Source organism: Phyllobates terribilis, unplaced genomic scaffold (genome assembly GCF_046119375.1).
Source record: "Phyllobates terribilis strain yellow unplaced genomic scaffold, ASM4611937v1 Scaffold_5__5_contigs__length_657084704, whole genome shotgun sequence".
In the NCBI taxonomy this organism is placed as follows: domain Eukaryota; kingdom Metazoa; phylum Chordata; class Amphibia; order Anura; family Dendrobatidae; genus Phyllobates; species Phyllobates terribilis.
The window spans coordinates 395,836,958-395,966,248 of NW_027362765.1; the positions used below are offsets into that span (position 1 = coordinate 395,836,958).

General features: G+C 49.9%; 4 protein-coding genes across 9 annotated transcripts; 2 read left to right on the plus strand and 2 right to left on the minus strand.

Annotated features, from left to right (window-relative positions):
- The first annotated feature begins 46,362 nt into the window (after positions 1–46,362).
- Positions 46,363–70,741, plus strand: ENTPD7 (ectonucleoside triphosphate diphosphohydrolase 7). 2 transcript variants are annotated; one of them, XM_073685011.1, is made up of 13 exons: positions 46,363–46,536; positions 47,221–47,391; positions 48,276–48,458; positions 61,418–61,623; positions 62,252–62,402; positions 62,797–62,900; positions 62,995–63,054; positions 63,356–63,504; positions 64,194–64,360; positions 64,543–64,867; positions 64,954–65,039; positions 66,153–66,314; positions 67,368–70,741. In XM_073685011.1, exons 2-13 carry the CDS (start codon positions 47,384–47,386, stop codon positions 67,597–67,599), a joined length of 1,833 nt encoding a protein of 610 aa, XP_073541112.1. In that variant the 5' UTR covers positions 46,363–46,536; positions 47,221–47,383; the 3' UTR covers positions 67,600–70,741. The 2 variants fall into 2 exon arrangements, with proteins under 2 accessions (XP_073541112.1, XP_073541113.1); XM_073685012.1 differs by having other exon boundaries at positions 47,226–47,391.
- Positions 70,742–70,789: 48 nt separating this feature from the next.
- On the minus strand, positions 70,790–81,728 carry LOC141273339 (V-type proton ATPase subunit e 2). The gene is made up of 4 exons (XM_073685013.1): positions 81,512–81,728; positions 80,636–80,683; positions 71,656–71,773; positions 70,790–71,216 (listed from the first exon to the last, which is right to left on the minus strand). Exons 1-3 carry the CDS (start codon positions 81,613–81,615, stop codon positions 71,680–71,682), a joined length of 246 nt encoding a protein of 81 aa, XP_073541114.1. The 5' UTR covers positions 81,616–81,728; the 3' UTR covers positions 70,790–71,216; positions 71,656–71,679.
- Positions 81,729–85,756: 4,028 nt separating this feature from the next.
- On the minus strand, positions 85,757–94,400 carry COX15 (cytochrome c oxidase assembly homolog COX15). Its single transcript, XM_073685014.1, has 10 exons — positions 94,146–94,400; positions 92,973–93,118; positions 92,191–92,381; positions 91,589–91,711; positions 90,239–90,425; positions 89,975–90,142; positions 89,272–89,353; positions 87,589–87,743; positions 86,697–86,810; positions 85,757–86,192 (listed from the first exon to the last, which is right to left on the minus strand). Exons 2-10 carry the CDS (start codon positions 93,051–93,053, stop codon positions 86,061–86,063), a joined length of 1,233 nt encoding a protein of 410 aa, XP_073541115.1. The 5' UTR covers positions 93,054–93,118; positions 94,146–94,400; the 3' UTR covers positions 85,757–86,060.
- Positions 94,401–94,535: 135 nt separating this feature from the next.
- On the plus strand, positions 94,536–121,537 carry CUTC (cutC copper transporter). Of its 5 annotated transcripts, none has more exons than XM_073685015.1 (9): positions 94,536–94,558; positions 96,373–96,449; positions 96,534–96,593; positions 99,865–100,074; positions 100,898–100,933; positions 110,732–110,865; positions 112,597–112,624; positions 113,324–113,429; positions 120,806–121,537. In XM_073685015.1, the coding sequence occupies exons 1-9, from the start codon at positions 94,551–94,553 to the stop codon at positions 120,915–120,917; spliced, it is 771 nt and encodes a 256-aa protein (XP_073541116.1). In that variant the 5' UTR covers positions 94,536–94,550; the 3' UTR covers positions 120,918–121,537. The 5 variants fall into 5 exon arrangements, with proteins under 5 accessions (XP_073541116.1, XP_073541118.1, XP_073541120.1 ...); XM_073685017.1 differs by having other exon boundaries at positions 94,553–94,623; XM_073685019.1 differs by lacking the exon at positions 94,536–94,558 and adding an exon at positions 94,619–94,636.
- The last annotated feature ends 7,754 nt before the right edge of the window (positions 121,538–129,291 follow it).

Here is a 129,291-nt window from a genome sequence, read left to right on the forward strand (position 1 = left end):
TCTACACAGCGGCTGCTCCTTCCCTATACACAGCGCCTGCTCCTTCCCTAAACACAGCGCCTGCTCCTTCCCTAAACACAGCGCCTGCTCCTTCCCTAAACACAGCACCTGCTCCTTCCCTATACACAGCGCCTGCTTCTTCCCTGTACTCAGCTCCTGCTCCTTCCCTATACACAGCGCCTGCTCCTTCCCTGTACACAGCGCCTGCTCCTTCCCTATACACAGCTCCTGCTCCTTCGCTGTACACAGCGCCTGCTCCTTCCCTCTACACAGCGCCTGCTCCTTACCTCTACACAGCGCCTGCTCCTTCCCTCTACACAGCTCCTGCTCCTTCCCTAAACACAGCGCCTTCTCCTTCCCTAAACACAGTGCCTGCTCTTTCCCTGTACACAGCGCCTGCTCCTTCCCTGTACACAGCTACTGCTCCTTCCCTGTACACAGCTCCTGCTTCTACCCTGTACACAGCTCCAGCTCCTTCCCTGTACACAGCTCCTGCTCCTTCCCTAAACACAGAGCCTGCTCCTTCCCTGTACACAGCGCCTGCTCCTTCCCTCTACACAGCTCCTGCTCTTTCCCTGTATACAGCTCCTGCTCCTTCCCTGTATACAGTGTTATGCACACGCCCGGGCTAAGCGGCGTGTGCGTGTGATTGGTAGTGATTCCACTGGACCGTGCCGGAGAGTGAATGCCTGGAGGGGCGTGACTAAGTATTCACCCGATCCGACCAGGGTCGCACGACGGCATACGACGCCAGTGCACCAAGGAGGAACCGAGCAGAGGGACCAGGTGCTACTCCAGGACAGACCCCGGACACGGCTGTTGACCCACACAGGGGAATACAGGAACAGGCTGGTAGGCTGGCACACAGACTGGAGGGTATAGGCAGGCACGACTGGTATGCAGGCAGGCGGGTATGCAGGCAGGGGGGTAAAGGCAAGCACAGCTAGAGTGCAGACAGGGAGGAACTAGCAGGTAGGAACACAGGCGGGATAGGACCCAGTACACACCGGGACTCAGGAACAATACAGGCAGAGGGTTACAGGCAAGCACAGCTAGAGTGCAGACAAGGCTGAGCAGGGAGGACAGGGCTCTGTTCACACGGAACAGACAGGAAGGGAAAGACAGAGCCAGATACTCACACAGTACTTGCAGAGACAACAAGCAGGAGTTAGGTACGAGTTCAGACTCTGCAGAAAAAGGAAGGGAACGGACATAGAGGCAAAACAGGTAAAGGACAGGAGAGAGTTCAGACTGGAACTGAGTGTACGGAGGAGACCGACACTGCAGAGGGATAGAGGAGCGGGTCTGGGAATACGGCCCCCAGAGAGGCGGAACGAACAGGCAAGGAGCGTGTTCAGACAGGACAGACAAGACGCAGGAGCGGGTCTAGGAAATCGGCCACTAGAAGGCGGAACGAACAGGCAAGGAGCGTGTTCAGACAGGACAGACCAGAGAACACAAAAAGGACACAGTTCAGACACGGGAGCTGATACCGCAAAGCAGGAGACATACAGGACTCAGTTCAGACACGGGAGCTGAAACCGCAAAGCAGGAGACATACAGGACTCAGTTCAGACACGGGAGCTGATACCGCAAAGCAGGAGACATACAGGACACAGTTCAGACACGGGAGCTGATACCGCAAAGCAGGAGACATACAGGACTCAGTTCAAACACGGGAACTGATACAAAAAGCAGGAGACAAGAGACGGGACCTGGCACCTTCAGAGTGCAAGCACACACTGAAGGAAACACTATGCTCAGGCAGGGATAGAAGGGAGCTGCTGAGCTATATACCAAGTGACAGACAGCAATAGGCTGAGGACGCACAAGGGGTGTGACCCACAGCAGGTACAAAAGGCAGGAAGTGATCGGGCGCCGCCCTTAAGCAGCAGAAACAGACACAAACAGACAGCATGGAGGGAAGCCAGAGAGACATTCTGGACAGGAGATCAAGTGCGCCCTCTTGCACAGTGGGAGATGGACCACCATGCAAGGACGCCGCCAGGTATGTTACAGTACCTCCCCCCTTACGCCCCCTCTTCTTCAGGCCTGCCAGAATCTTCCGCAGGGAATTCGAGGGCCAGTCGTTCACTGGGTTGGAGGGGGACAGAGACTTAAGGGTAATCTCTGCTTCGAGGTACATCTTGTCAAGCTCACAGGAAGAAATAGACGGGTTATCACGTACATAATGAGGAAAAGTCACTGTCTCTTTGTTATCTGGTGGTATCCCGGAGGATTCAGGAAACAACTGGAGGTCCTCCGCCGGGTCAGAAGAGTGCAGAGGCTCAGAGAAAACAACTGCTTCAGAGTACACTAGGTCGGACTCACTGGAGGAAGCAGGCGAGGTATCGGGTACCGAGTATAGGAAAGTCTCTGTCCATTCACAACCAGGTGGCACCCCGAAGGGTTCTGGAGACAGCTGGCGGTCCTCCGCCTGGTCAGAGGGGTGTAGAGACTCACGGGTAACCTCTGCTTCAGAGTACACTAGGTCGGACTCACTGGAGGAAGCAGGCGAGGTATCGGGTACCGAGTATAGGAAAGTCTCTGTCCATTCACCACCAGGTGGCACCCCGAAGGGTTCTGGAGACAGCTGGCGGTCCTCCGCCTGGTCAGAGGGGTGTAGAGACTCACGGGTAACCTCTGCTTCAGAGTACACTAGGTCGGACTCACTGGACGAAGCAAGCGAGGTATCAGATCCAGGATATAGGAAAGTCTCTGTCCATTCACCACCAGGTGGCACCCCGAAGGATTCTGAACACAACTGGAGGTCCTCCGCCTGGTCGGAGGGGTGTAGAGACTCAGGAGTAACCTCTGCTTCGGAGTACACTAAGTTGGACTCACTGGACGAAGCGAGCGAGGTATCAGGTACAGAGTATAGGAGAGTCTCTGTCCTTTCGCTACCAGGTAGCACCCCGAAGGGTTCAGGAGACAACTGGAGATCCTCCGCCTGGTCGGAGGGGTGTAGAGACTCGGAGGTAACTACCACTTTGGGGTACCCATTGTCAGGCTCACAGGACGAAGCGGACAAAGTATTGAGTACCGGGTGTAGAGAAGTCTCTCTCCATTTGTCATCGAGTGGTATCCCGGAGGGTTCAGGAGGCAACAGGGGATCCTCCGCCAGGTAGTAGAGGTGCACAGACTCTGAGGTAACCACAGCTTTGGAGCATCCTTGGACATGCACACCGGTTAAAGAGAAAGAAGCATCTGATGCCGGGTGCAGGAAGTTCTCCTGTGTGGAGTCTGGATGGGCAGAAGTCTCTTCGGCCAGGAGAACTGGTGCACTACCCACGCACATTACCCATTGGGGTTTCTCCGGGATACAGGGAGATGAAGCTTCAGTAGGGACCTCAAGGTTGGGGTCAGGAGGTCTCAGGGAGGACAGACCCTGGCGTGACGGCTTGCCTCCAAGTCTAGCACGTCTGGACTGCCTCTTGAGGTTGAGAGAAGTATTCCGGAAAGCGTAGTCACCCTGTGAGGATTCTGGGTGGGCAGTAGTCTCATTGGGCTGGAGGACTATTGCGCTACCCACACACATTACCCGTCGGGGCTGCTCCGGGATACAGGGAAGTGAAGCTTCAGCAGGGGCCTCAGAGTTAGGGTCCTCGAAGACCATACGAAAGGCCACCAGGAAGGCCTGCAGGTCAAGGATGACAGGATCCCATGCTTCCCATAGGGGGGTGACCCATTTCAAGGCATCACCCGCTAGGTAGTCAATCATAAAGGCCACTTTAGCCCAATCGGAAGGAAAATAGAGAGGGTAGGCCTTAAAGTGTAGCATGCATTGCTCCACAAATGCACGACACTGTCTTGGATCCCCATAGTAACGTGGCGGATCCGCAGGAACGAGGGCTGATAGATCCATCTGGACGGGTGCGTAACTCGCCTGGAACTCAGCTAAAGGGGGAAAAAAATTTATTTATTTTATTTTAATGCATGTATTCGCTGGAAAAACTTCTCAAAGAGCGAAGGCCGTGGGGCTCAACGGGAACCATGGCCTGAGCATGCTGTTATGCACACGCCCGGGCTAAGCGGCGTGTGCGTGTGATTGGTAGTGATTCCACTGGACCGTGCCGGAGAGTGAATGCCTGGAGGGGCGTGACTAAGTATTCACCCGATCCGACCAGGGTCGCACGACGGCATACGACGCCAGTGCACCAAGGAGGAACCGAGCAGAGGGACCAGGTGCTACTCCAGGACAGACCCCGGACACGGCTGTTGACCCACACAGGGGAATACAGGAACAGGCTGGTAGGCTGGCACACAGACTGGAGGGTATAGGCAGGCACGACTGGTATGCAGGCAGGCGGGTATGCAGGCAGGGGGGTAAAGGCAAGCACAGCTAGAGTGCAGACAGGGAGGAACTAGCAGGTAGGAACACAGGCGGGATAGGACCCAGTACACACCGGGACTCAGGAACAATACAGGCAGAGGGTTACAGGCAAGCACAGCTAGAGTGCAGACAAGGCTGAGCAGGGAGGACAGGGCTCTGTTCACACGGAACAGACAGGAAGGGAAAGACAGAGCCAGATACTCACACAGTACTTGCAGAGACAACAAGCAGGAGTTAGGTACGAGTTCAGACTCTGCAGAAAAAGGAAGGGAACGGACATAGAGGCAAAACAGGTAAAGGACAGGAGAGAGTTCAGACTGGAACTGAGTGTACGGAGGAGACCGACACTGCAGAGGGATACAGGAGCGGGTCTGGGAATACGGCCCCCAGAGAGGCGGAACGAACAGGCAAGGAGCGTGTTCAGACAGGACAGACCAGACGCAGGAGCGGGTCTAGGAAATCGGCCACTAGAAGGCGGAACGAACAGGCAAGGAGCGTGTTCAGACAGGACAGACCAGAGAACACAAAAAGGACACAGTTCAGACACGGGAGCTGATACCGCAAAGCAGGAGACATACAGGACTCAGTTCAGACACGGGAGCTGAAACCGCAAAGCAGGAGACATACAGGACTCAGTTCAGACACGGGAGCTGATACCGCAAAGCAGGAGACATACAGGACACAGTTCAGACACGGGAGCTGATACCGCAAAGCAGGAGACATACAGGACTCAGTTCAAACACGGGAACTGATACAAAAAGCAGGAGACAAGAGACGGGACCTGGCACCTTCAGAGTGCAAGCACACACTGAAGGAAACACTATGCTCAGGCAGGGATAGAAGGGAGCTGCTGAGCTATATACCAAGTGACAGACAGCAATAGGCTGAGGACGCACAAGGGGTGTGACCCACAGCAGGTACAAAAGGCAGGAAGTGATCGGGCGCCGCCCTTAAGCAGCAGAAACAGACACAAACAGACAGCATGGAGGGAAGCCAGAGAGACATTCTGGACAGGAGATCAAGTGCGCCCTCTTGCACAGTGGGAGATGGACCACCATGCAAGGACGCCGCCAGGTATGTTACATACAGCTCCTGGTCCTTCCCTGGACACAGTGCCTGCTCCTTCCCTCTACACAGCTCCTGCTCCTTCCCTATACACAGCATCTGCTCCTTCCCTGTACTTAGCTCCTGCTCCGTCCCTAAACACAGCTCCTGCTCCTTCCCTGTACACAGCGCCTGCTCCTTCCCTGTACACAGCTCCTGCTCCTTCCCTCTACACAGCGCCTGCTCCTTCCCTATACACAGCGCCTGCTCCTTCCCTATACACAGCGCCTGCTCCTTCCCTGTACACAGCGCCTGCTCCTTCCCTTTACACAGCTCCTGCTCTTTCCCTGTATACAGCTCCTGCTCCTTCCCTATACCCAGCGCCTGCTCCTTCCCTAAACAAAGAGCCTGGTCCTTCCCTATACACAGCTCCTGCTCCTTCCCTGTACACAGCGCCTGCTCCTACCCTATTCACAGCTCCTGGTCCTTCCCTATACACAACGCTTGCTCCTTCCCTGTACACAGCGCCTGCTCCTTCCCTGTACACAGCGCCTGCTCCTTCCCTATACACAGCTCCTGCTCCTTCCCTCTACACAGCTCCTGCTCCTTCCCTATACACAGCGCCTACTCCTTCCCTATACACAGCGCCTGCTCCTTCCCTATACACAGCGCCTGCTCCTTCCCTAAACATAGCACCTTCTCCTTCCCTATGCACAGCACCTGCTCCTTCCCAGTACACAGCGCCTGCTCCTTCCCTTTACACAGCTCCTGATCTTTCTCTGTATACAGCTCCTGCTCCTTCCCTATAAACAGCTCCTGCTCCTTCCCTAAACAAAGAGCCTGCTCCTTCCCTATACACAGCTCCCACTCCTTCCCTGTACACAGCGCCTGCTCCTTCCCTATACACAGCTCCTGCTCCTTCCCTATACACAGCGCCTGCTCCTTCCCTGTACACAGCACCTGCTCCTTCCCTGTACACTGCGCCTGCTCCTTCCCTATACACAGCGCCTGCTCCTTCCCTCTACACAGCTCCTGCTCCTTCCCTATACACAGCACCTGCTCCTTCCCTCTACACAGCGCCTGCTCCTTCCCTCTACACAGCTCCTGTTCTTTCCCTGTATACAGCTCCTGCTCCTTCCCTCTACACAGCGCCTGCTCCATCCCTCTACACAGCTCCTGCTCCTTCCCTCTACCCAGCTTCTGCTCCTTCCCTATACACAGCGCCTGCTCCTTCCCTTTACACAGCTCCTGATCTTTCCCTGTATACAGCTCCTGCTCCTTCCCTATACACTGCTGGTGCTCCTTCCCTAAACAAAGCGCCTGCTCCTTCCCTATGCACAGCTCCTGCTCCTTCCCTGTACACAGCTCCTACTCCTTCCCTATACACAGCTCCTGCTCCTTCCCTGTACACAGCGCCTGCTCGTTCCCTGTACACAGCGCCTGCTCCTTCACTATACACAGCGCCTGCTCCTTCCCTCTACACAGCTCCTGCTCCTTCCCTATACACAGCGCCTGATCCTTCCCTATACACAGCGCCTGCTCCTTCCCTGTACACAGCGCCTGTTCCTTCCCTCTACACAGCTCCTGCTCCTTCCCTAAACACAGCTCCTGCTCCTTCCCTGTACACAGCGCCTGCTCCTTCCCTGTATACAGCGCCTGCTCCTTCCCTTTACACAGCGCCTGCTCCTTCCCTGTACACAGCGCCTGCTCCTTCCCTGTTCACAGCTCCTGCTCTTTCCCTAAACACAGCGCCTGCTCCTTCCCTGAACACAGCGCCTGCTCCTTCCCTCTACACAGCTCCTGCTCTTTCCCTGTATACAGCTCCTGCTCCTTCCCTGTACACAGCGCCTGCTCCTTCCCTCTACACAGCTCCTGCTCCTTCCCTATACACAGCGCCTGCTCCTCACCTGTACACAGCGCCTGCTCCTTCCCTGTATACAGCTCCTGCTCCTTCCCTATACACAGCTCCTGCACCTTCCCTAAACAAAGCGCCTGCTCCTTCCCTATACACAGCTCCTGCTCCTTCCCTGTATACAGCTCCTGCTCCTTCCCTGTACACAGCGCCTGCTCCTACCCTCTACACAGCTCCTGCTCCTTCCCTATACACAGCGCCTGCTCCTTCCCTGTACACAGCGCCTGCTCCTTCCCTGTACACAGCGCCTGCTCCTTCCCTATACACAGCTCCTTCTCCTTCCCTAAACAAAGCGCCTGCTCCTTCCCTATACACAGCTCCTGCTCCTTACCTGTACACAGCGCCTGCTCCTTCCCTATACACAGCTCCTGCTTCTTCCCTGTACACAGCGCCTGCTCCTACCCTGTACACAATGCCTGCTCCTTCCCTGTACACAGCGCCTGCTCCTTCCCTGTACACAGCGCCTGCTCCTTCCCTCTACACAGCTCCTGCTCCTTCCCTAAACACAGCTCCTGCTCCTTCCCTGTACACAGCGCCTGCTCCTTCCCTATACACAGCGCGTGCTCCTTCCCTATACACAGCGCCTGCTCCTTCCCTGTACACAGCGCCTGCTCCTTCCCTTTACACAGCTCCTGCTCTTTCCCTGTATACAGCTCCTGCTCCTTCCCTATACCCAGCGCCTGCTCCTTCCCTAAACAAAGAGCCTGGTCCTTCCCTATACACAGCTCCTGCTCCTTCCCTGTACACAGCGCCTGCTCCTACCCTATTCACAGCTCCTGCTCCTTCCCTATACACAACGCTTGCTCCTTCCCTGTACACAGCGCCTGCTCCTTCCCTGTACACAGCGCCTGCTCCTTCCCTATACACAGCGCCTGCTCCTTCCCTCTACACAGCTCCTGCTCCTTCCCTATACACAGCGCCTGCTCCTTCCCTATACACAGCGCCTGCTCCTTCCCTATACACAGCGCCTGCTCCTTCCCTAAACATAGCACCTGCTCCTTCCCTATGCACAGCACCTGCTCCTTCCCAGTACACAGCGCCTGCTCCTTCCCTTTACACAGCTCCTTATCTTTCTCTGTATATGTAGCACCCCGAGGGCTCGGCTGCTACAGGGGTATTGCACCTCGAACCAGAGGTGTGGTATTCCACTCCCGGGTAAGGATGGAGTGTGGACTAGAACTCAGTTAGCTGCATGCACCACATACATCCCATTTCCGGGGGACAGATCAACGGTACTCCCACCAGATAGATGTGCAGGTACGACAGCGTCTGTCCCTGGCTGGAGTGGGAGCGGGGGAGGAATATCCCAGTGGTGCCGGAGCAGAGAGGGGAGGGACTCTGGGCATATGTAGGAGCCCATTGGGTGCTAGTCACCTGGGCTCGGGTGTCAGAGGGAGTATAAAAGGTGGGCACCATCTTAGGAGTTGAGTTGAGTCAGACAGAAGAAGAGTGAGAAGAGGAGTGACAGGGAGCAGCAGCCCTGTCTGGGTGCTGCTCCTGAAGGGAGCAAGAGAGAGAAAGACAAGAGGAAAGGAACAAGGAACAAGGAAGGAATGGAACCTGGAGAAAGGCCCAGAGACATGAAGGAAGAGGGAACCCGAACACGCTAGGAGTCAGCGGGTGAAGGGTTGGCAGATCAGGGTACCGGATCCCGAACTGGTGGAGGCCACTTATCCTCAGCCAGGAACCGGAGGTCGTGGCCACGTCTTGGCGCGACCACTCACTACACTCACCACGAAGGCACGCCACATAGGGTCAGGGAAACCGGAGATAGGTTTCGCCACCAGAAGGCCCGAGGAAGCTGGACATGGGTGGGTCCCTAGTGGGGACGGCCAGAGAAAGGAACGGAGAAAGGAGTTCAAGGTCACACTCTGGAACTGCCTGGGGGTTGGTCGAGCCCCGTACCTGGTGGACGCAGCACGGCTCGGGTCGTCATCACCTGCAGGACTGACACTGATAACATCTGTGAGTAAAGCATTGAAAACTGCAATCAGTCTCTGTGTTCCATCGCACTACCAGCACTAAAGGTACCGGGACGCCCTTTCTATCACTCCCTTCACCCGCACCAGCTGCCCTGAGGCCATACCTCTCCCGTTGGGGGTTATACCACCATTGCTGCACACATACCACCGGCCTCAGCGGACTGTTCTGCAGCGGCGGCCTTGCGACCGCAAATCAACGGGTGGCGTAGTCGACACTTAAACAACATCTACAAAGACTGCCACACACTTAGTTTGACCACCCTGGGCACGGACCGGGTCCCCGCCACTCGGAGACTACTACCCCCATCGGATCCGGCTCCGGGTATTCCCCCGCGCACACGTGCGCCGCACTACAGCACTGGCCCAGGGGGCGCGTCAACTTTGGCGTAGTCGGCAGGATCTCGTGCCCATAACCACCGGGTACTGCGTGCCTGAAAAAGAGACTTTTTACTTACCTGTGGTGAAGTTTCCCGCCGTCCGGAGTCGTTTCCCGCCATCCGGAGCCGATTCCCGCCATCCGACGCCATCTTCTGCCTTCTTCCCGCCATCCGTGGAGTTTTCCCGCCATTGGGCGCCATCTTGAAGACGCCGCGCGGGAAGAAGAGGGGTGTGGACTCAGAAAGCCCGCGAGAACTGAAGCCCCGCCTCACGTCCGGACGTTGCGTAAGGTCCTGGAAGGAGCCCAGTGACGCCGACGTCACAGGAGCGCGACGGAAGGTCCTAAACCCTGACGATCCACTGCGGAGCCGCGGCCTACGGAAGAGGATCATCGCAAGGTAGGCCACGGTCCACTAGTGGGGAGGGGGATGTCGGATACGGAGGAGAGCTTCACCGCCACAGCCGCCATACCAGATTGCAGAGCTGCTAGCGGTGCTCCAGAAGGAAGAACCGGAGTACGCGCAGGCCGCGCTGGAAGAGCTGAACAGGAGGATGATCTGGGCGCAACGAGACGTGCTCGCCGGGTGGAAGGAGGAGTTGACCCGGCGCACGCTGACCTGCCAACTGGAGGTGCAGCCACCATCCAGCACCGCGTCGATCCCGAGAGGCAGCAGAAGCGGACCGGAGGCCGGGGACGACGCCGCGGGGGAGGCCGCAACGACAAGTAAGGGGAACGCCGTTACTCCGGGCCCTGAGGCCGCGGACCTGCCCCTACCTCCCGCCGCAAGACCCGAAGCTCTGGGTGCCGCACCGCCCACCGTACCTCCACCACCAGTAGTCAGCCCTCCAGCAGCAAGCTCTGCAGCGGAGCCTCGCCCTGAACCGTGCTCCCCAACACCGGGCACGATCAGAAAGTCACCGGCCTGGTTAAAAGGCCGAGTGCCCGCGGGCGCTGCACCCCAGCCGGGGTCCCCAGTCGTGCCATCATTGGGGAAAGACCTGTATGAGCAGCACACCTGCCCGGATGGGACACCATTCGTCTGGCCGCCTGAGTACACCAACCCCCGCTCCAGGAAGAGTCATCCCGTAGGAGCAAGGGCCCCAGATGAACCGCTAATCCCAGCTCCGGAGCCCGTGGACCTCTCTTCACCCCGCTGGAGGACGCCCAATTCGAGGGGGACCCCACTGGAGAAGACCTGATGGGGTTCACTCAGGAGACCCGGGCGGGCGCCGCCCGGCGCTATGGGACCTGGCGCCAACAACGGGCAACGGTTGAGCGGGAGCGGAGAGAGAGGAAAGTGAAGGAGGAGTGGCTCCACAGTAAAAACGTGGAGCAGAAGACAAGGACCCGCCAGGACCCCCCCCGTACAGCTCACGGTCCCCGAGTCACCGGGACTGTTAAGTTTTACATGGCATGTGGCTGGGGCATCATCCAAGACCCGAAGACCATAAGCCATGTGTTTGTAAACAGGAGCGACGTAGAGTCCCACCTACCGGAGGGGCACAGTGGACGGGACCTGGTGCCTGGAGATACCGTCACCAAACCAGGCATAAGGGAGTGAAGGGGTGGTACGCCCTTCATGTCCACCGGGTCAAGGAAGAAGAGGAGCAATCGTACCAGGAGGAGGAGGAGAAAGAGGGCCCGGACGGGTCTGAACCTGAGGAAGAGAAAGGAGCGTGTGGAGCACACCGTTAATCGTAAACGGTAAAAGAGGAGATGTAAATAGTTACCCGACCGGGTATAAGGACTGTTGTGGGACTGTTTCCACTAAGAGTGTGGTCCCCGTTGGGACAGAAAGAGAACTGTTGCCTATTTTTGCCCTAATCCCTAACCTGACCGAGGACTGAGAGCGGTCATCCCTTCCCTCTACCTGGCCGAAGACTGAGAGCGGCCAGATCCCAAGATCCCAAGAACCCGAGAATTCAAAAATGTTTTATTTGAAAATGCCTTAATGTGAAATTTGATATGATGCCAAAGTTTTACATAGTGTTTTTGTAAAAGAGTTCCGGTGGCATTAGCCAGCTGTTGAGAAAACCTCCCATAAAGGGATGGATGAAAGTTGATGTGTTTTATGTGTACGTACACTTTAAAAATTGTTTTTACTCTATTTCAGCCCGAGGACGTGCTGTGGTATACCAGGGGGGAATGTAGCACCCCGAGGGCTCGGCTGCTACAGGGGTATTGCACCTCGAACCAGAGGTGTGGTATTCCACTCCCGGGTAAGGATGGAGTGTGGACTAGAACTCAGTTAGCTGCATGCACCACATACATCCCATTTCCGGGGGACAGATCAACGGTACTCCCACCAGATAGATGTGCAGGTACGACAGCGTCTGTCCCTGGCTGGAGTGGGAGGGGGGAGGAATATCCCAGTGGTGCAGGAGCAGAGAGGGGAGGGACTCTGGGCATAGGTAGGAGCCCATTGGGTGCTAGTCACCTGGGCTCGGGTGTCAGAGGGAGTATAAAAGGTGGGCACCATCTTAGGAGTTGAGTTGAGTCAGACAGAAGAAGAGTGAGAAGAGGAGTGACAGGGAGCAGCAGCCCTGTCTGGGTGCTGCTCCTGAAGGGAGCAAGAGAGAGAAAGACAAGAGGAAAGGAACAAGGAACAAGGAAGGAATGGAACCTGGAGAAAGGCCCAGAGACATGAAGGAAGAGGGAACCCGAACACGCTAGGAGTCAGCGGGTGAAGGGTTGGCAGATCAGGGTACCGGATCCCGAACTGGTGGAGGCCACTTATCCTCAGCCAGGAACCGGAGGTCGTGGCCACGTCTTGGCGCGACCACTCACTACACTCACCACGAAGGCACGCCACATAGGGTCAGGGAAACCGGAGATAGGTTTCCCCACCAGAAGGCCCGAGGAAGCTGGACATGGGTGGGACCCTAGTGGGGACGGCCAGAGAAAGGAACGGAGAAAGGAGTTCAAGGTCACACTCTGGAACTGCCTGGGGGTTGGTCGAGCCCCGTACCTGGTGGACGCAGCACGGCTCGGGTGGTCATCACCTGCAGGACTGACACTGATAACATCTGTGAGTAAAGCATTGAAAACTGCAATCAGTCTCTGTGTTCCATCGCACTACCAGCACTAAAGGTACCGGGACGCCCTTTCTATCACTCCCTTCACCCGCACCAGCTGCCCTGAGGCCATACCTCTCCCGTTGGGGGTTATACCACCATTGCTGCACACATACCACCGGCCTCAGCGGACTGTTCTGCAGCGGCGGCCTTGCGACCGCAAATCAACGGGTGGCGTAGTCGACACTTAAACAACATCTACAAAGACTGCAACACACTTAGTTTGACCACCCTGGGCACGGACCGGGTCCCCGCCACTCGGAGACTACTACCCCCATCGGATCCGGCTCCGGGTATTCCCCCGCGCACACGTGCGCCGCACTACAGCACTGGCCCAGGGGGCGCGTCATATACAGCTCCTGCTCCTTCCCTATAAACAGCTCCTGCTCCTTCCCTAAACAAAGAGCCTGCTCCTTCCCTATACACAGCTCCCGCTCCTTCCCTGTACACAGCGCCTGCTCCTTCCCTATACACAGCTCCTGCTCCTTCCCTATACACAGCGCCTGCTCCTTCCCTGTACACAGCACATGCTCCTTCCCTGTACACTGCACCTGCTCCTTCCCTATACACAGCGCCTGCTCCTTCCCTCTACACAGCTCCTGCTCCTTCCCTATACACAGCGCCTGCTCTTTCCCTATACACAGCGCATGCTCCTTCCCTATACACAGCGCCTGCTCCTTCCCTCTACACAGCGCCTGCTCCTTCCCTCTACACAGCTCCTGCTCCTTCCCTCTACACAGCTCCTCTTTCCCTGTATACAGCTACTGCTCCTTCCCTCTACACAGCGCCTGCTCCATCCCTCTACACAGCTCCTGCTCCTTCCCTCTACACAGCGCCTGCTCCTTCCCTCTACACAGCTCCTGCTCCTTCCCTCTACACAGCTCCTCTTTCCCTGTATACAGCTCCTGCTCCTTCCCTCTACACAGCGCCTGCTCCATCCCTCTACACAGCTCCTGCTCCTTCCCTATACACAGCGCCTGCTCCTTCCCTGTACACAGCACATGCTCCTTCCCTGTACACTGCACCTGCTCCTTCCCTATACACAGCGCCTGCTCCTTCCCTCTACACAGCTCCTGCTCCTTCCCTATACACAGCGCCTGCTCTTTCCCTATACACAGCGCATGCTCCTTCCCTATACACAGCGCCTGCTCCTTCCCTCTACACAGCGCCTGCTCCTTCCCTCTACACAGCTCCTGCTCCTTCCCTCTACACAGCTCCTCTTTCCCTGTATACAGCTCCTGCTCCTTCCCTCTACACAGCGCCTGCTCCATCCCTCTACACAGCTCCTGCTCCTTCCCTCTACCCAGCTCCTGCTCCTTCCCTATACACAGCGCCTGCTCCTTCCCTGTACACAGAGCCTGCTCCTTCCCTTTACACAGCTCCTGATCTTTCCCTGTATACAGCTCCTGCTCCTTCCCTATACACAGCTGGTGCTCCTTCCCTAAACAAAGCGCCTGCTCCTTCCCTATGCACAGCTCCTGCTCCTTCCCTGTACACAGCTCCTACTCCTTCCCTATACACAGCTCCTGCTCCTTCCCTGTACACAGCGCCTGCTCCTTCCCTGTACACAGAGCCTGCTCCTTCCCTCTACACAGCTCCTGATCCTTCCCAAAACACAGCTCCTGCTCCTTCCCTGTACACAGCGCCTGCTCCTTCCCTGTACACAGCGCCTGCTCCTTCCCTATACACAGCGCTGCTCCTTCCCTCTACACAGCGCCTGCTCCTTCCCTGTATACAGCTCCTGCTCCTTCCCTATACATAGCTCCTGCTCCTTCCCTGTACACAGCGCCTGCTCCTTCCCTATACACAGCTCCTGCTCCTTCCCTGTACACAGCGCCTGCTCCTTCCCTGTACACAGCGCCTGCTCCTTCCCTCTACACAGCTCCTGCTCTTTCCCTGTAAACAGCTCCTGCTCCTTCCCTTTATACAGCTCCTGTTCCTTACCTGTGCACAGGACCTGCTCCTTCTCTCTACACAGCTCCTGCTCCTTCCCTATACACAGCGCCTGCTCCTTCCCTGTACTCAGCGCCTGCTCATTCCCTTTACACAGCCCTTGCTCTTTCCCTGTATACAGCTCCTTCTCCTTCCCTATATACAGCTCCTGCTCCTTCCCTAAACAAAGCGCCTGCTCCTTCCCTATACACAGCGCCTGCTCCTTCCCTATACACAGCTCCTGCTCATTCCCTGTACACAGCGCCTGCTCCTTCCCTGTACACAGCGCCTGCTCCTTCCCTGTACACAGCGCCTGCTCCTTCCCTATACACAGCGCCTGCTCCTTCCCTCTACACAGCTCCTGCTCCTTCCCTATACACAGCGCCTGCTCCTTCCCTATACACAGCGCCTGCTCCATCCCTAAACATAGCGCCTGCTCCTTCCCTATACACAGCTCCTGCTCCTTCCCTAAGCACAGCGCCTGCTCCTTCCCTAAGCACAGCGCCTGCTCCTTCCCTATACACAGCGCCTGCCCTTTCCCTGTACACAGCGCCTGCTCCTTCCCTGTACACAGCGCCTGCTCCTTCCCTGTACACAGCGCCTGCTCCTTCCCTGTACACAGCGCCTGCTCCTTCCCTATACACAGCGCCTGCTCCTTCCCTGTACACAGCGCCTGCTCCTTCCCTGTACACAGAGCCTGCTCCTTCCCTCTACACAGCTCCTGATCCTTCCCAAAACACAGCTCCTGCTCCTTCCCTGTACACAGCGCCTGCTCCTTCCCTGTACACAGCGCCTGCTCCTTCCCTGTACACAGCGCCTGCTCCTTCCCGGTACACAGCGCCTGCTCCTTCCCGGTACACAGCGTCTGCTCCTTTCCTGTACACAGCTCCTGCTCCTTCCCTAAACACAGTGCCTGCTCCTTCACTGTACACAGCGCCTGCTCCATCCCTGTACACAGCTCCTGCTCTTTCCCTTTATACAGCTCCTGCTCCTTCCCTGTATACAGCTCCTGCTCCTTCCCTGTATACAGCGCCTGCTCCTTCCCTGTACACAGCACCTGCTCATTCCCTCTACACAGCTCCTGCTCCTTCCCTATACACAGCGCCTGCTCCTTCCCTTTACACAGCTCCTGCTCTTTCCCTGTATACAGCTCCTGCTCTTTCCCTGTATGCAGCTCCTGCTCCTTAGCTATGCACAGCGCCTGCTCCTTCCCTAAACAAGGCGCCAGCACCTTCGCTGTACACAGCGCCTGCTCCTTCCCTAAACACAGCGCCTGCTCCTTCCCTAAACACAGCGAATGCTCCTTCCCTAAACACAGCGCCTGCTCGTACCCTAAACACAGCGCCTGCTCCTTCCCTGTACACAGCGCCTGCTCCTTCCCTGTACACAGCGCCTGCTACTTCCCTGTACACAGCGCCTGCTACTTCCCTGTACACAGCGCCTGCTCCTTCCCTGTACACAGCGCCTGCTTCTTCCCTCTACACAGCTCCTGCTCCTTCCCTATACACAGCGCCTGCTCCTTCCCTTTACACAGCTCCTGCTCTTTCCCTTTGCACAGCTCCTGCTCCTTCCCTATACACAGCGCCTGCTCCTTCCCTTTACACAACTCCTGCTCCTTCCCTATACACAGCGCTTGCTCCTTCCCTAACCAAAGCGTCTGCTCCTTCCCTGTACACAGCGCCTGCTCCTTCCCTAAACACAGCGCCTGCTCCTTCCCTAAACACAGCGCCTGCTCCTTCCCTAAACACAGCGCCTGCTCCTTCCCAAAACACAGCACCTGCTCCTTCCCTATACACAGCGCCTGCTTCTTCCCTGTACTAAGCTCCTGCTCCTTCCCTATACACAGCGCCTGCTCCTTCCCTGTACACAGCGCCTGCTCCTTCCCTATACACAGCTCCTGCTCCTTCCCTGTACACAGCGCCTGCTCCTTCCCTCTACACAGCGCATGCTCCTTCCCTCTACACAGCGCCTGCTCCTTCCCTCTACACAGCTCCTGCTCCTTCCCTAAACACAGCGCCTGCTCCTTCCCTAAACACAGCGCCTGCTCCTTCCCTGTACAAAGCGCCTGCTCCTTCCCTGTACACAGCTCCTGCTCCTTCCCTGTACACAGCTCCTGCTTCTTCCCTGTACACAGCTCCTGCTTCTTCCCTGTACACAGCTCCTGCTCCTTCCCTGTACACAGCTCCTGCTCCTTCCCTAAACACAGCGCCTGCTCCTTCCCTATACACAGCGCCTGCTTCTTCCCTGTACACAGCTCCTGCTCCTTCCCTATACACAGCGCCTGCTCCTTCCCTAAACACAGCGCCTGCTCCTTCCCTATACACAGCTCCTGCTCCTTCTTCCCTAAACACAGCGCCTGCTTCTTCCCTATACACAGCGCCTGCTCCTTCCCTGTACACAGCGCCTGCTCCTTCCCTATACACAGCGCCTGCTCCTTCCTTGTACACAGCGCCTGCTCCTTCCCTTTACACATCTCCTGCTCCTTCCCTCTACACAGCGCCAGCTCCTTCCCTCTACACAGCGCCTGCTCCTTCCCTATACACAGCTCCTGCTCATTCCCTGTACACAGCGCCTGCTCCTTCCCTGTACACAGCGCCTGCTCCTTCCCTGTACACAGCGCCTGCTCCTTCCCTATACACAGCGCCTGCTCCTTCCCTCTACACAGCTCCTGCTCCTTCCCTATACACAGCGCCTGCTCCTTCCCTATACACAGCGCCTGCTCCATCCCTAAACATAGCGCCTGCTCCTTCCCTATACACAGCTCCTGCTCCTTCCCTAAGCACAGCGCCTGCTCCTTCCCTAAGCACAGCGCCTGCTCCTTCCCTATACACAGCGCCTGCCCTTTCCCTGTACACAGCGCCTGCTCCTTCCCTGTACACAGCGCCTGCTCCTTCCCTGTACACAGCGCCTGCTCCTTCCCTGTACACAGCGCCTGCTCCTTCCCTATACACAGCGCCTGCTCCTTCCCTGTACACAGCGCCTGCTCCTTCCCTGTACACAGAGCCTGCTCCTTCCCTCTACACAGCTCCTGATCCTTCCCAAAACACAGCTCCTGCTCCTTCCCTGTACACAGCGCCTGCTCCTTCCCTGTACACAGCGCCTGCTCCTTCCCTATACACAGCGCTGCTCCTTCCCTCTACACAGCGCCTGCTCCTTCCCTGTATACAGCTCCTGCTCCTTCCCTATACATAGCTCCTGCTCCTTCCCTGTACACAGCGCCTGCTCCTTCCCTATACACAGCTCCTGCTCCTTCCCTGTACACAGCGCCTGCTCCTTCCCTGTACACAGCGCCTGCTCCTTCCCTGTACACAGCGCCTGCTCCTTCCCTCTACACAGCTCCTGCTCTTTCCCTGTAAACAGCTCCTGCTCCTTCCCTTTATACAGCTCCTGTTCCTTACCTGTGCACAGGACCTGCTCCTTCTCTCTACACAGCTCCTGCTCCTTCCCTATACACAGCGCCTGCTCCTTCCCTGTACTCAGCGCCTGCTCATTCCCTTTACACAGCCCTTGCTCTTTCCCTGTATACAGCTCCTTCTCCTTCCCTATATACAGCTCCTGCTCCTTCCCTAAACAAAGCGCCTGCTCCTTCCCTATACACAGCGCCTGCTCCTTCCCTATACACAGCTCCTGCTCATTCCCTGTACACAGCGCCTGCTCCTTCCCTGTACACAGCGCCTGCTCCTTCCCTGTACACAGCGCCTGCTCCTTCCCTATACACAGCGCCTGCTCCTTCCCTCTACACAGCTCCTGCTCCTTCCCTATACACAGCGCCTGCTCCTTCCCTATACACAGCGCCTGCTCCATCCCTAAACATAGCGCCTGCTCCTTCCCTATACACAGCTCCTGCTCCTTCCCTAAGCACAGCGCCTGCTCCTTCCCTAAGCACAGCGTCTGCTCCTTCCCTATACACAGCGCCTGCCCTTTCCCTGTACACAGCGCCTGCTCCTTCCCTGTACACAGCGCCTGCTCCTTCCCTGTACACAGCGCCTGCTCCTTCCCTGTACACAGCGCCTGCTCCTTCCCTATACACAGCGCCTGCTCCTTCCCTGTACACAGCGCCTGCTCCTTCCCTGTACACAGAGCCTGCTCCTTCCCTCTACACAGCTCCTGATCCTTCCCAAAACACAGCTCCTGCTCCTTCCCTGTACACAGCGCCTGCTCCTTCCCTGTACACAGCGCCTGCTCCTTCCCTGTACACAGCGCCTGCTCCTTCCCGGTACACAGCGCCTGCTCCTTCCCGGTACACAGCGTCTGCTCCTTTCCTGTACACAGCTCCTGCTCCTTCCCTAAACACAGTGCCTGCTCCTTCACTGTACACAGCGCCTGCTCCTTCTCTGTACACAGCTCCTGCTCTTTCCCTTTATACAGCTCCTGCTCCTTCCCTGTATACAGCTCCTGCTCCTTCCCTGTATACAGCGCCTGCTCCTTCCCTGTACACAGCACCTGCTCATTCCCTCTACACAGCTCCTGCTCCTTCCCTATACACAGCGCCTGCTCCTTCCCTTTACACAGCTCCTGCTCTTTCCCTGTATACAGCTCCTGCTCTTTCCCTGTATGCAGCTCCTGCTCCTTAGCTATGCACAGCGCCTGCTCCTTCCCTAAACAAGGCGCCAGCACCTTCGCTGTACACAGCGCCTGCTCCTTCCCTAAACACAGCGCCTGCTCCTTCCCTAAACACAGCGAATGCTCCTTCCCTAAACACAGCGCCTGCTCGTACCCTAAACACTGCGCCTGCTCCTTCCCTGTACACAGCGCCTGCTCCTTCCCTGTACACAGCGCCTGCTACTTCCCTGTACACAGCGCCTGCTACTTCCCTGTACACAGCGCCTGCTCCTTCCCTGTACACAGCGCCTGCTTCTTCCCTCTACACAGCTCCTGCTCCTTCCCTATACACAGCGCCTGCTCCTTCCCTTTACACAGCTCCTGCTCTTTCCCTTTGCACAGCTCCTGCTCCTTCCCTATACACAGCGCCTGCTCCTTCCCTTTACACAACTCCTGCTCCTTCCCTATACACAGCGCTTGCTCCTTCCCTAACCAAAGCGTCTGCTCCTTCCCTGTACACAGCGCCTGCTCCTTCCCTAAACACAGCGCCTGCTCCTTCCCTAAACACAGCGCCTGCTCCTTCCCTAAACACAGCGCCTGCTCCTTCCCAAAACACAGCACCTGCTCCTTCCCTATACACAGCGCCTGCTTCTTCCCTGTACTAAGCTCCTGCTCCTTCCCTATACACAGCGCCTGCTCCTTCCCTGTACACAGCGCCTGCTCCTTCCCTATACACAGCTCCTGCTCCTTCCCTGTACACAGCGCCTGCTCCTTCCCTCTACACAGCGCATGCTCCTTCCCTCTACACAGCGCCTGCTCCTTCCCTCTACACAGCTCCTGCTCCTTCCCTAAACACAGCGCCTGCTCCTTCCCTAAACACAGCGCCTGCTCCTTCCCTGTACAAAGCGCCTGCTCCTTCCCTGTACACAGCGCCTGCTCCTTCCCTGTACACAGCTCCTGCTTCTTCCCTGTACACAGCTCCTGCTCCTTCCCTGTACACAGCTCCTGCTCCTTCCCTAAACACAGCGCCTGCTCCTTCCCTATACACAGCGCCTGCTTCTTCCCTGTACACAGCTCCTGCTCCTTCCCTATACACAGCGCCTGCTCCTTCCCTAAACACAGCGCCTGCTCCTTCCGTATACACAGCTCCTGCTCCTTCTTCCCTAAACACAGCGCCTGCTTCTTCCCTATACACAGCGCCTGCTCCTTCCCTGTACACAGCGCCTGCTCCTTCCCTATACACAGCGCCTGCTCCTTCCTTGTACACAGCGCCTGCTCCTTCCCTTTACACATCTCCTGCTCCTTCCCTCTACACAGCGCCAGCTCCTTCCCTCTACACAGCGCCTGCTCCTTCCCTCTACACATCTCCTGCTCCTTCCCAAACACAGCTCCTGCTCCTTCCCTAAACACAGCGCCTGCTCCTTCCCTGTACACAGCGCCTGCTCCTTCCCTGTACACAGCGCCTGCTCCTTCCCTGTACACAGCGCCTGCCCCTTCCCTGTACACAGCTCCTGCTCCTTCCCTGTACACAGCTCCTGCTCCTTCCCTGAACAGAGCTCCTGCTCTTTCCCTGTACACAGCTCCTGCTCCTTCGCTAAACACAGCGCCTGCTCCTTCCCTCTACACAGCTCCTGATCCTTCCCAAAACACAGCTCCTGCTCCTTCCCTGTACACAGCGCCTGCTCCTTCCCTGTACACAGCGCCTGCTCCTTCCCAGTACACAGCGCCTGCTCCTTCCCGGTACACAGCGTCTGCTCCTTTCCTGTACACAGCTCCTGCTCCTTCCCTAAACACAGTGCCTGCTCCTTCACTGTACACAGCGCCTGCTCCTTCCCTGTACACAGCTCCTGCTCTTTCCCTTTATACAGCTCCTGCTCCTTCCCTGTATACAGCTCCTGCTCCTTCCCTGTATACAGCGCCTGCTCCTTCCCTGTACACAGCACCTGCTCATTCCCTCTACACAGCTCCTGCTCCTTCCCTATACAGAGCGCCTGCTCCTTCCCTTTACACAGCTCCTGCTCTTTCCCTGTATACAGCTCCTGCTCTTTCCCTGTATGCAGCTCCTGCTCCTTAGCTATGCACAGCGCCTGCTCCTTCCCTAAACAAGGCGCCAGCTCCTTCGCTGTACACAGCGCCTGCTCCTTCCCTAAACACAGCGCCTGCTCCTTCCCTAAACACAGCGAATGCTCCTTCCCTAAACACAGCGCCTGCTCCTTCCCTGTACACAGCGCCTGCTCCTTCCCTGTACACAGCGCCTGCTCCTTCCCTGTACACAGCGCCTGCCCCTTCCCTGTACACAGCTCCTGCTCCTTCCCTGTACACAGCTCCTGCTCCTTCCCTGAACAGAGCTCCTGCTCTTTCCCTGTACACAGCTCCTGCTCCTTCGCTAAACACAGCGCCTGCTCCTTCCCTCTACACAGCTCCTGATCCTTCCCAAAACACAGCTCCTGCTCCTTCCCTGTACACAGCGCCTGCTCCTTCCCTGTACACAGCGCCTGCTCCTTCCCTGTACACAGCGCCTGCTCCTTCCCAGTACACAGCGCCTGCTCCTTCCCGGTACACAGCGTCTGCTCCTTTCCTGTACACAGCTCCTGCTCCTTCCCTAAACACAGTGCCTGCTCCTTCACTGTACACAGCGCCTGCTCCTTCCCTGTACACAGCTCCTGCTCTTTCCCTTTATACAGCTCCTGCTCCTTCCCTGTATACAGCTCCTGCTCCTTCCCTGTATACAGCGCCTGCTCCTTCCCTGTACACAGCACCTGCTCATTCCCTCTACACAGCTCCTGCTCCTTCCCTATACAGAGCGCCTGCTCCTTCCCTTTACACAGCTCCTGCTCTTTCCCTGTATACAGCTCCTGCTCTTTCCCTGTATGCAGCTCCTGCTCCTTAGCTATGCACAGCGCCTGCTCCTTCCCTAAACAAGGCGCCAGCTCCTTCGCTGTACACAGCGCCTGCTCCTTCCCTAAACACAGCGCCTGCTCCTTCCCTAAACACAGCGAATGCTCCTTCCCTAAACACAGCGCCTGCTCGTACCCTAAACACAGCGCCTGCTCCTTCCCTGTACACAGCGCCTGCTCCTTCCCTGTACACAGCGCCTGCTCCTTCCCTGTACACAGCGCCTGCTACTTCCCTGTACACAGCGCCTGATTCTTCCCTCTACACAGCTCCTGCTCCTTCCCTATACACAGCGCCTGCTCCTTCCCTTTACACAGCTCCTGCTCTTTCCCTTTGCACAGCTCCTGCTCCTTCCCTATACACAGCGCCTGCTCCTTCCCTTTACACAACTCCTGCTCCTTCCCTATACACAGCGCTTGCTCCTTCCCTAACCAAAGCGTCTGCTCCTTCCCTGTACACAGCGCCTGCTCCTTCCCTAAACACAGCGCCTGCTCCTTCCCTAAACACAGCGCCTGCTCCTTCCCTAAACACAGCGCCTGCTCCTTCCCAAAACACAGCACCTGCTCCTTCCCTATACACAGCGCCTGCTTCTTCCCTGTACTAAGCTCCTGCTCCTTCCCTATACACAGCGCCTGCTCCTTCCCTGTATACAGCGCCTGCTCCTTCCCTATACACAGCTCCTGCTCCTTCCCTGTACACAGCGCCTGCTCCTTCCCTCTACACAGCGCATGCTCCTTCCCTCTACACAGCGCCTGCTCCTTCCCTCTACACAGCTCCTGCTCCTTCCCTAAACACAGCGCCTGCTCCTTCCCTAAACACAGCGCCTGCTCCTTCCCTGTTCAAAGCGCCTGCTCCTTCCCTGTACACAGCTCCTGCTCCTTCCCTGTACACAGCTCCTGCTTCTTCCCTGTACACAGCTCCTGCTCCTTCCCTGTACACAGCTCCTGCTCCTTCCCTAAACACAGCGCCTGCTCCTTCCCTATACACAGCGCCTGCTTCTTCCCTGTACACAGCTCCTGCTCCTTCCCTATACACAGCGCTTGCTCCTTCCCTAAACACAGCGCCTGCTCCTTCCCTATACACAGCTCCTGCTCCTTCTTCCCTAAACACAGCGCCTGCTTCTTCCCTATACACAGCGCCTGCTCCTTCCCTGTACACAGCGCCTGCTCCTTCCCTATACACAGCGCCTGCTCCTTCCCTGTACACAGCGCCTGCTCCTTCCCTTTACACATCTCCTGCTCCTTCCCTCTACACAGCGCCTGCTCCTTCCCTCTACACAGCGCCTGCTCCTTCCCTCTACACATCTCCTGCTCCTTCCCAAACACAGCTCCTGCTCCTTCCCTAAACACAGCGCCTGCTCCTTCCCTTTACACAGCGCCTGCTCCTTCCCTGTACACAGCGCCTGCTCCTTCCCTGTACACAGCGCCTGCCCCTTCCCTGTACACAGCTCCTGCTCCTTCCCTGTACACAGCTCCTGCTCCTTCCCTGAACAGAGCTCCTGCTCTTTCCCTGTACACAGCTCCTGCTCCTTCGCTAAACACAGCGCCTGCTCCTTCCCTGTGCACAGCGCCTGCTCCTTCCCTCTACACAGCTCCTGCTCTTTCCCTGTGTACAGCTCCTGCTCCTTCCCTGTATACAGCTCCTGCTCCTTCCCTGTACACAGCTCCTGCTCCTTCCCGGTACACAGCGCCTGCTCCTTCCCGGTACACAGCGTCTGCTCCTTTCCTGTACACAGCTCCTGCTCCTTCCCTAAACACAGTGCCTGCTCCTTCACTGTACACAGCGCCTGCTCCTTCCCTGTACACAGCTCCTGCTCTTTCCCTTTATACAGCTCCTGCTCCTTCCCTGTATACAGCTCCTGCTCCTTCCCTGTATACAGCGCCTGCTCCTTCCCTGTACACAGCACCTGCTCATTCCCTCTACACAGCTCCTGCTCCTTCCCTATACACAGCGCCTGCTCCTTCCCTTTACACAGCTCCTGCTCTTTCCCTATATACAGCTCCTGCTCTTTCCCTGTATGCAGCTCCTGCTCCTTAGCTATGCACAGCGCCTGCTCCTTCCCTAAACAAGGCGCCAGCTCCTTCGCTGTACACAGCGCCTGCTCCTTCCCTAAACACAGCGCCTGCTCCTTCCCTAAACACAGCGAATGCTCCTTCCCTAAACACAGCGCCTGCTCGTACCCTAAACACAGCGCCTGCTCCTTCCCTGTACACAGCGCCTGCTCCTTCCCTGTACACAGCGCCTGCTACTTCCCTGTACACAGCGCCTGCTCCTTCCCTGTACACAGCGCCTGCTTCTTCCCTCTACACAGCTCCTGCTCCTTCCCTATACACAGCGCCTGCTCCTTCCCTTTACACAGCTCCTGCTCTTTCCCTTTGCACAGCTCCTGCTCCTTCCCTATACACAGCGCCTGCTCCTTCCCTTTACACAACTCCTGCTCCTTCCCTATACACAGCGCCTGCTCCTTCCCTAACCAAAGCGCCTGCTCCTTCCCTGTACACAGCGCCTGCTCCTTCCCTAAACACAGCGCCTGCTCCTTCTCTAAACACAACGCCTGCTCCTTCCCTAAACACAGCGCCTGCTCCTTCCCAAAACACAGCACCTGCTCCTTCCCTATACACAGCGCCTGCTTCTTCCCTGTACTAAGCTCCTGCTCCTTCCCTATACACAGCGCCTGCTCCTTCCCTGTACACAGCGCCTGCTCCTTCCCTATACACAGCTCCTGCTCCTTCCCTGTACACAGCGCCTGCTCCTTCCCTCTACACAGCGCATGCTCCTTCCCTCTACACAGCGCCTGCTCCTTCCCTCTACACAGCTCCTGCTCCTTCCCTAAACACAGCGCCTGCTCCTTCCCTAAACACAGCGCCTGCTCCTTCCCTGTACAACGCGCCTGCTCCTTCCCTGTACACAGCTCCTGCTCCTTCCCTGTACACAGCTCCTGCTTCTTCCCTGTACACAGCTCCTGCTCCTTCCCTGTACACAGCTCCTGCTCCTTCCCTAAACACAGCGCCTGCTCCTTCCCTATACACAGCGCCTGCTTCTTCCCTGTACACAGCTCCTGCTCCTTCCCTATACACAGCGCCTGCTCCTTCCCTAAACACAGCGCCTGCTCCTTCCCTATACACAGCTCCTGCTCCTTCTTCCCTAAACACAGCGCCTGCTTCTTCCCTATACACAGCGCCTGCTCCTTCCCTGTACACAGCGCCTGCTCCTTTCCTATACACAGCGCCTGCTCCTTCCCTGTACACAGCGCCTGCTCCTTCCCTTTACACATCTCCTGCTCCTTCCCTCTACACAGCGCCTGCTCCTTCCCTCTACACAGCGCCTGCTCCTTCCCTCTACACATCTCCTGCTCCTTCCCAAACACAGCTCCTGCTCCTTCCCTAAACACAGCGCCTGCTCCTTCCCTGTACACAGCGCCTGCTCCTTCCCTGTACACAGCGCCTGCTCCTTCCCTGTACACAGCGCCTGCCCCTTCCCTGTACACAGCTCCTGCTCCTTCCCTGTACACAGCTCCTGCTCCTTCCCTGAACAGAGCTCCTGCTCTTTCCCTGTACACAGCTCCTGCTCCTTCGCTAAACACAGCGCCTGCTCCTTCCCTGTGCACAGCGCCTGCTCCTTCCCTCTACGCAGCTCCTGCTCTTTCCCTGTGTAGAGCTCCTGCTCCTTCCCTGTATACAGCTCCTGCTCCTTCCCTGTACACAACGCCTTCTCCTTCCCTCTACACAGCTCCTGCTCCTTCCCTGTACACAGCGCCTGCTCTTTCCCTGTACACAGCTCCTTCTCCTTCCCTAAACACAGCTCCTGCTCCTTCCCTGTACACAGCGCCTGCTCCTTCCCTGTACACAGCTCCTGCTCCTTCCCCGCACACAGCGCCTGCTCCTTCTCTCTACACAGCTCCTGCTCCTTCCCTATACACAGCGCCTGCTCCTTCCCTGTACACAGCGCCTGCTCCTTCGCTTTACACAGCTTCTGCTCTTTCCCTGTTTACAGCTCCTGCTCCTTCCCTATACACAGCTCCTGCTCCTTCCCTAAACAAAGCGCCTGCCCCATCCGTATACACAGCGCCTGCTCCTTCCCTATACACAGCTCCTGCTCCTTCCCTATACACAGCTCCTGCTCCTTCCCTGTATACAGCGCCTACTCCTTCCCTATACACAGCGCCTGCTCCTTCCCTCTACACAGCGCCTGCTCCTTCCCTGTACACAGCGCCTGCTCCTTCCCTCTACACAGCGCCTGCTCCTTCCCTATACACAGCGCCTGCTCCTTCCCTTTACACAGCTCCTGCTCTTTCCCTGTATACAGCTCCTGCTCCTTCCCTGTACACAGCTCCTGCTCCTTCCCTGTACACAGCTCCTGCTCCTTCCCTAAACAAAGCGCCTGCTCCTTCCCTGTACACAGCACCTGCTCCTTCCCTGTACACAGCGCCTGCTCCTTCCCTGTACACAGCGCCTGCTCCTTCCCTAAACAGAGCGCCTTCTCCTTCCGTAAACACAGCTCCTGCTCCTTCCCTATACACAGCGCCTGCTCCTTCCCTAAACACAGCGCCTGCTCCTTCCCTATACACAGCTCCAGCTCTTTCCGTAAACACAGCGCCTGCTCCTTCCCTGTACACAGCGCCTGCTCCTTCCCTCTACAGAGCTCCTGCTCTTTCCCTGTATACAGCTCCTGCTCCTTCCCTGTACACAGTGCCTGCTCCTTCCCTGTTCACAGCGCCTGCTCCTTCCCTGTACACAGCGCCTGCTCCTTCCCTCTACACAGCTCCTGCTCTTTCCCTTTAAACAGCTCCTGCTCCTTCCCTGTATACAGCTCCTGCTCCTTCCCTGTGCACAGCACCTGCTCCTTCCCTCTACACAGCTCCTGCTCCTTCCCTATACACAGCGCCTGCTCCTTCCCTTTACACAGCTCCTGCTCTTTCCCTGTATACAGCTCCTGCTCCTTCCCTATATACAGCTCCTGCTCCTTCCCTAAACAAAGCGCCTGCTCCTTCCCTATACACAGCGCCTGCTCCTTCCCTATACACAGCTCCTGCTCCTTCCCTGTACACAGTGCCTGCTACTTCCCTGTACACAGCGCCTGCTTCTTCCCTGTACACAGCGCCTGCTTCTTCCCTATACACAGCGCCTGCTCCTTCCCTCTACACAGCTCCTGCTCCTTCCCTATACACAGCGCCTGCTCCTTCCCTATACACAGCGCCTGCTCCATCCCTAAACATAGCGCCTGCTCCTTCCCTATACACAGCTCCTGCTCCTTCCCTAAACACAGCGCCTGCTCCTTCCCTATACACAGCGCCTGCCCTTTCCCTGTACACAGCGCCTGCTCCTTCCCTGTACACAGCGCCTGCTCCTTCCCTGTACACAGCGCCTGCTCCTTCCCTGTACACAGCGCCTGCTCCTTCCTTGTACACAGCGCCTGCTTCTTCCCTGTACACAGCGCCTGCTCCTTCCCTGTACACAGAGCCTGCTCCTTCCCTCTACACAGCTCCTGCTCCTTCCCTAAACACAGCTCCTGCTCCTTCCCTGTACACAGCGCCTGCTCCTTCCCTGCACACAGCGCCTGCTTCTTCCCGGTACACAGCGCCTGCTCCTTCCCGATACACAGCGCCTGCTGGTTTCCTGTTCACAGCTCCTGCTCCTTCCCTAAACACAGTGCCTGCTCCTTCCCTGTTCACAGCGCCTGCTCCTTCCCTGTACTCCTTCCCTATACACAGCTCCTGCTCCTTCCCTAAACACAGCGCCTGCTCCTTCCCTATACACAGCGCCTGCCCTTTCCCTGTACACAGCGCCTGCTCCTTCCCTGTACACAGCGCCTGCTCCTTCCCTGTACACAGCGCCTGCTCCTTCCCTGTACACAGCGCCTGCTCCTTCCTTATACACAGCGCCTGCTTCTTCCCTGTACACAGCGCCTGCTCCTTCCCTGTACACAGCGCCTGCTCCTTCCCTGTACACAGAGCCTGCTCCTTCCCTCTACACAGCTCCTGCTCCTTCCCTAAACACAGCTCCTGCTCCTTCCCTGTACACAGCGCCTGCTCCTTCCCTGTACACAGCGCCTGCTTCTTCCCGGTACACAGCGCCTGCTCCTTCCCGATACACAGCGCCTGCTCCTTTCCTGTACACAGCTCCTGCTCCTTCCCTAAACACAGTGCCTGCTCCTTCCCTGTTCACAGCGCCTGCTCCTTCCCTGTACACAGCTCCTGCTCTTTCGCTGTATACAGCTCCTGCTCCTTTCCTGTATACAGCTCCTGCTCCTTCCCTGTATACAGCGCCTGCTCCTTCCCTGTACACAGTGCCTGCTCCTTCCCTCTACACAGCTCCTGCTGCTTCCCTATACACAGCGCCTGCCCTTTCCCTGTACACAGCGCCTGCTCCTTCCCTGTACACAGCGCCTGCTCCTTCCCTGTACACAGCGCCTGCTCCTTCCCTGTACACAGCGCCTGCTCCTTCCTTATACACAGCGCCTGCTTCTTCCCTGTACACAGCGCCTGCTCCTTTCCTGTACACAGAGCCTGCTCCTTCCCTCTACACAGCTCCTGCTCCTTCCCTAAACACAGCTCCTGCTCCTTCCCTGTACACAGCGCCTGCTCCTTCCCTGTACACAGCGCCTGCTTCTTCCCGGTACACAGCGCCTGCTCCTTCCCGATACACAGCGCCTGCTCCTTTCCTGTACACAGCTCCTGCTCCTTCCCTAAACACAGTGCCTGCTTCTTCCCTGTTCACAGCGCCTGCTCCTTCCCTGTACACAGCTCCTGCTCTCTCCCTGTATACAGCTCCTGCTCCTTCCCTGTATACAGCTCCTGCTCCTTCCCTGTATACAGCGCCTGCTCCTTCCCTGTACACAGAGCCTGCTCCATCCCTCTACACAGCTCCTGCTCCTTCCCTATACACAGCGCCTGCTCCTTCCCTTTACACAGCTCCTGCTCTTTCCCTGTATACAGCTCCTGCTCTTTCCCTGTATACCGCTCCTGCTCCTTACCTATACACAGCGCCTGCTCCTTCCCTAAACAAGGCGCCTGCTCCTTCGCTGTACACAGCACCTGCTCCTTCCCTAAACACAGCGCCTGCTCCTTCCCTAAACACAGCGCCTGCTCCTTCCCTAAACACAGCGCCTGCTCCTTCCCTAAACACAGCGCCTGCTCCTACCCTAAACACAGCGCCTGCTCCTTCCCTGTACACAGCGCCTGCTCCTTCCCTGTACACAGCGCCTGCTCCTTCCCTGTACACAGCGCGTGCTTCTTCCCTCTACACAGCTCCTGCTCCTTCCCTATACACAGCGCCTGCTCCTTCTCTTTACACAGCTCCTGCTCTTTCCCTTTGCACAGCTCCTGCTCCTTCCGTATACACAGCGCCTGCTCCTTCCCTTTACACAGCTCCTGCTCCTTCCCTATACACAGCGCCTGCTCCTTCCCTAACCAAAGCGCCTGCTCCTTCCCTGTACACAGCGCCTGCTCCTTCCCTAAACACAGCGCCTGCTCCTTCCCTAAACACAGCGCCTGCTCCTTCCCTTTACACAGCTCCTGCTCTTTCCCTGTATACAGCTCCTGCTCCTTCCCTGTACACAGCTCCTGCTCCTTCCCTGTACACAGCTCCTGCTCCTTCCCTAAACAAAGCGCCTGCTCCTTCCCTGTACACAGCACCTGCTCCTTCCCTGTACACAGCGCCTGCTCCTTCCCTGTACACAGCGCCTGCTCCTTCCCTAAACAGAGCGCCTTCTCCTTCCCTAAACACAGCTCCTGCTCCTTCCCTATACACAGCGCCTGCTCCTTCCCTAAACACAGCGCCTGCTCCTTCCCTATACACAGCTCCAGCTCCTTCCCTAAACACAGCGCCTGCTCCTTCCCTGTACACAGCGCCTGCTCCTTCCCTCTACAGAGCTCCTGCTCTTTCCCTGTATACAGCTCCTGCTCCTTCCCTGTACACAGCGCCTGCTCCTTCCCTGTTCACAGCGCCTGCTCCTTCCCTGTACACAGCGCCTGCTCCTTCCCTCTACACAGCTCCTGCTCTTTCCCTGTAAACAGCTCCTGCTCCTTCCCTGTATACAGCTCCTGCTCCTTCCCTGTGCACAGCACCTGCTCCTTCCCTCTACACAGCTCCTGCTCCTTCCCTATACACAGCGCCTGATCCTTCCCTGTACACAGCGCCTGCTCCTTCCCTTTACACAGCTCCTGCTCTTTCCCTGTATACAGCTCCTGCTCCTTCCCTATATACAGCTCCTGCTCCTTCCCTAAACAAAGCGCCTGCTCCTTCCCTATACACAGCGCCTGCTCCTTCCCTATACACAGCTCCTGCTCCTTCCCTGTACACAGTGCCTGCTACTTCCCTGTACACAGCGCCTGCTTCTTCCCTATACACAGCGCCTGCTCCTTCCCTCTACACAGCTCCTGCTCCTTCCCTATACACAGCGCCTGCTCCTTCCCTATACACAGCGCCTGCTCCATCCCTAAACATAGCGCCTGCTCCTTCCCTATACACAGCTCCTGCTCCTTCCCTAAACACAGCGCCTGCTCCTTCCCTATACACAGCGCCTGCCCTTTCCCTGTACACAGCGCCTGCTCGTTCCCTGTACACAGCGCCTGCTCCTTCCCTGTACACAGCGCCTGCTCCTTCCCTGTACACAGCGCCTGCTCCTTCCTTGTACACAGCGCCTGCTTCTTCCCTGTACACAGCGCCTGCTCCTTCCCTGTACACAGAGCCTGCTCCTTCCCTCTACACAGCTCCTGCTCCTTCCCTAAACACAGCTCCTGCTCCTTCCCTGTACACAGCGCCTGCTCCTTCACTGTACACAGCGCCTGCTTCTTCCCGGTACACAGCGCCTGCTCCTTCCCGATACACAGCGCCTGCTGGTTTCCTGTACACAGCTCCTGCTCCTTCCCTAAACACAGTGCCTGCTCCTTCCCTGTTCACAGCGCCTGCTCCTTCCCTGTACTCCTTCCCTATACACAGCTCCTGCTCCTTCCCTAAACACAGCGCCTGCTCCTTCCCTATACACAGCGCCTGCCCTTTCCGTGTACTCAGCGCCTGCTCCTTCCCTGTACACAGCGCCTGCTCCTTCCCTGTACACAGTGCCTGCTCCTTCCCTGCACACAGCGCCTGCTCCTTCCTTATACACAGCGCCTGCGTCTTCCCTGTACACAGCGCCTGCTCCTTCCCTGTACACAGAGCCTGCTCCTTCCCTCTACACAGCTCCTGCTCCTTCCCTAAACACAGCTCCTGCTCCTTCCCTCTACACAGCGCCTGCTCCTTCCCTGTACACAGCGCCTGCTTCTTCCCGGTACACAGCGCCTGCTTCTTCCCGATACACAGCGCCTGCTCCTTTCCTGTACACAGCTCCTGCTCCTTCCCTAAACACAGTGCCTGCTCCTTCCCTGTTCACAGCGCCTGCTCCTTCCCTGTACACAGCTCCTGCTCTTTTGCTGTATACAGCTCCTGCTCCTTCCCTGTATACAGCTCCTCCTCCTTCCCTGTATACAGTGCCTGCTCTTTCCCTGTACACAGTGCCTGCTCCTTCCCTCTACACAGCTCCTGCTCCTTCCCTATACACAGCGCCTGCCCTTTCCCTGTACACAGCGCCTGCTCCTTCCCTGTACACAGCGCCTGCTCCTTCCCTGTACACAGCGCCTGCTCCTCCCCTGTACACAGCGCCTGCTCCTTCCTTATACACAGCGCCTGCTTCTTCCCTGTACACAGCGCCTGCTCCTTCCCTGTACACAGAGCCTGCTCCTTCCCTCTACACAGCTCCTGCTCCTTCCCTAAACACAGCTCCTGCTCCTTCCCTGTATACAGCGCCTGCTCCTTCCCTGTACACAGAGCCTGCTCCTTCCCTCTACACAGCTCCTGCTCCTTCCCTATACACAGCGCCTGCTCCTTCCCTTTACACAGCTCCTGCTCTTTCCCTGTATACAGCTCCTGCTCTTTCCCTGTATACAGCTCCTGCTCCTTACCTATACACAGCGCCTGCTCCTTCCCTAAACAAGGCGCCTGCTCCTTCGCTGTACACAGCGCCTGCTCCTTCCCTAAACACAGCGCCTGCTCCTTCCCTAAACACAGCGCCTGCTCCTACCCTAAACACAGCGCCTGCTCCTTCCCTGTACACAGCGCCTGCTCCTTCCCTGTACACAGCGCCTGCTCCTTCCCTGTACACAGCGCCTGCTCCTTCCCTGTACACAGCGCCTGCTCCTTCCCTGTACACAGCGCCTGCTTCTTCCCTCTACACAGCTCCTGCTCCTTCCCTATACACAGCGCCTGCTCCTTCCCTTTACACAGCTCCTGCTCTTTCCCTTTGCACAGCTCCTGCTCCTTCCCTATACACAGCGCCTGCTCCTTCCCTTTACACAGCTCCTGCTCCTTCCCTATACACAGCGCCTGCTCCTTCCCTAACCAAAGCGCCTGCTCCTTCCCTGTACACAGCGCCTGCTCCTTCCCTAAACACAGCGCCTGCTCCTTCCCTAAACACAGCGCCTGCTCCTTCTCTAAACACAGCGCCTGCTCCTTCCCTATACACAGCGCCTGCTTCTTCCCTATACACAGCGCCTGCTTCTTCCCTGTACTCAGCTCCTGCTCCTTCCCTATACACAGCGCCTGCTCCTTCCCTGTACACAGCGCCTGCTCCTTCCCTATACACAGCGCCTGCTCCTTCCCTATACACAGCGCCTGCTCCTTCCCTATACACAGCGCCTGCTCCTTCCCTATACACAGCGCCTGCTCCTTCCCTATACACAGCGCCTGCTCCTTCCCTCTACACAGCTCCTGCTCCTTCCCTAAACACAGCACCTGCTCCTTCCCTAAACACAGCGCCTGCTCCTTCCCTGTACACAGCGCCTGCTCCCTCCCTGTACACAGCTCCTGCTCCTTCCCTGTACACAGCTCCTGCTTCTTCCCTGTACACAGCTCCTGCTCCTTCCCTGTACACAGCTCCTGCTTCTTCCCTGTACACAGCGCCTGCTCCTTCCCTCTACACAGCTCCTGCTCTTTCCCTGTATACAGCTCCTGCTCCTTCCCGGTATACAGCTCCTGGTCCTTCCCTGGACACAGTGCCTGCTCCTTCCCTCTACACAGCTCCTGCTCCTTCCCTATACACAGCGCCTGCTCCTTCCCTGTACTTAGCTCCTGCTCATTCCCTAAACACAGCTCCTGCTCCTTCCCTGTACACAGCGCCTGCTCCTTCCCTGTACACAGCTCCTGCTCCTTCCCTCTACACAGCGCCTGCTTCTTCCCTGTACACAGCGCCTGCTCCTTCCCTTTACACAGCTCCTGCTCCTTCCCTAAACACAGCGCCTGCTCCTTCCCTATACACAGCGCCTGCCCTTTCCCTGTACACAGCGCCTGCTCCTTCCCTGTACACAGCGCCTGCTCCTTCCCTGTACACAGCGCCTGCTCCTTCCCTGTACACAGCGCCTGCTCCTTCCTTATACACAGCGCCTGCTTCTTCCCTGTACACAGCGCCTGCTCCTTCCCTGTACACAGCGCCTGCTCCTTCCCTGTACACAGAGCCTGCTCCTTCCCTCTACACAGCTCCTGCTCCTTCCCTAAACACAGCTCCTGCTCCTTCCCTGTACACAGCGCCTGCTCCTTCCCTGTACACAGCGCCTGCTTCTTCCCGGTACACAGCGCCTGCTCCTTCCCGATACACAGCGCCTGCTCCTTTCCTGTACACAGCTCCTGCTCCTTCCCTAAACACAGTGCCTGCTCCTTCCCTGTTCACAGCGCCTGCTCCTTCCCTGTACACAGCTCCTGCTCTTTCGCTGTATACAGCTCCTGCTCCTTTCCTGTATACAGCTCCTGCTCCTTCCCTGTATACAGCGCCTGCTCCTTCCCTGTACACAGTGCCTGCTCCTTCCCTCTACACAGCTCCTGCTCCTTCCCTATACACAGCGCCTGCCCTTTCCCTGTACACAGCGCCTGCTCCTTCCCTGTACACAGCGCCTGCTCCTTCCCTGTACACAGCGCCTGCTCCTTCCCTGTACACAGCGCCTGCTCCTTCCTTATACACAGCGCCTGCTTCTTCCCTGTACACAGCGCCTGCTCCTTTCCTGTACACAGAGCCTGCTCCTTCCCTCTACACAGCTCCTGCTCCTTCCCTAAACACAGCTCCTGCTCCTTCCCTGTACACAGCGCCTGCTCCTTCCCTGTACACAGCGCCTGCTTCTTCCCGGTACACAGCGCCTGCTCCTTCCCGATACACAGCGCCTGCTCCTTTCCTGTACACAGCTCCTGCTCCTTCCCTAAACACAGTGCCTGCTTCTTCCCTGTTCACAGCGCCTGCTCCTTCCCTGTACACAGCTCCTGCTCTCTCCCTGTATACAGCTCCTGCTCCTTCCCTGTATACAGCTCCTGCTCCTTCCCTGTATACAGCGCCTGCTCCTTCCCTGTACACAGAGCCTGCTCCATCCCTCTACACAGCTCCTGCTCCTTCCCTATACACAGCGCCTGCTCCTTCCCTTTACACAGCTCCTGCTCTTTCCCTGTATACAGCTCCTGCTCTTTCCCTGTATACCGCTCCTGCTCCTTACCTATACACAGCGCCTGCTCCTTCCCTAAACAAGGCGCCTGCTCCTTCGCTGTACACAGCGCCTGCTCCTTCCCTAAACACAGCGCCTGCTCCTTCCCTAAACACAGCGCCTGCTCCTTCCCTAAACACAGCGCCTGCTCCTACCCTAAACACAGCGCCTGCTCCTTCCCTGTACACAGCGCCTGCTCCTTCCCTGTACACAGCGCCTGCTCCTTCCCTGTACACAGCGCGTGCTTCTTCCCTCTACACAGCTCCTGCTCCTTCCCTATACACAGCGCCTGCTCCTTCTCTTTACACAGCTCCTGCTCTTTCCCTTTGCACAGCTCCTGCTCCTTCCCTATACACAGCGCCTGCTCCTTCCCGTTACACAGCTCCTGCTCCTTCCCTATACACAGCGCCTGCTCCTTCCCTAACCAAAGCGCCTGCTCCTTCCCTGTACACAGCGCCTGCTCCTTCCCTAAACACAGCGCCTGCTCCTTCCCTAAACACAGCGCCTGCTCCTTCCCTTTACACAGCTCCTGCTCTTTCCCTGTATACAGCTCCTGCTCCTTCCCTGTACACAGCTCCTGCTCCTTCCCTGTACACAGCTCCTGCTCCTTCCCTAAACAAAGCGCCTGCTCCTTCCCTGTACACAGCACCTGCTCCTTCCCTGTACACAGCGCCTGCTCCTTCCCTGTACACAGCGCCTGCTCCTTCCCTAAACAGAGCGCCTTCTCCTTCCCTAAACACAGCTCCTGCTCCTTCCCTATACACAGCGCCTGCTCCTTCCCTAAACACAGCGCCTGCTCCTTCCCTATACACAGCTCCAGCTCCTTCCCTAAACACAGCGCCTGCTCCTTCCCTGTACACAGCGCCTGCTCCTTCCCTCTACAGAGCTCCTGCTCTTTCCCTGTATACAGCTCCTGCTCCTTCCCTGTACACAGCGCCTGCTCCTTCCCTGTTCACAGCGCCTGCTCCTTCCCTGTACACAGCGCCTGCTCCTTCCCTCTACACAGCTCCTGCTCTTTCCCTGTAAACAGCTCCTGCTCCTTCCCTGTATACAGCTCCTTCTCCTTCCCTGTGCACAGCACCTGCTCCTTCCCTCTACACAGCTCCTGCTCCTTCCCTATACACAGCGCCTGATCCTTCCCTGTACACAGCGCCTGCTCCTTCCCTTTACACAGCTCCTGCTCTTTCCCTGTATACAGCTCCTGCTCCTTCCCTATATACAGCTCCTGCTCCTTCCCTAAATAAAGCGCCTGCTCCTTCCCTATACACAGCGCCTGCTCCTTCCCTATACACAGCTCCTGCTCCTTCCCTGTACACAGTGCCTGCTACTTCCCTGTACACAGCGCCTGCTTGTTCCCTATACACAGCGCCTGCTCCTTCCCTCTACACAGCTCCTGCTCCTTCCCTATACACAGCGCCTGCTCCTTCCCTATACACAGCGCCTGCTCCATCCCTAAACATAGCGCCTGCTCCTTCCCTATACACAGCTCCTGCTCCTTCCCTAAACACAGCGCCTGCTCCTTCCCTATACACAGCGCCTGCCCTTTCCCTGTACACAGCGCCTGCTCGTTCCCTGTACACAGCGCCTGCTCCTTCCCTGTACACAGCGCCTGCTCCTTCCCTGTACACAGCGCCTGCTCCTTCCCTGTACACAGCGCCTGCTCCTTCCTTGTACACAGCGCCTGCTTCTTCCCTGTACACAGCGCCTGCTCCTTCCCTGTACACAGAGCCTGCTCCTTCCCTCTACACAGCTCCTGCTCCTTCCCTAAACACAGCTCCTGCTCCTTCCCTGTACACAGCGCCTGCTCCTTCACTGTACACAGCGCCTGCTTCTTCCCGGTACACAGCGCCTGCTCCTTCCCGATACACAGCGCCTGCTGGTTTCCTGTACACAGCTCCTGCTCCTTCCCTAAACACAGTGCCTGCTCCTTCCCTGTTCACAGCGCCTGCTCCTTCCCTGTACTCCTTCCCTATACACAGCTCCTGCTCCTTCCCTAAACACAGCGCCTGCTCCTTCCCTATACACAGCGCCTGCCCTTTCCCTGTACTCAGCGCCTGCTCCTTCCCTGTACACAGCGCCTGCTCCTTCCCTGTACACAGTGCCTGCTCCTTCCCTGTACACAGCGCCTGCTCCTTCCTTATACACAGCGCCTGCGTCTTCCCTGTACACAGCGCCTGCTCCTTCCCTGTACACAGAGCCTGCTCCTTCCCTCTACACAGCTCCTGCTCCTTCCCTAAACACAGCTCCTGCTCCTTCCCTCTACACAGCGCCTGCTCCTTCCCTGTACACAGCGCCTGCTTCTTCCCGGTACACAGCGCCTGCTCCTTCCCGATACACAGCGCCTGCTCCTTTCCTGTACACAGCTCCTGCTCCTTCCCTAAACACAGTGCCTGCTCCTTCCCTGTTCACAGCGCCTGCTCCTTCCCTGTTCACAGCGCCTGCTCCTTCCCTGTACACAGCTCCTGCTCTTTTGCTGTATACAGCTCCTGCTCCTTCCCTGTATACAGCTCCTCCTCCTTCCCTGTATACAGTGCCTGCTCTTTCCCTGTACACAGTGCCTGCTCCTTCCCTCTACACAGCTCCTGCTCCTTCCCTATACACAGCGCCTGCCCTTTCCCTGTACACAGCGCCTGCTCCTTCCCTGTACACAGCGCCTGCTCCTTCCCTGTACACAGCGCCTGCTCCTCCCCTGTACACAGCGCCTGCTCCTTCCTTATACACAGCGCCTGCTTCTTCCCTGTACACAGCGCCTGCTCCTTCCCTGTACACAGAGCCTGCTCCTTCCCTCTACACAGCTCCTGCTCCTTCCCTAAACACAGCTCCTGCTCCTTCCCTGTATACAGCGCCTGCTCCTTCCCTGTACACAGAGCCTGCTCCTTCCCTCTACACAGCTCCTGCTCCTTCCCTTTACACAGCTCCTGCTCTTTCCCTGTATACAGCTCCTGCTCCTTACCTATACACAGCGCCTGCTCCTTCCCTAAACAAGGCGCCTGCTCCTTCGCTGTACACAGCGCCTGCTCCTTCCCTAAACACAGCGCCTGCTCCTTCCCTAAACACAGCGCCTGCTCCTACCCTAAACACAGCGCCTGCTCCTTCCCTGTACACAGCGCCTGCTCCTTCCCTGTACACAGCGCCTGCTCCTTCCCTGTACACAGCGCCTGCTCCTTCCCTGTACACAGCGCCTGCTCCTTCCCTGTACACAGCGCCTGCTTCTTCCCTCTACACAGCTCCTGCTCCTTCCCTATACACAGCGCCTGCTCCTTCCCTTTACACAGCTCCTGCTCTTTCCCTTTGCACAGCTCCTGCTCCTTCCCTATACACAGCGCCTGCTCCTTCCCTTTACACAGCTCCTGCTCCTTCCCTATACACAGCGCCTGCTCCTTCCCTAACCAAAGCGCCTGCTCCTTCCCTGTACACAGCGCCTGCTCCTTCCCTAAACACAGCGCCTGCTCCTTCCCTAAACACAGCGCCTGCTCTTTCCCTAAACACAGCGCCTGCTCCTTCCCTATACACAGCGCCTGCTTCTTCCCTATACACAGCGCCTGCTTCTTCCCTGTACTCAGCTCCTGCTCCTTCCCTATACACAGCGCCTGCTCCTTCCCTGTACACAGCGCCTGCTCCTTCCCTATACACAGCGCCTGCTCCTTCCCTATACACAGCGCCTGCTCCTTCCCTCTACACAGCGCCTGCTTCTTCCCTCTACACAGCTCCTGCTCCTTCCCTAAACACAGCACCTGCTCCTTCCCTAAACACAGCGCCTGCTCCTTCCCTGTACACAGCGCCTGCTCCCTCCCTGTACACAGCTCCTGCTCCTTCCCTGTACACAGCTCCTGCTTCTTCCCTGTACACAGCTCCTGCTCCTTCCCTGTACACAGCTCCTGCTTCTTCCCTGTACACAGCGCCTGCTCCTTCCCTCTACACAGCTCCTGCTCTTTCCCTGTATACAGCTCCTGCTCCTTCCCGGTATACAGCTCCTGGTCCTTCCCTGGACACAGTGCCTGCTCCTTCCCTCTACACAGCTCCTGCTCCTTCCCTATACACAGCGCCTGCTCCTTCCCTGTACTTAGCTCCTGCTCATTCCCTAAACACAGCTCCTGCTCCTTCCCTGTACACAGCGCCTGCTCCTTCCCTGTACACAGCTCCTGCTCCTTCCCTCTACACAGCGCCTGCTCCTTCCCTGTACACAGCGCCTGCTCCTTCCCTTTACACAGCTCCTGCTCTTTCCCTGTATACAGCTCCTGCTCCTTCCCTATACACAGCGCCTGCTCCTTCCCTAAACACAGCGCCTGCTCCTTCCCTATACACAGCTCCTGCTCCTTCTTCCCTAAACACAGCGCCTGCTTCTTCCCTATACACAGCGCCTGCTCTTTCCCTGTATACAGCTCCTGCTCCTTCCCTGTACACAGCTCCTGCTCCTTCCCTTTACACAGCTCCTGCTCTTTCCCTGTATACAGCTCCTGCTCCTTCCCTGTACACAGCTCCTGCTCCTTCCCTGTACACAGCTCCTGCTCCTTCCCTGTACACAGCTCCTGCTCCTTCCCTAAACAAAGCGCCTGCTCCTTCCCTGTACACAGCACCTGCTCCTTCCCTGTACACAGCGCCTGCTCCTTCCCTAAACAGAGCGCCTTCTCCTTCCCTAAACACAGCTCCTGCTCCTTCCCTATACACAGCGCCTGCTCCTTCCCTAAACACAGCGCCTGCTCCTTCCCTATACACAGCTCCAGCTCCTTCCCTAAACACAGCGCCTGCTCCTTCCCTGTACACAGCGCCTGCTCCTTCCCTCTACAGAGCTCCTGCTCTTTCCCTGTATACAGCTCCTGCTCCTTCCCTGTACACAGCGCCTGCTCCTTCCCTGTTCACAGCGCCTGCTCCTTCCCTGTACACAGCGCCTGCTCCTTCCCTCTACACAGCTCCTGCTCTTTCCCTGTAAACAGCTCCTGCTCCTTCCCTGTATACAGCTCCTGCTCCTTCCCTGTGCACAGCACCTGCTCCTTCCCTCTACACAGCTCCTGCTCCTTCCCTATACACAGCGCCTGATCCTTCCCTGTACACAGCGCCTGCTCCTTCCCTTTACACAGCTCCTGCTCTTTCCCTGTATACAGCTCCTGCTCCTTCCCTATATACAGCTCCTGCTCCTTCCCTAAATAAAGCGCCTGCTCCTTCCCTATACACAGCGCCTGCTCCTTCCCTATACACAGCTCCTGCTCCTTCCCTGTACACAGTGCCTGCTACTTCCCTGTACACAGCGCCTGCTTATTCCCTATACACAGCGCCTGCTCCTTCCCTCTACACAGCTCCTGCTCCTTCCCTATACACAGCGCCTGCTCCTTCCCTATACACAGCGCCTGCTCCATCCCTAAACATAGCGCCTGCTCCTTCCCTATACACAGCTCCTGCTCCTTCCCTAAACACAGCGCCTGCTCCTTCCCTATACACAGCGCCTGCCCTTTCCCTGTACACAGCGCCTGCTCGTTCCCTGTACACAGCGCCTGCTCCTTCCCTGTACACAGCGCCTGCTCCTTCCCTGTACACAGCGCCTGCTCCTTCCTTGTACACAGCGCCTGCTTCTTCCCTGTACACAGCGCCTGCTCCTTCCCTGTACACAGAGCCTGCTCCTTCCCTCTACACAGCTCCTGCTCCTTCCCTAAACACAGCTCCTGCTCCTTCCCTGTACACAGCGCCTGCTCCTTCACTGTACACAGCGCCTGCTTCTTCCCGGTACACAGCGCCTGCTCCTTCCCGATACACAGCGCCTGCTGGTTTCCTGTACACAGCTCCTGCTCCTTCCCTAAACACAGTGCCTGCTCCTTCCCTGTTCACAGCGCCTGCTCCTTCCCTGTACTCCTTCCCTATACACAGCTCCTGCTCCTTCCCTAAACACAGCGCCTGCTCCTTCCCTATACACAGCGCCTGCCCTTTCCCTGTACTCAGCGCCTGCTCCTTCCCTGTACACAGCGCCTGCTCCTTCCCTGTACACAGTGCCTGCTCCTTCCCTGTACACAGCGCCTGCTCCTTCCTTATACACAGCGCCTGCGTCTTCCCTGTACACAGCGCCTGCTCCTTCCCTGTACACAGAGCCTGCTCCTTCCCTCTACACAGCTCCTGCTCCTTCCCTAAACACAGCTCCTGCTCCTTCCCTCTACACAGCGCCTGCTCCTTCCCTGTACACAGCGCCTGCTTCTTCCCGGTACACAGCGCCTGCTCCTTCCCGATACACAGCGCCTGCTCCTTTCCTGTACACAGCTCCTGCTCCTTCCCTAAACACAGTGCCTGCTCCTTCCCTGTTCACAGCGCCTGCTCCTTCCCTGTTCACAGCGCCTGCTCCTTCCCTGTACACAGCTCCTGCTCTTTTGCTGTATACAGCTCCTGCTCCTTCCCTGTATACAGCTCCTCCTCCTTCCCTGTATACAGTGCCTGCTCTTTCCCTGTACACAGTGCCTGCTCCTTCCCTCTACACAGCTCCTGCTCCTTCCCTATACACAGCGCCTGCCCTTTCCCTGTACACAGCGCCTGCTCCTTCCCTGTACACAGCGCCTGCTCCTTCCCTGTACACAGCGCCTGCTCCTCCCCTGTACACAGCGCCTGCTCCTTCCTTATACACAGCGCCTGCTTCTTCCCTGTACACAGCGCCTGCTCCTTCCCTGTACACAGAGCCTGCTCCTTCCCTCTACACAGCTCCTGCTCCTTCCCTAAACACAGCTCCTGCTCCTTCCCTGTATACAGCGCCTGCTCCTTCCCTGTACACAGAGCCTGCTCCTTCCCTCTACACAGCTCCTGCTCCTTCCCTATACACAGCGCCTGCTCCTTCCCTTTACACAGCTCCTGCTCTTTCCCTGTATACAGCTCCTGCTCCTTACCTATACACAGCGCCTGCTCCTTCCCTAAACAAGGCGCCTGCTCCTTCGCTGTACACAGCGCCTGCTCCTTCCCTAAACACAGCGCCTGCTCCTTCCCTAAACACAGCGCCTGCTCCTACCCTAAACACAGCGCCTGCTCCTTCCCTGTACACAGCGCCTGCTCCTTCCCTGTACAGAGCGCCTGCTCCTTCCCTGTACACAGCGCCTGCTCCTTCCCTGTACACAGCGCCTGCTCCTTCCCTGTACACAGCGCCTGCTTCTTCCCTGTACACAGCGCCTGCTTCTTCCCTCTACACAGCTCCTGCTCCTTCCCTATACACAGCGCCTGCTCCTTCCCTTTACACAGCTCCTGCTCTTTCCCTTTGCACAGCTCCTGCTCCTTCCCTATACACAGCGCCTGCTCCTTCCCTTTACACAGCTCCTGCTCCTTCCCTATACACAGCGCCTGCTCCTTCCCTAACCAAAGCGCCTGCTCCTTCCCTGTACACAGCGCCTGCTCCTTCCCTAAACACAGCGCCTGCTCCTTCCCTAAACACAGCGCCTGCTCTTTCCCTAAACACAGCGCCTGCTCCTTCCCTATACACAGCGCCTGCTTCTTCCCTATACACAGCGCCTGCTTCTTCCCTGTACTCAGCTCCTGCTCCTTCCCTATACACAGCGCCTGCTCCTTCCCTGTACACAGCGCCTGCTCCTTCCCTATACACAGCGCCTGCTCCTTCCCTCTACACAGCGCCTGCTTCTTCCCTCTACACAGCTCCTGCTCCTTCCCTAAACACAGCACCTGCTCCTTCCCTAAACACAGCGCCTGCTCCTTCCCTGTACACAGCGCCTGCTCCCTCCCTGTACACAGCTCCTGCTCCTTCCCTGTACACAGCTCCTGCTTCTTCCCTGTACACAGCTCCTGCTCCTTCCCTGTACACAGCTCCTGCTTCTTCCCTGTACACAGCGCCTGCTCCTTCCCTCTACACAGCTCCTGCTCTTTCCCTGTATACAGCTCCTGCTCCTTCCCGGTATACAGCTCCTGGTCCTTCCCTGGACACAGTGCCTGCTCCTTCCCTCTACACAGCTCCTGCTCCTTCCCTATACACAGCGCCTGCTCCTTCCCTGTACTTAGCTCCTGCTCATTCCCTAAACACAGCTCCTGCTCCTTCCCTGTACACAGCGCCTGCTCCTTCCCTGTACACAGCTCCTGCTCCTTCCCTCTACACAGCGCCTGCTTCTTCCCTGTACACAGCGCCTGCTCCTTCCCTTTACACAGCTCCTGCTCTTTCCCTGTATACAGCTCCTGCTCCTTCCCTATACACAGCGCCTGCTCCTTCCCTAAACACAGCGCCTGCTCCTTCCCTATACACAGCTCCTGCTCCTTCTTCCCTAAACACAGCGCCTGCTTCTTCCCTATACACAGCGCCTGCTCCTTCCCTGTACACAGCGCCTGCTCCTTCCCTGTACACAGCGCCTGCTCCTTCCCTGTACACAGCGCCTGCTCCTTCCCTGTACACAGCGCCTGCTCCTTCCCTCTACACAGCTCCTGCTCCTTCCCTCTACACAGCGCCTGCTCCTTCCCTCTACACAGCGCCTGCTCCTTCCCTCTACACAGCGCCTGCTCCTTCCCTCTACACAGCTCCTGCTCCTTCCCTAAACACAGCTCCTGCTCCTTCCCTAAACACAGCGCCTGCTCCTTCCCTGTAAACAGCGCCTGCTCCTTCCCTGTACACAGCGCCTGCTCCTTCCCTGTACACAGCGCCTGCTCCTTCCCTGTACACAGCTCCTGCTCCTTCCCTGTACACAGCTCCTGCTCCTTCCCTGTACACAGCGCCTGCTCCTTCCCTCTACACAGCTCCTGCTCCTTCCCTCTACACAGCGCCTGCTCCTTCCCTCTACACAGCGCCTGCTCCTTCCCTCTACACAGCGCCTGCTCCTTCCCTCTACACAGCGCCTGCTCCTTCCCTAAACACAGCTCCTGCTCCTTCCCTAAACACAGCGCCTGCTCCTTCCCTGTACACAGCGCCTGCTCCTTCCCTGTACACAGCGCCTGCTCCTTCCCTGTACACAGCGCCTGCTCCTTCCCTGTACACAGCTCCTGCTCCTTCCCTGTACACAGCTCCTGCTCGTTCTCTGTACAGAGCTCCTGCTCCTTCCCTGTACACAGCTCCTGCTCCTTCCCTAAACACAGCGCCTGCTCCTTCCCTCTACACAGCGCCTGCTCCTTCCCTCTACACAGCGCCTGCTCCTTCCCTCTACACAGCGCCTGCTCCTTCCCTAAACACAGCTCCTGCTCCTTCCCTAAACACAGCGCCTGCTCCTTCCCTGTACACAGCGCCTGCTCCTTCCCTGTACACAGCGCCTGCTCCTTCCCTGTACACAGCGCCTGCTCCTTCCCTGTACACAGCTCCTGCTCCTTCCCTGTACACAGCTCCTGCTCGTTCTCTGTACAGAGCTCCTGCTCCTTCCCTGTACACAGCTCCTGCTCCTTCCCTAAACACAGCGCCTGCTCCTTCCCTGTACACAGCGCCTGCTCCTTCCCTCTACACAGCTCCTGCTCTTTTCCTGTGTACAGCTCCTGCTCCTTCCCTGAATACAGCTCCTGCTCCTTCCCTGTACACAGCGCCTTCTCCTTCCCTCTACACAGCTCCTGCTCCTTCCCTATACACAGCGCCTGCTCCTTCCCTATACACAGCGCCTGCTCCTTCCCTCTACACAGCGCCTGCTCCTTCCCTCTACACAGCGCCTGCTCCTTCCCTCTACACAGCTCCTGCTCCTTCCCTAAACACAGCGCCTGCTCCTTCCCTGTACACAGCGCCTGCTCCTTCCCTGTACACAGCGCCTGCTCCTTCCCTGTACACAGCGCCTGCTCCTTCCCTATACACAGCTCCTGCTCCTTCCCTAAACACAGCGCCTGCTTCTTCCCTATACACAGCGCCTGCTCCTTCCCTGTACACAGCGCCTGCTCCTTCCCTGTACACAGCGCCTGCTCCTTCCCTGTACACAGCGCCTGCTCCTTCCCTGTACACAGCTCCTGCTCCTTCCCTAAACACAGCTCCTGCTTCTTCCCTGTACACAGCGCCTGCTCCTTCCCTGTACACAGCTCCTGCTCCTTCCCTGTAAACAGCTCCTGCTCCTTCCCTGTATACAGCACCTGCTCCTTCCCTAAACACAGCGCCTGCTCCTTCCCTGTACACAGCGCCTGCTCCTTCCCTCTACACAGCTCCTGCTCCTTCCCTCTACACAGTTCCTGCTCTTTTCCTGTATACAGCTCCTGCTCCTTCCCTGTATACAGCTCCTGCCCTGTACACAGCGCCTGCTCCTTTCCTGTACACAGCGCCTGCTCCTTTCCTGTACACAGCGCCTGCTCTTGCCCTGTACACAGCGCCTGCTCCTTCCCTTTACACAGCGCCTACTCCTTCCCTGTACACAGCTCCAGCTCCTTCCCTATACACAGCTCCAGCTCCTTCCCTGTACAATCACATGATCACTGGATCTGGAGGGGGAAGTGTCCTTAGTGCTTCCTATTAGTGTGGAGCGAGTATGTTCTGTTAACCCTTTCGCCGAGTATGCTCGGGCCGAGCTCCGAGTATTTACAGCTGCTCGGTGATATGGTTGAATCGCTCCCGTGTGCATGATTTGTGACTGTTTGACAGTTTTATTACATGTGAGGAATGTCTACTTCTTACATATTCCTCATATGTAATAAAGCTGTCAAACAGTTGCAAATCATGCACACGGGAGCAATTCAAACATATCACCGAGCAGCTGTAAGTACTTGGAGCTCGGCCCGAGCATACTCGGCGAAAGGGTTAACAGAACATACTCACTCATCACTACTTCCTATTACTATATACACAGCTCTTGTTTAGTGTTTGGGAAGGCAGAGACTGTAATAAACCACCCCTGCCTTCTCTGTGGGAGTTTTGGCCTCGTTCTGGCTCTCAATAATTTGCATTGAGCTCTTGGGACTAGGGATGAGCAAACCCGTGGATGTTCGGTTCGTCCGAACTTTAGTCCAAAGTTCGGTTTGGGTACCAAAACTTGAACCCCACAGATGTCAATGGGGACCCGTACTTTGGTGCTGCAAATGGTCGTAGTAAGGGGTCTCTCTCTCAGCATGGGTTTGCTCATTGCCATGGGACTAGAGCAGCATTGGTAAAAGGTGAAGCCGCCACTCCAGCTCTGAAAAACAAACGCTGGAGTGGTGCTTTAAGTCCCGTTTCACATGTCCAAAATTCACAGTCTGAGTACAGGCCACAATGTCCGCACTGGCCAGATCCAAAGCCTCCATTTTTCTTTTCACTAGGACTGATCCCCCAAACTGGGTTATCGTGTCCATAGACTTAATGGAATTTTTAGAAAATACAAGTTAACAATCATTTCTGAAAGATGCTCCTTGGGTCGTAACACAGCAGAGACTTGATTTCCACATTTATTGGCGGGAACTGAAAAAACGAATCACATTTTATATGAAAGTCTCCATTGTAAAAAACAAAACCCAAACCACCATACGCTGACTCCCTGTCACTGGCGCCAGGGCTCACCAGCCATTATTATGCTGCATTAGCCCTGCTGCCAGTCAGCCCTGCAGCCAGTCAGTGGCCGCTATCGGCTGCTGGGCTATCACTTTGCTTGTCTGAGGTGCACCCCACTATATATAGTACAATGCAGCAATGGGTCCTATTCCCAGGAAAATATCCCCAAAAGTGAACTTTAAGGTTTGGATGCAGTTTTCCTTTAAGACTCCAGCCTGCAGCTGTATTATCTCTGTGGCACTCCTGCTCTCTAGGGGTGAGCGGGTGAGCGGGTGAGCGGGTGAGCGGGTGAGCGGGTGAGCCCCCACACTGCACTCGCCGCTTATCCGCCGCCGGCCCCTGGCTTATACAGGCCATGTCACGTGTCTCTGTTCATGCACGATGTTGCGGAGTCAATAAAGTTTTTCAGAAAAAAAAAAAAGAAGAAAAGCTGAAGACGTGGTCGCAGAAGCACGCAGTACCGGCTCCTGACTTCCGGGTGAAGTTGCTGCGGACACTATGGGAGCTGTGTGTGAGGGGGGGGAGAGGATAGTGACCCTGTGCGGGAGACTGATGCTTGAGCAATAGTGACAGGTAGGTTATGTAGTAGTAGAACTACTAGTCCCAGCATAGACTGCCGAACTACTGTCTGTAAATATATAAAATATTATTTTGTATTACATTCACTCCTCCCCCTCCAGTTTCCTAAGAGCCCAGGGGTGCAAGTGCCCTCTACCCACTTAGGAGCACGGGGGGGGCAGGTGGCTCATCCAACCCGCTGGTCGGAGCTGGGGGGCACTGATGCTCTGAGTTAATAATACCCATTTTTAGCTTAAAGGGATTGTCACATGAAGGAGATGTCTTTCTAATTGTTCCCTCCAGCTCCCTAAGCGTCCAGTGGTGAAAGTGCCCTCCACCCACATAGAAGCTCAAGGGGGCCCTTCCACCCCCAGGAGGTAGCCCCGAGGGACTGTGGGGCCCTTCCGCCGCCAGGTGGCAGCCTCGAGTGGCTGTGGCCCGTTCTGCCCCCTGGTGGAAGTCTTCCATGAGAATAATGGATTGGACAAATTGAAATCCATCTGCTCGCCCCATATCTTTCCCAGCATCTACCATCAGTGGTGCTTTGGCACAGCTCCATACACACCCAGTCCTGCTGGTCTAATATGTCTGCACCTACCTGGTGGCGCCTCGTGGTTATCTCCGTCCAGAGTGTCAGCTGCCCGTTATCTGCACGGTTAATGTTCAACACTTCTGTCACGTCACTTTTGCTTGTACCAGGGCAGAATGACGGCTGTGTACCAGGTGTGACTCATGTACTTCCCAGCCTGGACAGCAGGAGGCGGCGGCGGCAATGCTGGTATATGTGACTCCACATCCCTGCGGCACACGGTGTAAGAGGTGACATGTGGACATCAGATGTGAGGAGCAGCTGACTGGATCTATGGCCAGGTAATTACGATAAATTCAAAAATTATGGTGTATGGGGGGCTGCAAAGAGGATGAGGGTGGGGGGGGGGTGTCGCAAAATCACTAATTCTATGAGAATGCATCACTGCCGACCAGTTTTGTCCAGTCTGCAACTTTTTATCTGTTTTAAAACTACAACTCCCAGCATGCCCCGGCTGTCAGAAGATACTGAGAGCTGTAGTTTTGTAATAGTTGGAGACCACAGCTGCAGCTCTGGATTTCCAACTCTTCAGCTGTTGTTAAAACACAAAAATTCAGCCTCAGGCTGTTGGGGCATGCTGGGAGTTGTAGTTTTGGAACAGCTGGTTGGGGAAAATGAATGTGGAAAAAAAGGGTTAATCAACGAACGTCCTGAGTCTTTGACTACCTGGGCTTTTACAATCTTGTTAGAAGATTTTGATTGTTGTCAGCTACTTAAAATAATAAAAAGTTTGAGGAGTTGTTCACCTTTTAGGGAACAATTTAATTTTTTTTATTTAAATATATGTATTTGGCGCTAAAACTTCTTCTTTTTTGTAATTAGTTTTCTTTAAACTGTTGACTTTTTTTGGATCTTTGTTTCCCACCTTACTCAATTTTGATGCAGTCATAAATCAGAGACACCCAGGAAAGATCCACAGTTTCTCCCATAAACTGTCAAAACGAGCTCACTGATGGATTCTCAGTTAGCTCATTTTGCAGCCCGCAATACGACAGTACAACATGGCGGCTATAGAAGGCAAATAGTGCAACATTTTAAATTAAACCAAATTGCAATAGTGATTTTAAGCACTAACTACATGCATCCAAAAATTGTCCCCAAATGGTATCCATTGTTATTCAGGAAGCTGGCACATTTTACTAATCTATTTTTTCTTGTGTTTCAGGATTAGTTTCTCCTGCTTGTTTCCCGTGTCCTGGCACTGCAGCCTGCCCTCTGTCACACAGTTTTCCCGGCAGCGAGTGGCCATTCTGGTGATTTTTATTGTAACCTTCCTGGTTATTCTGGTGACTGTTGCAGACCCCACAATCTGGGGCGGCAGGGCGGTCCGTGATCATCAATTTAGGAGGTTAGTAATATCTCTTGTAACGTCATATACCATTGAACCCCATGTAGGGCGCTCTGCCCTGAGAAAAATCTGCGGCTACTTTTTTAATAAAACGATCTTTTGACATAATATGCAAATTAAATGTTCGGTGCACTGTGGGCACTCCGGAGCACCTTCCCACAGCTCATCCCTCTGCTTCATTGATTGACAGCCCTGATTTTACTGCATGCACAGATTGCCCCACAATAGCCTTTCTCCTGAAGTTGGCTGCCCATCCCTCAATAGTGGGACAATCTGCCAGGGCACATGGCCACTAACAAAGAGAGACCCCAACTCTGCTGGATCTTGCCCATCCCTGTAGTACATGGTGAGTCTTTGGGACCTGATCTTGGCTTTGGAATATGAAAAGGATTGTTTCCATTCACCGACATCTTGAATTTCGCAAGGAATATTATCTGCAAAGCAAGTTAGAAAGTTACGTAATGTTTCTGCATGGATAAAAGTCCTGTAATCCAGCACCTGTTCACTGCCAAAGAACAGGCCATTATTCTAAACCCTTCTTGCAGCTACAGTACAAGACCTAGATCTTTAATCTTGGCATCTTATTAATATTCCGGGCACAACAAGAAGAAGAGTTCTACTCTCCAATTCTGGGAGATTTTTTCTTGTTATCACCACATTCACACCCTGTCAGTGTCATTTCTGTCCTGTACAGTCCTCCCAGGGGACGGAGGCAGGAACCTTTCTTCATGTTATCAGCCACTTTACAGCTTGTTGCTGTCACCTCGTTCCCTGTGCCGCCACCAGTGACTCCTGGGGGGAGGATACAGGAACTTTTCTTCTTGTGATCACCTCCCGTTACCAATTCCTTCTCACATTTCCTACTTAATTGTTGAGAACAGGAGCAGCTATACCTGTAATCGCCCACTGAACTTAGTCAGATGTTTCAGAAATATTTCATGAATATACAACGATATGTGCATGTAAATAAGTTACATCTGTTAATCCTGAATATTTTATTTTTAGTATGTTTTTGAAGCAAAAAAAAAAAAAAAAAGGTTCCTTTTTATGCCATAGTTATCCAACCCATTCTAGAAAACTAAGTATGACTTGAGAAACTGTCACTTCTTTGGAAATGTGTCTCTTAGTATTATTTATGTCATCATATTTCATAGTGCTTTATATACATTGTCATCCCTGACTCCATTGGGGCTCACAATCTACATTCCCTATCAGTATGTCTTTGGAGTGTGGGAGGAAACCGGAGAACCTGGAGGAAACCCACACAAACACGGGGAGAACATACAAACTCCTTGCAGATGTTTTCCTTGGTGGGATTTGAATCCAGGACCCCAGAGCTGCAAGGCTGAAGTGCTAACCACTGAGCCACTGGGCTGCCTTGCTAAATACTTGTACCACACATAAAATTATAATTCTGAAGCTTCTCTTGAGCGGCACAATTCAGATTTCTCACCTCACCAATTCCTCCTACAAATGTGTGGATACATTGGCGTTCTTCTGTACGGACGCCTGTGTCCCTACACAGACAGTCACAACACACTTCCAAGCAAATATGCTCCCATATTGTGAGATAAAATAACTGGTGCTTTATACAGTTGTTTTTTTTTTTAATTTTTTTTATTTTTTTTTTAATTTAACATTTATTGATTTATTTTTAATCACTGTGTTCTAAGTGGTTTAATTTCTCTATCGCTTCATTGGGGGACACAGGACCATTGGTGTATGCTGCTGACACTAGGCAAAAAAGTAAAATAGCTCCTCCTCCGCAGTATACACCCGCCTACAGGCATCAAGCTCACCAGTTTAAGCTTAGTGTCTGTAGGAGGTAGACCTGGATCTTCACAGATCCAACCTTGTTGTGTTTATTAATCCTTGTTTTTTCTCTTTCAGATACAGCTCTTCAGGCTAACAGGGAGGACTGCGTCCCCTGTTAACCCACAAACAACCGAGAGAGCAGTGTGGCTACCCCCACATCGCCCACTCTTGGACCCGCTGGGCAGGACTTATCCCTTGTCACCTTAGGGTGTCTCAGGGTGATTTCGGTGGCCAGTCCTAGCCTGTTCCCCACCCCAGCCCCCTCCTCGGAGCGGCCTGGGAGGGAGGCGGTGGTCCCTGCGGGTGACCTTCCCCCAGTTTTTCTTGGGTTGACACCTTCTCCTGCACTGTCCAGGACCGGACAGTGCGGGAAGGAGGAAAAGCCAGGATCCCCCCCCTATCCAGGAAGGCATCCTGAGACCATCCTCAGAAAGACAAAGGGGCGGACGATTCCCAGACCCGCTAAGACAGGTACTTCTCTGTCTTTCAGCTGTAGGTCCCAGTCCTCCGGCGTTACCTGCCTTCCTCCCCCCTCCCCCTCTCACCAAACATGGCGCTTAACAGCTCTTCCCTGGGCCACTTCCTCCTCCTTCTTCTTCATTATGCGCGGCAAATCTGCCGCGCTTTTCTCAGTCGGGGGGCGTGTCCGGTGGGCGGTCCCGCTCCGACTGCTATACGCCCCCTCCTATTTGACCAACCAGGGCCGAGGAGCATAGTGACGCTTCCGTCACGCCTTCGAGCCTTCCACGGACCTATCAACGGGGGGCCTCTCAAGCCCGCCCCCCTTCCCATCCGCCTATCGGAGCCTCGACGCGCTCCGTCATCAACGCAGCGTCCTCTGCTCCTCCCCCTACACCGACGCCATCACTCTGCTGCACGCAGCTCCCTACTCCGTCGACACCTACTGTGACCTGCTCCAGCCTCTCCTCGGAGCCTTCAGGGGGACACGGGACCGCTTCTCTGCAGGATCGGGTAGGCTCTGTCCTGACACTGACCCCCACCCTTCCCTGCTCACAGCGCCCCCCTCTGCAGTATCCCTCGTCAGGCACATATGCCCAAACCCAGGGAGCTCTCAGTTCGTCCCTCTCACATTGTCACATACTACGCCTGTGCTCTCTGCGGTACTAAGTGGCCCGCGGGTCTCACTACGGCCTTCTGCTCGACCTGCAAACCTCCCGCCATGCTGGCACCCCAAGATCCCCCGCCGCTCAGGACGTGGTAACCCCCACCCCTCCGGAGTGGGCTGTTGCTATGTCAGTCTGTCTCTGACCTCACCAAGGTTTCTCAATCTCTGGTGCAGGTCTTAGAGCGCTTGCCAGAACGTTTACCTATGTTATCCACGGCCACCAGCTCTCCGAACGTCCCCACAGACGATTCGCAGGCACCACTGCCCCCTCCTCACAAGGGCAGACTGATGGCACGTTCTCAGAAACGGACTCACACAAGCTCATCCTCCAACTCTCCAGACTCCAAGATGCTCCCTGCGTCTCACACCTCTTCCCCGGAGGTCGCCCCGGGATCTAACTCTGCTTTAGATTCAGACTCTGGTTCCGATACAGACCAGTATTCTAAGATCCAGGACATGATAGACAGCCTTATAACGGCTGTCAATCAGACTCTGCATGTTACAGAAGACGAGAGCCCTTCCCGGGACTACTCAGTTTCCTTCAAAAAGATTAAGCGTCCTGCACGCACTTTTTCTAACCATGCAGAATTTGACAGTGTTTTTCAAAAGCAGTGGGAGCATCCAGAAAAGCGCTTTACAGGAAAGAAGCAGTTAAACGTCCTATACCCCTTTAACCATGACCTTGTCAGCAAATGGACGGAGTCCCCATCGGTGGACCCGCCCGTCGGTACTGTCTCTTCCAGATGGTTCCTCCCTTAAGGATACCACGGATAGACAGGTTGAGGCCCTCACTAAGTCAGCCTTTGAGGCCGCGGGCACCTCCCTTTGCTTCAATTTGGGTATCAAAAGCGGTGTCCGCATGGGCCAAACAGCTCAGACAGGGCATCCTAGCAGGGGCCTCCCCGGACGATCTGGCCGACTTAGCTTATCAAATCGGCCACGCTGGAAAATATCTACTTACGGCGTCCCTCGACTCCGCTGCATGCTCAGCTCGGGTTTCCAGTAATCTCGTTGCCTTACGTAGAATTCTTTGGCTTAAAGCCTGGAACGCCGACCCGGCTTCCAAAAGATCTCTAACTAATCTTCCTTTTCAAGGTTCCAGACTGTTTGGATCCAAGCTAGACCAGATCATCTCTGATGCTACTGGGGGTAAGAGCACCTCTCTCCCCCAGCCCAGACCCAAACGCCCTTTTCCTAGGAGACGCCCCCTTCAGTTACGGTCCTTTCGTCAGTTCGCTCAACCTAACCCCTCCTCTCGACAGGACCATACTCCAGCACAGCGGGACAGTCGTAAGCCCTCCTTTAGGCCCACGCCTAACTGGCGCCCAAAGGGTCGCTCCTCCAAGTCCTCTGGATCACAATCACGATCCAACAGGCAGGGCCGCGCCTCAGGAGAATGGTCTCTCCATCCCGAGGTGTTTCACCAAATCTACTTATGGTGGGGCACGCCGGACGTCGACCTCATGGCGTCCTGGTTAAACCACAAGGTTCCGTCCTTTGTAGCTCGGTCCCGGGATCCGCTAGCAATCGCCCAGGACGCGCTAGTCATATCATGGTCACAGTTCCAACTGCCCTATCTCTTTCCACCTCTACCTTTGATGCCTCGAGTCATCAAAAAGGTCAAGACAGAGGGAGTACCAGTTCTAGTGGCCCCAGATTGGCCCAGATGCTTCTGGTATGCAGATCTGGTAAATCTGCTTGTCGACTCCCCCTGGAGACTACCAGACCGTCCGGTCCTCCTCTCTCAGGGTCCTATTCTTCATCAGAGTTATCATTCTCTGAATTTAATGGAATGGCCGTTGAGGCCGCGGTGTTGAAGACGGCGGGCTTTACTGACAATGTCATTCAGACCCTAATTAACGCCAGAAAACCCGCTACCTCGTGCATATACCACAGAACTTGGAGAGCCTTTTTTCGTCACTGCGAACAGGATCAGCTAACTCCTATGTCCTTTTCTTTGCCAGTCATTTTGGCTTTTCTTCAGTCTGGCCTGGAGGCGGGACTCTCTCTCAGCACTCTCAAGGGCCAAGTTTCGGCCTTGTCCATTCTATTCCAACGTAACTTAGCTAGCCGTCCTCAGGTCAGGACTTTTCTACAAGGGGTGGCCCACCTGGCGTCCCCCCTATAGCCCTCCAGTGGAACCATGGGACCTTAATATGGTCCTAAGCGTCCTACAACAGCCTCCATTTGAACCCATTCAGGACATTCCAGCCTCTCTTCTTTCCTGGAAGGTGGCTTTTCTGGTGGCTGTTACCTCTATTAGAAGGGTCGCTGAACTCGCAGCCCTCTCTTGTCGGTCGCCTTTTCTGGTATTCCATCAAGACAAAGTAGTGCTCAGGCCGGTGCCTTCCTATCTGCCAAAGGTGGTTTCCGCTTTTCACATTAATGAGGACATCCTTTTGCCCTGCTCCAGTGCATCCACGGGAAAAGTCCCTGCACAAACTGGATCTGGTCAGAGCTCTGCGTGTGTACCTTTCTAGAACGGCCTCCCTTCGGCGCTTGGATGCCCTTTTTGTCATCCCTGAGGGGCATCGCAAGGGTCTCCCTGCTTCCAAGTCAACCATCGCCCGTTGGATACGTTTGACCATTTTGGAGGCATATCGCATCTCGGGCAAACCTCCCCCTCCCGGAGTAAGGGCTCACTCCACCTGGGCGGTGGGGGCCTCTTGGGTGGTCCGCCATCAGGCTTCGGCCTCTCAAATCTGTAAAGCCGTGACGTGGTCTTCACTCCACACCTTTTTCAAGGTCCACACTTATTCTTCGGCTGACGCCAGTCTTGGACAGAAGGTTCTGCAGGCGGCAGTTGCCGCAGTCTGACCTAGTCTGTGACTATCTTCTGTTCTCCCACCCAAGGGACTGCTTTGGGACGTCCCATGGTCCTGTGTCCCCCAATGAAGCGATAGAGAGAGAGAGGGATTTTTGGTATTCGCCGTAAAATCTTTCTTGGAGCCTTCATTGGGGGACACAGCACCCTCCTTGTGTTTGGACCTATGTCCTGTTGGCCCTGTTGGGCATCTCATTTAGTTTTTCACAGTTGTGCCCCATTGGGCATTGCATAGTTGGTTATTTTATGCTTCTCCTACTGCTCTAGCCACTAACTGGTGAGCTTGGTGCCTGTAGGCGGGTGTATACTGCGGAGGAGGAGCTATTTTCCTTTTTTGCCTAGTGTCAACCTCCTAGCGACAGCAGCATACACCCATGGTCCTGTATCCCCCAATGAAGGCTCCAAGAAAGAGATTTTACTGTGAGTACCAAAATTCCCTCTTTTTCAGCTAACATCCATATTGGGGCTTGTTTTTTTCACTAGATGGACCTGTATTTTTAAAGATGCCATTTTGGAATACAATAAATCCTTTTATTTTTTTTCAGAGGTCGGAGGGAATATAAGAAAAAAAACATTAAAAAAAACAGCAATTAGGAAATAAAATTTAACATTTGTTTATATTTTATATTGTTTTTGCATTTTTCTACTTTTGTGCAATAAAATCCAATGGAAAAAAATAAAAAATTTTTGTGTGACGCAATATCCCAAGAGCCGTAACTTTTTTTTTTTATTATTATTTTTCCGGCGACGGAGCTGCGCGAGGGCTTGTTTATTGCGGCATGAGGTTGTCATTGGATCTTTTTTGGAGTATGTTTTTGATGCCTCTTTATTGCATTGTTTTGGAGGCTTATAAAGGGAAAAAGAAAATAAAATAATTTTGGCATTGTCTTTTGTCAGGGATTAAATAAAGTGAGATATTTATAGCTGGGTCATTACGAACATGGCGATTATTGCTTATGTGTCTTTTGTTTTCTTTTTACATAAATATTAATGTGGCAAAAAAACTAAACTACGATTTTATTTTTTTATAGATTTTTTTTTTTTTCCTTTTCTGGTTCTATATTTTTTTTTAAATTTTTTTTTTTTTAGATTTTTTTTATTTTCATATTTTATGCTCAAATTCTTTTAGACCAATAGTGATGGGGGTGGGAAGTTTGATGTCTGAGCGAAGCTCGGCTATCTGTCTACTTAAATACTGTTGTTTTCTGTTGCCAGCAGCATCTTAGGGCTTAAACTGCGGGGAGTAATGTGTTCATCAATCCCTGCAGGTTCACCGCCTTGTGTATGTCAGTCGGGCTCCTACAGGTAGTAGACATAGATATTCGTCATGGAGCGCTTAACAAGCTATCATAAAGGATACATATATTACAATATGTGGCGTTAAGGAGTCTAACTCTGTTTTAGTGTCAGTTCACACTTTGCAGTGTTGTCCTGTAACCTAATGACGCGCGTTCCTCGCTGCCCTGTTTCTTGCCGTCCCGCCAGGTGCTGCCGTTCCCACTCCTCCCCGCAGCTGTCTCCAGGGTCAGACGTGGCGGTGAAGTCCCATATGCCTTCACACTTGTTGAAGTGATTCCCAGCTCGGCAGCTGCTGTTCGGAGGCTTGAAAAACTTTGCAAACGATTAAAGTCTTTAGATAATTATCCGTCTTACCGTTGACTCATTAGACATTTTTCCCTCTCTTGTCTTAAGATAATTTGGTGAAAACCATAATCGGGGTCACATCCTGGTGCAGACATCAAAGGGTGTGAGAATGCGATGGAGGCTCGTGCAGATTACTGCTGTGCAGCTGTCACTGAGGATGACCAGATTCACAGGAGGATAGCTGGCACTTGTAGTGTCTGCAGGTCGTCTCATCAGGACCAATGAGGGCACATGGATGTCGTAGGGAGGGGAACCCAATTGTGTCCCCTTTGTTTGCATAGACTTCGGCTTTTAATACTTATTAGTCTTATTACATGACAACGAATTTTCTACTGGAGTTGTAATCTGACAATACACTATATGGACAAAAGTATGTGCCCCCGCTTAGTTGGACATACAGAAGCATTTCTGACCTTCCATTCTACATCCATAGACACTAATAATGAGTCGGCCCCTCTGAAAATATAACGGCTTCCGGATTTTGGAGGCGTCTGGGGGAATTTTTTTCCCCTTCATCCAGAAAAGCATTTGTAGGAGAAGGTCGGGCCCACTATCTCCTTTCTAGGTGTTGGATGGGGTTGAGGTCCGGGTCATGTTCTTCCACCAAACTCCCCCAATCTTGTCTGTATGGACCTTGTGCGCTGAAGCTACAATTGTCCACAACGTCTTGTGCTGAAGGATTAAGATTTCCTTTCACTGGAACTAAGGGCCCAATGCTGACCCCTGATAACAAGCCCATAGCATTATACTGCTCCACCGAACTGTGCAGGGGGCACTATGCAGTGGGGGTAACGTTCTCATGGCATTCGCCAAACCCAGACTCCTCCATCAGACGCAGATAGAGAAGTGCGATCTGTCACTGCACAGAACACGTCTCCTCCAGAGTCCAGTGGTGGCAGCATTACACCACTCCATCCGACGCTCGGCATTGTGCTTGGTGATGTACGGCTGCATGAAGCTCCCGGTGGGGGTGCAGTGTTGTGCTGATACCAGAGGAGGTTTGGACTCTGCAGTTATGGGGTCAGCTGAGTGGTGGGGACTTTTCTGTCCTCTGCTCCTCAGCACTCGGCCCCCCGCTCTGTAACATTACGGGGGCCTCCATCCACTTCATGGCTAACGTTACGTGAGCTGAAAACCACCAAAAATCCAAACATGGCTATTTGATTGCAAGTCTTCCATGACCCTCTCACCACAGACTGCAGTTGAGTTGTGTGTGACGAGCTTGTGACTAAATCGCAGCTCTGAGGAGGCACTAGTTGCTCCAATTCACACACATTTTTTGGTCATGCAACTCTTCCAAAGCCTTATGCATGAAGCTGTAGCAGCAGGCGTCCTGGACTAATGGATCACCTTCCCTGTATATCATGTGGACGACCGGGTGCAGATTTATCTTATCTGGGTAACGATGGCACCAGGGTGCACAATGGAAATAGCACAAGTTGTGGAGGCAGAGTGATGATCTGGCCGACGATCTGCTAGAAAACCTCGGTTCCTGACATTCTTGTGCAGTCACGGCCAAAACTTTTCAGACTGACACAAATTTTGTTTTTTTACAGTTTGCTTCAGTGCTTTCGATCTTTTAGTTAGATGTTTCTACAGTTATTGAAGTACGATTATAAACCTTTCATAAGCTCTTAAACTGTTATTGACAAACACATCAAGTTTATGCAAAGACTCAATATTTCCAATGTTGAACCTTATTTTTCAAGACTTCTGCTCTTCTCCCCGGCAGCTGGATACTTATGGGCCAAATCCTGGCTGATGACCGCCCGTTCTTGTCTCATCAGTGCTCAGAGTTTATCACAGTTTCAGGGTTTTTGTTTGTAGCTTTTTGAGGATTGACTATAGGTTGTCAATGGGAGTGATGAGATCTGGAGCGTTTCCTGGCCACGGACCCACAATTTCAATGTTATATTCACCGTACCGCTTAGTTATCACTTTTGTCCTGTGACATGGTCTCCTTCATGCTGGAAAAAAATATTGTTCATCACCAAATTTCTCCTGGATGGTCGGGAGAAGTTCCTCTTGGAGGATGTTTAGATCCCATTCTTTATTCATGGTAGGCAAAATTGAGTGAGCCCCCTCCATGGGTGAGAAGCCCCCCATATCAATGGTCACAGGATGCTTTACTGCTGGCATGACACAGGACTCATGGCGGCATCACCTTTTATTCTCCAGACAATTATTCTTCCAGATGTCCCAAACAGTCTGAAGGAGGCTTCATCAGAGAAAATAACTTTTACTCCCGTCCTTAGCAGTCCAGTCCCTGTATGTCCTGTAGAGCGTCAGTCTGTTCTTAATGTTTTTCTTGGAGAGAAGTGACTTCTTTGCTTCTTGACGCCATAAGACAGTTTAGCGATCAAATGTAATCTATGGGAAAGCCTGAAAAATGTTAACTTTTCCTGCAGGGCTGCCGCAGGCGAAACTACACATATCACACTGTCCATTCACCTCAATGGGCTTTGTGTATATTACAGGATAGGACCGTTCCTCCAGAACGAGAGACGTTCATTGTAACAGCTGTCCTCTCTGTACAAGAAAAAGAGATTCTGATCCCACCCCCCCCCCCCCTTTATTTACTCTGCTTCCTAATGACATTTCTAAAAATGGGCAACCTGTTTAAATGGTTTCTGTACTTCCAGGCAACCTACATAAATATCGTACGGGAAGTGGGGGCGGGCCTTTGCCTCTGTACGGGAAGTGGGGGCGGGCCTTTGCCTCTGTACGGGAAGTGGGGGCGGGCCTTTGCCTCTGTACGGGAAGTGGGGGCGGGCCTTTGCCTCTGTACGGGAAGTGGGGGCGGGCCTTTGCCTCTGTATGGGAAGTGGGGGCGGGCCTTTGCCTCTGTACGGGAAGTGGGGGCAGGCCTTTGCCTCTGTACGGGAAGTGGGGGCGGGCCTTTGCCTCTGTACGGGAAGTGGGGGCGGGCCTTTGCCTCTGTACGGGAAGTGGGGGCGGGCCTTTGCCTCTGTACGGGAAGTGGGGGCGGGCCTTTGCCTCTGTACGGGAAGTGGGGGCGGGCCTTTGCCTCTGTACGGGAAGTGGGGGCGGGCCTTTGCCTCTGTACGGGAAGTGGGGGCGGGCCTTTGCCTCTGTACGGGAAGTGGGGGCGGGCCTTTGCCTCTGTACGGGAAGTGGGGGCGGGCCTTTGCCTCTGTACGGGAAGTGGGGGCGGGCCTTTGCCTCTGTACGGGAAGTGGGGGTGGGCCTTTGCCTCTGTATGGGAAGTGGGGGCGGGCCTTTGCCTCTGTATGGGAAGTGGGGGCGGGCCTTTGCCTCTGTATGGGAAGTGGGGGCGGGCCTTTGCCTCTGTATGGGAAGTGGGGGCGGGCCTTTGCCTCTGTATGGGAAGTGGGGGCGGGCCTTTGCCTCTGTATGGGAAGTGGGGGCGGGCCTTTGCCTCTGTATGGGAAGTGGGGGCGGGCCTTTGCCTCTGTATGGGCAGTGGGGGCGGGCCTTTGCCTCTGTACGGGCAGTGGGGGCGGGCCTTTGCCTCTGTACGGGCAGTGGGGGCGGGCCTTTGCCTCTGTACGGGCAGTGGGGGCGGGCCTTTGTCTCTTACTGCCCCTGCTCTCCTGACTGTTACACAGTATATAAGATGTACCAGAGAGGCAAGCTTTCAGGGCAGCAAGTCATTGGACAATGGCAGGAAAAATGCATATTGGAAAGTAAAGCAAAATAAGTTCTAGTCCCTGTAGTGCTGGCAGAATGCTGATGAAGAGTAACTGCCCACTTAAAATGAATTGATGGCAAGTGAAAGTAGCAGGAGAATCTTGACAGTTCCTGGACCTATAAGACTGATTTGTGCACAGAAAGCAGTCGTACCTTTTTGGAGAGATGACGGCAGTAAGACCATGTTTTTCTACAGTGTTTTTTTTCTTTTAGAGAAGGACACGCTTTAATTGAGTAGATAGAATATCACTGATCACAATTATAACACATTCTCCACCTCAGTCATCACCTGATTATAATCTTTCCATAGTCAAAATTTCCACAAAAAACAATTCCGTTCATTTCATGACTCTTTTAAGCATCAGCCGCCCCGTAGTGGAAATCCAAAAACTTGTAGTACAATGGATTAAAGGCTAAAATATTACAAAATACCTTTATCCCGCCGGCAGAGCGATTCACAGATATCTGCAGTTTTTGCCGTGCACATTTCCAGACGTGTTAATACCCTCGTTATCCGGCAATGGGGTCCTAATGATGCTCCCTTACAACACAGGGATTAGAGAAGAACCCTTGAAGACCACCACAAAGGAGCCAAGACATGATGTAACCACAGATTGTGTAACATCAGAGCGAGAAGTAATCAGCCAGATGTGTCCCGGGTCTAATGTATCAGCAGAGCCATCACTTCCCCACGCTGCGGTTTGGTTTTCCGCTCGCAGGAACAAGTTCTGTTACAGAATAACCTGATTGCGGTTTTACTTACCAGCTACAAGACGGATCAGTCCATGTCAGTATGGTCACCCCAGAATGCTCGTACAGTGGGCTGTAATGCCCGTCCTGGCTGCTCGCAGTGGTCCCCAGGCAGCGGGCACTATTACTGGGAGGGAATCTGATCCTAACGACGTTACGTCTCATCCTAATGAGCATTGTAGTCTATTATCTCCCCACCGTGACTCGGTTAACTGGTGGTTCCATTTTAATTTCTGCTTACCAAGCAAAACCCAACGTCCCTGCTCGCTGCCGGATGATTTCATATAATAGATGAGCCGGGAGTAGCAGACAGACACGCTGTAGATGTAAGCGGAATATAATCTCCCCCACTAGGATCCTCAGCGGAGCGTTTCCGACTTCGTCAATACCTTTTCGCGTGCATTAGACCCATTAGCCGATCTATACAACCCGGTAGAATCGGATTAGTTGTATCTTCCTTCAGTTGTAGGAATTTTCATATCCATCCGTAGTACGAGGAACGATGCATCGTCCTCCGGATCACAGAAAAAAAAAAATAGATTATTTTTGGACATTTATAGAACAATTCTACAATGTTCGACAAACCAAAACAGAGAGTCGTTCCACCCAGAATAGAGTAGCCTTAAACCACCAGGTAAATATCGATTAAAAAATAACAACTTTATTGAAAATAAATTAATAAAAAAAAAAAAAAATTATATATATATATATATATATATCAGATTACAATATCGAGGTTTTATGATGTTCGACAAACGTCCAAAAATAATCCACAATTCTTGTTTTGCAATAGGGAATTGGCCTGGAAATTTCATTTGAGGATTTTACTGAAGGTTTTCATATGTGCTGTGTATTTTATGGGATTTATGAGGCAATAAGTGGACAGTCCACTCTTGAAGTTGATGTGTTGGAAGCAGGAAAAACTGATCTAAGCCACAAACTACATGACTGTCCGGATTCCCCCATCTTCTGAAATATATAGCGGGTGAAAGTGCCGAGTATTTTTTTGCTCCTTTACTGCTCAGGGGGTAGACTGGCTCTGTGATCGGTCGTAGTTGTCCACACTACAATGCCTGTGTGACCAGGGCTTCTCCTGCCACCTCCATGTCACCCCTTCCTTTCTTGCAGATATCTGGACCAGATCGAAGACTTGGAGGCCACAGACACAGAAGACACCAAGTTAAACTATGGGATCATCATCGATTGCGGTAGTAGCGGATCGCGGGTGTTTGTCTACTTTTGGCCGCCGCACAACGGAAACCCACACGACCTCCTGGATATTAAGCAGATGAGGGACCGAGGCAGCAAACCTGTGGTGAAGAAGATCAAGCCAGGTACCAAGCGTCACCAGAGTTAATTGCATTTAAAACATTGGTTGCTGCAGAACCTCTTTTTGAAGAGAAAAATGGAAAATTCTGATATACTATCTAATATATAAAACACCTCCATCCTTTTCATAAAGAGCTTCTGCAGTAGCAGACAGTCGTGTGATAAGGCTCTGCGGCGGCAGACGGGCGCGGGATGAGGCTCTGCGGCGGCAGACGGGCGCGGGATGAGGCTCTGCGGCGGCAGACGGGCGCGGGATGAGGCTCTGCGGCGGCAGACGGGCGTGGGATGAGGCTCTGCGGCGGCTGATGGGCGCGGGATGAGGCTCTGTGGCAGGAGACGGCCGGCGCCTATGGTGCAGCGCTCCTCTGTACGGCACTGATGTGTATACTGATAGCTCTGACTTCTGGGTATTACTTGATGCCATTCAGTGTCTCCAGCTGCTATAGAAGCTGATTTTTGTTGTATAATTGGGTATGTGCTGCCCCCTAGTGAGTATTTTGGGATGTCGCTATCTAAAGTTTTTTTGTGCCATCACATCAGGGTTAGTTCCTGCATCTGTGGCTGTGGCTCTGGTATGTTCCCTCCATTGAGTAGATCTGTACATACACAGACGCCTTCTCTCCGTTCTTCTAGGAATTTCTTCAATGGCGGCTACACCGGAAAAAGCGAGCGACTACATGAACCCTCTTTTAGCCTATGCAGCATTGTACATCCCGAAAGCGAAACACAAGGAGACCCCCCTGTACATCTTGTGCACGGCGGGCATGAGGGTCCTGCCAGAGAGGTGAGCGGTCGCTCCTCTGCAGTGCAGCTACATAATCATTCCTATGTATTAAAGGGGCTTCCTGGGACTTGTATATGAGATCGGTGGAGGTCTGACGCCCGGCACCCCCATTGTTCAGATCTTAGCAGGTCCGGGCACAGCTCCGTACACCGTGTAGTAGTCATTCTCGGGTGCTGCAGATCAGGTCACACTATGTAGCAGATGAGCCGCAGTCCTGGAGAACAGGCCACTACATAGTGTCGGAGTCCAATATTTGGAACCTGCTAACATCTGACCAGTGGTGGACCCAGGTGTTTGTCCTCCACCGATCTATTCTAAGGTTTGGCTGTCAATATTTACGTTCTGGAAATGTATTTAATAACTTATTTCTGCCCACGCATGGTCCTCCGGTCAGTCAGCAGACAGCCATCCTCCAGGATCTGGTGAGGGACGTCCCCCAGGAGTTTGGCTTCCTCTTCTCAGAAGCTCACGCAGAGGTCATCTCAGGAAAACAAGAAGGTATGTTGAAGATTATTGATCCCGCTCTGGTCTCAGGTGTATATGACAATGTGCCCCCCCGTAATATGTGCCTTGTTGTGTCCCCCCTCTGCAGGCGTTTACGCTTGGATCAGTATTAATTCTGTACTGGGGCGATTTGACCACGTTGTAGAAGGTAAGTGGAGATGTGCGAATAATCTATAAAGTCTGTAAATCCACCAAACTCTGATCAGTGAATGTCCAAGTGGTCGGACCCCCACACAGTCATTTGGATAGGTGATTTTTTTTTTTTTTTTATATTGGGCATAGCCTTTTAATTTCTTTCTATTATCAGCCATGACAAGATGATGAGAGACTGGACAACTGGTCAGAGGAGAAATGTCTGCTGCCGTGTACATGGCTTTATCTGGCAGATCTCCAGTGCTCTGCAGTCGGAGGACTTCGGGTGTGATGGTTCTGATGCTTCTTCTTTGCAGAGGAAGACGCGGTGGTTGCAGTGACTATAGGGGCACAAGAAGATGCCATTATCCGCAAGAGGACGGTGGGCATTATAGACATGGGTGGCGGATCCCTGCAGATCGCCTATGAGGTTCCTAAAACGATGACCTTCCCCTCTGCAGAACATGTAAGTACAGGTCTCACATCAGATCCGCAGGTTGTGTATGGATCTCGCTGCCCCGTAATCAGTCACCTCCACATGTCTCGTGATGTCACATTGTGCAGCGGCTCGTCTGCACTCACATCAGGCTCTACCCCAAGAATGATATTCTCCTCACTGGCCCTATTTGCTGGGAAGCCATTAATTACTCCACCAGCAGAATAGTTGATTGCAGCTCTGGAGTATAATACAGGATGTAACTCAGGATCAGTACAGGATAAGTAATGTAATGTATGTACACAGTGACTCCACCAGCAGAATAGTGAGTGCAGCTCTGGAGTATAATACAGGATGTAACTCAGGATCAGTACAGGATAAGTAATATAATGTATGTACACAGTGACTGCACCAGCAGAATAGTGAGTGCAGCTCTGGAGTATAATACAGGATGTAACTCAGGATCAGTAATGTAATGTAGGTACAGTGACTCCACCAACAGAATAGTGAGTGCAGCTCTGGAGTATAATACAGGATGTAACTCAGGATCAGTAATGTAATGTATGTACACAGTGACTGCACCAGCAGAATAGTGAGTGCAGCTCTGGGGTATAATACAGGATGTAACTCAGGATCAGTACGGGGTAAGTAATGTATGTACAAAGTTGCTGAACTTTTTATGTAGACGTGTAACTGTAATTCTTTGCTGTACATTCCAGGAGGAAGTTGCAAAAATGTTGCTGGCAGAGTTCAACCTGGGTTGTGATTTGCAGCACAGCGAGCACGTCTACAGGGTGTACGTCACTACGTTCCTGGGCTTTGGAGGGAACTTTGCCCGTCAACGTTACGAAGACTCGGTGTTCAATGAGACGGTGACCAAAAATAGGTATTTTATAACCAGTCATTGCAGTGTGAAGAAACTAGCAGTATCCCCTATAGGTTCATGGATCTCTATAGGTTTGTGCAAACACGACCTGACCAGCGCCGCTCGACTCCTGATGTAGAACGGAGTGGCGTCCCTCTAGTACACTTACTACAACATATCCTTTTTTTATTTTTTTGCTGCAGAGTGTTGGGAGAGCAGAAGGGAATTAATCCCAGCTCGCCGTACTTGGACCCATGTTTACCAGTTGGACATAAGGACAAGATTCAGCGGCAGGAGCAGGACTTCCATATGCTGGGCAAAGGGAACTGGGACGGCTGCCGGCAGCTCCTGGAACCGCTCTTATCCAAATCGAATGACTCTCAGGCCTATCTGAATGGCGTGTACCAGCCGTCCATCGACTTTTCAAACAGCGAGTTCTACGGTTTCTCAGAGTTTTACTATTGCATGGAGGACGTGCTGCGCATGGGAGGAGCGTATGATAACCAGAAGTTTTCCAAAGCCGCCAAGGTACGTGGTAGTGACCCAGCGACCGACTGGTCCTTCAGAGCGGTGATATTAGTTCATACATGTTCCTCTTCTGTTCTTGTCAACAGGATTATTGCAGCATGCCCTGGACAACCCTGAGCGAACGCTTCAACAACGGTCTGTACTCTGGTCACGCCGACCTGCACCGACTAAAGTAAGTTACTCTGGACGTGCCTCTTCTGTCCTTTTAATAAATACTTTCATTACCAATAAAATATCAATTCTGGTGCAGAGGAACAGCTCAATGCACATCTAGGGAAAAAAAAATGCCAGCATTTGCTAAAGCACAAATGTCCAAGGATCGATCGCAGGTTTAAAGGGAACTTTCCTAGAAGCTGCTAGAAATAATTTTTACGTCCCATGCTGATATATGATCACTTACATTAAGACAACATTCGCACTGTGAGTTGTTTTACGCTTCGTATTTTCGAAAAATGCAAGTAACCTATTTTACTTAATGGGCGCAGAAACGGTGCAACCTCAAAAACGCATCTGGTGAACGTAGCCTTAGAGACCCCAAGAGGTAAAACTAACTGGTTATGATGCTACATATATGCTTTTATATATGAAAATGAAATATAAAAAAAAAAAAAAAGTGTCAAACCCTATACAATTTGTCATGATATAAACCTTTAATTTTTTTTTCTTCAGTTTGCGGTTCTCTTTTAATATAAGTGTTTAGTAGCAAAATAAGCATAACAAGTTGTACAATAAATTGTTAGCACCATGTGTAGTGATGGGCGCAAGTGCTTGTTATCGTTACTTGAGTGTGCTGAGGATGCATGTTTCGCAGGGATTGCCTGACAAACACGGGCAATCCCCGCATGTTTTTGTGACGGTCTTAACAGCCGCAAAACATGCAACCGTGGTGACTCGAACATGTCACTCGGGCACCTGCGATACTCGGCATATCCAAGCACTCTAGCAAACTCGAGGAACGAGCACTTGCGCTCACCACTAATCATCTGTAATGATTTTTATATCGTGGTAAAAAATAACTGTTTTTGTTCTTTATTTGTTGTCAAATATAGATATAAATAAATTTGAATTCCAACATTTAAGAAAATGTCACCTTCATAAAGTGCAGCTCATCCCACCGACGACATAAGTCTTTTGTAGCGCATTGATCAAGAAATGTAAAAAAAAAAAAAAAAAAAAAAAAAAGTTCTGACCGTTGAAAAAGAAAGAATAAGAATACAATTGTGTTCACGTATGCAGGTGATCATGTCGGAGCTGCACATGAACCAACAAACTTTCTGCTTTCCAGGTATCAGTGCTTTAAGTCTGCATGGATGCATAAAGTTCTTCACGATGGCATCCACTTTCCTTCCAATTACCCAAACCTGAAGACGGCCCAGCTGGTGTACGACAAGGAGGTGCAGTGGACGCTCGGAGCGATGCTTTACAAAACCCGCTTCCTGCCACTCAGGTACGTGACCTGGAATGACTTTATATACAGAATAATCTATACATATAGTCTTAGCGCCTACATTTGATGCCATTAATTCCTACATGAGACTCCCTGTGGCACGGTCAGAAGAACTTGAGTCCTACTTTTGGGTGGAAATTTCTAAACTGAAATCCGCAGGGGTCTCTGCATCTAAAATCTGCAGGATCGCTGCATCTACAGCGCAAAAATATATTTCACCCCCGTCGGGGACCTGAAGCCTGAGATGCAAGGAATTGTTTTTGCTCCCTGCATACTGCCTGTGCTATCAGGGAAGATTTTCTAACAAAACAGGGGTTTCACAGAGACCAGGAGTCGCTGTCTCACTTTCCACGCCACAAACAGCTCCTCATACCCCAGCTTCCTGGTCTGTACGTTGTGTATTGGATGCACAATCTCTGCATACAGCCTAAGGAATCATTCAGACTGCTATAGTGTGGGCACATCCGAGCCTCTGTATTATAGCCCGATTACGAGTATGCTGGCCCAAACGAATGGCATAGATCTCCAGGATACTGTGAGATTGGATCGTAAATCCTGCAGTCAGGTACAATGGGTATTGTCGACAATTGCTTGTAAATGCAAGCAATTTTTAGTCTGTTCATCAGCTAATACTTTATCTTGTTTATAGCTTGCTACCTTGGAGACCGACCACCGCTGCTCAGACACCACAACGCTTACAAACTCTTTTCTATTCAGCTTGTAATCCCTGTTTTGACGCCTGCCAGGATTGCTGGAGCGTGTTGTTACCTCCTAAACCTGGCCAGCCTCAGCGCACTGCTTACAAGCTAGGCTGCAGCGGTGGTCGGTCTCCTAGGCAACGAGCTATAAATAAAGTGTTAATGTCTCAAGAACAGATGCAAATTTTTAGTAAGCAGCAAATTGCAAAAATTCTTGTATTTACAAGAACTGTCTGACCAGCTCCATCTAAAATGGGAACATAACCCTTTATTAAGATCCTAAAACAGATCTTGCAGCCGTCTGGTAACAGATTTGGTCCTTCCACCTTGAACACCAGCGTCTTTCTTCTTGCAGGGACATCCGGCAGGACGGCTCTCGTCCGGCTCACGTCAGCTGGTACAGGATCTCGTTTGTCTACAACCACTACCTGTTCTTCGCCTGCATCCTGGTGGTGCTGCTGTCCATTATTCTGTATATCTTCCGCCTGAGACGCATTCACAGGAGGCTGGCGCGGGCCTCCGCCCTGGACTTGTTATTACTGGAGGAGGGGGTTCACGTGGTAGCAGAGCCTGCACTTCCCAGATAGTGCCGATCTAACCTGCTACTTTGGGGTTATGGAGGTTTAATGCTAAATATGCACTGTAAGGCCAGATTCAGATGTTCGTGTAGCACTGTGCGTGAATGGATCGGCATAGGGCCTCCTAAGCTGGACGTGAGGCTGTCAGGTTTGGGTCACGGCCCGCACATGGACGTCTGAATTTGGCCTTACGTGTTTTCTCTTTTGCTGACAGCCGTCTCCTTTGTGACACCAAAGTCTATCACTACATAAAATCCCTCTTTATTGCGAGCAATCACATCAGCACATGGCAGAACCTGGAGCAAAGATATCGCATCTGAACAAGCACTTGAGCAGCCGGCCCCCCAACAAAATTAAGGAATAATCCTTTTTAAAAGGAGCTCTCCCATCTCTCAGCCTTTCTTATCGGAGACAGAAGTATCTCCATCCGACTTCCCGCTTTGCTATTTTGTTTCTGAAACTCATTAATTTCAATGAAGGTTATGGAAAAGTTCAGCCGCTTCTGCCCTTCGTGGTGCTGGTACTCTCCCATTTCATCCCTAAACGGCTGCTATCAGGATAAATAAGCATTGTTATTTGCTTCAGACTATCAGCAGCGGAGAAAACCTTGGGTGAAGTGGATCAGTCACCTACACGGTGAGAAAGCGGCCATTTTGTCGTAGTCCGTTAAACTGCTCTGGACACAGATAAGCTACATTGTGATTGTGTCCCGAATCAGATTCCCCAATGGCTCCATATCCACAGTGTATAGGTGACCCACTCACCCTTTATTTCTGCCGTGAGGCAGGCGGTCACATTTTGGTCTCGTGTTTCAGAGCCAAAGTCGAATCCTTTTTACATTCCAAAAATCCAGTGTATTTATAAGCTAAAGAGAATGGTGTCGTGATAAGAAACATGATGGCGGGGGCTACAGAAGCGATACCTCGATTTATAGGGCAGGGTTCAGCGGAGCGTGCCTGTCCTCTGTATACATTCCTGGCTCACAAGCTGAGATCCTTCACTCTCCATCTGATAGAATAAAGTTAACATATCTACATTATAGGGGTGTCTAAACTCTCCAAAAAGTTGTCGAAAAACAGCACAAACTGAGATAAAATGGGCCATTAGTTTTTTGAGGAGTTTTCTGGAGTGGGTCCGCGCCAAAAAAAAACCACCCGAAAAATGTGCTAAAAAAACCCATAAACACTTATATAGGCAGAGGCTTTTATTTCTATTGTAAAAGCACTTTTTGTTCAGTATTTAGTGGGATTTTTTTTCCGCTTCAGGTTTTGAAAAACATCTGGTAGAGAAAAAAAAGTGCATGTCACTACTTAGACGGCTTTTGATGGAAAATGCACAAAACTAAGCCGTGTCCAAACAAAAAACTGCAAAAAAAAATACTGCAGGAAAAGAAAAACTCCTCCAAAGAAGGAGCGAAAACTGAAGAGGTTTTCAACGAAAAAAAACAAGTCCGTCTGCACCTCACATAGCCTGACTCCGGCTCTACTGATCCTGCAGTGATGTCATGTGACCATCGCAGCCAATCACTTTATGATCTGTGACACTTGTACATACTGAGGCCAGTGATTGGCTGCAGCGGTCATAGGATGGATGAACATTACAAATAATAAATAATTAGGAGTCCCTTTCATTTAAGAAATGTAGTTGAATTTACAACCAAGAACCTCGTAGAGCAGATCCAAAACAGACTATTGTTTTTAGTTATATACGGAATTAAAGGAGTTGTACCAAAAGTAACGTTTATCACCTATAAGAGGAATAGACGATAAATGTATGATCACTAGGGGTCCTGGTACTTTAATTTCCGCTTATCTTGAGAACAGGGGTCCCAAAATCTCCTGTGTGAATGCAGCGTTAGTGAGTATGTGCAACGACCACTGCTGTGAGCAGTGGTCGCACATGCTCAGTACCGCTCAATGCACACTTGGGACCCTGATAATTTATGGGGGTCCAAAGGGTCCGCTCCAGCACTATTCATTACTGTGGGTAGGTGATAAGTTTTTATAGAAGTTCTGGTTCCCCAACATCTGGAGAGCCACAGATTTTTGACTACCACTGTGCAGCCGGTTCTGTCCCCATTAGTACACTGCCACTATGGCCGGCATACTGAAGGGTAACACTCCCCAGTAATCATGTCATTGGTAACGTGTGTTATGTCCGTTCTCAGACATTTCCTACAAAGATGCTTAAAGGGGGTCTTCATCCTTTATCGCAGACATCAACCCACTGCCATTCACAGACCTGTATTAGGAGACAATGAAGTAACGCCCATCAGTGGAATCACGTACGAGACGATGACTGCGGCCATCATTGTTTGTCCCCATGTAACACTCAGTATCTGGTTTTTCATGTCCATGCTGTGAAATCTGTTTATTTTTGCTATATTAAAGGGGTTGCCGAGGATTATAAAAACTAAAGCTGTATTTTTGGGAGAAAAACCAAACACCACTCTTATCCACAAGTTGTGTATAGTATTGACAGTTATCACCATTTACTTAAAGGATAAGGACACCTTTGGGAACATTTTTTTTTTTTGTTAAATGTGTATATTTTTGCAGTAGGGTTTTATTAACGTTTAACAGTTTTACTTCTGCAGCCTCTGTGTATCACTGTACAGAATCACTTACCAAGAAGCTCATCTGTAACCCTTATCGCTCTTCTTCTGAACCATCTTTTAAGCTAAATTATGACCAAAACTTTCATTAAATCAGCTTAAAAGGGATAAAGGTTGGAGACTCTGCTGACAGATGAGCTCACTGGTAATTGATTCTGCGGTCTATGTACAATGATACGTAGAAGCTGTAGAAGGCAAACTCTCTAATCTGTAGTGAAACCTTGTTCCATGAATGAGTTCTAGCCTTCCTCTCAGACTCTTTTCTTTGCTCTGTGATACGTAGAAGCCGAACTGTCCAAAATCTTTAGTGTCCAGATCTGTAAAATGAATGGGGCTGAGCTGGCTGCACTACCAGGAATAACCTCTGGACAAGAGTGGTGCTGTTTTTAGAAACAGGCAGTCGTGTTTTTCTAATCCTGGACAACCCCTAACTTAAAGGGAACATGTTTTCTACTCCCACTTTTTATTTAATGTGAAATCTGTCCTGTGTTCTCACTGATCCCAGCATCTGAATAAAAGTCACCCGTGGATTTACAAGTCTCCGGTGGTCTCTGCACACAACTTCTTCAGAAAATAGTCTCCATCTGTATACCAGCGTTAGGATTACTTTATTTATTGCACAATCCGTAAATACATAAAATAAATTACCCGGGAGAAGGACCCGAGACCCCTCTACAGAACACTAAATCCGGGTCACAGACAAATGGAAGTGGGGGGGGGGGGGTGTTTAGCCAGATTTGATAAGAGGAATCGGCCTAGTGATCCACTACGACAGCTCAGCTTGTATCTCAACCTTTCCACTTATGTAGCCAAAATAAATAGAAAACGTATCATTACCACTACACTACAGTCACATGATCCAGTCCATGTCCCCAAACCATAGGGAAAGTCACGTACAACAAGGGATGGATTTGCTTTCCGTTTTTGGTCCACAGATGTACAGGGGTGTGGAAAAATCTCTCAAATAGTCCAATAAATAGGGAGGTGCAAGAGGCGGACAATGACTGGATACCTATAATGGGAAAAAAAGAGACAATTGTCACCAGCAATTAAAGAGATGTAAAACACTTTACTGCTAGTTGCGGAAGGGCTGTACAGGGTTAACAGGACAGCTAGCGCCACCTCTGTCCATGGGTTATACCTGGTAGGCATCTTTATAGTGACGGGCTCTGCTGGGTGTTCTGTACAAATCCTGTTTTGGGGGTTTTTAAATTAAGTTCCGAACGTAGGTTCTAACTTGATGTGAACCCGGCCAACGGAACAACACGGCCCGTCGTACGTTCTTCTATAGATGTATCCAATAAAACGTGTCATTCCCTGTACATACAGAACCGCACTATGGCTGTGTGTAGGACTCTTAGACCATTAGGACAGTCTCTAATTTTGGCTCAAAAAAAAATAAAGCATTAAAAATCACAAAGGCATCAAAACATAAAGGCCTTATATATTACCATCCAGCCTGAGCGCCAGTCTCTTCATTCCCACAGGAAGCGCACATACCAAATTGTGTCATTCTTTAACTGTGGTCCAAATAGTGGATTGACTTGGGATAAGATGGTCACCAGCCAACTACAGAGGAAAGGAACATAGTCAGGAAATCTCAAGTGTCTCATACATAGTCATGTCCGCAAGTGTTGGAACCCTTGAAAATGAAGTATTTCTCCCAGAAAATTATTGCAATTACACATGTTTTGTTATACACATTTATTTCCTTTGTGTGTATTAGAACAACCCCAAAAAGAGAAAAAAAAGGCAAGTTGAACATAATTTCACACAAAACCTCAAAAATAGGTCGGATATAATTATTGGCACCCTTCCAAAATTCTGGGTAAACAACTTTGTTTCAAGCATGTGATGCTTGTTCAAACTCACCTGTGGCAAGTAACAGGTGTGGGCAATACGAAAATCACAAAAAAGGGAGAAATTTACTCAATCTTTACATTGTGACTGTGTGTGTGCCACACTAAGCATGGAGAACAGAAAGAGGAGAAGAGAACTGTCTGAGGACTTGAGAACCAAAATTGTTGAAAAATTATCAACAATCTCAAGGTTACAAGTCCGTCTCCAGAGATCTTGATGTTCCTTTGTCCACGGTGCGCACTGCAGCTACACATTTCCATGGATGTGGACAGCAGAGAAAAGTTGATGAAAGCATACAACGCAGGATAGTCCTGATGGTGGTGAAACAGCCCCAATCAAGTTACAAAGAAATTGAAGCTGTCCTGCAGGCTCAGGGTGCACAGTAACATAGTAACATAGTTTGTAAAGCCGAATAAAGACTTGCGTCCATCAAGTTCGACTTGTTAGTTAAGTAATTGCTAAAGTTGATCCAGAGGAGGGCAAAAACCCCAAATGATTTAGCCAATCTTCACCTGAGGAAAAATTCCCTCCCGACTCTGAAACCAGCAGTCAGAATAAATCCCTGTATCAACCTACTATTTTATTTTATTTTTAAGTATATGCTGAAATCTGCCTGGTATCTAGAAATGCATCCAGTCCCCGCTTGAACTGGTGTAGTGAATCCGACATTACCGTCTCCTCACTCAGTGAATTCCATATTCTCACTGCTCTTACCGTAAAGAACCCCTTCCTATGCTGGTGCTGAAACCTTTTCTCTTCCAGTCTTAGTGAGTGCCCTCTTGTTACCGTAATATTCCTCCTTTTGAACAAATCCCGGGCAAGGTCTCTATACTGTCCCCTAACATATTTGTACACATTTATTATGTCCCCCCTCAACCTTCTCTTTTCCAGGCTGAATAGTCCTAGTTTTGCCAACCTCTCTGGGTATTGCAGTCCCTCCATTCCCCTTATTAATTTTGTTGCCCTCCTTTGTACCTTTTCAAGCTCATTTATATCTTTTCTATATATTGGGGCCCATAACTGAGCACAGTATTCCAAGTGTGGTCTGACCAGTGCTTTGTACAGTGGAAGAACAATGTTCTCATCCTTTGCAGCTATACCTCTTCTGATACATCCCATTACCCTGTTTGCCCTTACAGCAGCGGCCTGACTTTGGGCACTCCAATTTAGTTTGCTATCAATCAAGATGCCCAAGTCCTTCTCCATCTCTGAATTCCCCAATGATTTCCCATTCAGTGAGTACTGGTGACTTCCATTTTTCCTTCCCATATGTATGACCTTACATTTCTCCTCGTTAAACCTCATTTGCCATTTAATGCTCCACCTACCCAGCTTATCCAAATCCCTCTGTAGGTCTGCCCTGTCCTCTTTTGTATTAATTGTTTTACATAACTTTGTCATCTGCAAATATTGATATTTTACTATTTATCCCGTTGACTGTCGTTAATAAAGATATTAAATAACATTGGGCCTAGTACAGACCCCTGTGGTACCCCACTAGTGACGCTTACCCAATCTGAGTATATTCCATTTATAACCACCCTCTACCTTCTATCCTTTAGCCAGTTAGCTACCCACTTGCAGACATTTTCCCCCAGCCCCATCATTCTCATTTTGTATACCAACCTATTATGTGGCACGCTATCGAACGCTTTTGAGAAGTCGAGATACACGACATCCACTGGTTCCCCCTGATCTACTCGAGAGCTAACCTCCTCGTAGAAGTCAATCAGGTTTGTTTGGCAGGAGCGATTCCTCATGAATCCATGTTGGTTCGGGGTTAATAGATTATTAGCATCAAGATGCTCCGTAATTGCCTCTTTAATGAAGCTTTCAAAAATTTTGCCCACAACGGACGTCAGACTCACCGGCCGACAGTTTCCGGCGTCACTTTTCGCTCCCTTTTTGAATATTGGCACTACATTCGCCTGTCGCCAATCAAGTGGCACAGACCCAGTCTCAACAGAGTCCTTAAATATAAGATATAACGGTCTGTCTATCACATTACTTAGTTCCCTTAGTACCCGTGGGTGTATGCCATCAGGTCCTGGTGATTTGTTTATTTTAATGTTACTGAGGCGTTTCTGTACCCCAGCTTGGGTTAGATTTGTCATACTTAGTGGAGGATTAAGTTTGTCACTTCTCATTTCTCCTGTTAGTTCGATTTCCTTTGTGAAAGTTGTCGAAAAAAAATTATTTAATAGATTAGCTTTATCCTCATCTTTCTCTATGATTTTGCCTTCCTCACTTTTTATTGGTCCAATATTATTCGATTTAATCCTTTTACTATTTATATACGTAAAGAACAGTTTGGGATTTGATCTACTTTCCCTAGCAATACGTCTCTCTGTTTCCTCCTTTGCTATTTTTATTTGTTTTTTACAGGTTCTCATTTTTTCCGTGTAACACATTAGTGCCTCCTTGCTGTTTTCCTGTTTTAATCTCTTGAATGCCTCTTTTTTGCTATTTAACGCCCCTTTTACGTTCTTATTCAACCATATTGGTTTCCTCTTATTTCTGGCCCTTTTATTCCCATACGGTATATACCTCTCGCACTGAGTATTCAGAATTCTTTTGAAGGTTTCCCATTTACTATTCGTATTCCTTTAAGAACTTTGTCCCAGTCTATAAGTTGAAGGTTTTCTTTCAGCTGATCAAACTTCGCCCTCCTAAAGTTTAATGTTTTTGTTGTTCCCTTATTGATAACCCTACTGAAGGGCATTCTGAAGTCGATAATATTATGGTCGCTATTACCTAGGTGCCCCCCTATCTGTACCTCAGTTATTCTATCAGGCCTATTAGTCAATATTAAGTCCAACACGGCCTTCCCTCTCGTTGGTTCCTGCACTAGTTGGGAGAGATAATTATTCTTAATATTTGTCAAGAACCTTTTTCCTTTCTGAGATCTACAGGTTTCTGTTTCCCAGTCAATATCCGGGTAGTTGAAATCCCCCATTACAACCACTTCATTATGTTTTGCTACTTTGTCTATTTGTCCTAATAGCAGATTCTCATTCTCCTGTTATATTTGGTGGCTTATAGCAGACCCCCAGTAATATTTTATTATTATTTTTTGCCCCCTCTATCTCTACCCACATGGACTCGACCCCCTCTTCTCCCTCTCCTATATCTTCCCTTAGTCTGGGTTTTAGACATGACTTTACATATAAGCAGACTCCTCCGCCTTTCCCCTGTTTCCAGTCCCTTCTAAATAAACTATAATCTAATAAATTTACCGCCCAGTCGTAGCTATCGTCTAGCCAAGTCTCTGTTATACCTACGATGTCATACCTCTCCTCCGATATAAGCGCCCGCAACTCATCCGCCTTATTGGTCAGGCTTCTTGCGTTGGTCAGCATGCAAGATAAAACTTTGGGGTTATTTAGCATCCTATTCTTCTCTAACGATCTAACTGCACTATCCCCACCCCCCTCTCCACCCTCATTATATTCACTTCTCCCCTTCCCCCTTGCTTGCCTCACATCCCACCTATCTCCTTGGTTTCCCCCCCCCCCCCCCCCCCGTCTCTAGTTTAAAAACTCCTCCAACCTATTAGCCATCTTCTTCCCCAGCACCCTCCCCATTGAGGTGCAGCCCGTCCCTACGGTAGAGCCTGTAGCCGACCGCGAAGTCGGCCCAGTTCTCCATGAACCCAAACCCTTCTGCCTTGCACCAACTCTTTAGTGTCAGTGCAAACTATCAGTCGACATTTGAATAAAATGAAACACTATGGAGGGAGACCCAAGAGGACCCCACTGCAGACACAGACAAAGAAGCTAGACTTCAGTTTGCCAAAATGTACGCGAGTAAGCCAAAATCCTTCTGGGAAAGCATCTCGTGGACAGATGAGACCAAGATAGAGCTTTTTGGTAAACCACATCATTCTACTGTTTACCAAAAACAAAATGAGGCCTACAAAGAAAAGAACACAGTACCTACAGTCAAACACGGTGGAGATTCAAAGATGTTTTTTTTTTTTTTTTGCTGCCTCTGGCACTGGGTGTCTTGACTGTGCAGAAAGCATCATGAAATCTAAAGATAACCAAAGGATTTTGGGTTGCAATGTAGTGCCCAGTGTTAGAAAGCTGAGTTTGCATCCTAGGTCTTGGGTCTTCAAGCAGGACAATGACCCCAAACATACTTCAAGAAGCCCCCAGAAATGGATAGAAACAAAGCGCTGGAGAGTTCTGAAGAGGACAGCAATGAGTCCGGATCTAAATCCCATTGATCACCTGTGGAGAGATCTTAAAATTGCTGTTGGGAGAAGACGCCTTCACATATGAGAGACCTGGAGCAGTCTGCAAAAGAAGAGTGGTCCAGAATTCCAGGTGAGAGGTGTAAGAAGCTTGTTGATTGTTATATGAAGTGACTGATTGCAATTATTTATTCCAAAGGGTGTGCAACCAAATATTAAGTTCAGGGAAGCAATAATTTTGTTCGGCCCATTTTTGGGGTTGTGTGTGAAATTATGTCCAATTTTTCTATTTTTTTGTGTTGTTCCGATACACACAGAGGAAATAAATGTGAAATTGAAATAATTTTCTGGGAGAAATACTTTTATTTTCTGGAACAATTTCAAGGGTGCCAACACTTTCGGCCAAGACTATATCCAATCATATACATTATACACTGCTCAAAAAAATAAAGGGAACACTTTAAACAACAGAATATAACTCCAAGTAAATCAAACTTCTGTGAAACCAAACTGTCCACTTAGGAAGCAACACTGATTGACAATCAATTTCACATGCTGTTGTGCAAATGGAATAGACAATAGATGGAAATTATTGGCAATTATCAAGACACCCTCAATAAAGGAGTGGTTCTGCAGGTGGGGACCACAGACCACATCTCAGTGCCAATGCTTTCTGGCTTATGTTTTGATCACTTTTGAATGTTGGTTGTGCTTTCACACTCGTGGTAGCGTGAGACGGACTCTACAACCCACAGAAGTTGCTCAGGTAGTGCAGCTCATCCAGGATGGCACATCAACGCGAGCTGTGGCAAGAAGGTTTGCTGTGTCTGTCAGCGTATTGTCCAGAGGCGCTACCAGGAGACAGACCAGTAACACCAGGAGATGTGGAGGGGGCCGTAGGAGGGCAACAACCCAGCAGCAGGACCGCTACCTCTGCCTTTGTGCAAGGAGGAACAGGAGGAGCACTGCCAGAGCCCTGCAAAATGACCTCCAGCAGGCCACAAATGTGCATGTGTCTGCACAAACTGTTAGAAACCGACTCCATAAGGGTGGTATGAGGGCACGAAGTCCACAGATGGGGGTTGTGCCCACAGCCCAACACCGTGCAGGACGCTTGGCATTTGCCACAGAACACCAGGATTGGCAAAGTCGCCACTGGCGCCCTGTGCTCTTCACAGATGAAAGCAGGTTCACACTGAGCATGTGACAGACGTGACAGAGTCTGGAGACGCCATGGAGAGCGATCTGCTGCCTGCAACATCCTTCAGGATGACCGGTTTGGCAGTGGGTCAGTAATGGTGTGGGGTAGCATTTCTTTGGAGGGCCGCACATCCCTCCATGTGCTCGCCAGAGGTAGCCTGACTGCCATTAGGTACCGAGATGAGATCCTCAGACCCCTTGTGAGACCATATGCTGGTGCGGTTGGCCCTGGGTTCCTCCTAATGCAGGACAATGCCAGACCTCATGTGGCTGGAGTGTGCCAGCAGTTCCTGCAAGATGAAGGCGTTGAAGCTATGGACTGGCCCGCCCGTTCCCCAGACCTGAATCCGATTGAGCACATCTGGGACATCATGTCTCGCTACATCCACCAACGTCACATTGCACCACAGACTGTCCAGGAGTTGGTGGATGCTTTAGTCCAGGTCTGGGAGGAGATCCCACAGGAGACCATCCGCAACCTCATCAGGAGCATGTCCAGGCGTTGTAGGGAGGTCATACAGGCACGTGGAGATCACACACAATATAGAGCCTCATTTTGACTTGTTTTAAGGACATTACATCAAAGTTGTATCAGCCTGTAGTGTGTTTTTCCACTTTAATTTTGAGGGTGACTCCACATCCAGGCCTCCATTGGTTAATAAATTTGATTTCCATTGATAATTTTTATGTGATTTTGTTGTCAGCACATTCAACTTTGTACAGAACAAAGTATTCAATGAGAATATATCATTCATTCAGATCTAGGATGTGTTATTTCAGTGTTCCCTTTTATTTTTTTGAGCAGTGTACATTGCTCTGCACCTCTGTCATGTACCCTCCCCATTAGCTCCAGCACTAAGCAGACCTCCATAGGAGCCAAGCGTGCTCACTAATGCTGCAATATCACCGGCCACTGGGACCTAGGGCTGCACTAAGTCTCCGTCAGTACGACAGGTGATGAACTAAGCGGTGGTGCATATGGTAAGGGGGCATTTCACAGCCTCATTGTCGGGATCAATAGGGGCACCGATCACCTATCCATCTACAGGAGGCCGGGCAAATGGCTGATGCATTTGGGACTAGCATCCTTACTCATGGCGGAGCCATATTATTGGTCAGGAGGAAGCCAAGTGACTTGCAGATAGGACTAACGATAAGATGGTAACTTATATGGATACTTGATTTGTAATAAATGACATGATCAAGACTCCGGTCTTGTAACAGCTGATACTCTGATCTTGTGCCGATTGTTTCTACTATGTTCGGTGTGTGATAAATAAGGAAAACGCATTAGACGTTCCCATGGCCTCTTCTACACTGTGTTCCAAATTATTATGCAAAAAGTGTTTAGGAGTGATAAGGTAAGAATTTGTTTGTTTGTCAGTTAAACTCATTGATGGTGATGTGTGTCAGGGCTCTTTATATCACTGTAAGCAATTGCAGACACCTGTGCTAATTAGTTTGGCAGGTGTGTCCAATGAAAGGCAAGACTACTTAAGAAGGCTGTCCCACATTATTAAGCAGCCTACATTTTCTGCCAAAATGGGAAAGAAAAAGGATGTGTCGGCTGCTGAGAAGCAACAAATTGTGGAGTGTTTAGGTCAAGGCATGACTACAATCAACATTGCCAAGACACTTCATCCTGATCATCGCACAATCAAGAAGTATGTAGCTGATTCACAGTACACACGTGTGCGTGCTGATAAAGGAAAACTGAGGACTCTCTCCTACAGGCAATTACATCAGGTTAAAAGAGCAGCGGCAAAAAAGCCTTGTCATAGCAGCAGACAAGTTTTTGAAGCTGCTGGTGCCTCCAACGTCCCCCGAACAACAAGATGCAGGGTCCTTCAGAGGTTTGCAGCTGTGTGTAAGCCATCCTGTCGACCTCCTCTATCCACTGCACACAAGCAGAAACGGCTCCAGTGGGCCAAACAATACATGAAGACTGATTTCAAAACTGTTTTGTTCACCGATGAGTGCCGTGCAGCGCTCGATGGTCCAGATGGATAGAGTGGAGGATGGCTGGTTGATGGACACCCCATGCAAACACGGCTACGGCGCCAACAAGGAGGAGGTGGAGTAATGTTTTGGGCTGGAATCATGGGGAGAGATATTGTCGGCCCTTTTAGGATCCCTGAAGGGGTAAAGATTAACTCCATAATGTATGTTGAGTTTCTCAAACAGCACTTCCTGCCATGGTTCAAGAAGAAGAACCGTGTATTTCACAGCAAGATCATTTTCATGCATGATAATGCCCCGTCTCATGCTGCACATAACACATCTGCATCTCTGGCTGCTATGGGCATAAAAGGGGACAAACCTATGGTGTGGCACCCATGCACCCCTGACCTCAACCCCATTGAGAACCTCTGGAGCATCATCAAAAGGAGTGTCTATGATGGCGGGAGGCAGTTCCCATCTAAGCAACAGCTCTGGGAGGGTATTCTGTCCTCATGCAAAATAATTGGAGCAGAAACCATCCAAAACCTGACAAATTCAATGGACGAGAGAGTTCAGAAGCTCCTTTCGAACAAGGGGTCCTATGTGCAAATGTAACATCACCTAGAATAAAGTTTTGAGTTGAAAACTGTTTGATTTCAGTTTGTAATAACCGGCTAATGCTTATATTTTCAAAATGACCATTTTTTTTGTTCTTTATTAAAATGAAAAGGTTGAAAACTCTGCTGTGCATAATAATTTGGAACATGTATTTTGAGTGCAGTTTGAGTGTTTTATTTTTATAAAAATATACTGTTATCATAGGCAGTTTGTACAAAAACCTTTCAATTGTACTCTAATAGTTATGTGACTGGAAAATTACAATGACTGCAATTCATATAGGTAATTTGGGAAAATCTGAGAATATTATTTGCATAATAATTTGGAACACAGTGTAGATGAGGCTTTATTCTTTGGGAATAAAGTTGGATATCTTATATGAAGAGCTCCTTGGATACCGGATTAGTTGTTTCTTATTAGTTTGGGTTTTCAGATTGACTGCAGTGATCAGAAATGGTGGCTGCCGTTTACCTACACAGCCGCGCATCCATCGATGATCACAATGCTTTCGGCCGCGGTCAATTTGAAAACCGCAACGATCTTGCAGTATCGGCTCCAACTTGTAAACCTGACGTCACAGCAATTCTCTTATAAGGCAACAAAATGAAGATACTTACAACAGATAGCAGCAGACGGCGGTAGTGACCAACATGGTGATGATCACCCTGAGGGAGAGAAATGAGAGGTGTGAAGTCTAATCTAGTGGCACCAGACAGCTACAGATGATTCTCCCTGAGAATCTGCCTCCAGAGCTTATTATACATGAGATGGGGCATTACCAGTGTGAGATCAGACTGTCAGTCATTACATGTCTCACACCAGTAACGTCCCATTCATTTATAATAAGCTCTGGAGGCAGATTTTCCGGGAGATCTATGTCCGGCCCATAGATCTTAACAGCTCATTTACATATTAAGAAAAACATGAATTTCTTTGGAATAAGACATCGGATCGCAAATATGAAGGTGTAATTTTATTCAGCTTCCTATGACCTACATGTCCATATAGACGGCTCAGGAAGGTTAATCCCACTGACAGATTCCCTTTAAGTAAATCACATTGGGATTAGTGACTGTTGTGAGTATTTGCGATCCATGGGCTTCACTGTAGAATATGGTGGAATTACACAGAATAAAGCACAATAAATACATGTTTTTTTTGCGGTGTTGATTAATCTTCAATTATTTCTATTCCAGCTATAATTGTCCGCAGCCTCATAAAATCTGGAGAAAGACGCAGCAGAGCCGATTTGGTCATTGTGAGCTCAGCCGGCTCTGCTACATTTGTGGGTTGATCGGGTTTAGTCCAATCGTGGGGTCTGCAGATTGTATGGAGGTCACTGCTGCCCATCACACATAGTACTACTACCCCCATCATCCAGACAGACTTTATACAGGGATGATAGCACTGGTGTGGGACTACAGGGCTAAGGATAACGCTTTAGTGTAGACTGCAGTCTATGGCAGCAGTGATGATGATGAGGAGCCTCTTACCCTCTGTTGGGTCCTTTCGGGACGAACCATGGGGCGGCGATGCCGATGATGCCCCAGAAGGTGGTGAAGATGATCATGGGCACCGTGAGGGAGTGCGCGGTCATCCTGCCGGATCAGCGCCCGATACAAAGTGTCACCGCCTGGAACGCCGAGAATCTCCGCTCACACCTGCACTTCCGCTCTGCTCGCCTGCCATTGGCTGCCGCTCCCCTCTCCGACAGATCCTATTGGCTGAGCGGTGAGTCAGTCCGGAGCAGTGATTCCCCCTCATCCAGGAGCATCACATCCTTCAGAGATGTGTCTGCAGCCTGGGGAACTACAACTCCCAGCATCCCCTGTGTGGTGTATTAACTGCTTGTTGTCATTTCATTGAAAGCATTGGCGAATGACCCTGGGATTTATAAAGTGATCAAAGCCACTGAGATTAAAGGGATTGAGGTGCAATAATAACAAAAAAAAAGAAAAGGATGTGATATTCTGTAAGTCCACAGTCAGGCTATGTTCACACATCATGTTTATTTCAGCTTTTTTTTTTCAGCAGCAAAACCTGATCTTTTGCCAGGAGGTTGTTCAGGATTTTTCTTGCGTTTTTGCTTATTTTTTGGTGCGTTTTTTTCACTGTTCTTTTGTCTCTTTTATGCATGTGCATAAAGTTCAGTGAAAAAAAAAAAAAATCTCATTCTGGTTTTGGCACAAAAAAAAACGCTGAAAACTTGACACCTGCGTTTTTTTTCACCACCCATTACTTCCAATGGGTGAAAAAACGCTGAATGATGTGACAGGCTGTATTCTGCAAAAAAAACCACACAAAGCACAAAATCCTGAACAACAACAAAAAAAAAACATGATGTGTATACGAGATATCTGGAATCTCATAGACTTTGCTGGTATTGCAAAATGCAGCTGAAAATTAGCATAAAAAAACCATGATGTATGAACATAGCCTTACAGTCTCCTAAACTGTGTATTCTGGACGTTGTAGAGTTAAATATTAAACACCCTGCACAGTGGGGTAACAAAGCTTGTGGGCAGCGATGTCATATTTCCAAAAAAATAGCCCTAAATCATCACAGGTCCTTAATAGGATCAGTCTCATATTGGCCAAAGGGACGATATTTGGCACCCCCAGGATCCAGGTACAACTGCAACTTCGGCGGCCACTTTCGAGTGCGTAGCGGCTGCTACGTAAGACCCTTCCCTGATTGGGATCCTTATTAATATGTTATTTTCAAGAGGTCGCTCAGGTTTGGTATTGATAGCCCATCGTTAGCATAGGTCATCAGTATTAGTTTGGTGGAGGTTCAACACTACCCCCCCACCACCGATCAGCTGATAAGTAAATAGTGTACAGCACAGCTCCATTCACTGTGTAGTGGTCATTCCTGGGTACTGCAGCTCCGCTCCCATTCACTTCAATAGGAGTTGAGTTGCAGTACCTTAGAACGGCCACAACACAAAGTACAGCGCTGTTCTGCCCGGATTCTGCACACTGTGTAGGTCCAGCAGCCACAAGTCCTGTTAACAGCTATCATAAGTCCAGACAGCCCCTTTAACTCTTTCCTTGCGCAGCTGCTAGGGCATACAGCTTGCAGCTGTCCATGGACTAGAAAAGCCTGTGCAAACCCAGGTGACCCACATTTCATTTCTGGCAGTTCGGAGATCTACATGTTTTAATCTGGGAAATTTGAAAAGCTTGTTAAGCTCTATGGGAAAGGATGGGGGTGACCCAGGATGGCTGTAGGGAAAATAGGGGGTAGTTAGTCACATTTGACTCCAGAATACTTTGTTATAAAGAGGAGTTCCAGAAATCTTCTGGTTTGTTCAGATGCAACTTTGCAAACTTTTAAAGGGTTGTCCGCTCTTAAACTACAAGTCTTCAGTCTCTCTATGGGATTGCAGACTTGTGAATCCTCACATTGTGTGCACTGCAAAGCTCCTCTGGCACTGGGAAGTCATATGACCGCAAGTATAGGACATGCATTCTTCCGGCCACATTCCGACTAGACGTGTCCGGCCTCGCTCAGTACACTTGGATTGAGAGAGGCTGCACCCATCTAGTTGGCACGTGACAACATTAATGCAAATCACATACTTGCCGTTATGCACCCGCTGCTCCTGACACCAGCATTGGAGAATCCTCACAAGGATTCACAAGTCTGCAGTCACTCTAAGGCCGGACAACACCTTTAAAGAAGCCGCCCTCCTCCTCCCATCAAAATTTTTATCCTTTTAATATAGTGCAGCCATCATATTATATAGCACTGTGTACTTACAATTGCTTATTTTTCCTTTCTTCCCAGCTAATTCTTCTCTTTTTCATTAGGTCTATGACATCACGTGATTAAAAAATGGCTAGCTGAATCCTCCTAAACTCTATGTAGAAACAGAAGGTCAATTTTCCCTGTATAAGTCATGAGTGTCTGCAAAAGTCCCCGGCAGGGGGAGGAGGGAGCAGGATCAGGAGTTGAAGAGGGGAATGATAAATGTAAGGACAAGAGACTTCTTATTTCTACATAGAGCAGAGAAAAGAGAAGAATTAGCTGGGTAGAAAGGCAAAATGAGCAATTGTAAGTAATATGACGATTGCAATATATTAAGAGGATAATAACTTTAATGGGAGGAGGAGGAGGAGTGCTTCTTTAACAGTGCTGCCGTGTTCTTTTTAGAAAGAACCCTTCCAAACAAGCTGTACTAGTTAAGTCATTTTCAATCTGTACGGTCATGAACTTGAACATGTACAATTCTAAGTGAGGCCTTTAGAGGCTAAGCTGTAGCTCATTTTTTTGCAGTTTCTCAGAGTATTGCCCTGTCTGACCTTGAAGTGAATTTGCTTTGCATCCGCTCCTAGTTAAAGGGGTTGTCCGGTACAAACCGATAAGTCTGCACTCTGTGTGACTGCAGACTTACGGATTCCCCAAACGCACGCACTGTGTGCTGCGGGGATTGGCTGCTTTCAGCCCCAGGACTGGAGGGTATGTATGATTTATACATACTTCTGACCAGTAGGCATGGCCAACTAGAGAGCGCTATCTCGCTCAATACAAGTGTATGGAGCAAGGCCAACCCCACTGGCCAGGAGTATGTGTAAATCATACATACCCTCTACAGAGCACAGTGCGTGCATTGGTGTGTGTGTGAGGGGGTATTCGCAAGTCTGTAGAGTGACTGCAGACTTATCGGTTTGGACCGGACAACCCCTTTAAAGAACTGGGCAGCCGCGGTGTTACACCCACCTTCACTATCATGTATTATTCGAAGTGAAAAATGAAGTAACTTTGCGATATCTATTTCTGGCAGGTGAGAATAACACATTAAAAAGCAAGACTTATTGCAAAGTTACTTCCGATTTGACTTTAGATGCATTGACACAGTAATAAATAGTTGTGAATGTGTTTAGTCAGCAGATTTCAGGATACAATCTGCATATATTACTAACTAGATCTCTTACGCCTGTTGAGGCTAGAGTACTTGCTTTGTGAATCAATATCAGAATCGCTGTAATCCTTTATGAAATTTGAACTTAATCTCTGCCTACCTCGCCTGACTGACACCTCCTCAGTGTCCCTCCTCCCTGCTGAGATCTCACACTGCTCAGTACAAGCTGCAGCTGTCAGTCAGGCTGGGTGGGTAGAGAATTGACCAATCCATTAGAGGAGCTCCGCTATGCAGTTAAGGGTATATCTGACTAGATATTTGTGCAATGTTTTCATTAATATCCAGCAGAATTGTGACTGCAGCTGTGGAGTATAATCTGTACAATGTAAGTAATTAAAGGGATTGTCCACTTTCAGAAAATCTTAATCTCCAGGCACAATATGTTACAAAAAATTAAAACAAACGAATTTCACTATATTCACCGTCCCCGGGTCCAACACCAGTCTCTGCCGCTGCTCCGGGGATCCGGTATTGACTGCGGGTCTGATAACATACCGGCAGCCAAAACAGTGAGCTTAGCAGCTCTGAAGGTGGCATTTAGTCTACATGGACGGAGCCGCTGATTAGCTGCCACACTGTCAACAGTCAATGCGGAACAGAGACTCAGCGTTGGACCTGGTGAGGGTGAGTAAAGCATGGCTTGTTTTTGTTTGTTTGTTTTTTGTTGTTTTTTTTTTAATAACAAACTGCACCTGGGGACCAAGATTTTCTGAAGGGGACAATGCCTTTAAATTACGATAGTTGAGGGGTAACGCTACCATGCATCTGTATCATCAACAGAATATGTTATTCCATTACAAAAAAAAAAAATTGTATTACTTTTTTATTTGGTCTCGGCACAATGAAGACTTGGCAAAGAACATGAAAATGAATATATTTAAAGAAAAATTCTATAAAAATAAAGACATTTAGAAAGAAAACAAGTCAAATATATGTAAAAGGTGTAAATCATTATGGACCAGATCAGAAAGTCTTTATTTATTAAAAAAAAAAAAAAGAATAAAAAATAAAGAAAAAAGAAAAAAAAGAATCTTTTCCGCCGTGGTTAAATAGTCATTCTGAAAAATGTTTTCATGATTCCAAAATTAAAGAAAATGTTTCCGCTTTTCGGCTTCTACTTTGGAAGACGCCTGAGTTCGCTCATGAGCCAGATAGCCATACTGAGGAGGGCGAGCGAGCCGGACTGGTGGGTGGCAGCTAAAGAAGTGGGGACGAACAGGAGCAGAGTGCTGATGCCCAATGTGACCTGAGAAGAAAGAAGAAACATAAGGTCGGACTGGATAGGTCACTTCCTAAACTATTAACCCCTATGTACATGTAGGTCACACGTTGGGTGTAGGTGTATGGAGCAGGCTCACACTAAAGTAGAATGCTCATAACCTGCAGATGACAGCTGTGCTACACAGCCACCATCTGCCTGTAACAGCAGTGACAGGACAGGAGAGAGATTAAAACAGTTTTTCTCCTTAAATGCCATTTTCAATCTATCACAGTGGTATTAAATGAGCATGATCCAGCCCAACGTCCTTATGGGCTCACATTGCACCTCACCATTTTTTCCCCCATTTTTTCAGTACAATAAATGGTGCCATTCGTAACTAGCCGCAGCGTGAAGGGGTTAAAAGTGTTTACTAATGGGATTTTTAGGCTAAAAACAGGATGACTAAATGTCTATACATGAGGGCGAGTCTGTGCTCGTTATGCCGTCCACTAGTCCACGGTAGGAATATCCGGCAATGTCATACGCTACCTGTAAATAGGCCACAGTAATCAGAGAGTTCACAGCGAGTCTCGCTCTTCGGGGCAGAGGAATCCTTCGGGAATAGTAATATAAGCAGGTGATGGCCGCTACCGAGCTGATCCCCTAAAGACAAAGATATAAAATATAGCAACAATTCTAAAACAAAATGCAGAAAATTGAAATAAATTAATGAAATTAACCATTTTTGTGTAAATAATAGAGATGAGCGAATTGACTTTCAGGACTCATGTCAGTAATCTGTGGCTGCTGGACGGGAGGTCTGTGAACCGTCTCCTACCTGCCGGCATCTATAGCTACCTTATTGATTAACCGGCCCGGCGATACAAAGTGTGTGGGTCACATTGCAACGAGGAGCCGGGGATGCCGGCAGGAAGGAGGTGATTCGCAGCCACAGATTACAGACCGAGCTTCAGCATGTTATTACATGGTGGCAGCTATGCTTTTAATGTAAGCTGCCATAGGAGGAGCTGTCCCTCATCCATCATGTGCAGATGTTGGGGGTATTATACAGACAACATGCCGCTTTATTTGCCAAGTTTAACTCCTTCCATGCTGCAGACAAACACAGCACCTAATAGAGAGAGATCTCCCTCTGATAGGTGGCGCAGTAATCGCAAGGTGCTGACGGATTGTCGTGGCTGCTGAGACCCAACAATGACTCCCAGGTCATCCATGTACACAACTATATATACTTGGTATTATGCCAGTCATGCATATAAATAGTCAAAGAAGAGATATGCAATTTATTAATTTAAATCCCGCCTGACTCCGGGCTTATAAGTCCAGTGGGCGGACCTTGTCAATGATTGACAGCTTTCCTGGTTGTGAGTGTGCATATGGATAGATTCAAGTACTGACACCGATAATATACATGACTTACAAGAATGCGGTGATCAAACTGCACCGTTGTTGGATTCTCTAAAATGTTTCTCAGGGTTGGAGAGAAAGCAAAAAGATCATCCGGGATCCAACGCTCTCCCATCTTAGGAAAGGAATTGTAAACGAGTCCGGCATCCAGTCCGGCCACAAAGGCTCCTGTGGTCAGAGATAGAATATACCCATGATAATCTGTACTGACACTATATACCTCAATCAGGAGATTTACATAAAAACAAATTAACATACAGATGTGTGTTTTTGATCAGTATCTGTTGTATCCGCCACAGACAATGCCTATAAAATGTAATGCTGATGGGGAGGTAAGTGAGGGCATCAGGGACTGGGGCAGCTCACTTGAGTGTGCATAAGTTTTTTAGGCTTCCAGCACTTTGATGAAGGAGAGCTCATGTTGACAAGGGAAAAAAAATGTTTAAATTTTAGTAAATTGTACAAAGTTTCAATCTGCAATCTTCATTGCTTCATTCATTTTCAGACCCCCCCCCCCCCGATTTGCAAACTGCATATGTCAATTTTTTCTCTTTTGGGAAGGTCTCTCCAAGTAATATAGGCTGGATGTGAGCTTTTTCTGTATTCAGGGTGCTGCTGTCTGCATTATCTCATATTAGCACAGCTTCTATCCTGCACTTATTTCCTCTCCATTTGTTTGCCTAAATGACTTCAGCCTGGTTTCTCTGCTCTCCATAAAACTTTAGATACTTTCTCCTCTCTCCACTGCAGATCTGTGTATAATCGTCTCCACCTACCTGCAGCTAAATCTAGAGAATGGAGGAGATAGAGCAGAGATAGCCATCAGGAGCAGGAGCTTTGATGAGTTTGTAACATTCTGCAGAGCCCTCAGCTGGATGAAGAACTTACAGACGCTCTGCAGCAGCAAAATGGTAGAAAATTTTTAATGAAAGTTATGCAGAAATTAGCTTAATTTTGCATTTAGGAAACAAATGAATAAAAAAAACATTTTCCTATTTCTGTCATCTAGATTTACAGGCGTCAATGGTGCAAAAGGGGGATGTCCTCCAGCACCAAAGGAAAGTAGTTAAAACTTTAATCAAAAAGGATAAAAAAAAAAAAAAAATTGGCAGAATGTTCACATATTAAAAAAAACATAATGCTTACGAATTTTGGGTAGAAAAATCTTTAATAATACTGGAGAACATCCCCCTTTTGGACCATTGAGAACTATTTGACCTGAAAGCCAGACCAGTGCATACTCCGTGCACCACAGACTGTCTACCCTGGAAGCCAGACCAGTGCATACTCCGTGCACCACAGACTGTCTACCCTGGAAGCCAGACCAGTGCATACTCCGTGCACCACAGACTGTCTACCCTGGAAGCCAGACCAGTGCATACTCCGTGCACCACAGACTGTCTACTCTGGAAGCCAGACCAGTGCATACTCCGTGCACCACAGATTGATTTCCCTGGAAGTCTCCTGGGATACTTATCTCTAACACAGGAGTAATGAGCTGAATTTCCACTTTATGTAGATTTACAGGTGTCTGTGAATAGGGAAAGACCTCTCAAACAAGCCCAGCCGGGCAGGGAGGATCCCTAGTACCCGACAAGAGGAAGCCCATCCCTGATTTATGCTGCCAGCAAGAATCACCAGACAAGTGGCCTTTATTAAATAACTAAACTTGGTGCACACTTTACATGTCCAGTACCTGAGAGCGCTGTAAGGAAGACGAGCCCTGCCGTCCAGTGTGTGAACTTCCTCAGCTTCAGCAGCTGACTTGTTTCAATTAACTGTTTAGGGAAAAAAAAAGAAAAATGAGAAAAAGAGAAAAATCTGGGAATTCAAATTTATAAGGATGTTCAATTCCTTGTCAACGGGACTCAATCTAACACCTTGGTTTATGACTCACTACATGGACACAATTCACACCTCCAGATAATTAAACATTCCCATGGCTTCTCCATTTGCAACAAAAAACCCTCCTTGACTTATCAGTAGGAGGCATCACCCCTTACACCTAATGAACAAATGCTGTACTGTAACATCTCTTAAATGTTGTGCCTTGTGTCATGAATTCATTTGTAATCTTGCCGGAAGAAGGAGCCTCTGTGCTCTGAAAGCTTGCATATATATATATTTTCTGGTTAGCCAATAAAGGCATCACTCCGAGAATACTTTTGTCATTTTTGGGCATAAAAGTATTTACATCGATTTTTCTGGCTAACACGGTACCACAATGTAACTTTGTACATTATGTCCAGAAAAGAATCCCATAATTGTGTTCTTCAGTCAAATTGCAGGGGACATATTTCAGTTTGGGTGTGAGCTGCCGTACCGGACACAGACAGTGTAAAGGTAGAAAATAAAGGTCATAAAATGCTTTGAGACAGAGAATATGACCACACGAATACCTTATGTCTGGGCAGAAGAAGGGATAATCCCGTCCAAAGACTGGCACAATAGAGAACTAGCGCCGATCCTAAATGTGCGGCCAGGCGGTACTGACTGACACGGGGCACGTCGTGGGAATCCGGCTTCTCTTCTAATCCACTCTTCACCATGTACCAGCCCAACAGCCCCTGAGAATGGACAGATACAGACATCAGGAGTATAAAAATCTCTGCACTGGGAAAGCAACAATTCCTTTATCCCTTCTCCTCCATTCAGTCTTTTACCTGGAAACAAACAAATCCGCACAGACCCAGCACCGTTCCCTTCATTCCCCGGGTAAACCATCCCTTCCTCCAGAAGTAAACAGCAGGCAGGATGTAAGCCAGGCCGACCGCCCGGCCCCACATACGATGGGAGTACTCCATGTACCAGATGAACTTGAATTCATTCAGGGTCATGTCGTGATTTAGACTGAATGAAAAAAAGTGAGAAAAAAAATGATATGTATGTAGATACGAGAAGTGCTCATTTCCAGGAGGGATAACAAAGGAAAGTTACAACATACTAAAAACTTGCATTCATGTAAAAAAACAAACAAAAAAACCCTAAGGTAGACAAGTCTGGAAGGAAACAGTTGAAAAGGCGACCGCACAATACCAAGAAACAGTGCAATAAGAATAAGAGCTCTGCACAATATCTGCAAAGCATGATATCATTGCCTCTGCAACTGTATCGCCGTGCAATAACGTGAGCTTTCCCGACATGTCTGTCTTAGTAAAAACTTGTATTCCCATAAAATTATACTTATATTTTATTGTGTTGTCCTGTTCCTCTGTTTTTCTTCCTGGAAATCTATCCCTTTAAAGTCTGTAAAAGATGTCAAACCAAGCACAGACGCTCGGTGCACCCTTGGTGTGGCCGAGCAGTTCAGTGCACCTTCCCACCTACTTGTTTTTCATCTATCTCCGCCGCTATCTTCCTTGATAGACAGCTCTGGCAATGGAGGAGTCAGAGAAGAACGGAGATTCAGTAGATGGAAAATAAGTAGGTGAGAAGATGCACTCAACTGCTCGGCCACACCTAGGGTGCACCAAGCGCCTGTGCCTGGTATGAATACTAATTTTTTTGCTGACAAGACTCCCTGGGTTGTACAAAGTTTGGAAGCTATAACTTCACAATCGCTGGAGGTTCGACAATGGGGACTCCACCGATTCTGAGGGTTCTGGGGAGCCCTGTTCGAATGCACCTCTGCTCCACTCATTCTTATCGGGATTGCAGGAGACCAGCGAAGTGCAGTGCTCGTCTATCTCTGATGGTCCCAAAGAGAATGAGTAAAGTGCAGATGCACATGATCGGCCCCCGCTCTATTGTATGGCCTAGTGGGGGAACCAGTGGTCGGATCCCCAGCAATCGGAATTTATCAACGAAGGTAACTGGTTCAGAGCCTTTAAGCCTCACCCTCCATAACTGATAAAGGGAAATAACTATCTCCAGTTCTTGCTGCACTGCATATAAGGAACATATCTAGGTTATTGTCTCAAGAAAATGGAAACAGTAGTTTGCTGGGAGATCGAGTAGTCGTTCCTCAACCAATCATTCCTGATAGATTTCTATGTCGTGGAGTCTGGTCTCACATTTTGAATTCTGGGAATTGCTGGTATTTCTGAAATTCGGCCTCCCATTCTTCCCGCGTTCTCGGTGGTTTCATTTCTTTGACTAGGTGCCAATCCACCATTGAAAGTCCGGATTCTGTTAACCTTCAAAACAAAAAGTGGAAAAAATAAAACCCTTCATTTTTTTTAGTTGGTTTTCAAGAACACTGATACCATTTTCTTCGAAAGCAGAGTGACAACCTGGGCAGATATCACTGCAGTGTCCACATAGGTTGTCAGACAGCTTTTCTGAACTGATATGTCTGGAGCCCAAGATTCGTTAAGGTGATCCGCTGACATTGTAATTCTGCTGAGTTGGAGCAATGTGCAACATATATTTAATTAAAGATTTTTTTTATTCTAAAAAGATATTTCAGTGGATCCTGTGACCACCCTGCGTGCTCAGAAAAAGCTGAAGAAATCACCCCGGTGTGTGCACACCGACTCCTGGGCTTCTGTATTTTGGGACCCTGCTATAATAATTATTACAGCAAGTACCCAAAATACAGGAGCCCAAGAGTCCGTGATATTGATAATAGGAGGCTGTTACATTTCTGACCTTCTACCTACAAAGTAGCACTCACCTAGTTACTCCCCCCAGGATCACAGCTCCGGCTACCATACCGCTGCAAGCAAGAAGCCAACGGCCCATGACACGTTCTGCAGCAGAGTTCAGTACAGACCCCGCTGCAGCTCTGGACTGAGCGCCCCCTTCTGACACCACGCTGCTGTTCCATCTTCTCTGCACCGTGTGCTTCCACTGAATGCTGGGGCCCTAATAAAACACAGAAATGAAGATGACGGTCTCAAAATGCCACTCCACAAATAACACACATTTGTAGGCACAAGGTAGAGAGGGTCTCTTGCAGTTGGGAGAGTGGATAGAGGAGAGTGGCTGCTATGAATACCAGGACAGTAGAGAAGGACTGATATGACCATTGGGACTGCAGACTGAAATGAACCCTTAGGGGCAGTAGTTCTCAAGTTAGGATCACACCACAATCCTCAAACTGACTGCTCCCCTGACCTGAGTGTGACAGCAGCATAGAAATACATCACGCTGTTGAGCTCAGGTCAGGAGAACTGACGGTCAGTCTGTGCACTTCAATGTGATCCTCGCACGAGAACTACGACCGTCTATCTGCACCCTCACATTTCAGCTAATCTCCTCAAGAGATTCTTTACTCATTTGGCTCCTAGCAGAGGACCCATCTCTGACATCAATATACCCTAATATTACATACACATATGGCAAGAACACATTTTTATACTAATCACCAATATTTTGGCATCCTGCTTCCTGCACATTAAATATATAAATTACAGGGTAAAATACATAGAAGTAAGAATCCATATGAGCATTTACCTTCCCTCCTTTTGAGTGAATGGAGCGCACAGCTTGCACTCTACAGTGGGACAGGGTGGAGCGAAGACTCAATAAAAGCATTCTCAGTTCCCTCTGATTACACCGGATCAGACAATACGTCGTCACAAACTGTCCTGAAAATTCACCTATTGAGAAAAATAAAGAAATAAATAATCAGGTTCTCCGTCCAGCAGTCTGGCGCATACGGAGTCTCAGTGGCAATATGTGTGGGAGGTTTAAAACCCAAAATTAATAATTATAATTATTTATAAATGGCAGGTGGATGTGACTACTGGGGGAGGAGCAGCAGAGGGGCTGCTGCGGCTCCTGGGGGAGGGGGGTCCGGCTGCGGCTCCTGGGGGAGGGGGGTCCGGCTGCGGCTCCTGGGGGAGGGGGGTCCGGCTGCGGCTCCTGGGGGAGGAGCGGGAGGGGGGTCTGGCTGCGGCTCCTGGGGGAGGAGCGGGAGGGGGGTCCGGCTGCGGCTCCTGGGGGAGGAGCGGGAGGGGGGTCCGGCTGCGGCTCCTGGGGGAGGAGCGGGAGGGGGGTCTGGCTGCGGCTCCTGGGGGAGGAGCGGGAGGGGGGTCTGGCTGCGGCTCCTGGGGGAGGAGCGGGAGGGGGGGTCTGGCTGCGGCTCCTGGGGGAGGAGCGGGAGGGGGGCCGCTGCGACTCCTGGGGGAGGAGCGGGAGAGAGGGGCCGCTGCGGCTCCTGGGGGAGGAGCGGGAGGGGGGCTGCTGCGACTCCTGGGGGACTCCTATCAGAGTCTGGACACAGACACTATTACATGCAGACAACAGAAAAAACTGACGGCACTTCCAATACAAAAAATAGGTGTGAACAGGTGCTTACTAGGAGCAGCTACCTCCATATACAACTAACAAACAAAGCAGCACTCTGTAACGCTAAGTATGGGAACATGAAATCTATGAAATATTTATAGCATTACTGCTGTAGAAAATAGAAATAACTGAGAAATCTTAGTTCCTAGCAAGCACCTAGAGAGACGCCTTATCGCGGATGCCTGGTACACATGAATTGGTCAATTTATGCACTAAGATTTCTCATTTATTTCTATTTTCTACAGCAGTAATGCTATTCACATTTCATATATTTCATCCGCTGAGGCACAGATCTCAGCGGAGGCACCATGCACTCACGTACAGCTGGACACTTACATTCCCCTCTGCAGATATGGCGCTAACCGGTGAGGACCAAAGTGTCACTCATGGGCGCAGCCATGTTGGAAGCGACGTCATCACGTAACGCGTCACGTCACGAGGGTACGTAAAGGAACGTCAGGTTCGTTTCTGCGTAGCCACCTAGTAAATAGAGTGGCTGAGTCCGTGCACAGCGGCAGCGCCGCCTCCATCACTCCGGAATAGTCACATAGCCGAAACCTCAATGGCTCCTCCAGGAAAGCTTCGGAGTACACGCTGTAGAAAGCTGACCAATCACTGAGCGCCGCTGTCAGACGGCGAACCAATGAAGAAGGGATTCATGCAGGCAGCCAATCAGAGCCAACGCTGGCATTTAGCTAACCAATCCGAACGGGAGATGCTTTAAACCGGAAAGAAGCGAGAATGGACGGGTAACCAATCAGCGGCCTGTGGGTGTTGTTGTCGGGGAGGGAGTGGGGGATGGTGACACAGGGAGGTAAACATGCAGTGTGTGTGTGAGCGGCATGTGTGACCCGGGCTGAGGGTGCAGGATGTGGGTGACTTCCCCTGTATGTCCTGTCATGTGTCACCTGCTGCTGTGCACAGGTGTTTATTGTAAGAATTAGGTGGAAGCACGTGAACATGTGCCAGCAGGACTGCAAAATGCTGGGGGTGTAATACACAAGATGGCCTAGACCGCTCTGGCAGCACAAGGGTTAACCCCCCCCCCTCGTGACAGTGCGGCAGTACAGGGGTTAATCCTGATGGGATGCTGTGGCAGCGCAGAGGTTAATCCCTCTGTGACAGTACAGCAGCAGCGCAGGGGTTAATCCTGCCGTGACAATGCAGCAGCACCACAGGGGTTAATCCCTCCTTGACAATGCAGTGCAGGGTTGCTCCCACCGTTACAATGTGGCAGTGCAGGGTTGCTCCCGCCGTTACAATGTGGCAGTGCAGGGTTGCTCCTGCCGTTACAATGTGGCAGTGCAGGGTTGCTCCTGCCGTTACAATGTGGCAGTGCAGTGCAGGGTTGCTCCCACCGTTACAATGTGGTAGTGCAGTGCAGGGTTGCTCCCACCCTTACAATGTGGCAGTGCAGGGTTGCTCCCGCCGTTACAATGTGGCAGTGCAGGGTTGCTCCCGCCGTTACAATGTGGCAGTGCAGGGTTGCTCCTGCCGTTACAATGTGGCAGTGCAGGGTTGCTCCCGCCGTTACAATGTGGCAGTGCAGTGCAGGGTTGCTCCCACCGTTACAATGTGGCAGTGCAGGGTTGCTCCCGCCGTTACATTGTGGCAGTGCAGTGCAGGGTTGCTCCCGCCGTTACAATGTGGCAGTGCAGGGTTGCTCCCGCCGTTACAATGTGGCAGTGCAGTGCAGGGTTGCTCCCACCGTTACAATGTGGCAGTGCAGTGCAGGGTTGCTCCCACCGTTACAATGTGGCAGTGCAGTGCAGGGTTGCTCCCGCCGTTACATTGTGGCAGTGCAGTGCAGGGTTGCTCCCGCCGTTACAATGTGGCAGTGCAGGGTTGCTCCCGCCGTTACATTGTGGCAGTGCAGTGCAGGGTTGCTCCCGCCGTTACAATGTGGCAGTGCAGGGTTGCTCCCACCGTTACATTGTGGCAGTGCAGTGCAGGGTTGCTCCCGCCGTTACAATGTGGCAGTGCAGGGTTGCTCCCACCGTTACAATGTGGCAGTGCAGGGTTGCTTCCGCCGTTACAATGTGGCAGTGCAGGGTTGCTTCCGCCGTTACAATGTGGCAGTGCAGGGGTTGCTCCCACCCTTACAATGTGGCAGTGCAGGGTTGCTCCTGCTGTTACAATGTGGCAGTGCAGGGTTGCTCCTGCTGTTACAATGTGGCAGTGCAGGGTTGCTCCTGCTGTTACAATGTGGCAGTACAGGGTTGCTCCTGCAGTTACAATGTGCAGTGCTTTCCCTTCCATGCTGTAGGTGTCTATTAGAAGCCATTACACAGAGTCCTTTGCGTCCTGTCCGGCCTCGTGCAGCTTTGGTACAGGACCCGCAGCATTACCCAGGATGCACCGGTGGCTCTTGCGTTACTTCTCACTTGTTCTTGCGGTTCGGCGCCATCCTCCATAGCATCCTTCCCCAGTACCCGGCACTATGGGTCGGGTCTCAGGTTTCTCTTCTCACAGTTGAGCTGCTATTCTTTTTAACTCTTCGTGTTCTCTATACTTCTGAGACGTCTAGAGTCATAGATGCCGCTTCTCTCCTGTTATTCCGCAGGGAGATGGCGGATCAGGGGTTCCTTATGGAAGTTTGTGTAGATTCTGTCGAGTCTGCAGTGAACGCTGAGAGGGGAGGTAAGAGAGCGAGTGCATTTATTTATTTGGAGGGGGGGGTTTCTTTGCACACAGACCCCACTCACAACTTTGTTTTCTCACCAGGTGCCGGACGTATAGAACTATGTGCCAGTTTACTGGAAGGAGGAATCACCCCAACTATAGGTGCGTTGTACCCAATTATGGAAGTTGTGCTGTGAGACAATAAATGTTCTGTCCCCAGGGTGCACAATGGGACCGAGTTACTAATCCAGTCCACTATTCACACGGTGCAGATCCAGGCTGTCTTCACTCTCCTTTTTTGCTTTCAGGAGTTCAAAAATCATGAGTTTGCAAGCAGGAACCCCTTAAATAAACTGTCCCCATTCTTTGGGTTTGGGAAGTTTTTCTTTTCCTGAAGCACTTTATTTTTTTTTTATTTTTTTTTCTTTATGCAGTCTTTTGATTGGACTGTGCCTAGTTTGGACAGGTTTCATTCTGGAACTCTTTCTAAGGCCTGTTTCACACATCCTGATATTTTCGGTACTGGAAAAAACAGTACCAGAGATATCAGTGTCCGTGTGTACCTGTGTGGCAACCACGTGCCACATCATAATCGCACATACCGGCACCTGGGAATCAGGGGTAGCGTTTGCGCTGTTCCCAAGCGCCAGATGCTGAAAGCATCTGTCATCATTGTCCCCTGCTTGCTCTGCGATCAGCGCCAGCAGGGGACAATGTTGAGACTAATGTTCGGCTGCCACTGTCCCAAAAAGTGTAAAAATAAGAATAAAATAAAAAAAAAATCATTATACACACCTGGCTTGAGGAGACCACACACGCTGAGGAGCAGAGGAGAATAACTTGTGGCAATGAGTGGGCCCCTGAACTGCGCTGAGCTCACTGAGTAGTGTCCTGTCACTCCCTGAGCTCAGCGCAATTCAGGGGCCCACTCACTGCCACAAGTTATTCTCCTCAGCGTGTGCGGTCACCTCAAGCCAGGTGAGTATAATGATTTTTTATTTTATTCTTATTTTTACACTAGGAGATGGCGGGAGCACAATACTACTCTCTACTACTCTGAACATTGATTCTTGCTCGTGCTGATCGCAGCACGGGCAAGGGACAATGATGAGAGATTCTTTCAGCACCAAGTGCTTGGGAACAGTGCTAACTGTACTGCTGATTCCCAGGCGCCAGTACGTGTCGCACTAATGACACATAGATGTCATGGGACTTGAGGAACGTTTTGGAGCCCGAGCGGCGTGCAAAAAACGGACGTGGCAGCGTGTTTTGCATGTCAATTAATTTTGCGTAAACGCGGCGTTTTCGCCGCTATTGACTTGCATTAGAACGCGCCAATTCCGCAAGACTGCATCTGTACTTGCGTTATTGGTGCGTTCTAATGTGCGGATGGTACCCGGGTGTGGAGGAGAGGAGAGTCTCATCCACTCCCAGGTACCATTAAAAAAGCTGTAAAATAAAAAATATATATATATACTTACCATCTGTCGGCCCGCGCAGCACTCCTCCTTGCTTCCCGGCACTTGCAGTGAGTTGAAGGACCTGCGCTGACGTCAGAGTCATGTGACGGGTCACGTGACGCTGACGTCGGCAGGTCTTTCAATTCAAAATTGCCGGGAGAACGGAGTGAGCAGGACAGCGCGGGCCATCGGAGGTAAGTATATACACTCTCTCGGGTCACACTATATAAATCCATGCTGTTTGCATGGATTTATATAGTGTGACCTAGTTGTCAAGCACTTTCCAGGTGATGCTAAAATCGCCTGAAAAGCGCTTGTCAATCCACATGCGGAAACGCATGTGAATCCGCATGTAATCCGCAGGAAAAACGCATGCACAATCTGCATGCGTTTTTTCTGCCAGGGAGATGCAGAAATTTTCTGCTTCATTTCTGCATCGTGTGCACATACCCTTAGACTAGATTGTCCTAAAATGGGTCAAATTTCATCCTGGGATACAGAATAATTAATTTTATTGCATCTTTAGACACTTTGGTCTTAAGGCTGTGTGCCCACGTAGCGTTTTCCAAGCGTTTATGCTGCGGAATTTCCGCAGCGGAAACGCTTGTAAAACGCTAGGTAATCCGCACCCCATGGAAGTGCAGCGGAACTCCCGCCATTGACTTGCATTGAGACGCATAGAAACCGCGACTGTACATTTTTACAAGCGGCTTCTATGCGTCTCTATGTGCGGATGGTACCCAGTTCTGGAGGAGAGGAGACTCTGATCCAGACCTGGGTACCATTGTACCTGTAAAAAAAGAATAAAATAACAAATAAAGTTTGTACTCACCTGTCCGGCGTCTTCTCTCTGAATGCCAGCAGCGCTGAAGGACCTTCGGTGGCGTCACAGTCATGTGACCGCAGGCCCTTCACCGCTCTGTCTCGCGATATGCCGGCAGCCGGGAACCAGACAGGAAGCAGACAGGAAGCAGCGCTGCTGCACACGCCGGGGCCTCCTGGGTGAGTATAGCTTTATTTGTTTTAATTTTTACGGTCACACTGTATAAATCCATGCTGTTTGCATGGATTTATATAGTGTGACCTAGTTGTCAAGCACTTTCCAAGTGATGCTATCGCCTGGAAAGTGCTTGTCAATCTGCATGCGGAAACGCATGTGGATCCGCATGTATTCTGCAGGAAAAACGCATGCACAATCTGCATGCGTTTTTTTCTGCCAGGGAGATGCAGAAATGCTGCAGAAATTTTCTGCTTCATTTCTGCATCGTGGGCACATAGCCTAACTTTACACGACCCCTCGGTTGATTTCCTGCCACCTTTTTGCACCAAATTTTTTTACGTTGAAAACCCGCTTTCACATCTACGTTACTTATCTTGCATTGAGGAGTAGTAGTTACAGACTGTATTCAGTACTCCAGAGCTGCGCTCACTATTCTTTGGGTTAGTATTGGAGACAGTGGACACACCTGATCGCAGACATATGCTGCTGAGCTCTTGTAATTCACCGACCACTGGTTTTGTCCTACGTGATCTTATTGCTGCAGCACAACATTCACAATTATGGAGCTTGCAGACTTGTGATTTCTGCTCTGGAGAATAATATGAGCTGCAATTCAGGAACAGTACAAGATAAATAATAAAATAAGTTTTCAGATTTTCCAACTTGTTATGTACAATTAAAGGGGCTTTCCAAGTTATGGTAAACGTTGCACAGAGGCAGAATTACTGCTAAAGCCAAGAAATGATACTTAGAACGGAGGGGAAGTATCTCTGATTGCCGCTGCTATACTGATTATTGGGGCTGCAGATACATAAAAGATGTTAATGGTCAAATGAGGACAATAACCTTGATCACCAGCCTTATCCTGTGAGTCATCATTGATATTAGGGGAGAGTATACTGTAGGTCAGGGGCAGAGATGGAGCTGCACGGCAGAGAATATTCTCCCCTCCATCATCCCGTACATTTTGCAGGTCTTTTGCAGGTGGTGAAGCAGTACGTGCAGATCCCTGTATATGTGATGATTCGGCCGCGGGGAGGAGACTTCCTCTACTCTGACCGAGAGATGGAAGTCATGAAAGCTGATATCCGTCTAGCGAAAATCCACGGTGCTGACGGCTTGGTTTTCGGCGCCCTGACAGAAGACGGCAGAATCGATGCAGAACTGTGCATGGATTTACTTGGTGAGACAAATACAGGGTTTATTTTGCTGAGGAGCTGGATCTGATCTTCTGTTATTTTTGACACTGAACTTAGAAATGAATGATTAAAAAAAAAAATAGTTTCTTCTGGATATCTGGTCTCCTCAGGAATTGAACCTACAACCTCCATCATTGCAGGCAGCAGCTACATTACATGAAGCTGCATTGCCGGCTCTGAACCTATAAGCAGATTATTATTTTACCAGTGTTAAAAAGAAACTGGAGATAATCAATACCCCCTTATTTATCAGTCTGCATGTCTTCGTGACAAAACTGTTTCTTAAAGGGTTTGTCCATATTTTGAGACAATTTTTTTTTATCTTAAATGCATGCATTTTTGCAATAACAATTTTGCACCTTTTGTCTTCTATAGCCTCCTTTTTTTTTTTTACACTTTCTATTGCTGGTTGCAGAATGAGTTATCGGAGAATCTGTCAGTCCACATTAATGGTCTGATGGGAGCATTTATAACTCTTTTATCTGTCTTTTTCTGAGCTCCTTGATTTTTGACCACTGATCACATCAAAGTTGAATGTGCAGGAAAACATTCAACTTTAATGTGGTGATAAATCAGCTGAGAAGAGCTCAGAAAAAGACTGATAAAAGAGTTACAAACGCTCACATCAGACCATTATAGTGGGTGGACTGACTGACAGATTCTCCGATAACTCATTCTGCAGCCAGCAATAGCAAGTGTAAAACAGCGGCTATAGAAGACAAAAGGTGCAAAATTTTAATAAAACATAATTGGTGTCCTTTAAAACTGAGCTTTTGTGAATAACTCTGTTCCTGTTTCATCTTCCAGCTATTTCTCGGCCTCTTCCCGTCACTTTCCATCGAGGTAAGAATGACAACACTCAGTCCGTGTAAGGCTGTGTGCCCACTATGCGTTTTTTAAGCATTTCCGCAGCGGCAATTCCGCTGCAGAAACGCTTAACAGACCTTCTACCAAGCGTTTATGTTCCCCAATGATAATCCGCATGTGCTGTGCACATGCTGCGGAAATTTCCGCTGCGGATTATCATTGTGGAAAAATCCGCAGCACTACCAATTATTTTGCGGAAGCTCGGCGTTTTCGCCGCCATTGACTTGCATTGGAACGCATGGAATCCGCATCACTGCATCTGTACATGCAGAATCCATGCGTTTCAATGTGCGGATGGTACCCGGGTCTGGAGAAGAGGAGACTTTCCTCCAGACCCATGTACCATAGAACCTGTAAAAAAAAGAATAAAATAAAAAATATACATTATGCTTGCCTTCTGATAACCCCTGGTGTGCTTGTCTCTGCTTGCCTGCAGCTCGCGGTGGACTCAAGGACCTGCGGTGACGTCATTTAGTCATGTGACGGGTCACGCGACCGCTGACGTCGGCAGGTCCTTTAGTCCACCGCGAGCTGCCGGCAAGCCAAGACTGGTCAGATAAGGACACCGGGGGCCATCAGAAGGTAAGTATAATATTTATTTTTTATTTTTTTACCATTCTTTCGGTCACCGTATATAAATCCATGCCGGTTGCTTGGATTTATATAGTGTGACCAAGTTGTCAAGCACTTTCCAAGTGATGCTAAAATCGCTTGGAAAGCTCTTGTCAATCCGCATGCGGAAATGCATGTGAAGAACGCTTCACATCCGCTTGTCCCTGGCAGGAAAAACGCATGTACAATCCGCATGTACAATCCGCATGTACAATCCATATGAGTTTTTTCTGCCAGGGAGATGCAGAAACACTCAGGAAAAAATACGGAGTATTTCTGCATCGTGGGCACATAGCCTAAGGGTAAGTGCACACAATGTCTTTTTCAGGCTGGCAAAACCACAGAGTTTTTTCAAGTGGATGACTATTCTGGAAACGCCAGGGTTTATTTATTTTTTTTTTCCATCAAACATTTTTTATTGACATTCTTGTTGAACTCCATTCAATACTGAACAGTCTGCTATGGTTTTTCAAGCAAAAACTTTGACAAAAACACTCAAACAGATGCCCAGGTGTCTTTTTAGCCTTCCGATTGACTTGCATTGAGCGTCTTCAGAGTGGAAACTGCCTGAAGAGTGGACCCGTCACTTTTTTAACCACTTTGCGCCTTTGGAAGCCTGAAGAGCGGACTGGTCACTTCTTTTTAACCACCTGGCGCCTTTGGAAGCCTGAAGAGCGGACCGGTGTAGCATCGGCGTCTCTGCCCCCTGACAGGCAGAGACGCCGTCCCCCTTACCGCCGCGCTCCTGGCCCGGCGTCTTCCCGCTCTCCTGCTGCCGGCGTGCACAGCTTCCCGGGAACTGTGCTTAGGGCTCGCGCTCCCTGCATCTTAAAGGGGCCGCGCGTGCCGTCCTAAGGAGTCCCCGGCCAATGGCCGGAGAACTTCTCATATAAACAGCACCTCCTCCAAAATGGAGGTACCCGTGCAAGGTTGTAGCTCTGAGTATTAACTCTGCTACAGCCCTCAGGTCCCTCTGCCAGCCTGACTACCAGTCCAGCCCGCCAGCCTGACTACCAGTCCAGCCCGCCAGCCTGACTACCAGTCCAGCCCGCCAGCCTGACTACCAGTCCAGCCCGCCAGCCTGACTACCAGTCCAGCCCGCCAGCCTGACTACCAGTCCAGCCCGCCAGCCTGACTACCAGTCCAGCCCGCCAGTCTGCTTACAGCCCAGTCGCCAGTCTGTCTATGGGCTTGGCCAGTCCGCTTATCAGGAGCCTTTACCTGCTACCTGTCTCTGCCAGCCAAGTACACTCTCCAGCCCGACGGTCTGCCTACGGTCCAACCCACCAGTCTGTCTATGGGCCAGGCTAGCCTGCCTACCCGGAGAACGTACCAGTTACCTGCCGTGCCTACCAGCCTTCCTACCTGGAGGCTCCTGCCAGTTACCAGTGGTGTCTGCCAGTCCGTCTACCCGGATCACCCGTCAGCCTGCCTGCCGTGCTCTTCTGCTGTACCGGTCAGTCTCTGCCTTCTGACTCGTGGGAGTCACCTGCTGTCATACAAGGACTGGCCCAGAGTAGCACCTGGTCCCTCTGCTCGGTCCTTCCCTGGTTCACGGAGTCGATTGAGCCGCCGTACGGCCTTAGTCGGTCCGAGTTGATACCTACACCGCGTGCAGAATTATTAGGCAAATGAGTATTTGTCGGTCGACCATGACAGCACTACGAGAGAGGGAATCCGCCCACCAAGGACAGGAAACCTACAGGCTTAAAAGGGGGCGGCCCTCCCTCTCGCCTCAGTTTTTGGTTTCCTGTCCTTGATGGAGGAAGCCGGTCGCAGGCGAAAGAACGTGGATGGCGACGGCTGTTGATCCTGCGCCCCTGTCTGGGGACGGCAGCTCCAGCGTTGGCCTATGCTCGTGCGCCCCTATATGGGAGAGGCACAGCTTCCTGAGCACTGGGGGTTCCTTTTGCAGTGGGACTGCGCCCCTGTCTGGGGTGGCATCCCCTTTTCTGCCTCAAGCCAGGTGCGCCTCCCGTGGGAGTGTAGGCCCTGGCTGAGCCCCAAAAGTGCGGTGGGGTCTGCATCCCGAGTGGGGGTGACAGCCCACCATCACCCTCCGTAAGTATGGGGAGGGGGGGTGAGGGCCAAGGTGATTGTGTCCCCTCGCTCTGCCCTGGGTGAACGCAGCGCTGTGCATCGCTAAAGCGCGGCTTACCTGAGGGAGCGCTGACAGCATGCCTCCTCGCGCGAAGCTCGTGCGGCGCGTACTTCCGGGTTTCGGTAAGTCGCGGCCCGATGACGTCACCGCGACTCGGCGATCATGTGCCAGTGTCAAAAGAGCGCGAAATTCAAAAAAAAAAAAAAAAAAAAAAAATGGAAAAAGTGTGCTGAGGCGCTGCTAGAGGGGAGGAGTCAATACCTATTTAAACTATCAGGTTACATGGCTCAGTGCTTCCCAAAGCTTCATTCTTTCATTATGGAGTCTGAAGGTGTCCAGTTGCAGCAGCAGCAACAGGTTGAGCAGCCGCCATCTTCATCTCAGCAGCTGTCTGGGAAGCCCCAAAAAACGCATCGCGCGCGTGGTTCTGGTAGCCGGTCCTCAGGAAACGGAGCTCGGGGTCTAGGTCTGGTCACCATACCTCCGGTAGAACAGACGAATCTGCAGCCTCTAGGGAAGGTCCCCCTGCTGAGAAGGGTCCTTCCTCCAATCCGGTACCAGCTGTTTTTTCTTCCTGAGCCGCCTGGGTAAGTGATCTTCGAGTAAGTTCACTTAGTAATATGGTATCCCTTCTCCCCTTCTAAATTTTAACAGGGGAAGAAATGTACCGCCAAGGCAAAGCATATACAGTGTGCGCTATGCAAGTCTCTTCTTCCTGACGGATACCCTAAAAAGCTATGTCAGTTATGCATAAACCAGACACTGGCAGAAGAGGGTCCTGCTCTAACTTCTGGTTTAAAAACCTTAGTTAAAACAGAGATTCACAAGGTCCTCTCCAAGAGAGTTAAAGAGAAAGTGAACTCAGACTGTGAGATCCCCTTAGTCTTGGATGACCCCCTATCCTCTCCCTATGAGTCGGATTCAGATAGTGCAGCCTTTTCCTCAGCTTCCTCCTCTGATAGTGGTGTGGGACAAAATTGCTTCCCCCTTGGTGAAGTGAACGGATTGTTTAAAATGGTTCGGTCCACTATGGGCATCACAGAGGCCAGGCAGAAGAAGTCAGTCCAGGACGTTGGGTCAAAGGAAGAGAAGGAGTTTTCCGTTGAACGAAAAGATTCAGGGCTTAATCCTTAGTGAATGGAAAAAACTGAAAGGAAGGGCGCTCTACCTCCATTCTTCAAAAGGAAGTACCCCCATTGAGGAATCGGCCTCTTCCTCCTGGGAAAAAGCCCCCAAGATAGATGTGGCCATTTCCAAAGCCTCGAAGAGTTCCTCCCTTCCGTTTGATGATATGGGAGCTCTTTAAAGACCCCCTGGATAGAAAGGCTGATTCTTTCCTTAGAGGGACCTGGGAGACTTCGGCGGGAGCCCTAAAACCCGCTGTGGCAGCTACCTGTACCGCCAGGTCCCTAATGATCAGGCTGGACCAGCTTGAAGCCCATCTTAAAAACAATACCCCCAGGAAGGAAATCTTGGCGGACATGTCTCTTCTTCAGGGGGCGGCAGCCTTTCTAGCGGACGCATCGGCAGATTCTGTCAGATTAGCAGCAAGGTCGGCCGCCATGTCTAACTCGGCCCGGAGAGCCTTGTGGCTAAAATGTTGGCCAGGGGACATTCATGTGAGGACAAGACTCTGCGCTATCCCTTGTGAAGGGGGACATCTTTTTGGGTCGGTTCTGGATGAGCTACTGGATAGAGCAAGTGACACAAAAAGAGGCTTTCCTAACCTATCTGCCCCCACGTACAAACGTCCTTTTCAGAAAAGAAGGTTTCTACGTAATAAGCGCCAGAAGGGTCAGGATAATTGGGAAGACCGTAGACCGAAAGGTAAAGGGCTCCTGTTCGGATCCTCTTCTGCTAGCCAAGGCCCCCGAAAACCGAGCCAATGACTCGCGGCCCAGGTAGGGGGGAGATTATTGGGCTTCTTATCTGCCTGGACAAATATTTCTTCTAATAATTGGATCCTTGGTCTGGTAGGTTCCGGCCTGAGACTCGACTTTCAGCGAGTCCCTCGTGGGAGGTTCGTCCTGACCCCAAACCGGTCCTCAACACGGGAGCAGATGGCCCTACAAGTGGAGGTCCTGAATCTGGTCCATAAGGCCGTCTTAGTGGAGGTCCCGATAGCAGAAAAGGGACTGGGGTTCTACTCACCGTTATTTTTGCTCACTAAACCTGACGGATCCTTTAGGTGTATTATTAACCTTAAGGCCCTGAATAAATTTTTGTTAATTCCCACCTTTAAAATGGAGTCCATTAAGTCTACTATAAAACTATTGTTTTCAGGCTGTCACATGGTAGTTTTGGATCTAAAGGACGCATATTACCATATACCTATACACAGAAGCTTCCAAAAATACCTTAGAGTGGCCTTGGTCATAGGGGATGAAATCAAACATTTCCAATTTGCGGCCTTGCCATTCGGTCTCGCTATAGCCTCTAGGGTATTTACGAAGGTGATAGCGGAGGTGATGGCTCATGTACGGGAACATAATGTGTTAATTATCCCTTACTTAGATGATTTTTTGATCATTGGGGACTCAGCCTCTCAATGTGTCTCCCATCTTAAATTGGTCTCCTCTATTCTGGAAGGCCTGGGCTGGATTCTAAATCTGGAGAAATCCAGGGTAGTCCCTTCGAGAGTATAGCAGTTCCTAGGTATCATGCTAGACTCAGACCTCCAGATGTGTTTCCTTCCAGAAGCCAAAAAACAGAAGGTCATAAGGCTGGTGGAAGGAGCTCTTGCGAACCCAGTCATGTCCCTTAGGGCTGCAATGTCCTTACTTGGTACCCTAATATCTTGTCTGCCGGGGGTAATGTGGGCACAATACCACTCCTGAGTTTTACAGTGGGACGTCCTACAGAATGAGGTCTCGTTACGTGGGCGCTTGGAGAGACGGATGTTCTTATCTCCTCGGTCTATTGACTCTCTACAGTGGTGGGTGAATTTAGAAAACTTATCTCAAGGAGTTCCCTGGGTGGTCAGAATAGCTGAAATAATTACAACTGACGCAAGTCTACATGGATGGGGAGCTCACTTGGGGGATATGATTGCCCAGGGGTTCTGGTCGGACGCTGAGAGAGCTCTTTCCTCTAATACCAGGGAACTACTGGCACTTGATAGGGCTGTTAATCATTTCTTACCATTCCTTCACAATAAGAACATTAGGATCCTGTCCGATAATAATATAGCAGTAGCTTATATTAACCATCAGGGGGGTACTCGTGCTGGATCGCTAATGAGAGTGGCGGATCATCTCTTTCAGATCTCGGAACGCCATCTCCTCTCTTTGACAGCCCACCACATCAAAGGGAAAGAAAATTCAAAGGCAGACTTCTTAAGCCGTCATTTTTTAAGGCAAGGCGAATGGGAACTAAAACAGGACATTTTTTCCCTATTAGTCTGGAAATGGGGTCTTCCGGTGGTGGATCTCTTCGCCACAAAGCAAAACCGGAAGACAAAGGGTTTTTGTTCCCTAGATCCAAGAGAAAGGCCCCTGACAGTAGACGCTCTCCAAATCCCTTGGAACTTCAGTCTGGCCTATGCCTTCCCACCGTTAAACCTTCTGCCTATGGTGCTAAGAAAGATCAGAGAGGACAAGGCAAGGGTCCTCTTGATCGCCCCCTTTTGGCCCAAAAGACCCTGGTTCTCATGCCTGAGGAACATGTGCATCTCGGACCCTTGGGTCCTGCCCGAAGTTCCGGATCTCCTCAGCCAGGGTCCAGTGCTCCATCCGCGAACTCCGAGCCTCCACTTGACGGCGTGGAATTTGAGAGGTCCCTGCTAGAACTAAAAGGGTTTTCCCAGAGTCTAGTATCTACTTTATTACGTAGTAGAAAGCCTGTCACTACCAAAATTTATGCAAAAATTTGGAACAAGTTTTTATCCTTTTCTAAATCTTCAGTGGATAAGCGAGCGCCAATTGGGAAGATTTTAGAGTTCCTACAAAGGGGCTTCGAGCTGGGGTTAGCAACGAGCACCTTGAAGGTCCAAGTGTCGGCACTAGGTGCCCTCTGTAACTGTGTCCTCGCAGAAAACTATTGGATTTCCCGCTTTATAAAAGCAGTAGGTAGATCCAGGCCGGTTACCAAAACTAATGTCGTTCCATGGGACCTAAACCTGGTTCTGAAAGCGTTAGCTGGGTCATCCTTTGAGCCGATAGATTCTGTATCCCTGAGATCTATTACCCTCAAAACAGCGCTTCTTGTAGCCCTAACATCTGCTAGGAGGATTGGTGATATTCAGGCCTCCCTTCACCCAGGTCCTGGACGACAGAATAATTCTTAGAGCAGATCCAGCATACTTGCCTAAGGTAGCTTCCCGGTTTCATAGACTTCAGGAAGTAATATTACCCTCTTTTTGCCCGAACCCTAGTAATCAGAGAGAAGCAGATTTCCATGCTTTAGATGTGAGAAGGTGTGTGGTTAGGTACCTTGCTGTCACTCAGCCCTTTAGGAGAGAGAGTTCCTTGTTTATCTCCTATCAGGAAGTTAGGAAGGGGCTTAAGGTCTCTAGATCCACCATAGCTAGATGGATTAGGGAGGCCATTACGCTAGCCTATGTATCCAGCGGAGAGGAAGCACCACGTGGCCTGAAAGCTCACTCTACCTGGGCGGTGGCAACCTCATGGGCAGAGAGGTCTGGCGTCTCGATGGAGGACATATGTAAGGCAGCAACCTGGTCTTCTCCATCTACCTTCCATAAGCACTATAGACTAGATCTGGGTGCTTCGTCTGACCTCACATTTGGGAGAAGGGTGCTCCAAGCGGTGGTCCCTCCCTAGAATCTTCATCTCTGCAATTCTCTCGTGGTGCTGTCATGGTCGACCGATAAAGAGATTAGTTACTTACCGGTAACGGGATTTCTCGGAGACCATGACAGCACCCTTATATTCCCTCCCTTCACCCCTTTTTGGGAGCACTTCTTATCTGTTTTCATTCTTTATTCTCACACATTGGTGTTGTAAGAAAATGTATATACTGTTTGTTTCATGATTATGTTGCTATGTCTACTAACCGGGCGGTCCTCTCAATGCTCTGTAATCCAAACTGAGGCGAGAGGGAGGGCCGCCCCCTTTTAAGCCTGTAGGTTTCCTGTCCTTGGTGGGCGGATTCCCTCTCTCGTGGTGCTGTCATGGTCTCCGAGAAATCCCGTTACCGGTAAGTAACTAATCTCTTTTGATCACATGATACTTTTTATACATGTTGTCCTTCTCCAAGCTGCATAGGCTTGAGAACCAACTACCAATTAAGTAAATCTGGTGATGTGCATCTCTGTAATGAGGAGGGGTGTTGACTAATGACATCAACACCCTATATAAGGTGTGCTTAATTATTAGGCAACTTCCTTTCCTTTGGCAAAATGGGTCAGGAGAGAGATTTGACGGGCTCTGAAAAGTCCAAAATTGTGAGATATCTTGCAGAGGGATGCAGCAGTCTTGAAATTTCCAAACTTTTGAAGCGTGATCACCGAACAATCAAGCGTTTCATGGCAAATAGACAACAGGGTCGCAAGAAGCGTGTTGGCCAAAAAAGGCGCAAAATAACTGCGCGTGAATTGAGGAAAATCAAGCGTGAAGCTGCCAAGATGCCATTCGCCACCAGTTTTGCCATATTTCAGAGCTGCAACGTTACTGGAGTATCAAAAAGCACAAGGTGTGCGATACTCAGTGATATGGCCAAGGTAAGGAAGGCTGAAAAATGACCACCTTTGAATAAGAAACATAAGATATTTCTTGTCCCATTCTTGACGTTTTATCTTAAGACTAATTTTTCAAAGGTTTTATGGACTGATGAAATGAGAGTGACTCTTGATGGGCCAGAGGCTGGATCAGTAAAGGGCAGAGAGCTCCACTCCGACTCAGACGCCAGCAAGGTGGAGGTGGGTACTGGTATGGGCTGGTATCATCAAAGATGAACTTGTGGGACCTTTTCGGGTTGAGGATGGAGTGAAGCTCAACTCCCAGACCTACTGCCAGTTTCCGGAAGACAACTTCTTCAAGCAGTGGTACAGGAAGAAGTCGGTATCGTTCAAGAAAAACATGATTTTCATGCAGGACAATGCTCCATCACATGCATCCTACTACTCCACAGCGTGGCTGGCCAGTAAAGGTCTAAAAGAAGAAAAAATAATGACATGGCCCCCTTGTTCACCTGATCTGAACCCCATAGAGAACCTGTGGTCCATCATAAAATGTGAGATCTACAGGGAGGGAAAACAGTACACCTCTCGGAACAGTGTCTGGGAGGCTGTGGTGGCTGCTGCACGCAATGTTGATCGAAAACAGATCAAGCAACTGACAGAATCTATGGATGGAAGGCTGTTGAGTGTCATCATTAAGAAAGGTTGCTATATTGATCACTAATTGTTTTTGCATGTCAGAAATGTTTATTTCTAAATTTTGTGCACTGATATTGGTTTACCTGGTGAAAATAAACAAGTGAGATGGATTTATATTTGGTTTTTATTAAGTTGCCTAATAATTCTGCACAGTAATAGTTACCTGCACAAACAGATATCCTCCTAAGATAGCCAAATCTAAAAAAAAAACACTCCAACTTCCAAAAATATTAAGCTTGGATATTTATGAGTCTTTTGGGTTGATTGAGAACATAGTTGTTGATCAATAATAAAAATAATCCTCTAAAATACAACTTGCCTAATAATTCTGCACACCGTGTAGTTACGCCCCTCTGGTCCCTCCTTGCACCGCAGCACAGAGGTTCCACCACCCGGATCCGTAACAACCGGTCACTTCTTTTTAACCACTTGGCGTCTTTGGAAGGCTGAAGCGATTAAAAGACGCTGAACATTTGAACCTTGAGTCGTTTTGACATAGAAATGCACATCTTCATTCTTTTTTAGCATTCAGTTAGCGATCTCAGACGTGTTTCAGAGCTGAATCCACCTGGAAAAGTCGTGGTGTGCACAATACCCTAATCTGAGAATGTGAAGAGCTTTATGAAAAATGAGGTTCCGATGACTGATGGTAACAATGATACTGAGCGCTGCACGGCTCTGCAGTCTCCGCTCCCTTACTGTCCTATGTGCTGTTGTATTGCAGCGTTCGACATGGTCTATGATCCTTTGCTGGCGATGGAGACTCTGATTTCGCTTGGCTTTGAGCGGGTACTGACCAGCGGGTGCGACAGCTCCGCACTGGAGGGTCTGCCTTTAATAAAGAGGCTCGTGGAACAGGTAATTATTCTCCCAGCAGTCCTAAATATAAGCACAGCCATAGCATCGCCATCATCTGTCCATCCCGCTAGTGGGAGGATAACAGGCTGCCAGGTGCCTTTGTCGCCTCTGATATTTTAACATTTTTATATCTGATCAGATCCTTTTGTTTTCCGCAACTTCTGACTTTTCTCAATGTTTTTTCCTTCAACTTCTTCTACCCTGGAGATGCGGTCGGAAGCAAAGAATTTTCCGTCTTAATGAATTGTGCTTATGATGTGTTAATTAATTTAATGAAGGTTATAATATTAACCCCTTAAGGACGGAGTTGTTTGCGGCCTGTTTTTATTTATTTTCTTCTAAAAATCACTTCTCTAATTGGGTTTTATTATAATTTTTGCGCCATTGCACAATCGGGACTAATTGTAGTGCAAAAATGTGGCTGTCAATCAGAGCCGCACTCCTGTTTCCGTTCGCTCAGATAAACCTGTTGTACCCCCTGTAATAGGAGATGATGTATATGTCGGTCCTTTACCAGTAACGAGTTAAAGGTTTTCTCTAGCGCTGTTCACTTCTACATAGGGAGGTGAGCAATTCTGATGACCTTGTGGGGACAGATATCTGCCAGGACACACGCACTGGTGACATTGCATGGACAGGGGGCGGCCAGGACCGGTGCACGGTCAGCAAGTATCAGAATAGTATGTGTGCATGATACCTGCTGACTGTGCACCCGTCCTGGCTGCCCCCTCTCCATGCAATGTCACCAGTGCAAACTGTGCTCCCGTTCTAGCTGCCCACTGTCCATGCAATGTCACCAGTGCAAACTGTGCACCCGTCCTGGTCGCCACCTGTCCATGCAATGTCACCAGTGCCAACTGTGAACCCGTCCTGGCCGCCACCTGTCCATGCAATGTCACCAGTGCAAACTGTGAACCCGTCCTGGCCACCACCTGTCCATGCAATGTCACCAGTGCAAACTGTGAACCCGTCCTGGCCACCACCTGTCCATGCAATGTCACCAGTGCCAACTGTGAACCCGTCCTGGCCACCACCTGTCCATGCAATGTCACCAGTACCAACTGTGCACCTGTCCATGCAGTGTCACCAGTGCCAACTGTGCACCCGTCCTGGCCGCCACCTGTCCATGCAGTGTCACCAGTGCCAACTGTGCACCCGTCCTGGCCGCCACCTGTCCATGCAATGTCACCAGTGCCAACTGTGAACCCGTCCTGGCCGCCACCTGTCCATGCAATGTCACCAGTACCAACTGTGCACCTGTCCATGCAGTGTCACCAGTGCCAACTGTGCACCCGTCCTGGCCGCCACCTGTCCATGCAATGTCACCAGTGCCAACTGTGCACCTGTCCTGGCCGCCACTGATTGGCAGCAGTGTGCTGGACCCAGGGAGGATGAGTAAAGCACAGTTTGTTTTTTTTAAAGAAAACTGCAGCTGGGCGACAGTTTCTTGTTTTGGAAAACCCCTTTAATGCCTATCGCATAGGGAGAAGTTGTTGAGATGCGGGGGGGGGGTCATCCCCTTTAAAAGCTTTCTGAACGTTTTCAGACAGGAGTAGGGACCTAGACGCTGCGGTGAACTGGGTGTCGTGGTCTACGGATTTATGTAACAAGACATGAGCGTTAATTCATCCGACATACCGAGCACATGTTATGTAGTATATTCTGCCGCTCACCTTTTTGATATTTTATTAATCATTGTATCAGTCACATGATAATATTTCTCTCTTCCAGGCTAAAGGCAGGATCATAGTAATGCCCGGTAGGTAAACCGCGAGCTGCACTTCTGCTGTGAGAGCCCTAGGAATAGAAGATCGGCCCCTACAATGTCTGGGCGCTCAGCATTCTACAGATGGAACCTTTAGTTTGTGGTGGTCTTCATACCCCCGGTTATTGGAGCTTAGAGGTCCCCAGTTTAGGGTCCTCATCTCTTGGCCAGATCGGAGAGCGAACACACAGCGCCTCTTTGTCTGGAAGACTTGTCCTGTCCTGTATTATATGTTGTACACCTAACCCATATATTTAAATGTGCAATGCCTAATTTACCCTGTGGAGGCGCTGCAGGGAAACAGAAACTTTGTTTAGTACTTTACAATAAGAGCTGACCCAAAATCTAAATACTCATGTGAAAATCGATGAAATTGCACCACATTGAGGTTCTATATTACGTGGGTTAAATCCAAAAGGCGCCATTTACAACCATCAAGGTTCCATTAGATAGCAATTGGGCAAATGATCCATCATTGTCTAAGCGTCGTCCTACCTAAAACATAAAAGCGTAATGAAAATAGCCGAAATATAGCGAGACGAGTGCTAAGATTGCATTGAATGTGGCCTTATAAGGGGGTGGTCACTGGTCAGTAAGCTCACAGTATTATTGATTAGGGGGTTGGAAATATTTCACTGTATCTACATATCTTATTTTTTCTTTTTTTCTTGGTATTTTTTTCTGGTCCTGTAGGTGGCGGTATCACAGAGAGGAACCTCCATAGGATTCTAGAAGGTGCCGGAGTTCAAGAATTTCACTGTTCTGCGCGCTCTACCAAGGAATCATTAATGAAATACAGGTAAAGCGTACTACACTTAGGAAAACAAACTACCGACTTCCAATTTCAGTGTTTTATTTTGCTTCTGTTTATTGGCACCAATATAATATGTATTGACCCACATGTTTTCATTTTATTTTATTTATTTATTTTTTGAAGATTTTGGTTGGGTGGATACTTGGTGTTTGTTGTATGCAGGCCAATAATTCTCATTTTTTGCCCTTTTTGTTTTCTTTTCATTACTTTTTTTTATTTTTCCATCGACCTTGCTGTATAAGGGATTGTTTTTTTTTTTCAAGATGAGTTATTTTATGACACCATAAATTTTATTTTATAATGTAAAAAAAAAATTCCAAGTTCCATGAAATGCTGGAAAACAAATGCAATTTTGCTTTTTCTGGGTTTTGTTTATACAGCATTTACTGTTTTGGTAACTATGACCTGGCACCATGATTCTCCAGGCAAGTACAGTTATGTTAATACAAAACTATATATATATATATATATATATATATATATATATATATATATATATATATATATATATATATATATATATATATATATATATATATATATATATATATATATATATCTTTTTTGTTTGCTGTAGTTATTTTTATTTTTTTTAATTGCTTAAAAAAATCAGAATTTTGGGGGGGGGGAAATAAATAATAAAATTGGTTTCTGTAACCATTTTCTTAAATCTAACTTTTATTTACTTTTTTTTTGTCAATGGCCCTGAGTGAGGGCTTATTTTGTGCATTACCACTTTTGGGTACATACAATGGGCTCATTGATTTTTATTCAATACTTGAAGGGAAGTGTAGCAACTGAAAAAGTGTGTTTTTTTTTTTTGTTTGTTTTCTTTAATTCACCTTATTGGATAAATATTTAGATATTTTTATTAGTTCTGGCAATTACACACATGCAGATAAGTATATATATATATGTATATTATATAATAATATATTTTTGTGATAGTCACTGGAAAAGTACTGGAGGGGAGATATGTAGCACTGAGAATAATAGCTCCAGTAATTATACATAGGAAAAAGGTTCCAGCACACAAGTGGGTTAATCAGCCATCTTAGTGCTAGGGTGATTAAACACCTGTAGAGAGGGAGGAGGTCAGAGGATAAAATCACATCCTGTCAAAGCATTTGGTGTGGGGAGGGCCTGGAGGTGAAAGCTCTGAGCTGTTTTGTCATGTGAAGGAAAGACAAACCTGGGATTGTTTGTTCCTGAAGCGGGCGGTTACCCTTAGGAACAAGGATACGTTATGGTTCTGTTTTGTTTTTCCTGTTAGGCCAGGAAGGCCATGTGACCAGAGAAAATTTGAGGTTCACCCAACATAGGGACCTAACTCTAAAAGAGGCATTCAATAAAGTAACATAAGTCATGAATGGCATAGCACAGGAGTCGGGGGCTGACATCAGGTTTCCCTATTTTATGTTGAGTGGGGATTTATTGTACAGAGTTAATAAAGTGAGGAAGGAGATAGTGGAGCAGTTGTTGGTGCCAGCACCCTATAGATAAAGGGTGTTGGATAGAGCCCATTCACATGTTTTAGGTGACCATCTGGGGGTGGACAAAACTCAAGAATGGGTCATGCAGAGGTTCTATTGTCCCAGATGTCACAGAGAAATCCTACGATATTGTAAGTCCTGTCCCACCTGCCAGTTAACTGCTACCATCTCTCTTCCAAAATCCTCTTATGCCGATATTCATCAAGGCAGCGCAAACAGAGGGATCCCGTTGAACCTCCATGTGGGCACGAACAAGCCAGAAGGGGACACTGAGGATGTCACAGTGGCAGAGACACTGTCACCGGCCCAGAAGCAACAGTGCCGAGATCTATTTCAGCAGAACCGGAGTTGTTAGGATGTATGCAGGTGGTTGAACATGAAATCCTGACAGAAATACATGTGCGGATGCCTGGGGTAGAGTTGCATTTCTGCAACAACCATAGGAAACGAAATGTGATGCGTATCCAATGTCCTGCATTGATGATCTCACAGAGAAGCTAGGGTCAGCCAGATACATCACCACCCTGGACCTAACAAAAGGTTACTCCCAGTTCCTTCTCTCTCAAAGTGCAAAGGAGAAGATGGCCTCTTCTACACCTGACGGTTGCATCCAGTATACCAGAATTCCATTCGGGCTGCAAGGAGCCCAAGCTACATTCTGGAGGGCCATGGACTGGATCTTAACCCCTCACAAAAAGTATGCCACAGCTTACATCGATGATATTGTGATATTCAGCCCAGATTGGGGAAGTCATCTGCAGAAAGTCCAAGGCGTGCTGGATTCGCTGAGAAAAGTGGGGTTTACCATAAACCCAAAGAAGTGTACCATCGGGAAAAAGAATGGAAAATACCTGGGTACATCGTTGAAAGAACCAAAGTAAAGCCGCAAGTGAATAAGGTGGAGGCTGTCCAAAGTTGGCAGAAACTGTTCTCCAAGGAACAGCTTCAGGCATTTCTGGGAATGGTGAGACACTATTTAGCGGGGTATCCCTAATTTCGCCTTGATAGCCGCACCCCTGACCAACCTTCTTAAGAGCACGAAGACGTCAATGGCCGAATGGTCTCTTGAAGCAGAGATGGCATAACAGAGTTGAAACTCAATGGATGTCATCTTTCATGTGAACACAGGCCTGGGAAGCTGCACAGTAGGTGAGGGCAGATCTGGTCGTGCAGCGGTATGGTGGAGCGAGGGTTACTGCAGGTTGTAGGCTTGTCGGAAGAGGTGGGTCTTCAGGTTCCTTTTGAAGGTTTCCATGGTAGGTGAGCGTCTGATATGTTGGGGTAGAGAGTTCCAGAGTAGGGGGGATACACGGGAGAAATCTTGTATACTATTGTGGGAAGAGGAGATAAGAGGGGAGTAGAGAAGGAGATCTTGTGAGGATCGGAGGCTGCGTGCTGGTATGTACCGGGAGACTAGGTCACAGATATATGGAGGAGACAGATTGTGGATGGCTTTGTATGCCATGGTTAGGGTTTTGAACTGGAGTCTCTGAGCAATGGGGAGCCAGTGAAGGGATTGACAGAGAAGAGGCCGGGGAATAGCGGGGGGACAGGTGGATTAGTCGGGCAGCAAAGTTTAGGATAGATTGGAGGGGTGCAAGAGTGTTGGAAGGGAGGCCACAGAGCAGGAGGTTGCAGTAGTCGAGGCGGGAGATGATGAGGGCGTGAACTAGTGTTTTTGCAGATTCGTGGTTGAGGAATGTGCGGATCCGGGAGATATTTTGAGTTTGAGTCGGCAGGACGTTGGAAAGGGCTTGGATATGTGGTTTGAAGGAGATATCAGAGTTCAGGGTTACACCGAGGCAGTGAGCTTGCGGGACTGGGGAGAATGAACAGCCATTGACTTTGATAGGTCGGGTAGGGGGGATGATTGAGATGGTGGAAAGATGATGAATTCTGTTTTGTCCATGTTACGTTTTAGAAATCTAGCAGAGAAGAAGGATGAAATAGCGGACAGATATTGTGGGATTTTGGTTAGTAGAGAGGAGATGTCAGGTCCAGAGAGGTAGATCTGTGTGTCATCGGCATAGAGGTGATACTGAAAGCCATGAGACTCCATGAGCTGTCCCAAGCCAAAGGTGTAGATGGAGAAGAGGAGGGGTCCTAGGACTGAACCTTGGGGGACATTGACAGATAGGGGGCGAGATGAGGAGGTGGTGTGTGAGTGGGAGACACTGAATGTCCGGTCTGTTAGGTATGAGGAGATTCAGGATAGGGCCAAGTCTGTGATACCGAGAGATGAGAGAGTCTGTAGTAAGAGGGAATGGTCCACTGTGTCCAAGGCAGATGACAGGTCTAGGAGGAGGAGGACAGAGTAGTGTCGCTTGAATTTGGTGGTTAGTAGGTCGTTGGTGACATTAGTCAGGGCAGTTTTAGTAGAATGGTGCAGTCGGAAGCCAGATTGGAGGCTGTCAAAGAGGGAGTGGGAGGACCGTTCAAAGTGGACATGTTGTTCCAGTAGTTTTGAGGCGTAGGGGGGGGGAGTGATATTGGGCGATAGCTAGTCAGAGAGGATGGGTCAAGGGAGGGCTTTTTGAGGATGGGTGTGATCGAGGCATGTTTGAAACATGAGGGGAAGACACCAGTTGTTAGTGACCGGTTGAAAAGGTGGGTTAGGGTTGGGATGAAGATAGTGGTAAGGTAGGGGATGAGGTGGGACGGGATTGGGTCAAGTTCACAGGTGGTGAGGTGTGATTTGGAGAGTAAAGAGGAAAGTTTATCTTCCGTAATGGTGGACAAGCTGGTTTTGGAGGAGGAGGATTGAGTATGTGTGAGGAGGGGCTGGGGGGACTTTAGGCAAAAGCTTTGTCTTATGGTGTCAATCTTCTGCTTGAAGAATGAGGCAAAGTCTTTGGCTGAGATGAGAGGAGAGGAAGGATGCGCTGGGGGGGCGGTGGAGAGAATTTAAGGTGTTGAATAGTTGTTTGAGGTTGTGAGACAGGGAGGACATGAGAGATGTGAAGTATGTTTGTTTTGCTGTAGTGAGTGTGGACTTGAAGGTAGAGAGGGAGTGTTTGAATGTGATGAAGTGCTCATTGGAGTGGGACCTTTTCCATCTACGCTCAGCAACCCTGGAGGCCCGTCGCAGTTCCTTGGTTAGGCTGGTGTGCAAGGGTTGCCTGTTGATTGTGCGAGCTTTGGTATGTGTGAGGGGGGGCGACCAAATTGAAAGCTGAAGTTGTTGTGGTGTTCTATAATGTGGCAGCAACATCTGCGTCATGTAAGGAACTGATGTCTGTAAGAGGGAGGAGGGATTAAGACAGTGAGTATAGGTCAGTGTGTTTAAGATTTCTGCGAGGGTATGCAAGTTTGTGGAGTGGGGATTGTTGCCCTGGAGAGGAGAGGTTGGAGAATGTAAGTAGGTTGTGGTCAGAAAGAGGTAGGGGTGAGTTAAGAGGTTAGATAGGGAACAGAGGCGGGTGAAGATGAGGTCCAGTGTGTGGCCATCTTTGTGAGTGGCTGCGGAAGACCATTGAGTAAGGCTGAAGGAGGAAGTGAGGGATAGAAGCTTAGAAGCAGCTGAGAGGGAAGTGTCAATGGGGATGTTGAAGTCACCCATGATGATAGTGGGGATGTCAGCGGAAAAGAAATGATGTAGCTTGGTGGTGAAATGGTCTAGGAAGGTGGTGGCTGAACCTGGGGGGCAGTAAATGACAGCCAGTTGGAGGGGGAGTAGATGCGCACACAGTGCACTTCAAAAGAGGGGAGAGTAATGGAGGGTGGCAGTGGGATTTGGGTGAAGGAGCAGTTATCTGGCAGTAGAAAGCCAACTCCTCCACCATGCTTGACAATGGGACAGGGGGTGTGGGAAAGGTGGAATCCACCATATGAAAGTGCAGCTGGAGAGGCTGTGTCTGAGGGGGTAAGCCAGGTTTTGGTGATGGTGAGGAAAGAAAGTTTGTTAGTTATGAAGAGATCATGGATGTAGGAAAGTTTGTTGCAGACTGAGTGAGCGTTCCAGTGAGCTCCTGTTAGTGGGACTGGGGAAGCGGGGGCTGGGCGGATGTGTATGAGGTTAGAAGGTTTGTGAGAGTTTGGGGTAGATCGTGGATAGGAGGTGGAAGTGGCTTTGGGGATGTGGTGAGGAGGGCTAGGATTTGGGGAGATATCGCCAGCAGTGAGGAGGAGCAGAGAAAGTGTTAGCAGGTGGGAGCAGGAGAGGCCGTGAGGTGGTTGACTGTGTTTGGAGACACAGGAGTGAATATTGAGGAATAGTTCTGAGGAGGAGGTGAGATGAATGGGGGAGGATGGAGGGAGAGATGACGAGTTCATTAGTAGGTGTAGGGATTAGGGGTGGTTGTAAGAAGTGAAGGATTAAGGGGGTGAGAGTGAAAACAAACACAAACCTTGTTTACAGTGTCCAAGTATACAGTTTAGACTCTCCTGTTTAGTAACTGAAGGTGCCAAAACCTATGGCTTTGGGCAGAGGGGGGGATATGTGACAGTCACTGGCAAAGTACTGGAGGGGAGATATGTAGCACTGAGACTAATAGCTGCAGTAATTGTACATAGGAAAAAGGTTCCAGCACACGAAGTGATAAGGGGTTAATCAGCCATCTTAGTGCTAGGGTGATTAAACACCTGTAAAAAAGGAGGAATTCAGAGGCTAAAGTCTCAGCCTTTCAGAGCATTTGGTGTGGGGAGGGCCTGGAGGTGAAAGCTCTGAGCTGTTTTGTCAGATGAAGGAAAGACAAACCTGGGATTGTTTGTTGCTGAAGCGGGCGGTTACCCGTAGCAGCAAGGACTGTGCCATACGTTGTGTTTTGTTTTTCCAGTTAGGCCTGTGTTTGTTTTGCTAACATTGCTGTAGTTTATGCAGTCCTCTTAATAAACTCAGCAGAAGATTTAAAGAGACCGTGTTCCTGTGTACCTCTGTGAGCCGATCTACCACAATATATACTATTTACATTTGAGGAAAAAAGGGTGTGATTTAAATTTTTATATCTTTTTTTTTTTTTTTTTAAGGTTTTTGCATTTTCTCAAAACATTTTTACATGTATAATTAGGGATTTTGAACCTGAAATCACTTGATCACCTATACAATACAAAGCCGTGCACTATTAGTGTATGAAGCCCGGACATCGGCCGTGCTTAATAGGAGTCCTAACATGGCAGACATGGGGGGCCTTTCATAGGTTTCTGACTGCCATGGCACCTGATCGGCGCCCCTTGATCGTCTTCAGATCTGTTGCTATCGAAGTTTTTTCTGATCGCAGTAGTTGGTCTTGGATGTCGGCGGTGGAACAGCATTGCCACATGTGCTGTATGGAGGCAGATGAGCTCCAGAGCCTGCGTTGTACAGTGGTGGTGCACTTCCACTATTCATGTACAGCGACCATAGCCAAGGGATAAAATAACAACCTATTTGTGATGGTAGTGTACCTTACATCCTGAGGGAAACTGAACTTGTTATCCATTACGTCCTGCAGATGTCAGACATGCTTCTGCCGCCCCACACGCTGCTTTTTGCATTCTGCAGATCCCCGAGACGTTGCTTTTTGCATCTTGCAGATTCCGAACATGCCTGTGCCGCCTGACATGCCTGTGCCGCCTGACATGCCTGTGCCGCCTGACATGTTGCTTTTTGCATCTTGCAGATGTCGGACATGCCTATGCCGCCTGACATGCTGCTTTTTGCATCTTGCAGATCCCGGACACATTGCTTTTTGCATCTTGCAGATGTCGGACATGCCTGTGCCGCTTGTCATGCTGCTTTTTGCATCTTGCAGATGCTGGTCATGCCTACTTTTCCCAACTCATTTTTTAGGGGGATGGTGAGTGAGGGGGGGTTTTAAGTGTACACTTTTGCCGTACTTGTCGCTTTCACACGATTCATACAGACCTTTGTGCTTTTTCCTTTTCTATCAGAAACAACTCTGTGACAATGGGAGCCGCACTTTCTACCTCTGAGTATTCCATCAAGGTTGCTGACGTGACCAAAGTCAGGACATTGAATGCAATGGCAAAGAATTTCCTCTGAAACCACCTCCCCGGGAGCCGCAGGGAATGAATGTGGTGTTGCATCAACACGGAGAAGATTGGCGCTGACTTGTGGTTGGGGAAATGGAGGCCAAGCCCTGGTGGTGTGGATGCGACTGCATGATGGATTTTGGGTTCTGTGTTCTGCTTGTCCACTCTGGGTGAAGAAACGATTGAGGGGAAATCCACAGTAATACAGTCCTGTGATGTACAGACGTACTCCTGCGCTGAGGAGGAAATCAGCACATTGTTCTGGGTTATATTCACCTTTGTGGACATTTTGTTTTGGAGTGGCCATAATTAAAATAATCGTCTTTTAGGAAATGATCTTTAGTGAAGATACTTGGGAATGATTTCCAATTTTGATTAGCCCTCAATAACAATGGGGTGAATCCACCTCTGGGTCCGCTGGCACATCTTTGGCCATTCCTAACTCTATGTATTTCCCTTTTATCAATGAGCATCCCAACAGTGACATATTATGGTGATGTTGCTTGGTTAAAGGGGGATATCTGCGAATACGGACTACTGCTTACATACAATTCATGGTTGGATAACGTGGTATAAATTGGTCAATTCCTTGTGAGCCGTCCCCCCAAAAATAAAGGAAATGTCCAGTTAGTTTGACTCTTCTGATTTTTTATTATATATTTGTCACAAGATTTAGTTTTTTGAGTATCTGGGAAATAGAAATTTTATTTGATTTCTGAAGGTCACTGGATCACAAGCCTAAAAAATGTGAAGTATTGGGATCAGTAGGGGCTGAGGCTCAGGTGACCACCTGATGGGTCTGTGTGACTTTTTTTTTTAAGATATATTTCAGTGCTCATCGATTTGGGACAGACACGCATATTTGGAGCGTCCGATCAGGGCACACTGGAAGACTGCCATCCTAGAAATCTGCACTGGAGTATAAAGGGGTTATCCACCGCCTGTCACTTCTATTTCAAGTAGTGAATAGCGCTGTGAATGTTAAGTCTTTGGCCACTTGCCAGGTCTCGTGCGTGCGTTATATCCTAATTAATAGGATAGATGCACAATACCTGGCGGGCAGCAGAGAAGTCATCATCTCATGTTCTGATGCTGAAGTTTTCCAAAATTGTATCATTGATGGACTCGTCTTGAAATAAATGGGACAGAAGGAATGGAGCTGCAATGCCAGACACAGGGGCTCATAGTGATGAGCCGGTTTGCCTATGTCCACAAAGATGACAAGTGCCGCAACCCTTTAATATGATGGTCATCAAGGATCCAGGAGGTCAGATCTCACGTGACATTCCTGTGCCAGATGTTGATGCATGTAGACCGGCAGAAAAGTGACTGCGGTGCAGAATAAGAGTACAGGTTCCCATTAATGGGAACCTGTCATGTCCCCAAACGCTATTAACTTGCAGATATGGGGTTAATCTGCAGGTTAATAGCGTTCCAACATTGTCCAGCTGCAGTACTGAAAATGCGGCTAAGGGGAGAAAATGAACTTTGTTCCTCCCAGGAGCCGCCGTCTTTCAGTCATAGAGGCGTGCATGGAGTGGCTACAGTCACCGGCACATTAACTGACAGCTCGTGCTGCACAGATGCTCTGCAGAGTTGACTGTCAATCAAAGTGCCTGGGTGTGGTTATAGCCACGCTCACTGTATACTGAGTGATGACTGTAGCCACTCCATGCACGCCTCTGTAACATAACGCTGGTGGCTCCTGAGAAGAGTAAAGTTTAATTTCCTTCCAGCAGCCGCACTTTCAGTAGGACAGCATTGTACCACTGCTTACCTGCAGATTAACCTTATACCTGCAGGCCAATAGCGTTTAGGTTCGCTTTAAGATTAGCTTGTTTCGTAGTGGAGACCACATTTTTAATTTTTTACCATGCATTGAAAGTCGCAGTTTGCACAAAATTCAGCATGAACATGCACATTTGACATATTGGTCTCCTGCTTTTATCCAAGTGTTCTAAAATACTACAAGAGTTGCCATACTATGTCAAATTATTAAGGCACAACATTTGAGAAATACGGAATGGTGATGTTGAAGTGAGCACACTAAATATTTAGTGCAAATTATGCCATTTTAAGTAAATGTGGGCCGCAATGTGCATATTTGTATATACGGTTGTGCCTATGTCAGCAAAAACTTAAATAAGTGAGTGGATCTGCTACTACCTGTACTTGATTAATCACGTGCCGTCACATCACCAACTTTTCTTGTACTAATAGAACAAGTCACTTTCTATTACGGCTTGAAAAGCCAGTGAATCTTCAGACTCTGCAATGGAGAATGAGTGCTGTCAGTGTTTGCAACGGCTTTAACCTTTATCATGCCGTTATCTGTAGCTCCCTCTGTCAGTGCATCAGCTCCCCGCAGCGCAATCACGGGGAGCTGGTGGTTGCAATGGAAACCAGTCGCCAATCAATGGCCTCCGATGTGCCTTAGATCAAAGCCTATCCCTGTCAATAGAACACTGGCAGTGTCAATAATGAGTTGCACTACAATAGGTAGCGCAGTGTATTATTTATGCAATCAAAGGATCACACATGGAAGTTCCCTTGTGGGACTAATGTTAAAAGAAAAAATGTCAACATAAATCTGTATAATCAGCAAAATGACATTTATGGCTCTCAGAAGGTGATGCTAAAAAAAAACTGTTATGCAAAGTAATAGAAAAATTAACGTTATATATTGGATATCACTGTAAACATATGAATCTGTACAAAACAACATCTAAATTGTTGTTCTTTGTGCATCCATCTTGTAACCATATGGCATATTAACTGATTAAAAAGTCCCAAAAATGGGAACAAGGAAAACGACAATAGTCCTCATGTTGCTCGTTTGGTGGGAGCATGTTTAACTAGTGAGTCCCAGAGTATGGTGATACTCATAAAAAAAAACAAAAAAAAAAAAAAAACATGTTTTATTATTTTTATACAAAAACAAAAGTAAAACTACATAACTTTTGATCTTTGGGTCAGCACAAATATGGTTATGCTAAACTTAACAGTGTAAAAAAAAAAAAAACAGCACAATTGCTGTTTTCCTTCTGTTCCCATAAAAAGTTAATAACAGTTACTATTAGATCGTATGTTTCCCCACCACCCCCGCCCAAAAAACATGATGCCACTGACAAATAAAACTCAGCCCACAAAAAACAAGGCCAGTGCAGCAGCGTCCATGACCAAATAAAATCAATCAAATATTGCTCCTGGAAAACGATAATTGAAAAAAAAAAAGATGTGCGGACATTAAGACCAAATTAGGGATGGTCCTTTAAAGGGGTACTCCCTCTCCAAGATCCTATTCATAGAATCATAGAATGGTAGAGTTGGAAGGGACCTCCTGGGTCATCTGGTCCAACCCCCTGCTCAAAGCAGGATTCACTAAATCATCTCAGACAGATGTCTGTCCAGCCTCTGTTTGAAGACGTCCATTGAAGGAGAACTCGCCACCTCTCGTGGCCGCCTGTTCCACTCATTAATCACCCTAACTGTCAAAAAGTTTTTTCTAATATCTAATCTGTGTCTCCTCCCATTTAGTTTCATCCCATTGCTTCTAGTCTTTCCTTGTGCAAATGAGAATAAAGATGATCCTTCTACAATGTGACAGCCCTTGACATATTTGTAGACAGCTATTAAGTCTCCTCTCAGTCTTCTTTTTTGCAAGCTAAACATTCCCAAATCCTGCAACCGTTCCTCATAGGACATGTTTTGCAGACCAGTCACCATTCTGGTCGCTCTTCTCTGAACTTGCTCCAGTTTGTCTATGTCTTTTTTAAAATGTGGTGCCCAAAACTGTACACAGTATTCCAGATGAGGTCTGACCAAAGAGGAGTAGAGACCGATAATGACTTCACGTGATCTAGACTGTATGCTTCTGCTAATACATCCCAGAATTGTATTTGCCTTTTTTGCTGCTGCATCACACTGTTGACTCATGTTCAGTCTATGATCTATTAGTATACCTAAGTCTTTTTCACATGTACTGTTGCTTAGCTCTATTCCTCCCATTCTGTATATGCTTTTTTCATTTTTATTGCCCAGATGTAGTACTTTGCATTTTTCCCTGTTAAAAACCATTCTGTTGGTTGCTGCCCACTGCTCCAGTTTATTTAGGTCTTTTTGAATCCTCTCTCTCTCTTCTCTAGTATTAGCTATCCCTCCTAGCTTTGTGTCATCAGCAAATTTAATCAGTTTACCCTCAATTCCTTCATCTAAATCATTGATAAAGATGTTGAACAATACAGGTCCCAGGACGGAGCCCTGTGGCACCCCACTTGAGACATTCATCCAGCTGGATGTGAAGCCATTTACAACCACCCTTTGAGTCCGATCACTAAGCCAGTTATGAATCCACTTAACAGTTGCCTGGTCCATTGCATACTTGGTCATTTTTTCAATAAGGATGGTGTGAGATACTTTGTCAAATGCTTTGCTGAAGTCAAGATATACTATATCTACAGCATTTCCCTGATCCACCCAGTCAGTGATTCTGTCATAGAAGGAAATTAAGTTAGTCTGACATGACTTGTTAGTTACAAACCCATGCTGACTCTGGTTAATCACTTCATTCTTATCCATGTACTTACATACATGTTGTTTAATAATTTGTTCAAAGATCTTTCCTGGTATAGAAGTCAGACTCACCGGCCTATAGTTCCCTGGGTCCACCTTCTTCCCCTTTTTGAAGATAGGAACAACATTTGCTCTTCTCCAGTCTTCTGGGACTTCTCCTGTTCTCCAAGAATTTTCAAAGATTATGGAGAGTGGTTCTAAAATTTCTTCTACGATCTCCTTCAGTACTCTGGGGTGTAATTCATCTGGACCTGGAGACTTGAACTCATTTATGTTAGCTAAATATTCCCTCACAATCTTTCTGTTTACAGATAACTTGGATTCCTCTATTCCTCTAAAAGGACAGTGAAGATCAGTTGATGTTACATTTTCTTTCTGAGAGAAAACAGATGCAAAATAGGAATTAAAAAGTTCGGCCTTCTCAACATCCTCTCTTACCATTTCTCCATTTTCATCCTGTAAAAATCCTATAGCATCTTTGACTTTTCTTTTACTTTTGACATACCCCCAAAATCCTTTTTTATTGCTTTTGACATCTCTTGCAAGCCTTAATTCATTGTCAGCTTTAGCTAACCTGATACGTGCCCTGCAGGATCTGCAGACTGCATTATAATCTTCTTTAGATATGCCTCCCTCTTTCCATTTAATAAACATTTCTTTCTTTCTTTTTAGCATGTGTTTAAGTTCTGTGTTCATCCATCCTGGTTTCCTTAAATGCTTCCCATTCTTCCTACTTTTCGGGATTGTTAACGATTGTGCTTTGAGAATCTCATTTTTAAAAATTTCCCATCCTTCCTGGACATTTTTGTCCTTAAGGACATCCAGCCATTGGATCCCTCCTATTCTCTTTCTGAGTCTCTTAAAATCTGCCTTTCTAAAATCTAACCTTGAAGTTTGAGTCTTCACATGTCTTCCTCCTCTAGTTATCCAAAATTCTATAATAGCATGATCACTGCCTCCTAGGGTCCCAGCCACCTTTACCTCCTCAACCATTTCCTCCCTGTTTATAAGGATTAGATCCAAAGTAGCAGATCCCCTTGTTTTCTCCCCTACCTTTTGGAAGATAAAGTTGTCAGCAAGAGAGGATAAGAATTTGCTTGACCTGTTAGTTTTACTTGAGAGAGATTCCCAACAAATGTCTGGATAGTTGAAATCTCCCATGACCACTACGTCATATTTTTTGGAGAACTTCGTCATTTGATACATAAAGAGTTCATCCATATCTTCAGCTTGCCCAGGTGGCCTGTAGTAAATGCCTACAATGGTGTCCTTTCCGTTGTTCTCTCCTTGTATTCTTACCCAAACAGTTTCCACAGAACTCCCAGTCTCTGAAGCTTCAATCTCTGTGCAGATATACGCTTTTCTAACATACAATGCGACACCTCCTCCTCGTTTATCAAGTGTGTTTCTTGCAAATAAGTTGTATCCTTTTAGCCTTTTATTCCAATCATGTGTATCGTCCCACCAAGTTTCAGTGATTCCAATGACCTCATATTCCTTTTCCTGCATTAGTAGTTCCAATTCTCCTTGTTTGTTGCCCATGCTTTGTGCATTTGTATAAAAACATTTTAGTTTGTGATTGGTTTCTCTTCCTCCCATATTTTTATTATTTAAATTGTTTTGTCTTTGTTCTTCCTTTCCACTTCCAGTAGCAGAGATTTCAATAGTATTTGTCAGCTGTATGGCTTTTTCTGGCCTTTTGCTTCCCTTCCCCCATTGTTCTAGTTTAAAGCTCTTCTGATGAGTGTAGCAAGGCGACTTCCAAATACATGTTTTCCAGTCTTCGTAAGGTGCACCCCATCTCTAGCAAGTAGTCCATCGTATAGGTAATTCATTCCGTGATCCAGAAATCCAAATCCTTGTTGACGGCACCATCGACGTAGCCAGTTGTTCACCTGTAGAATCTTATTCCACCTCATTGTTCCATGGCCATCCACTGGGAGGATGGATGAGAAGACCACCTGCGCTCCCAATTCTTTCACTTTCTTGCCTAAGTCTTCAAAGTCACTGCAGATGGTTTCCAGGTCCTTTCTTGCGGTGTCATTTGTCCCCACATGTATTAGCAGGAATGGGTAGTGATCTGTAGGTCTGAAGAGTCTTGATATCCTGTCAGACACATCTTTAATTTTTGCTCCTGGAACACAGCACATTTCTCTTGAGGTTATGTCTGGTCTGCAGATAGCGGCCTCTGTTCCTCTTAACAGGGAATCCCCCATGACCACCACTCTCCGTTTTTTCTTCACAACATTCTTCTTTCTCCATCCAGGAGGATTCTGAGGGCTTACAAGGTTATTCATTGCTGGCAAAGTCTTATCTTGCTGTATTTCTTCATGGTTCTCCTGCGTGAGAGCCTGGTACTGGTTCCTGAGCAGTATGGGTGCTGACTGCCTCTCGATCCTCCTGCTTCTGTGGGTCACATGCTTCCATTCCTCTGTTTCCTCAGGTGCAGTTCGAATTTCTTCTCTTTCTGAATCATGAAGAGATAATTCTGCTCTGTCTAAGAACTCTTCACCTTCCTTAATGATTTTCAAGGTAGTTAACCTCTCTTCTAGATTTCGCAACTTTTCCTCCAACAGGGACACAAGCTTGCATTTCTGGCATGTGAAGTTTGGCTTTTCCACTGGCAAGTCTGTGAACATGTAGCAGGATATGCAGCTCACCAAATGGCTCCTGGACTCTTCCATGTTCTTACTGTTAATGTTCTGAAAACAGCGAAAAAAGCTTAAAAAAAAAAGCTTCAAAATGCGCGCGCCGGTAGGCGTGCGGTTTACCGATGTCCTCTTTTCAGCTCCAACAGCCAAAATCCAGTGTTCTTTGAGCTCGCGGAGACTCTTCACTTACCCCAAAATGCAGTGGGAATATGCAAATTATCTCCTCAGGACTCCTCCCCTGGTTTACCAATATATAGTAGGTGTAGTAATAATAATATTATAAAATAGCTCCAATTAGAAATGTAGTATAGATCTCCTGATTCACGATGTCGCTTACCCCATGTGCAGGGCATTGCAGTAGCTTAGGTATCCATGGTTACTACCACTAACAGCTGTCACTATTTGAGTGGTCATAACCATGGATACCTAAGCTACTGCAATGCCCTGCACATGGGGTAAGCGACATAGCGATTAAGAAGAACTATACTAAATTTCTAATTGGGATGTATTTGCTAATATTATTATTATTATACCTAGTACATATTGGTATATAACCTTGGAGATAGGAGAAATACCCCTTTAAGGAGTTAAGCCAGATTGATCCAAGACGATAACTTGTCTTTTTTTTTTTCCTTTTTAAAATTGTAATACCCTTTTCTTGGGTATAATCCTGTCCTCCGTTCACACTGGTGGGGCACTCCTTGTATTGTAGATAATGTTCTAGCAGTACTAATGGATTAATTATTAGCAAGGATGGGTTGTTAAATCTAGAGTTGATATTGGCTTGGAAGCTTCATGTAGACTTGGGAAATGAATGTTTATATAGGAATCTGCATCAGGCTCTACTTGGGTTACTAATTTAAACTGCTGGATTATTAAAGAGTAGCCATTGTTTTAATATTTATTTTTCTTACGTAAATCAACAGCACACATGAAAATAAGAAACTTTGTAATATCTTATTGGATAAATCCGCTAATTTTTCCTCCTTACTGATCTTTCACTTTCGATTCACGGGTAAAATGTGTTTTCAGTAAATACAGATTTCCCCATTACTGAGGTAGGAGATGACAGTTGGTGCTCATAAGATTCCATGTAAAGGGGAGGAGGAGGGAGGAGCTAGCAGAACACAGACATTCCGCTGCTAGTTCTCCTGAAATGTC

Excerpts from the sequence above, each read along its gene's own strand:
- LOC141273339 (XM_073685013.1), bottom strand. The coding sequence starts at position 81,615 with ATGACCGCGCACTCCCTCACGGTGCCCATGATCATCTTCACCACCTTC. Across the intron at positions 80,684-81,511 it reads CCGAAAGGACCCAACAGAGG|GGTGATCATCACCATGTTGG; the intron begins GTAAGAGGCTCC and ends TCTCTCCCTCAG. Across the intron at positions 71,774-80,635 it reads GCCGTCTGCTGCTATCTGTT|TTGGCTGGTGACCATCTTAT; the intron begins GTAAGTATCTTC and ends TTTCCTCTGTAG.
- CUTC (XM_073685015.1), top strand. Across the intron at positions 96,594-99,864 it reads AGGAATCACCCCAACTATAG|GTCTTTTGCAGGTGGTGAAG; the intron begins GTGCGTTGTACC and ends TACATTTTGCAG. Across the intron at positions 100,075-100,897 it reads ACTGTGCATGGATTTACTTG|CTATTTCTCGGCCTCTTCCC; the intron begins GTGAGACAAATA and ends TTCATCTTCCAG.
- ENTPD7 (XM_073685011.1), top strand. Across the intron at positions 63,505-64,193 it reads CCTTCCCCTCTGCAGAACAT|GAGGAAGTTGCAAAAATGTT; the intron begins GTAAGTACAGGT and ends TGTACATTCCAG. Across the intron at positions 66,315-67,367 it reads ACCCGCTTCCTGCCACTCAG|GGACATCCGGCAGGACGGCT; the intron begins GTACGTGACCTG and ends TTCTTCTTGCAG.
- COX15 (XM_073685014.1), bottom strand. The coding sequence starts at position 93,053 with ATGCTTTTATTGAGTCTTCGCTCCACCCTGTCCCACTGTAGAGTGCAA. Across the intron at positions 90,143-90,238 it reads GCGGATTTGTTTGTTTCCAG|GGGCTGTTGGGCTGGTACAT; the intron begins GTAAAAGACTGA and ends GTCCATTCTCAG. Across the intron at positions 89,354-89,974 it reads TTCTTCTGCCCAGACATAAG|TTAATTGAAACAAGTCAGCT; the intron begins GTATTCGTGTGG and ends TTCCCTAAACAG.